This window comes from Chanos chanos, chromosome 2 (assembly GCF_902362185.1).
Source record: "Chanos chanos chromosome 2, fChaCha1.1, whole genome shotgun sequence".
NCBI lineage: Eukaryota > Metazoa > Chordata > Actinopteri > Gonorynchiformes > Chanidae > Chanos > Chanos chanos.
The window spans coordinates 20,800,699-20,922,594 of record NC_044496.1 but is presented as its reverse complement, the minus strand read 5'-3'; the positions used below and the strand labels follow the sequence as shown (position 1 = coordinate 20,922,594).

The 121,896-nt window shown below is 39.9% G+C and overlaps 5 protein-coding genes and 1 pseudogene across 6 annotated transcripts; 3 read left to right on the top strand and 3 right to left on the bottom strand.

The window, feature by feature from the left end:
* Positions 1-229: 229 nt before the first annotated feature.
* On the bottom strand, positions 230-24,792 carry csnk1g1 (casein kinase 1, gamma 1). Its single transcript, XM_030794200.1, has 14 exons — positions 24,679-24,792; positions 17,680-18,012; positions 16,591-16,631; positions 15,576-15,645; positions 7,031-7,182; positions 6,547-6,781; positions 6,269-6,354; positions 6,078-6,162; positions 5,752-5,900; positions 5,462-5,569; positions 3,753-3,863; positions 2,940-3,046; positions 1,369-1,392; positions 230-429 (listed from the first exon to the last, which is right to left on the bottom strand). Exons 2-14 carry the CDS (start codon positions 17,858-17,860, stop codon positions 375-377), a joined length of 1,404 nt encoding a protein of 467 aa, XP_030650060.1. The 5' UTR covers positions 17,861-18,012; positions 24,679-24,792; the 3' UTR covers positions 230-374.
* A 2,145-nt stretch (positions 24,793-26,937) lies between these two features.
* Positions 26,938-47,223, top strand: pacsin3 (protein kinase C and casein kinase substrate in neurons 3). Of its 2 annotated transcripts, XM_030794394.1 has the most exons (11): positions 26,938-27,327; positions 31,010-31,077; positions 35,423-35,523; positions 36,220-36,376; positions 37,175-37,410; positions 37,706-37,861; positions 38,694-38,869; positions 39,814-39,934; positions 40,977-41,107; positions 43,697-43,863; positions 45,832-47,223. In XM_030794394.1, exons 3-11 carry the CDS (start codon positions 35,470-35,472, stop codon positions 45,945-45,947), a joined length of 1,314 nt encoding a protein of 437 aa, XP_030650254.1. In that variant the 5' UTR covers positions 26,938-27,327; positions 31,010-31,077; positions 35,423-35,469; the 3' UTR covers positions 45,948-47,223. The 2 variants fall into 2 exon arrangements, with proteins under 2 accessions (XP_030650254.1, XP_030650255.1); XM_030794395.1 differs by lacking the exon at positions 31,010-31,077.
* A 1,853-nt stretch (positions 47,224-49,076) lies between these two features.
* Positions 49,077-51,525, top strand: LOC115804647 (high choriolytic enzyme 1-like; annotated as a pseudogene).
* A 2,177-nt stretch (positions 51,526-53,702) lies between these two features.
* On the bottom strand, positions 53,703-55,241 carry fadd (Fas (tnfrsf6)-associated via death domain). Its single transcript, XM_030766382.1, has 2 exons — positions 54,744-55,241; positions 53,703-54,517 (listed from the first exon to the last, which is right to left on the bottom strand). Exons 1-2 carry the CDS (start codon positions 55,039-55,041, stop codon positions 54,240-54,242), a joined length of 576 nt encoding a protein of 191 aa, XP_030622242.1. The 5' UTR covers positions 55,042-55,241; the 3' UTR covers positions 53,703-54,239.
* Positions 55,242-58,428: 3,187 nt separating this feature from the next.
* Positions 58,429-79,755, bottom strand: ano1a (anoctamin 1, calcium activated chloride channel a). Its single transcript, XM_030765818.1, has 25 exons — positions 79,674-79,755; positions 76,094-76,260; positions 74,221-74,562; positions 72,289-72,387; positions 72,025-72,176; positions 71,544-71,598; positions 71,136-71,187; positions 70,729-70,784; positions 70,542-70,583; positions 69,157-69,221; positions 68,781-68,915; positions 67,016-67,176; positions 66,274-66,368; positions 65,202-65,288; positions 63,847-63,921; positions 63,361-63,562; positions 63,104-63,215; positions 62,794-62,851; positions 62,465-62,565; positions 61,716-61,858; positions 60,627-60,779; positions 60,005-60,057; positions 59,359-59,543; positions 58,820-58,925; positions 58,429-58,677 (listed from the first exon to the last, which is right to left on the bottom strand). Exons 2-25 carry the CDS (start codon positions 76,190-76,192, stop codon positions 58,462-58,464), a joined length of 2,844 nt encoding a protein of 947 aa, XP_030621678.1. The 5' UTR covers positions 76,193-76,260; positions 79,674-79,755; the 3' UTR covers positions 58,429-58,461.
* Positions 79,756-87,243: 7,488 nt separating this feature from the next.
* On the top strand, positions 87,244-91,916 carry LOC115805947 (apoptosis regulator BAX). The gene is made up of 6 exons (XM_030766657.1): positions 87,244-87,400; positions 88,759-88,807; positions 88,918-89,079; positions 90,134-90,266; positions 90,501-90,605; positions 91,818-91,916. Exons 1-6 carry the CDS (start codon positions 87,334-87,336, stop codon positions 91,914-91,916), a joined length of 615 nt encoding a protein of 204 aa, XP_030622517.1. The 5' UTR covers positions 87,244-87,333.
* The last annotated feature ends 29,980 nt before the right edge of the window (positions 91,917-121,896 follow it).

Genomic DNA, 121,896 nt, shown 5'->3' with positions numbered 1-121,896 from the left:
GGGGTAGAAAAAAAAATTAAGACAGAAAATGAAGAAGTGCAATGCTGCTCCAGTGCCTTAAAGATCATTGTGTGTGTGTGTGTGTGTGTGTGTTTATATTTATATATATGTATGTGTATATATCCTAGTTGGAAGATTCTGTCCGTGAGGCTTGCCATCCACTTCCTTGTACTGAGGGCAAAAAAAAAAACAAAAACAAAAAAAGCTGACCATTCCCAAAGAGACAATGTGTGTATTTCTCTTCACTCTCTTTAATATGCAGGGCCCTCCGAGGTGATTCACTCGGAAGACTTTCTGTTGTCTTCTTTTGAAATTTTCTTAACTCCAAAAAAACAAGGGAAAAGAATGGAGCAGGTGAAAAAGGAGTGAGGAGATCATTTGTGCCGAGGGGTGTTCTTCTTCCTCTTCCTCTTAAAGAAGCAGCAGCACCTGAAAACACAGAGAGACCGCTTCAGTCAAACATGCCCCAAACCCCGCTGCTGTTGAGCAATCACTCCCAGCTAAAACAAAAGAACAGGGCCAACGATGCCTCTGCTATTTGATACATACGAGCCATCAGAATGCAGCCAGCTTTTGTACAATGCTATGGCTACTGTGTCTCCTTAAACAAATGTCACTGATGGTATTTGAGGGAAAGCAATTGTGGGTTACACTATTAGTACTGAATGCATTCTCTTCATGTTTAATGCACACGTATGATTGGTTACACAGCTGTTCAATATCCACACAAAAACAAAACAAAACAAACAAACAAAAAACACACATTGAAATTCTTTGAGTTCAGTTAGAGAAACAAAACACAGTCAACACACCAACAGCACAACAGAATGGCCCTGCAGAGATGACTGGAGGAGCATGCAGTGGCAAGAAAACACTTCCTGACTGACACATAGAAAAGTGACAGAGTTACTCATCTCACTCACTAACTATTATTATCAGCCCTCGTCCCTGAGAAACAAATCCTACACCAAGTCACTTTATACCTCCTGAACCTTCATGTATCAGCCCACAGAGAACTGACATCTCTACACCCATGCATTATAATCATTTCTCCAATTAGCTTTGACACTGAGTTTCTATTGTAGATTTTAAATGGTCTTCCCAAACATATAAGGATTTTAATCTGATTGAGGTTCAGATGGTCTCTTGCATTAAACTGAATGTCACACTGTAAATAAAAAAAAAAAAAGGGAGAGAGTTTCATCTCGAATTTAGTTCAAGAGCTTCTGAAGCGAGTAATAACTGAATGAGTCCCAAATCGACTCGGGGTTCAGCCCTGTCTATCTGAGCCTGACTTCTGCTCTCTGCCCACAGTCTAGGCCGGTCCACTCCCCTTGGGTTTGATGTGGACTGTAGAGAGGGACTCACCACAGGTTGAGCATTTTCACGCAGCTACAGAAGAGTGTGAAAAGAGAAAAGACAGAGAGATTATTACACAGAGGTGAGACGATGAGACAAACCTCATGCCAGCTACATTAGGAGAAACAAGGAGACACAGAGGACAGGGAGCAAAAGAGAGAGAGACAGGGCTGGAAAGGACTCATCCAGATTCCAAATAAACATGGTAAAGTCAAGTTTCCCTCTGACTCATAAACGACCGAATATTATTGACTCTACGTCAACTGGGAGGAGCCTTACAAACAAACAAACAAACAAACAAACAAACAAACAAACAGTCATAGGGAAAAAGAGCCTGGCCTCTGTGTTAATTTCTAGGAATATAAAAATGGAGGCCAAAATGAACACAAAAAAAGGATGAAGGTAAACCAAAGGCAAGGAATATGAGACAAGAGAAGAGGCAGAGAATTATATGCCACAAGTCATGGCTCCCTAAAACATGCAAAACTACTGGTATGCCGTAAATGTTGCTTAAAACCAGAAAACAAAAACAAAAGAAAACAAACAAAAAAAAAAAATCAGCAGCCACAAAATGTTGGACTGATTAATTGCTAACTAGACTCATTCTCATTTTGTACATTTAAAAACAGATGCAGGCTAACCTTAATCCACAACTTTTATCTGAGTGTTCTAGACCAGTGCAGAACTTTGGCTTAGATGGAATTCATAAACTTACTCAAAACAAATGAATCTGTCAGGAAAAGAACTACAGACGCAGGCAAAAGGGACAGAAAGACATGAGATCAGAGAGAGTGAGAAGAAAGAGTGAGAGTGGATGCGGGGGAGAGATCAACCTCTGATGAGGATTAATGCGGTTTAATAAACATGAAAACCAAAAGCGTGATTACTCCATTGAGATAATTAAATCGAGTCTGTTGCACTGCTTCCTTTAAAGCTTGGGCATCAGTAATCAAAGAAAGGCAGAAAAAAAGGGGTGAGCCGAAACCAAGAGTCTTTACAACTGCATGAAAGAAAAGGGTTGTGTTTAAGCCAGAATACACTGCTAGTGTGCAAGTCGGTAAATGTAAAATAAATGGAAAAGCAACATAACTATTCATTTAAGTTTAAAAGAAAGAAAGAAAGAAAGAAAGAAAGAAAGCCAGTACTAACAGGCATAATCATGCTTCACTCCTCTATGGTTCCCAAAACAGGGAAGAATGAGCCCTGCTGTAACTGCAAGCCTATTCTTTCACTGCAAACAGTTACGTCTACACAATTCTGCATTTTACAGTTAAGCCAAGCAAAAAGTAAACCTGGAAAACAAACAAAATCTAAAACTTTAGTAGAGGGTGAGAAGACATCTCTCTAAATTCACACACATGCACACGTACGTAGACACACATACACACACGCACTCACACACACACCCTGCTCTTCAATTCCCAAACACAGTCATATGTGTGTAGGCAGAGAGAAAGAGAAGAGTGAGGAGGAGTTTGGGAGTGTAGGCAGGGCAAAAATGATACACAAGTAGACCAAACAAGCACACAATGAAAAGTGGACACAATCAACACTGTCCGTTCAATGTAAGACACACATACTTAGCCTCATCCACCACTTCCACCTCTGCCTGTGCTGTGATTGGTGCGTTGGAGTGGGCTGCCAGCGGGTCATCTGCATTGAGTTCCCCATTAGTCGAGCTGACCACCTGCAGCACAAGACCAACAGATTCAGTGTGTGACGGAGAAACTGTTACATCATGTGCATGAGTCCAGTTGTTAATGGAAAAGAATGAGGGAAGTTTTGCCCGTTAACTGAATTATGTTAGTTCATATTAATTTTTGGATGAACGTATTCATCAATCTTACAGGAACCGTTAGTTAATTTATAGTCCAAATCTCATAAATCATTCATGAAAACAGTCTTTGCCAGGGTATTGCTCATCTCTGCCAGCTAGCTGCTTAATCATGGGCTGAGTGTATTACTACCACTGGAAGAATCTATTCCCATGGCAGGAGCTGGTGAACTTCACTGAAGGCTTCCTCAGCTGTTGTGTGGTTTCTGCAGAATGCCAGGTATCAATACAAACATTATTCATGCTCCTGAGTGAATTCTGTCCCCTATAGAATGACTCATCTAGGCCACTACACTATTCTGTCCTTACACAAATATATTTTCTCTACTCTCCCATCCAGGGGTGCAGCCTAAAAGTGGACCACACAGTGGTAGAGTCTCTCTGAAGGGTGTGTGGGGTCTCTTCTCTGAGACCCAGGGCAAAAACTCCAAAGCTAGTGGCTTGGTGAGAATGGTGGAAAATGCGGTGTTGCTGGCCATGAGGAGAGGACATGCAATGCGGTCACCATGCCTGATTCAAGCACAGAGAAAAAAAAAAAAAGTGTTGAACTGAGAGATACCTGCACTGAACCCCCATGCCTGTCCGCTGCCAGGTGGGAGGTCAGGTAGGAGGAGTTTGTCTGCCGATTGGGCTGCACCTCCCACGCTCCTCTGCGGTCGGACACGGCCGTCTGCTCGGGGATTGGGTGGAGGAGGTGCGGGAGGTGGGGGAAGAGGAGTGTGTGTGTGAGGGGGGGGGGGGGGGGGGGGGGGCGTGAGGCCAGGTGGCATGCAGCAGAGCGCAGTAAAGGAAACCAACAAAAAACAGAAGAGCCAAGGCAAAGCCAGGAAACAGCATTAGTGACTGAAGACCAGTTTTGTCCAATGAAATCGAGATATAATACAACAGCATAAACAATCTGCAAATCAGAAAATTTCAGAAAATGAAACATGTACACAAAGAGAGGTCGTTCTCCAGTGTGTAAACGTATCACAAAAGCACAGACAAAACAAGACCTCTTAAAAGATCATCTACAATAAAGAAACAGTCATACCTATAAGTGTATCATATTCACTAAGAGGAATGACAAACCTACTATCATCACACTGAATTTTCAATTACATATTTCTGAGGTTCAAACTATATCTCATTACAGTATGAAAGTATGAAAGCTTTAAAAGCCTTTCCCTCTAAACATATTCTGCCTGTACAGAAACCCAGAGATGGTAGTATAGTTCTCACAGATGTTCAGTAGAACACTCTTACAGGTCTGCAATACAATGTGTTAAAGAATAACTTGAAAGGAAATGTAATGGAGCTCTCAATGACAATATGTTATGAACAGAGCTGGAGCCAAAGTGTCCATCTGAATGTATGACAGTAGGGTAAGAAAAAGGTAACTAGCCCACTGTTTGAATGCTTTCTCTCACAGTACAGAAGAGCTGAACGGAGAAGACAACTTACCACCACAGACAATCCAATTAAGCCCCGCCCACCAAACACCCTGCCAAGCAACTGTTTTTTTTTTTTTTGTTTTGTTTTTTTAAACTCCCCAGACCTATGAATGTCTAAATACACCTAAGTCGTGAGTGTGTCTAAAAAGTGCTAATAGTGAACCTGCTCCTCTTTCTGTGACACTCACATGCCTCATATTTCGGCCGCCAAGCTAAAATCCAGCCCCTTGCATAAACAATTATGCAGAGATTCCACTGTGGGATGTGCAAAGCTGCTTTGTGCTAGCAAACATAGAATGTAGAAAAAGCAAGTCGTAAAACCAATTTACAAATACTTTTGTGATTAAAAAAGAAAAAAACATAATCTTGTAAATGATAGGAATGCATTTAGGAAATAGGCATTATACCATTGGTACAGTGAGCATGCATGTTTAATCATGGTATGCTCCAAGCTGGCCTCGCATGCTCTGGTAGCTTTGGAGGGTCAGGGGCTCTAGGTGATGAAGGCCAGCAGTGGATTTAGAGTGTAGGATCTGGTGCCATGGATTAAGCATGGTGCATTGCAAAAGAGCTCTTCCAATGCCTCCACTTCCTCCACCCTGCCAGTTTTGATGTTCGAACCACACAGTAAAAAAAAAAAAGGTGTCACAGCCTTTGATGTGTACCGCCTTTCCTTAGAGACTGTGTTTGTGTACCCTGATTTGTGAAACTAATCAAGTTTTCTTTTTTTTCTTGGAGGCACATGGAGTGGGAGCTGGGCGCTAATTTGGAGCTGTTCTCCATTTAAGAGGAGCCGTGGCCTCCCTGTTGGTCACCGGCGTCGAGACAAGCTTACCTGGTTACGCAGGGGCTGGTGCTGGGAGGGTCTGTCTCTATGTGTGTGGCTCTCTCGTGTGATGGCTGATGCTCCTGAATCTACATGGACGGACCCCACTGGTGTGGGCTGAGGGAGTCGGATGGAAACAGAGAACATGTCAGCACCAGATACCAGACACTGAGCCTTTTCTGTATTTTTAAAAGTTAAGGGTGAGGCTTTGACATGTACAGACCCAAACACATGCACGCGCACACGCACACACACGCACACACACACACGCGCATGCACACACTGATTAAAGCACTTACAATCTGCCTGCCAACCCAGTCGTAGGTATAATCAAAAGTATATCCTTTCCGCTCAAACAGTTCTGTGAACAAGGTCCTCAAGTACTCGTAATCAGGTTTCTCAAAGAAGTCCAACCGTCTCACATAGCGCAAATAGGTGGCCATTTCTTCTGAAATGGCAGGTGAGAAGTCAGTTAGCATGTTCAATTTGGATTAGTGACGATGAGAACTGATGTGATACATTTTCTGTAAAGCATGAATGTCTCATGACATGTCTCAAAGAGAGAAGGGGGGGGGGGGCGGCAACAACAGAAAGAGACAGTGTGTTTGTGTCTGAGTGAAACTACCTGGAAAACTCTCACAGAGAACCTCTATGGGTGTGTTCCGTTTTGTGTCACCAATCTTCTGGTATCGTTCTTTCAATGTGTCGGCCTGCAATGTGTAAAAAAACAAAAGCGTGTTTATTATACCTGGACAAGAAAATGGATTAGAATGTTTGCCTTGTTCTTTGTAGAGCCACTGGGTATGAATGAAATACCTTTAGTCCTTGCCAAGGGAGACTCCCTCTAAGAAAATACATGAACATGTGACCTAAGGCTTCAAGGTCATCTCGCCGGCTTTGCTCTGGAACAAAAACCAATGTACACATACGTGATCAAGAAAATAATCCACAATGACTGCTTCAATTTCACTGACCAATCATTATGAAAAACTTAGACCATGAATTTTCTCTTTGGCTGAGCAGAATACAATAAAAATCCACTGGAGCTACAGAGACTTGGAAGAAAAAGTAAAGGCCTAGTTATTCAGTCTTACCCTTCCCCAGGTGTGTGTTAATGGACATGTATCGAGCTGTGCCCGTTAGGCTCTTGTGCTCCCGGTAAGGAATGTGTTTTTTGGTTTCAGGGTCAATGTATTCTTTGGCCAAGCCAAAGTCAATGATGTGAATAATGTGCTCCTTCTTGCTCCCTTGTCGCCCAATGAGAAAGTTTTCTGGTTTCACATCCCTGTAGATGAGGTTCTTCGAATGCACATACTCCATCCTGGATATCTGAGGAGGAGGAATAAGCAATAACCACACACAGTTACAGTCACACACGCACAAAACTTCCCAGGCGTAGTCAGTCGCGCACAAAAATTCTTTACGGGGCTCCGCACGGCAGATAGAGAGAAAGCATCTTGAAAATTCTTGTTTCATCAAAACGAATTAACCGTGCAGAGCCATGTTCTGAGCTTAAAATACTGGCGTGCAGGTGCAGAAAAAAAGAGCAGCGAAGCATCCCTCTGTTTGCTGACTCACCAGCTGAATGGCTATCATTAAGACAGTCTTAAGAGAGAACGTCCGGTCACACAGGTCAAACAGATCCTCCAGACTGGGTCCCAGCAGCTCCAAAACCATGGCATTGTATTTCCCACAGGGCCCAAAATAGTACACCTGGGGCAGGCCTTCCGCTAAAGGAGGAACACAGAAAAGGAGAGTGTGTGAGAGAGAGAGAGAGAGAGAGAAAGACAAAACAGATCACGTAGCGGTACGGACGCCTGCTTTATTAGTTTCATGTCACACTGAAGATGATTACCTCCCAAACTCCAACAGCAAAAATCCCTAACACAGTTAAAATGGCACTAATTCAGAACAAAAGTCTCTCTTTGAGAGGTTTATTTCTGATAAATGTACTTCAACAGCAAAATATCTGATTGTGCAGGAAATTACAATTCATACATAACCAAAGAAAAAAGAAAAAGGATCACACAAAAGGGCTGCTGATAATGCTTACCACAGACATGGAAGTAAACAGACAGAGCTGACATAATACAGTGACCAGTCCTATGACATGAGGATCTAATACCGACTCATTTCACTACCACTAGGTAGCGACCTAGTGAGTCCACATAACATGATTGATTGACTGATAATATTCTTCATCATATTCCATCATCAAAGACAGTGAAACACAGAGAGAAGAAACTTAACAAAAAGAAAATAAGCGTGATAAGTGTGAGGTGACACAATCCCATATTGAATGCCATCAGTGTGTAAACAATACGGCCCTACAATCATTTCCACAGCGTAGGGAAAACATGTCTCACATATAACAGGCACGGCTCAAAGTGTATGTGTATTCACATATGAAGTGGCTAGTTTTGGGTGCAGTCGAACGCGGTTATTCTGTGGTCTTGTTTGTAACACCCCCGAGAGTGGAGAGCACAGGGGCCTGACAATGAGTCATCCGTGCTCACACAGTGCACATAGCACATATTTGTTCATCTCCAGTGATTAACACATTCGCTAGCTGCTCCTCCACAGAAAGGCAGAGAACCGATATGTTCATTAGCAAAAATAAACTTGAAAAGGAGAGAACAAAGGAACGAGACAGATGGACGATATCTAAACAAATAAGAGAGCCCAAATACCTAGGGCACAGCAATCAAAACACAAAACATGAAAAATGAATCGACTGTCTGCTTCATACAGTTTTTCAAATAGCCTTTCATTGAAAGAACTTCCTCATCAAACTACAACAACATCACAGTAGTGAGCATCGTGTTGGTTGTTTTAAATGTCAGCACGTGTGAAAAGCCAGGAAGAGTGCAGTTAAATGGTTGTTCTCCTCAATCTGCTACACTCTCTGTTTCAACGAAATGCCATCTGCCAACAGACCCAATGCAGTGCTGTCACAGCTGAGACATGACTTGAACGGAAAACCATGTGATCCACTATATAGTTTACATACATTATCCCACGTGCTTTACATACATTATCCCACACCCCTAAGTAAGGGCCACACCGAATCTACTGCTGACAAGCTCATTTCCATTATTTGAGAACGGGATATTACTACAGACAATTTTCTTCCTCTTATGCATATTGCATTCCCAGTTGTATATATATAAATGCTGAAAAGGCATTGATTTTGATCTCAAACAATAAAACTGAGTTAACAAAATATCCATGGAAGGGTCTGTCTATCACGTCAATGACCAGCCTCAGAATTAAATATGAGTACAGGCTGGAGGTGTGGCAGGAAAGAGAAGTACAAGTCAAACATTACCTCCTTACATTTTTAATGTCTTAAAATGATTACAGGGGACTTCTGCTGACTAGCACCGAGAAAACCCCGGAAGGCTTGCGGGTGGGGGGGACTGAAACGACACACAGAAAACGCTGAAGTCCGTGTTAGGGCAGAAATTCCATTACAACAGGTCAGTTCTGCAATTCCATAAATGATTCTGTGACCCTATCAAACCTTACAGTAAGATGCCTTTTTCTAATGCAGATATGAGGAGCAGAGCGATGCTGGGTAGTGCTGGTGAGCTGGGGCTTTTCCAGCCTGTTCTGGTTGATCAGTAGCCAGGCTGAATCAGAGGGCAGAGCAGGAACAGTGATGCCGTCATGCCCAAGCCACCGGCCAGGAGGAGTAACAGGGTTCAGCACAATCCTGGATGTACATTAACCAGTAAACTCCTAGAGCCTTCACCGATGGGCACTCAGCCTGGAAAATTACATGGGATAAGGGAGTTCCCCGCAAGTTTCACATAGCTGGGTTTCGCTATGCGGTAGAACAAGAAGCTTCGATTTTACAGGCTGTTAAAATATAGGCTAAATGTGAGGCTAACGCTGAGCTATTCTGCAATACAGATAAGAGTTATCAGTTCCACGTGGTGCGTGTATCACAGATGATTCTGATTCCACTGTTATACGCGCTGAAACTAATCAGCTGAGACGTCCGGCCACAGATTCATGCCCCCTCGCACAGTCATGCCATCAGACGCCAGGGGATTACAACAGCAAGCACGCCAACAAAATCTCATTTCTGCTGTACCGTGCTCACCGGGGACACTCTGGGACACAGTCAAACTCATTAACTCAGTGCATTCTGTCTTTAGTAACCTGGATTCACTGCATCTGACCCTGCTTCCACCGAGAGCTACTCGCTACTGCTCTGGAGTTGCAGAATGAGAGTCTGACAGGAGGTGCTTTGGACATTACTGTGAGGTGGTCCTCTATGAGCTTGTCTACAGGAGGTCATAGAGTTCAGAGAGAGAGAGAGAGAAAAGAGAGAGAGTTCAGAGAGAGAGAGAGAGAAAGAGAGGATGGACATGAGCGTGTGGCATTGCATAAGCACTAAGGCCAACATTATGTCATTCACAGAGTCAGGCTTGAGCACAGAGAGAAGCACTACCTCCCACCACTGTTCCATTCCCTCTCTGAGTAACAGCCTGACTCCTACGCCACAGAAACAGCAGTCAAACCAGCGGGATTAACCAACTGCCAAGTCCACAGGGAGAGAGACGAAGGCAGAGTCGACCAAAGAGCCTCAACAACTACAACAAACAAGACAGGCTGAGACTTCCTAAGGCAATGCAACATCTAGAGCGATGTGTGTAAGAGCATCAAATTAGGTATTGAAAGGGTGTTGTCATAAACGTAAGACAAAGTCACAGCTGTGACTCTTGTCTTCTGTTTCATTGGCATATTCGGCCTATCTGTAAGATTCGCCCAGACATAGCAGCGCCTTCCATTCAAGCCACAGCAGCGTGCTTTGACGTGTTGGCGGTGCACAAGGGGAGCAGAGCTGGTGTCAAAAGCAAAGTGGCACCATGAGGATAAATTGTCGGCAGGCCTGTGTGTTTGTGTTTGTGTGCGTGCGTGTGTGTGTCTATGTGAGAGTGTGTTCCTGAGGCTTTCTTCTCAACAGTTAAATACTTAGTGCAGACAGGCTCCAGAAGCAGTGATACTTTGGCTTTCAGACTCACTGTTGAAAGGGATTAATGACTGTCTTCAGATGCTCCTGTTTATACAGACCAGTGAACTCATCTGAATCAGACACGTGTGAGTATGTGCACTGCTGCACGTAAGATCACTTTTCTCTCTTTTTACCTCCTGCTCCCTTTTTCTTTTTTTTTTTTGTTATCTAAACCAGAACGACGTGGATTACAAGAGGATTCATCTCCATAAGAGCATTATGTCCTTACAGCACAAACACAGAGAGACAAAGTCACCCATAAACACAGGGGGGGGCTAATCTGGTCCGACGGGCTAGATTTTGATCTCTGTGCCAGTGATCCTCTGTTCTCTCGCTCTCCCCTTGCCGAGAAGAGGGGACATGCCCAGGCATGTGAAGAGGAGAAAGAGAGAAAGAGGGAGAGAAAGAGGGTGAGAGAGAGAGAGAGAGGATGAGAGAGAGAGAGAGAGAGAGAGAAACTGATCATACCATATCCTCCTTTCGCTGAGTGGGTGCAGGAGAGGATGACTAACCATCAATAAACCAATCATCACACAAACTGCTCTGAGTTTGCATCAGTACAGCTCTCCCATTTACCTTTATGGGAGAGGAAGGGTTTCTACATGTCCCAATAGACCACTGAAGCCTGCATTAGGCCCATTGTTCGCGTAAGACAGTCCCTTCAGTTCTCATTTCCCTTCTCATAACATTATAAGCACTGCTAAAAGGTCACTTCCACTCCTCATACACAGCACCAAAAACAGCACTAGGTGGTTTCCTCTTTACAGATAACAATCGTCTGTATGACAAGTAAAATAACAGCATTGCCGAAAAAGACTCACTCAGCTTAAAACAAAAGAGCTCTGATCCGTACAAATAAAGCCCCCACAAGTGGACAGGGCGTTTACTTGCAAAGTCCAGAACACTGTCTAACAGATATAGACCAGTGAGAATCCACTACAACACATAAAGTCTAGTCTGACAATGTATTTTCTGAGTTAAAACAAAGTCATTGAAGTAGCTTGTTTAGAGAGGAATGGGAACAGAACAATCAGGCTAAAAGAAAAGAGAAACCTTGAGGCTGACGAACTGATGGCTATCAGGCAAAAAAAAAAAATACCAAGCTCACCAGCAAAGCCTGTTTTGTAAACACAATCCATATTGTCTAAACACAGATTTGTTTCTGACACAGTGTATAATTGGATTCTCTCTCACACACACACACACACACACACACACACACCAAAAACATCTGAATTGTACCATGACCTAATGCCAATAGTTCAAATTTTGTTAGATATGTTTGCTTTGGAAAATACTGTAACTCCATGCTACGTAAATACTACTTTTTCAGTCACAAACAACAACGTTGTCTATTGTCTACACACAGGCTTTATTAAAAGCGGAACAGTGCCGTCTGAAGGAGGAGAAGATATGCACAGAAATGAGGCGCTGACACGCTGGTTCACTCCCACGCTTACCCATAAAGCATAAGAATGAAGGCCAGGCCTATGGGTAGAGGGGAGAGTAGGAGAGCAGTGGCCAGGGCTGTGTTTAGATGGAGCCATCATTACCGTGCCTCACAGGCCACTTCAGTCAGCCGCAGTCTTATATCAAGGGCTGAATAAAACGATGAGAGGCCCTGGCACTTGAGGAGATGGCTGAACCTTCCTCCGCAGGAACGGCAGAGGGTGACAGGACGGCGTCACGGCCCTCAGACGGCGCGATGCCAGCTGGCTTGTGGGGGAGGGGCAGACGTGCCGAGGAGCCCGCGACAGCAAAGAATGCTGGGGGATGATGCGTTCTGGGCTCAGCTAAATTACAATGTGCCCTCCCGCACCTGATGCTCAAACCTCCCCGAGTAACACTTCCACTAGAGCGGGCCACTTCACAGTATCACCAAGAACAGCAAAACAAAATCCACCCGGGTAACTCAAATTTCTCTGAAAATACCCAGCTACATCTCTTCCGTCAGTGCCGTCTTCCTACCAAAAACATCTGTGAGCTTAGACTAAGGAAGAGCAGTGAAGAATAAATGATTTCTGGGAAACACCTGCATTCTTTAATCTTTTGCAGAGACAAAAGGAAAGGCAGCCTCCTATTATCCGACGTTAGCAGAGACAGACAGGTGTTGTGTCTGACACACATGCAGGTCATCTCCGGCACCGCTGCTGAGTCACTCTGTGCTCAGCATGCCGCTCGGATGAACTACTCCCAGCACAGTCTTGAGAAGCTCTCTCTAAGCAGAGCAATGGTGTAGCATTACAACACTGCACCCTGACAGGCCCTTTAGTCAGCTGACTGCGTTCCAAATGTGATGTGCTAACATTTCTCAGAGAACAGCGCAATTGCTCTGGACCCCAGGTACCACGTTTCCAGTCAAGCGCTGATTCATCAGTGAAACAGCTTGTCAGACAGCGTAACACAGCTGCGAGATACCTGCGATAACGATAAGCTACCGGGAAAAAAAAAAAACTGAGAGCTACGTAGCAATGTGACAAGCAACGGGATGTAAATAGAACTGTGCCAAAGCATAAATGTGAATTTAAAACAATCAGTTGTGACGATGAAGCGAACAGAAAGGTCAGATCAAGAGCATAACACGCGAAACCACCAATCCAACCGACTCTCAGAGACTTTGAAGTGGCTGTTCATGTGAGCTTTAAAAGACTTTCTCTCGACCGAAGCCGTGCTACACTAAACACATTAGTAAAGACTGAGCTGTAGGTAAAAAGCAGTGCGGCAGAAGGGAGGGGCTGAGTTTAGAGCGTGTATTATGGGAGGCAGGATCTTGCACTCACAAGCAATGCTGCTCTTTGAATAATTGATCAGGTCATGCTAACGATAGATGGTGTCTGTCGTACCCTCCGTGTTGTGACCTACAGATCCACTGATCTCTGGTCTAGACTTACTGATCAGCCAGGGCTGTCTTCACGCTCAATCCCCAAGTCTCCATGCTGGATATCTGAGACCACCAAAGGCAAGAGACCAGCTTAACCATTGTAGGCTCAACAGAAATGTTCACATACGCAGCATAGAAAAAAAAAATCAGCTAACAGTCTTAAAGTATTAGGTATTCTAATTACTAACATAATCGTCCTTCACATTAGGTATGAATGATGTCATCCTTGGCAGAATATTACATTTGTTTTTCGCCTTCATTTATATTTGATTTTTGTTGTCCTTTTTTCCACATTTTCTCCTCAATTTGGTATTTTCATTACCCGTGTTCTTGCTGAGGTCTGTCCCTCACGTGCAGCCATTCCAATGGAGATAAGAAAGGTCAGCCTCCACCTCCCCTGATACACGTGAAGCTGCGTAGCACTGTCAGGCTTCATAAACCTCAAGCGCAGTCTCTAACTGCATAACCGCCTAACCATCAGTGAGCACAGACGAGCAATGAGAGAGAGACACACATACACACCAACACACCCACGCCAGGGAACACGGCCAGCAGCGTCCTTTGGATCCTTGGCCAATGCTAGCAATAGCCGTACAGTTTGGACTCAAACAGCGAATCCCACAAAGATGCAGGACGCATCTCTATACTGTACGACAGTGCTGTAATCAGGGGCGCTTCTCTGGGCCCATACAATCTCATACAGGCTGATTTCTGGTGCACTGAGTTTCCCCCTGCAAATACATTTGTATCTCCCTATATATCTGAAATAGGACCCCCACGCATGTCTGGCTGCATATCCATTTGTGATCACTGCTGTTTGTATCAGCCATAAATGTGAATAATGGCAGGCACATTGCGAGTGGCTGCATAAAGCTCATGTCAAAGAAAGACTGGGAACAGGAAAACAACTTTGACCTAACACAGAATTTACACACTTTCCAGATGGTGGTGAAAAAGGCTGTCTTTTTGTCTTTTTTATGTTTAACATCTTAACCTATAATGTATACATATGCTACAAACATTGAAAGGGTTGGAAAGGCAGTTTACATGTGTTTGCGTTCAAGTTCCACATCAGCAATCTCTCATGAATCAGCTACGTAGCTAAGTCATGAAGAGAGAGAGAGAGAGAGAGAGAGAGAGAGAGAGAACAGTAAGCATTTGCATGTATCTCCAAGGAAACCCTGACACGCCGCGTCTCTCTGACGCCCGAGACGCCACTTCCTGAATAAAAACTGTGGAGCAAAGGATCAAAACCTGCCAGTGGCAGCAGCTCCCAGCGAAAACAAAGAGAGGGGGCCAGCGGCGGCCCCATCTGTCTCAGCACGGCCACTTATCTTCCCTCACAGTCACAGCTGCACCAGCCTTTCCCGCAGAGATCAATCAGGAGGTCTTATCAGCGCTCTCCGCAAGGAAATGCGCCTTTTTTTTTTTTTGCACCTGTCCCCTGGACTTGAGTGAGAAATCACGGGAATGACTGACAGCATCACAGTTGCATCAACATCCCTCCATACAATGGCACAAAGAAACTTTGCTGGACTTTTCCCCTGAGACCCAACGTGTCGTCGCTGAGACGGAACGGGTGTTCTTGATGATTTAAGCAAAGTTCTGTTTCATTTTCCTACGTAAGGCGTGATGTTCCCACTTCATAGAGGACTGCCTACATTATTTCTCCAACGCAGGGCTTGTTGAGGAGGACTGTGTAATCAGGTGTAGTGTACCACAGGACATTTAGCTGATTTCCGACATAAAGGGATAAGCCCCTACACTGAGAAGAAACCTGTTCAACAACTTTAATCTGCAAAGTGGGATAAATGACTGTAAACTCTTGTAGCAGGAAGGTTTTTAAGGTTTCCAAAACCATCAGGGAAAGAATACTGTAAACTACACTCTCTGTGAACAATACAAACACTGCCAACTCCGAGCCCTTTGACCTAAATCTACAGCTCTGTGAAGAGCATAATTACTATGCATTGGCAAAGGACATTACACTGCTCTCCCCATGGATTTTCCACAGGTTTTTCCAGGGTCAATATCCTATTCACTTACATGAATGCCTGTCTTAGTTTCACTATTACCATAAAACATTAGCAATGAAATGACTATGTCAGGACTTGGACCAATCATGGAGAAAGTTCTAGCAGCAGAGACAGTGGCACAACATGGGCTGCTGTTAAGAAAGAGAATGCGTTGTCAGATTGAGCTGATGTGGACGACCTTACCTGTGCTGCCCAAGGTTTTGTAGAACCGGTACTCCAAATGCAGCTGCGGTGCCCTGGATTTCACAGGTTCCTTTACAAACACAAGAAAGAACTTCAGACAAAACTTCATACAATTTCCAAAACACAAACAGACTTTACAATCTCTGTGCTGGTTTGAGTTTGCAAATTCTTTATTTGTGTGTTTACTTGTTTAACCTTCAATAAATGAATGCTCAGTTACAATTATGGCTTGGTCAAGATAAGCAGGACACTCTCAGGAGATGAAATAACAATCGTGTTTACTGCGGCTGTATATGACATAAAACAATAAAAAACGAGGGAATGACATGATCATTTCAATCCAGCGGACGACTACACATTCCATTCACAATAACAGATCAACACCTCTGATAATTCTCCCATCCTCTCTTTTTTATTGTTTTTCTAAATTTTTTTTTAGTATTGTTTATGGGATCCCCGTTAGCTGAGCCGTACAGCCCCCGCGATTCTTCTTGGGGTCTTTTATTCACAGAGATTAAGATTGATAATCTCAGAACATTCTGAACAACATTTCATTGATGAGAAGCAGAAAACTGAAATGAGCTATGGCCCAGACAAGCACATATATAAGACAGTTTGTTAATATGACTCATTTCAACAGCTCTTGCTAGGAATGCATGGGCTTGCTAGTCCATCACTATTTATTAAGTCTCCAGCTTCTAAAAATAAAATCTTTTCCTAACTGTTATTATAGGTTCTTTATACTGCACTCTGTAATTACACACATGGATACATGCAAGATCTAATCTAAACTGGACATCACACATTTCAAACAGCACACAACAGCCCATGCCCTCACCTTCAGTCTGGAGTCATTTAAAAAAAAACAAAAAACAGCAGAATGGACCACTGTAGATTCCTTTAACCATATCATACATTTAATCATTTTTAGGGACATCGGGTGACCATACAGACTACACGTAAAAAACAGCACAAAACATATTTTTAATATAACAATGGTCGGAAATATACATACCAATTTAATGGCGACATATTCATTGGTATAAAGGTTTTTCCCTAAAAAAAACAAAAAGAGAGAGAGAGGGAGAGAGGGGTAGGGGGTACGGCATTGAACACAAATTAATACACATACAAAGAGTTCTTGTGGTGCAAATACTTTCACACTGAGGGAAGGAAAACTTGTCTCTTGGGATTAGACATATAAGGTCCAATCTAATATTAGTGAAACGCAGATCTCTCAAATATCTGAGAAGATGAAACCTAGTACTTTAAAGAGGGTAGTTTCTGTGAGAGCAAATCCAGACTGGATTTGGAAATTTTTAATCACTATGTCTGGTGCGTGCCATAAAGTGCAGCAACAACTCAACCATCCTATCTTCAGATAAAGAATGTGTTTCTGAGTTGATCCAGTACTTGTGTGTTTATCAGTCTGCCCAGAAGCTATTTAAACGTATGTCAAAGAAGGCAAAAATGCCCAATAGAAAAAAAATAGGAATGGGTATTACTATGCCCAGAGCACTTTATTAAGACAAAAACAGACAGAGCCATAAAGCTAGGAGCAACAACCTGGCTTGGCCCACAACAGTCCACAGACAGACAGACAGACAGACAGACAGAGAGAGAGAGAGAGAGAGAGAGGGGCTGGAATGCTGATGCAGGCTCACAAGCACAGTGAGTAAAATCAATACAGAGCTCAGTTTGGAGCCTGTCTGCCACCTGTTATTGAGATAAAAATGAGCTATTTAGACTTTTCCCTGCCTGGCATCATCTCTACCGTAAACTCTGGCAATTATCTTTTAAAAATGGTCAAACTAACAAGCTTAAAATCATAAGACAGGAGTTTCAGGATGCACTGGTGCATGCCTAGAACTTTTTGACATGTTCTTCACATGCAAATAAGGTGTCAAGCTTGTGATACCGTGCTTGTTTGTATTAGATACTACTATTTGTATTAGTGCTCATGGTCAACAAACAGACGCTGAAGTCCTCAAAAAGACACTTAGAACTTGGTTTTCAGAAGCATTCAAGAACATTAACATTCTTTAGCAAAAATGATCATTTGTGACAAACTTCAATTAAGAAATAATCAGAAGAATGGTCCTACCAAGTTTGAGTTCTCCAAAGTTGCCACAGCCAATCTTCTTGCCCACACGAAAGTTTGGTCCCACCATGAGGACGCCAGAAGATGCGGAGGAGCTGGAGGGCCGGGAGTGGCCGCTGCGTCCCTGTGCCACTTTACTGCTCCTCACTGGCCTCTCACCCTCCTTCTCTCTGGGGTGGTCCATGACTCAAGCACTAGTGACACAGAGATCCAGACAAACCAAGCCTGTGCCCCACAAAATGCTCATGGGACGTGAGATGGCAGTCACTCCCTCCCTGTTAATGACCTGAGCCCTGCAGACCTCCACATTGGGGTAAGGAAGGAAAGATGGAATGCCTGAGAAAAGAGGTCAGAAGAAAATATATTGTGAAACAGTCAATAACTGGAACATTTTTAAAAAAATGGATTAGATGAAAAGATCCAAGAAATCAAGATGAGACCCTGGGGTATGATTTAAAGACTCAAAGAGTGCGGGGATTTATAGTCAACACCAGAGTCTAAAAGCTTCAGTCTTGAAAAAAAAACAACAAAAAAACAAAAGAAAAGAAAAACATATTTAAGTCATGACGCAGCTGCCAAATTTTCAAATAATTGTCACACTTTGTGTGAAAAAAGACAAAGCTTGCTATTGTTCTGTTTTTCACCCATAGGACACAGGCAAAACCTTTCTACTGACAGAGACACATCTGAGACATCATCAAAGAATTCAGGGTTCCAATCATGAAGCTGTAAAATATCATGCAATATCTATCATGCCAAGAGATGTGGGTTGAGAGGAATTACATAAATGCTATTACATAAAAAGTAATTTTCTAGGAAAGGACATCACTTTTCAGCGCTTGAAAATGTTCACTTCTACCTCTAACCTGTTAGATTGTATTCAGATCTAAAAGCGAAGTACACTGTGGACAAGGATGAGAAAATGATCATCCTGGTCTCCCATATGGGATAGAAGAACATACACCACAGGACAGATAACACACAATAGCATATGAGAGCATGAAAGATGGAATGCTGTCATTTCATTACAAATTCTACATTCAAAAAAACCGTAGGATGGTTTAAGACCGTCAAATCTCTGTGATTGGTATGAATTAAAAAGGCAACGGAAATCATTATATCATCATTCAGTGGACTTAGAGACTGTCTTGTTTTATTTGACACTTTCGGAGCGATAATTCAAACGATCAACAAACGATCAATATACATCTCTGTTTTAAATCAACAAGATGAAACCACTGTTTAATGTAAGCAAACAAAAATGGAGTATGCTCCTTAGATCAGTCACCTCTCTGTTCATTTATCTCTGACACTTTAAATGACCCACGGGAATATGGACTTTGTTGAGCTAGTTAAAACAGTCACAGGTCTAAGAGAAGGAGCTGCAGGTCCTGTGCTATAATAATCTGTTTTAAGTCTTAGTGACTGCTGTTCACAGATACTGATTTACATCGCCCTCACAAATCTCTGCATCAAAGAGTCAGTCACTCTCAAGGCAGTTCTGCAGAGCTCTGGTTACATAAACCTCGGCACATTACAAGACTACCAAACAGCAAGATCCACAGAGGAGTCTCACAGGAGGTAAGTACCCAGCATTCCAGAGCTTTAAGTGCATGAATCTTACTGAGAAAGAGCCCTCTCCATTTTCACATCCATAAAAAATTGACAACTCTAAATATTCAGACTCTAGGTCAGTATCATAGCGAGGGGAAAAGTGGCCTATCAAAGGATAGTAAGGCACATGAATATGATGGCATCAATACTCCAAATCGTCTTCTTGGGTTAGACATTGGTAGGTTTCCACCAGATTGTTTAGCAAAGAGGTGGGACCCAAGGAAGACAGTTTTTATTTAGTGACACATATTGTGGCCTGTGTACATCAAAGAGGAGCTGGTCCAACTCCAGCCAAACAAGAAAATTGAGACAATGGAGCAGACTACCATGTTCCCAGAACAGATTCTGGCTGGTGGCATAATTAAAGGAAATCTAATTCCTTCTCCTGCCCATAACACTTCTGTTCTTTTTCTTCTACACCATTTTTACATTTATGGTACTAAAAACTGGCTTATTTGGAAATAATTCATGTCCGATATGATTTAGCAAAGCAGTAAGCAATACTGTTTTTAGTGCATTAGTCCATTACAGAAACAGGGTGTTTACAAAAAAACGGTTGAGAAACACATATAACTAACAATGTTTGCAACTGACTGAAAAGAGGCACCTACAAACTCAGAGGTGAGAGTTTTAATTAGCACATATGTCAAAAGGGGTGAATTTCACCTTTAAATGGATCTTACACATGTTACACCAGGCAGACCACTACTTCCATTCCCACTGGAATTTGAATTGGAAATAGAACATAAAAAGGAAATGGACTTACAGAAACCCAAACTGAATTCCTCGGAATAGCAACTGCAGTTTGTGGAGAGTGAACACAGACCACACACGTTAAACAAAGTTCAGTTATTTTGAATGCTTTTGCGGAAATTAGGTAAAGTGATGTTTGATTTTATTTGACCACAGTTTCCACATAGAAACTCAAGTTACAAACTGACAAATAATGTCCAAACAACCTGCACCAATAATAAATGTTATAGCTACAGGCCAACTCCTACAGTGTACTTTTTAATGAATATGAATCCCTGTAACTTAAAGTTGAATCCTGAATTATTATTTTAATCAAAGACAATATTATTAACTGAATCTGCCCATCACAGCCATCATCACAGTGGTTTACATGTTCAGTACTGCGCGATAAGTCTAAAACACTCTTGGTCACGGACTTTCACAGATTTTTACTGAATTGAATTCAGTTTCCTGTAAATCTAATACCAATACTGCAATCTACACCCTCTTGACACAACTAAATACCAATCCCAAAATCCAAGAGCCTAACTGGAATTTCACATTAGTTCAGAACTGACCCCACCATGACGCAAATGTCAGGGTGTAAAGTCATGACTTCAGTGGTGGAAAATACTTTTGTACTTGGCTATTATGCTATAGCAACATAATGTTACCTAAATTACAGAACTGACCTAAATTACAAAACTTGATTTGTAGACAAGTGTCACAGACAAGTCTTCTGTTCAGTCACAGAGTTATTTTATTCATGAACATTCACTTACAACCAGCTATTTCAGATTCTCTATAGTAAATACTCACATTCAAACCAATTCATTTTGACTGACAGTTCCCTCCTGTTCTACTGCCGTTGCTTGTCTCCAAAAATGCAACCATCCAACCATCATAGCTAATGAAGAGAACAGTGAATGTGATTTCTCTTGGTTCGTGTGCATTTGAGGTCAAATAAACTGAGTCATCGTATGAAGAGGCTGGTCCTCAGACTCTGAATTGGTGGTATTTGCAGAAGCTGATAAGTCCAAGTGACTGGCACAATGTATAAGTTCAAAGAATATAACAAAATGATTTTGAAAATAAGTGCCATGGAATGAACCTCCTAGAGTCAGAAACAGTCTTGACTTTGGCCATCACCACATTATCTGATCATTGTCAGTGAAAGAACCTTCTCAATCACCTTCAACCATGTATTGCACACAAAGTCAAAATCTGTAAATTTGACACCACAGAAGAGTTACATAAATTATTCATATGGTGAAACAAAGCATTTCTGTTAGGAAGAGAAATGTATGTTAACATAGCCTCCACTGAAATGTTTAAACATGGGAACGTGTTAGATTGATTTCACAGACAAGGATTAGGCTAAGCCTTGTTCTGTATTAAACTGCTTGAGTGCAGGTTGTTCATTCAAAATACAACGGTCAATAACTGGTCATTAAAACAATAGTCAAAATTACATGATTTTTCACATTCTTGTTCAACCCAGACAATTTCAAAGTGAGCCACTATGCTTTAGCAGTAGCCTAATTAAGAATTAGCCTAATTATAGACAGTTTGCATTTGTTTATTTGTTTGAGAGCACTTTTAGGATTAGCATCAAGATCAACATTATCAGAATGAATAGCGACGATAAAGCTAACACAACTGTGCTCTAAATATAAAAATCAAACTCATAAAAACAACCATATACTCTGAAACTATGCTGGATGAGTCTTGATATCATCAATAAATGGAAAATTTCAAAATTTTGTGAACCATCAATGGAAGCAACCCACTGAGTTTCTAAAGGCTAAAAAACTGGGAGAAGGTCTCTCAGGTGCACACTTCCAAATGGCGAACTAAACCCAATGCATAAAAGGTATAAGGGTAAAAAAAATGTAATCATACTCTATATAATTAGTGTCTGTATAGAAACTTTATTGACAGACTGCAAACAAAATAATCTGGCAAGTACATTTAACCCGGTGCTTGAGGTAAAAGAAAGGAAACAGAGACACTCGTGCAGAAAGTACAGTACAGTAATACTAAACTACTAGTTACTAAACTACAGTAAAGTCTCTAAAAATAATAGCCCTACCCAAATTTCAACATTATTTTTCATGCTCAGTAATGACATAGCAGACATCCATGTGGCCATTAAAACTCTGACTTAATGTCATTAACCTTTAGTGGAAAGATCAGCTCAGGAGGAAGTCAGGCATCAGGGAGGGATCCCTACTGCGACACTACCTGCAAGCAACTGCTACCCATCCTTCCAGCCAATGAGTTTATTGTTTCTGGGGGAGGGTAATTACACACTGGGTTCGCCTAAGTTCTGAACTGCTTTCCAGTGAAAAAGCACCGAGTCAGCAGTAGAGATGTCATGGTGTGATACTTCACAATACAAATACTGTAACACTAAATGTCACGTTTAACTCTCTCATGGTATTATATAATTTGCTATTGGGTTGTTCCATGTCAATTAAACAAGTCTATGGCACCAACATCAAAAAAAAAAAACGTCCTCAGATTTTTAACTGAGGATATTTGTGGTACCCATACTAGTTTTTTTCCTAAATAGTATGCTATGAAATACAGAACCTCATAGCTTTGCTGTTTTGATGGTAGCCTCAGTGGTTGAATTCAAACCCAAAGGCTGCAAACTGAATAAACAGGATACTATCACTATTTTATCCAATCATTACCCAATTCATTACTTGATTTAAAGTACACAATATAAACTGCCCACATTCTCCACAGGACCAGGCAAAAATCAAGAAATCCTGTTCTTTCCTTTTGAGGACTCTCTCTCTCTCTCTCTGACTGTAAATCAGGGTGAGGTTGCTTAAGCATACTTAAGGATTCAAAGAACCAGCTCATCTGAGGAATTTGTGTTTCAAATTCAAAAATGAATTTCTCAACGACCTGACTGAATCTAGTAAGGTCATCAAGCAAACACAAATGACAAAAACACGTTTTTGTCTTGATTTGATATGGCTGTGCTTCAACCCAAATAAATCCCATGGCAACTACAAGTTGAAAAAGGGTCTTTATTTTTTGTTTTTTTTTTATGTGAGCTAGAATCAAATCCCTACACATCACATTTCGATTATGTTCAAGTCCTCATCTGACTGGTCTACATTTTGAGAACCACTACTGAATCTTTTAATGCCCTTCTGCTGTGACCCAAAATGTGTCCCCCTAAATGTAGTGTGGTGTTAAGCCAACTGAAAGTAAACATATCTTACTGTGTCATTACTGCTGTCCAAAATTTCTTTCAGAAATCAACGTGTAGTTGTAATAAGTGTGTGATACTGCATTAATGTACAGTCCAATGTCTTATTTCTCAAGGCAACCTTGAAACGTTTCAAAATTGATAAAAATTGACAAAAAAGGCCGCTAATGAGCTTGATAATCATGGTATATGTTCTATAAGCGCAACGTGATTACGGAGGCCTAGTTGAATAGCTATGCTTCCGTACTGATAGCACACAACAACCCATCTTACTGTTGACTGAATGTTTTGAGTAGACCCTTCGCTGTCATGTATGCTGAAACAAACATAACAGTTTTCCCCCGAATGTCATGCATGGACAAAACACAACACTGTCCCAGTTCCCAATGTTGGCTATAAATAAGCCCCCTATGGTAATGATCAGTTCTAATAAAGTTGAGAGTAACTCGTGTTGATCTGTTCTACTAACTTTCCCAAAAGGTACATATTTTGTTAACGCTATAATAGTCATTCAGATACCACGCGGTCTAACTACAATAATTATGCCTAGCGACTAGTTTATAAAGGCGCAAATTACGACGGCTTATTGAACAATAATGATTAGATTGAACTAAATGTCAAGCGAGCTAGCAAACAAACCACACACCTAAGCTAGCAGTGACGACGGATCGTTATCCTTACCTTACACAATCAAGTAATCCTAGTAAATCATATATTTTACTCACTTTCGATATGTTTCATTATCTCAGTGTTTCTAGGTGTTAACATATAGTAGCTTTTTGCTAATACAATGCCTTCTTGATTCTTTAAGGACAAAAGCCCTCTCGCGACACTGAATGAGCACACATCGATCAGATCAATGTACTCAATGTATGCACTGTCAGAAGCTTGCAGTTTGATGGTTCCTGCCGAACGTAATCTCACATACCCCAAAAGAATGTTTTTTTGCTTATAACATACCGATATTTAAATAACCAACAGCTTGTTCAACGTGGCTAACTATCAAGGCATCTGTCATTTAGCCTAGCTACTAGAATCAATCTTACATGTACAGCTAACCAGCCTTAGCTTAGCACTTGCTACAGTCATCGTCTACGCTAGTTAGCTTAGCTTAGACATGCTAGCTAACTGTACGGCTAATTAATTAGCTATCTAGCTAACCTAGTGATCCTAACAAGTTATGCTAGCTGGATCGCAATTGGACCAGGTTAAGCCTTTCCAGTATTACTCGTTGGCTCGACTTAGTTATGAACATTAATCCATCAAATTAAAGGCATTTTACAAAATTTGCGAAGGACACAAACTAGGTAGTTTATCTGCTGCCCTGTCTCGCGAGTTATTAACAGGACATTTGGAGGGCTAGCTTACTAACAACGTCTATATAAATTAAACAGGTGGCACATTACACAGACAATTCATTCACTTACTTCCACGTTGATGGTAATCGCGCTGTTAATGCCTTTACTACGAAAGTGTTGTATCAGTTAACTGTCTGCGCCTGCAAATAATCTTGGCCCTGTTAAGGTTTCTGCACGTCAGAAAACAAGCTAGGTATCTTACTAGCTACCTCTTTTCCTCCCTTTCTTGATATCTTCAGAGAGCTCCGCCAGCATCCGGAAACACTGAAACGACACACCCGCATGAGACAACATACACTTCCGGGTAACGTAGGGACCATAACAACCGTCGTCTAAAGCCTAATCTTTGTTATATATTAGCACAACACTGTTACCTAGCAGGCTGTTTTATCGTATGGTTCTACCAGTCAAACCGATAATGTCCAGTCTCATCTCTCACAGCAGTGGTAGATGTGTGGGAGGCTAGACTCACACTGAAATCTCAAATTTTTATGTTGCTTTATAACAAAACGCGTTTCTACATTCTATGGGCTAGACGTACACGTGTGGGGAGAGAGAGGAGGCTTTCATACAAGTATGACTGGCTTTCAGAAATCCAGGGATCAAATATATAATTTCACGAGAAGACAGTAACTTCAAAGGGAGATGACTGCACTGCATTATATATGAATATTACTACTGTTGATGGAACAGACGGTGTCGCAGCATTTTGGAAGTGGCAGCATAATTACATCTTGATAGATTAGCGACTGTTAAACTGATGTTCCTGTTTTAAAATTATTGGAGTTAAATGGTTTATTTGCCAGTAGTGGTGGCACTCGTCACTGTTCTGCTAAGCCGAGCAGCAAGTGTTTGGTTATCTTCATGAAAGAATTTACATTAACGCGTAGATATCACAGAAGCGCCCTCTCCTGTCACAATTCCGTATGACAAAACAAAGTAGTGCTCCATTATTGACGTGGTGAAAATTGCTGATATTTCATGACTGACATATTCACCATTATCATGTTAGGCTGTATCTTGTTTATATGAATTTACGATCACATCGCTTATCGTAAGGGAATTAATGGACTAAGGAATTTGAACAGCTGAGCAAAAGAGATCATTTTGCCTAGTTATCCTATGTTATTTGTGACCCTCTAAATGATTAAGACATGCTTAACTATCTCTAATCTGTAATCACCTGCTCTGTATTAATGTTTTGGGCCAAATCTTTTCTGTAATCATTTTAAGAGCAACTCTGACACACCTTGAAAAACTGATATTTATGGTGATAATTATGGAAGTTAAATTTTTACAATATTTAAGGGACACCATAAAATAGAGTTAAGTTTTGACACAGCATTTAAATGTAATCATAAAATAAAGTTTAATTTTGACACAACATTTAAGGGACACCATAAATATCAAGTTGTTTCTTAAAATCATTTTAGAAGTAATTTGATCCAAAACACTTTCATACAGAACAGGAGTTCTGTTCCTGAAAACCAGGAAATACATGGATGCATGGAAAGGGCTTTCATAATGATAACAATAACTGAAGAAGTCAGTATCAAAATGAGATTTCAAATATATTTTTATGTAATCACAATGACCCTTTCAGAAACTTATCCTCACTGAGTTGTCAGAAATGCAGGGCTACTATGTACAAATGAATAATGTTTGTTTGTACTTGAAAACACATCTGGGTTTTGTTTGTTTGTTTTGTTTTTGAAAAAAACCTTTTTATATTATTTTGATTGTAATCGAAATAAGTGGTAAATATGTCCAAAGGTGGGCTGTGGTGGGTGATATTTAAGTGGTAATTTGTATCCCACAGCTTGGAGGCAATGACCAAGTCACTGAAATGCGTAAGATTTTTCAACGAACAACATGGAGTGGGTTGGGGGTGGTGTTTGTGTGTGTGTGTTTTAGGGGGTGATAAGCTGGAACGTCTCAAGCATATGACGTCCTCTCGCGTGCTGCATATCTAAAGAATGTATTTGACTACCTTGCATTGTAGACAGTGTCCCTAACCTTTTCAAACGTCATGGTGTCTGACTATAGGGGGTGCTGTTGCACTAGTAAGGGGGGGGGGGGGGGGGGTGTAAATACTTCAAGCTCATAATTTTATAAATGTTTTAGCACTAAATTTCACAACTTTTACATGTACTTGATGACATGTTATCGTATTATCTCGTCATATTACTGGGTTTGTGAAAAGCGTAGAGTTAACATGGGCGTACCCTTTACTAGACTGCCAGCGTGAACAGGGTTAAACTCTGTAATTGGATCAATGGATATTATGCTGAGCCACAGCATCTAATTACATTGACAAAGACCTCTCTAGAGGACCGAGAGGTCGTCCTTTTACCTGCCTGTCAGGATAAATAGCGTAGTTTGTGGAGATGCTTTCATGTCGATTTGTTTTTTTACGCATGTAATTAATGTTGACCGTTTCTACGTTATCCTGAATACACAATACTGTGCAAGATATTATTTCGCTCCTGCACCTTAGTAATGGCTGGAAGAGAGGGTATTTGATGTGTCTCTAATCTCCAAATAACTTTTATATGAATCTCTGAGCGAAGTGACGGACGCCTAGACCATGCCTACAAAGACAGTTTAACTGTTCTGGGAAAACAACATTACGGTTCATCATCGGGAGTACTCCTCGACCTCTGTAATTGCGGCACGTAAAACAGAAACTTTTGGCCTGGATTGCGGTGCTTGCCTCAAGTAAGTCGATTTGAAGACACATTATATGTAAAACTGAAAAAAGATATATATTTTCCATAATGAAATTAAGCGAGATCTCTGGCAAAGTATGTGTAAATAAACACAGTTGCAATGATGCATCTCCAGGGAACGTTACATAAAAGCTCGAGTGAAATGCGTCGTTCAGTTCAGAATGTAAATGTGCCGGCACAAGTCTTTGGCACAGTATGTTATAAGTCAGTTTACAACTGTTTTGTAGGGGTGAAATTTCTACAGTTTTTGATCGTTGTCTTCTCTTTGAAACCCCCTTCTAATAGTCTTCACTTAAGTGATAATCGTCGCTTGTGTGTAAACGGTCGGCGTGCACGGCGTGTTGGTCTACCGCTTGTTTTCCGTAATTGACCCTGTGCGTTTCTGATTCCAGAATTAACCTGTGTTAGGACAAGCTTTTAAAAAATCTGCCTTGAGTCATCATTTGAGAAATAGTTCATGAAGAGGACATTCTTTGAAACAATTGCTATTATGCACAACACAATGAGAACCGTACAGCCTATGTTAAAATGGAACCACCCAGGATCCATTTCCATTTCCTTCTGACACCGTTGGTGAAACCTGTTGAAATTTGATGAGACCGCTTACCGTATGCCTAGAGAACACGTTGTGAACACAGACTTTGGTGCTGACATCCAGCATTTCTTTAATTAGTGTCAATTCAGCTGGTAATGAAAAAGGGGACAAATGTCTATGCCTTTCAAAAGCTTCCCGCTAAAAGAAGCTACTTCACGTTATTCTTGAATCCACATTGCATCACCGAATAAACACATATTTAACCTACATTAAGGGTCCTTGATCACAGTTGGAATCTAAGCAGCTGTGTTTTTTTAATTACTTAGTCAGCAGAGCTCTGCTTTCTACTGTACCTCTTTGGTTCAGCCAGCAAAAAGATACCCTGTCATATTTGTCCTCATCTCCCCTGAGGAATGTAACAACAACAACAATGAAAAAAAAAATCTCTCCCTTCCTAGAAATGATATTTCCTGTTTTCTCTACTGAGAACTTAAACTTACAAAGACTGTTATATGCTTATAAAGTGTAGAACATTCTTCCATTGAAGGGCTATATTTGTTCATAATATTTCTTAAGCTTATTTATTTTGTCAAGTCAGGTGTTTTGTATTCGTGAGCAGTTCTTTTCTTGGCAGTTGGAATTGTAAAGCTGCCGCGTTACTGGTGTAGTGCATTACAAGGGTCTGGGGTGCAATGCTCTCGTATGTTGTAGAAGAGACCACACCTTCTCCGGTCTTTTCTCTCAGCCTAAAATTTGAGCGGGTGAATTGCTACTAGGAGAGCAGTTTATGGGGTCTTGGATCATCATGAATTAAAGCTGCACTTATTTTTTATTTATTTATTTTTTTAAATAAATTCCTCCTCTGTTGGAGTTACTAGCTGTCATTCACCTGTGGGATACCTACATCAGCTGTTTTTGAGTAAGAATTTCGATAGACTCTTCTATGCATATTTATTGTTCCTTCGCTTTTACAATGACAGCTTCTGAGTGGATATTTTTAAAGACATCCACTCGTCCAGTTCTGATTTCAGGGTCTGTTTCCAGTGTTGGAACATCTTTGTACAGAAGACAACCTCTGTCATGTAGTCCTTCAAGTTTGCTGTCAAACTGTTGCTTCCTTCATGACAAATTCATCTCTGAAAGTTGTTGCCCAGAATCTCCTTACCATAAGCCATGTGTGACTTTGTGCACATTTTAAAAACATTGCATCCATGAGACAGCTGAATTTTGAGAATGAGTTGAGGAAAGTGCACGTTTTTTTCTCCCCTGTAGTGTAACGATTGTAGAACACTGGAGTGTGGAACAACAGGCTCTTTGTTCTCCTCCATGCCAGCACAGAGACTCAAGGGCCACTGAGTTTTCGTGAACGGGGTATATTGAGAAGGGCTTAGCCACACACAGTGGACTCTTTGACGGTGGCAACTGCTGTGTGGAATATTTTCAGTAATGCAAAAAGGAAAAAATGGGGGTTATCCGTGCAGAGTGGCTAACCTTTTGATTATTTCTGGTTTTGATTATTTCTGAGTCATAGAAGCTTTCTAAATGTTTAGCACATTGCTCGTGGAATTATGTATTTTGAAAATGTTCAGTGGAAATGATTGAAATTCAATCTGCCACCACATCCAACTTTCACAACATTATCAGATGAATGACATTTCAAATGGAAATGTAAGCTAATGAATGAAAAATTATAGCCTAGATGTTTTCAAGCAGAAAATGATTATTGCACTGAAGTAAACATATCAGTACATATTGAGTACATAAACAGGAACTTTGTGTTTGAGGTGACTGCACTGAGTATATGAACTGGTTTAAGCAGAAGGTTCTGTTCCATTTACCCTTTTTTAGTAAAGACACAGTGGTCTTGCATTAAGCATTAGTTTGCCTGTGAAATTAGGTTTCACTTGACAGTTGACTGAGTGTCTGATACTGAGGTCCAAACCATGAACAACATTAAAGAGTCTTTTCAAATAAATTTGCCATATAATACTTAGGTCCCTGTGTGTCTGCAAAATGAATGGCAATTATTCAGATGTTTTCAAACACTCAAATATATTAGCGTGAGAACTGAATTTCAAAGATTTCTGTGATGTGACGAGATGTTTATTTCTCAGAAAATTTAATCCTTGTTTCAGTTATTATACGAAGAACTGTAATAGGGAAGCTACAAGTCATGGTGAATAATGCTGGGAAACAGTGCTTGTGGTGATGAGATGAGAAGTCCACATGTTCTGAGTCTTATGAAGGGAGCGTGTCTGAACCTGAGAAGGTGCTGGAATGTGTGATCAGCTATGAATGATGTCACATGCCTTTGGTATGTTTGACTTTTTGGGGAAAGGTCTGACATACGTAATCCATAGATATAAGCCTGTTTTAGAAGGATAGAATAGATAGAATAGATAGATAGAAGCATGTTTTCATTTGCAAGCGCTGTTCTCAAAAAAGTAGAACTGTGATTGAAAGGATTTTTATCCAATCACAAATGTTGTTTGTATCATATACAGGGCCCATTTGAAATGAAGGTGATTGCCTGAGAAGATGTTCTTGGCATAATTTTCTGCCCTGTCAAATTGTATGTCTTCCATGTGTTATAACTAACTCCTCACTCAACCCCTAACCTCAGGCTTGGCAATGCAGATCCTTGTCCTGATCAAATTAATGGCTTATTAACTGCTATGACAGCCTGCTGATGTTGTAATAATTACAGAGAGGTTGAGAATCTCAAGAGGGACAATTGTCATTTAGTGTTAATAAATGAGAGTATGATGATGAAGTGCCACAGTCATCATGATTTTGAATGCAATATGCTGTATTTTAATATACTGATTGTTACAGATCACTCAGGAATTATTCACTCTTTATGCAACATTTAATGAGTTTGTTTGGTGTCTAAATGTGCCCTAAGAGGTGAATCATGTTGTGTAGTTTTCCAGTTCACTCATGATGAGCTTTCCACGCCTTGTATGTGTGGCATTTCACTCTCTATTTAAGAATGTGCCACCTTCAGCTGCCAAGACTTATTTAACCTGGTGTGTCTCTTGACCACTCTATGATTTTTGAGTGGATGTGGACAAGCTTATTCCTCTGGCATCCTCTCTTTAATGCTGCTAACACTTCGCGTCTTTCCTTCTTCCAGGACCATCGAACAGGCAGCATTCCTGGAGCGACACTCACTAACCCCAATCTGTTTTACTTTTGCTTTAGGTAAGTTGTCAGGTTTTTTTGACAGCCTAGTGTAGTTATTAGTCAATGATCGTTTAATAACATGCCTTTGCACTACTCTCTTGCTTGATTGGCATATGCATAAGTCTCTTTTTTTCCCCTTTTTTTGTGCTGTTGATGTTTTCCTCAATTCATTCTCCTTGGAAACTGCTTTGTGTTGGTGTTCTGATTATAGAGGATTAGGTGTCTGTCAGCGACACAGCTGTTGCTCACTCTGGATCCAGGACTGCTCATAGATAATCTACAGCTGTCTAAGATTGCTTGTCATACATATAGTATACACTCCACCACTCCACTGCTCTGTGCCTCCAAGTAATCGCACTGAGAGTGTCTTTACCATTTAGTTGCTAAATGAAGATTAGTTCTTCTTGCAGATTATAAACAAATCTTTTCTCTCCTGTGCATTAAAAGCAAAACTTAACAAAGCAAAGACACATTAAAGAGGATGGATTCTAACATGCCGGGAGGGGGGAGGGCGTCTCTGTTTATTTTGGGGAGATTGACACTGGGATGCTAACCTCTGGATTTCTATGCATTATTGTATACATTAATGAGATTAATGACTGCAGGCTGCCCTGCACGGGCTTATGTGAGCCCCTGGCCCCTCCCATACATGCCCTCGTTTGGCTGAAATAAGAGCCATTGTTGTGCTGTTTCTCTTGCAACAGCATTGACCTGTCCAAATCAGAGCCATTGTGTACGCTCATCAACACAGATTTGCTGTATTTGTGAGTGAGTGAGTGAGTGAGTGAGTGAGTGAGTGAGTGAGTGAAAGAGAGAGAGAGAGAGAGAGAACCATGCAAACAAGTACCACATGCCGCAAGTTGTGTTCTCACAGCCACATCTGACAAGTGGGGTAAATGCCCCTGTAATGGGTTCCAAATGTGCTTCCATTAGAGATCTAGTTTCTTCCATCCCTCTTTTATACAGCTCCGGGTCTGTTGACTCACCAGTACGTTTTTCCATTGCTGACTCAAAAGTTCAGCAACATTCAACAGGGGGAAAAAAATCATGATCATGAATACAGCAACACTGTGTTTCATGATGGTGCTTTGACCCAGTGCTAACTGTGCTGCAGTGGCCAACTGTGGTAGCAAGGAACGTTCCACTTCATGCTGACTTAATTTGACAAATTTCAGTGTTGATGTGGCATTGAGATTTAAACAAAGTCAATGACCAATGCAATGTAAACATCCTCTAACAGCAGGGAGGCCATGTCTGTTAAACCTTTAGGTACTCCACTATTCTCCGCCGGGTATGCTTTACAGATGGACCTCATCTTTGTGCAGATGGGAGTTTTGAACATATTAGGGACTACTTTGAGGTTTGTTTTTCCAAATGTGTGTCCTAAATTTTAGTTACAGGCCTGACTCACAGTCTAATGAATTGTTTATCCCTGGAACGGTTCTCGAGAACATTTTTTTTTTAAACCAGGGCTTGCCAGTAGAATGCATGACAGAGTAGGTTCCCATCAAAATGATCAACGTTGAGCTTTAAGACAGGATTGGGAAATATCATAGGGTAGCCTCTCTGACACAACAGACTTGAGCACTTAGAGATATTTCACCGTGAAGCCATTCCAAGTGAGTCGTGACACTTAGCAACAGTGTTGTAGTCATAGTAACAGTTGGCCAATCAAAGAGAGGCCAAGTGTTGTCTAAGTCAATGGCTTAATTATTTCTGCAGTGCTCTTATACCATAAAGATTGAGTTTGCCACTTTGATTATTTGGGTTTCTCTATGGCTGTGCCTTGATTATGTCTACTGAGCAGTCTTTGATATCACACAGTTGGCAATTGATATAGTGCTATGGAGTTCAGTCTGACTAAGATCAAGGACATGGAGCTTTCTGAGGCCTCTGTTACTGTAGTAGGTCCTGTTGTGGATGTTCGTGGAACACAAAATACATACACAGTTTAAACATGAACTTTCACATGCTCTACATTTCACCTGGTGCATTTTTAATCTTTATTGTGTTCGTCTTCTGATGCTTTAAAAAAAAACTTTTGAAATCTTGAAATATTTAGTGTGTCTACATAGCCTGCGTGAAGTAGCTATAGTTGTGTTTCTGTAATCTGTTTGGCTATATATATTTTTAATTCACTGGCATGACTGTTTTACACATGCTGTTCGCTTGTACATTTTCTCAGAGAGCAGCCTGCTCTGTTTGGATTTTTTTTTCTTTTTTTTGCTGACACTGCCATGTAATTACTGTTGTTCTGGGCACGCCTCTTCCCAGGCCTCTTTCCTTTTTAGCTTGGATCTGAGTGGGCATGCTGAACTGTTCTATGCGTACGAGAGAGACATTTATGAAAGCAGGGTTGGACCATTGCGTGTATGGAGCCAGAGTCTGCCCTGCTTGCATGGCCTTTTCTATTTTACGGCACCGGCATTGTACAGGTTGATTGCCTGTGATGGGTTGGGCAATGCCACCTGATGTTACCTCCCATGCTCCCATGAAAGAAGCATATAGCCAAAAAAAAAAACCCTTCTCACACAAGCACATACTGTGTGTTTCTCAGATGTCCATGGCAAAGGAGATCTCTCTTTTATTTGAGCTTTTCCATGACACACAGAGATTCTCTCGTCAGCTGTTGGAATTATCTTCCAGTAAATTGCACAAGGCTTTAATGATGTGTTCATGGCTTTTTGGCATGATCTCTGTCCAGCTTTGCTGTGTCTCTGGAGTCAAACATACCACAGCTGTCTAATTCTGTCTTTGACCAGTGGGATTTTACAAGCTGTTCAGTGGGATTTGAAATGGCCAGAGCACTGTCTTTGAATTGTATAGTTAAGCTTCTTGAACATGGAATTGTGTCACTTTTCCAGGGCTTTTGTCAGTGTCAGTAGTTGCCAGCCATCGAACAAGCATTACCTCTCTTTTTCCGTAAAGGTTTACTTGGTGGTGTTCACTTTTCAATTAGCAGTCAAGGCTCAAGTGGGACTCTTATGTGTGCTCTCTATTCGGCATGTTTGTGGGAAATGCCTCTCTCAGGAGCGCACTCTCTAGTACCTCCCCTCTGCCTTTCTCTTATTAACAGGAAGTTCAGGGCAAGGAATATAATCTCTTAAACAAAAGGTCCTTACTTCTGTGGCAGATGATAAATAATAGTGTTTAAACAGGGGTGTGAAGCTATTTGGCTTTTGTTTTGTTACTGATTATTTCTGTTATTAATACGTTCTTTTTTTAAGTTCTCATATTAGTAAAGCAATACTTTTACAAAATTAAAGTGTGATTGAATTTAAACATCTTTTGAAAATGTGATGCAGTGCTCTTTATTTGTGGAAAGAATACTTGTGTAAATTCCGAGGAAGAACAACAACAGTTCCAAATGAAAGTTCCATTACTGATGTTAGCTCATGCAGATTGTTACAGTCACTCTCTTAAATGAAGCTGGTGATTTCCATGAGCAACAAATGTGTTGTATAAAGGAATCTGAATTACCTAGGCTTCCCCAGTAGGCCTGGTAACCAAGGCCAGAGACAGAAGTAAATATAGACGGGTTCAGAAATGTGTGTGCAAGGTTCACTGGCATTTAAAAGAAAGCTCCATTTCTCTTTCAGACTGACATTATAGCATATGTATTAGCATAAACTGAAAAAAACCTTGGCGCACTATGAAGGTTTTTTTTAGAACTATGATTAGATCATGAATGAATGGGTATCACTGCCTCTCTTACGGAGTGTGTCTGCTGCGGAGAAGTGATACTTTGAAGAGTTATTAAACTGATGTTCCCGTCAGTGTGATTATTGATAGTGTTGAGTTACGTGCCGTGGGTGGACCTGGATGACGAGACATCATTATCTTTAGTTTGTTTGTCATCCTGCTCCACCCAAGCCAGAATAGACAAGGCTCTGCCTTTTGGAGAATCCTCTCAGACTGACACACGCACTCTGAGAGGTGAGACTAACCTGCTCCTCTCTCGCTTGGCTGTATTGGATTACTGGATTATGCTTCTTGTGTAGACGTTTGAACTGGCGGGACAAAATCTGTGAGGTTTTCATTCTCAACAAAGCATTAGCAAGGCAGTAAAACATTGGTGGAATATGTGGATATGTTAGGGAGCATGGATTAGAGTAAATTTTCTGTTGTGTGTGATACGTTCCTTCAGGTTATCTTTAAGCCTCGTGTGTTAGGTTAAGTAAGTGGTAAAAGTACCATGTAGGGGAATGACCGGGTGAATCAGATTAAGTGTTTCATCAGTGGTTTTTACAGCTGTCTAAATTGTTTGATTCAGATGTTCCAGATTTGTTTGGCTTGTGATTGACCTTTTAATGTAACTGTTTTTCTGCAATCGTCACACATATCTTATTTCTGCCTTCCTCAGTTTGACAGAAAGCCGCCACCATTCCGTGCTGTAAGGGTGACCCCAAAATGTCTTCTAACGGGGACCTGCAAGATCTTGGGAGCTGTGAAAGCTTCTGGGAGGTAGGAGTCCCTCACTAAGCATAAGACATCTCCTTCTCTCTCTCTGTCTCTCTCACTCTCACACACACACGCACACACACACACACACAGAGCCAAAGACATATCACAAAGAGTATGTGTGTCGCAAAGAGGGAGGTACAGGGGGAAAAAAGCTCACAGGAAGACTCCCCGCTGATCCTTCATTTCCATGGCTTCTCCGAGATGGGATCTGCCAGCGGTTAAGGCTGTAGTAGAGTCACCCCTCCTCCACCTATTCCGAATGCTTGCTCAAGCCTACACTTGTTTGGAAGGAAGCTAGCAACACTCACTGAGGCCAGATGTTATAATGTGGCTTAATATGAAGGCTAACTGACACTAATGTATTATAAGACATGGGGATTACATACAGCTTTCTGTTGGAAACCAAGACAATACAGAGCTGGGTACTGATAGTAAGTTAATTAAGAGCCTAAAATAGTAATCTGTATGCTAATCAATCATTCCCTCAACTTGTTACAAGTTGTCTGTTTAAACTTTAGAGAGCATTTGGAAACTGCAGTTTTGAAGATGACTGACTAAAGCTTAAAGAGTCTCATAATGGAAACATCCCATCAAGTTGAAGACCAGTTTCTCTCGTCGTCAGTATGATATTTAATGTTCCAATAGTATCGTTCATATTTCACATACCTCTCTGACATGTTGGTATCTCTTTTTCAGCCGGGAAACTATAAGAGGACTGTGAAACGCATTGATGACGGCCACAAGCTATGCAACGAATTGGTCAGCTGCTTTCAGGAGCGAGCCAAGATTGAGAAGGGTTATTCCCAGCAGCTGAGTGACTGGGCCAAGAAATGGAGGGGTGTGGTGGAGAAAGGTGAGTGGGCCACCACAACTGGGGGCTCTCCCACTTCCCAAAATAGACATGCCTCACGGCTCTTGCTCAAACACATTGCTATGTACTGACAGGGTTTATGTCCTAACAACATGAATTCCCCCGGATCAGTGTTAGGCTAGAGACTGCTTGCTTCTGTTTTGTAGACTCTGGTTATGATATATCTGGAAATGGTCTTCAAGGAGGAATATGGACTGTTGTTTTATCAGTGTTGATAGTTCTGTGCTGAGGGATTGTTTAGGACTTGGCTCCCACAGTGCATTAAGAGTGTGATGGAGGCCTTAACACTGGAGCACAGGGGAGGATAGTGAAGGATTACCTCCCTCTGAGGGCCTCGGGCTAGGGGAAATGCTATGGCTGGCCATACCATGTGACCTCTTAAAGGGGCAGAGACTGTGACCTACATTTTACCTTAGGGTTAAATGTCCACTTACTGTGTAGACAGCACCTGTTCTGCAGAACAAGCATTATGATTATGAGACATAAGCGCTTCTGGTTAGTTTGATTAAGAGGAACGAATTGTTTCAGTCGAGATTTCTTGTGGTATGAATGTTTGTGAAACAGACTAATGTTTCAATAAGTATAGTTAATAAAGTCTTATGTTAGAGCTGTTTATCATCACATTGCATTTTGGGGTCAGGTTACATTGTTTCTTTTGTTCTGAGATTATTTATGCTTGCTATGCAATGAGAAAGCATAAATCAAGCACGTTTCTTACAGAAATGAGGAATGATTGCTTTAGAGAATAAGAACAGAATGAAAAGTTTGTTTCTTTAACAGGGCCGCAGTATGGTACGCTGGAGAAAGCCTGGCATGCTTTTATGAATGCAGCCGACCGGCTGAGTGAGATCCACATGGAGCTGAAGGAGCATCTGGTAGTAGAGGACAGTGAGAAGATCCGGAACTGGCAGAAGGACGCCTATCACAAACAGATGATTGGCGGTTTCCGTGAGACCAAGGACGCAGATGAGGGGTTTCGCAAGGCCCAGAAACCCTGGGTTCGAAAACTGAAGGATGTGAGCCCTTTCGCCTGTTTTAAGAGATTTAATATTTTGATAAAGAGTGGCTATTTATTGAAAAGTGTCGGTGAAGGAATTTGTCTGTATCAATAATCACCATTGAGGGAGAGTTTCTTTAATATGAGCTCACTTTCAGTAATTCACAGTTCAAGGGAATGAGATTAAAACAAAACAAGATTTTGGCAAAGACTGTCTGTAATGATTTATGCTAATTTTAAGTTTGTAGAACTGTTGTAAAACTGTTAAAGAAATGCATTGACATTGTGGATGTTTCCACCTCTGAATACTGCAGGTTGAATCTTCTAAGAAGAGTTACCATAATGCACGCAAGGAAGAGAGAACAGCCATAACACGAGAAACACATGCCAAAGCCGACCCAACCAAGTCTCAAGAAGAAGTCCGCAAGTTCACAGAGCGAGTGGAGAAGTGCAGCCAGGAGGCTGAGAAGGTAGGAGAGTCAAAAGAAAATGAAATTCAAAAGAAAATGACACCGCAACAACTTAGAAACTATGTTCTGGATTTTTAGCTGGTCTTTTGTCAGTTAAAAAATGAACTCAGTGAGCAGTCAGTCTCATGCGTATTGCAATGCCTCTGTTCCTGGCATTCTGAATGGGTGTGGTTGAGTTTGCAGTTGTTCAGTGCACGTTCATTGAAGTTTTTCAGTGTTTGTGCTGTAATTGATGGTATGCCTAGTGACAGGAGGATGGTGTCTAGGTGGAGTGTAGTAGGTGTGGAGGTAAATACCAGTTTCTGTGAATGTAAGACAAGACCAGGCTTGTTGCGTGACGGTACTTCAGTATTGAGGAAGTTTTGTTTGTCGTTATTTTGAACTTCATGCTTGTGTGACATAATGTTCAGGTGTCATTAATGGCCTGTTTTGGAATGGGCTGTTCTGTTTAGCAGTGTGCATTTACATAGAACTGGAGAGAAGGATATTCATTCCATTGGGTTGTCATTATGTATAGTATCACACAAATGCCTGTAACAGTCCAAGGGTTAACGTTATTCATAGCGTAAGAATACTGTTTACAGCGAAAAACACTCTTAACTCTGTCTCTCACTGTATTTTAAATTCATTTAGGTTTCTTATTTGGTTGAGGAATTTTGCCTCACACCTGGAGTTGTTTGCTCCAAAACATAGTTATGCTTGTTTGGCAGAACGATTAAAAGAAGAGGGGTTACAGCATATACTGGAAACTCCATTGTGGTTTAGGTTCAAGACTGTACAACATATGAATGATGAGTTTTTTAATGAGAGACGGCTGGCGTGTCTTCCCCAGGCCAAGGAGCGCTATGAGAAAGCACTGGAGGAGCTGAATCGCTGTAACCCACGTTATATGGAGGACATGGAGCAGGTGTTTGAGATAACTCAGGAGGCGGAGAAGAAGAGGCTACGTTTCTTTAAGGAGGTGATGCTGGACATTCATAAGCACCTGGACCTCTCCAGCAATGATACGTGAGTCACATGCTTTCAAAGATACCAATATAAATCAGTGCGTCTCTCTTTCTTATCCCAGAACCTTAGTATGTAGCCCTATATCTGCACATAGAGTTGCCCAAATATTTTACAAAGAGTTGCTGTTTAAAGGGTTAATCAGCTGTGTGAACCTGATGGAAAATTTATTATCAGCTGTCTAAAGGAAAAAAGAGAGAAGTTTATTATCAACTCCTTAAGGGGGAAAGAAAGATTTTTTTTTCCTCCAAAAGAATGTTCATACAGCGTCTCTTGAGATGCTCCCAATCGTTTCTTGTTCTTTGCTGGTGCAGTCATGAAAATGAGCAAATAGCTTAAGGAGACAAATGTTAACTATTAATAGGCCCTGATATTTGCTGTGGACTCAGTGTTTGCTTAAGCAGGAATGTTAAAACTGTTGTTGTTCATTAACTATGTCTTTTTCAAACAGTATGCTGCTCAGTATCAGAGAGGGGGGCTGAGAATAGCCTTGCCCTTGCACTTTGATTTTAATTCAGCAAATGTTGCCAGTATTTGTCATGGACTATGGTTGAGTCTATGGTTCAAGTTATCTACTAACAAAAACATCAGAAATCCCTGCAGTTATATGTTGATCTGCTTTACAAATAGAATAAGTTCTGTTGTGTTCCTGGAATGGCATGGCTAGTTGTTTGCTTTCTTGTACAAATGAATCTTGCTGTGTTATCATGTGCAGACACCTCCTCCCTGATCCTGTGTGTTTTGGTATGGATATTTGGATTTGAGACACAGTATTTGTAGTATTTGTGAATGTCTTGATTTGTTATTTCTCTAAGCAGATACTGTGGATGCAGAGAGATGCAATGAGAATCGTAGCTTGCTTGCATTTAGTGACTAAAGGGACATTTACAAACTAAACATTGACTGGTTGTGAGAAGTAACGATAGAAATGGAAATTTCCTAACCAGATTCAAGGCCCTTTACCGTGACCTGAGCCAGACCATCGCAGCAGCCAGTGACACAGAAGACCTGAGATGGTGGAGGAATACCCATGGACCTGGAATGAGCATGAACTGGCCTCAGTTTGAGGTAAAAAACACAGTGTGTTCCAAACTGTATCAGCTCAGATATTCATTCACAGTGTTTGTCAGAAAACCTAAATTCTTCACTCTGTCAATATGTTTTACAGTCACAACGATACTTATAAATCGAAGTGCTAACATTTGCTTTGAAAAAAAAAAGAGAAATGAAGTGCTAGTGCTCCATATTCAAATAAAAGCTATGACTAAGTTCTTGTTGGCAGAGTCGTTTTGAGCCTGCTGCTGCAGTGTTGGTACATTTCTGCTGGGCTCAGACTGAATAGGCTGTTGTCTGTGCATGGTCAGTGAGTGGGCTCTGGAATGCGGGATCCCTTCCCTTGCGCTAGTAACACCCCTTTTCCCTCCAAAGCCTTGAGCCCTGTGCATGAAATTAGTTTTCAGTCAACACCACCTAGTCTCTCACCACACATGGCGGGTGGCAAAAACAACATGTTAGAGTTTATACAGTGCATTTAAAAAAAAAAAAAAATCACTCATCTTTGAGTACTTAAGTAAGGATGGCAGAGCTGCGGTGGAATTTTAAGCCAGTTCCCCAGGTAAGCAACACCTCCAGAGTAATCTTCTGGCATCCACACTGCTCAGCAAGTACAGTACAGTCCTTTGTGCTGGCACAAACAGACAAAACATGTGTTGGAGTGCAGCCCAGCTTTACTGGACTGTCTGAGGATGATGCAGAAGCATATGAATTAGTCAGTTCATCTACAGACATGCGTTATGTCACAGGCACACCGGCAAACTCACCCTTATCATTCCTCTTTAATAAGTTCTGCATCACAAACTGAGACAAACTCCTGTCTTTATTAATGATCTTTGTTAAATTGATTAATCTGTCTACTGAAATGATCAGTTTAACCAATGAAATATTGTTGACAGGTCAGAGTGGCTTGTGACTGTTGCAGTAATGGCATGATGACATGGAAACAAAGACAATATGTTAATTTAAAAAGGCAATCATTTGATTCTTTTTTTGTCCTCTGTCAGTGTGTCTGATAGAGAGTACTGACAGTTGGCTGATCTGTGTCTTCCATTAGGAGTGGTCTCCTGAGGCCAATCGCTCCATCAGCCGCAAGGAGAGGAACAGTAGGGCAGATGACGTGGTCACACTGACTAACATCGTCTCCGCAGGAGATGGGGCCCCTCAGACTCCACAGGATACAACCAGGTGACCTCTCCTTCCCTCACACGGCTTCACATACCTTCTGTTTTGTTTACTACACTGATGGTTATACAAAAGATATGAATTATGTCACATGTTTTCTGATGATACTGAAGGTTATTTAGACCTGCTTAATTCACCATAATCTCTCAAAGGAAGGGTACATTCTCCTCACCTATCTAGTCAGGTGAACTAAATCTTGTTTGTGATTGTTTTCCAAGCAGATTACTGTAGCGACAGCGATGAGATTACAAGAAGCAGGGAATGGAATGTTATTCTAGCTCATTGGGCTCATGGGAAAACTGATGCTTGTGACAAAAATACATTTTTTATTTACATCAAAAATATCACGAGTTTTTCTTTGGAACGAGACATGAACCGGAATAATGTTCCTGTCTATAATCAAGACACCAGGGTGTATGTTCTGAGGCAGTCCCCCATTTTGCCATATTTGGCCTCCTTTACAAGACTATACAACCTTTTTTTTTTTTAACACCAAGGCTGTTATCTGTTATTTGTTTTCTTATCTTGGTAACAGTAGACCCCCAAGGAATTCACGTTCTACCTCTGGGTTAAATAAGCTAATTAGTGCTATTGTATTAGAAGGGCTTAGTCAGCACAATGAAGGCCCTGCACATGTGTATGTGTTTTACAGATTATGCCTCCATTTACCATTAGGTGAGGTCTATGGAAACATCTGTTCCAGACAAGTCTGCTCAGAATACAGTTGACTAAGTCATAAGTATTGAATCAGAGGGCACAGACCTGGCTCTGATTGTGAGTGTGTATATTTTATACACATGATGTACCTCTATACCTCTGAGCGCTTTATATCGTGGTACAAAGACATTCCATACCGCACCCACTCTATTGTGGATGCACATTGTTATAAACTATTGTGCCACAAAAACGTCAGCGAACTGACATCAGTGCCAGTGCCTTTCACCTTGGTCCCTCTCATGGCAGTGGAATAGATTCTGTCATAAATCTACACTGTAACCTGTCACAAAGACTTCAGCATTTAATATCACTAGTATATTTTTGTGGCGGTGGTGTGATTTTCGAAAAACCTGCCATTGCAGAACATGCTAGAAGGGAACCATGTTCACCCCTGCTCTCTTTGAGCGTTATGATTGATTAATCATCTGAAACCTGAAATTTGATGATCAAAGTCAAATATATCTGTGATTCCCATGAGCATTCCTCGGTTAGACTGTAGTTGTAAACCCTTTTATGTAATATGTGGATTATAGTGCAGCTTCCGCCCCATTGGTTGAAGTGTATTTTAAAGTGAAAGATATGCAGAGGTTGGACGTCCTGGGTATATTTCATTTTAACACATTAAACGTAACCTCTCATTCATATTCATAATTCATACTCACTATCAATTTGAACTTTCCTAGACTCTTAACGTTGAACAAATATTAATGTGTTAATGTCTGGGCACCCTTCTGGATAATTATTAGTTTATAAAAAGATAATTGCTGAGACCCAGAATTGTTGATTGAATTGTTGGGGTGTTCAGCCTAACAATTTTGTGCCATTAAACTGTCAGAAAGATCATCGATATATAGAAGTTAAAATGGAAAGAGAAGGGTCTGACTGCAGAGCCGCAGATTCAGACTAGCAGTTTCACAGACATCTTTGACATTAGCGTTGTTTTATTTCAGTTTTATATCAGAAATTTATCGGAGGCCCACCTAAAATGACTGAAATGTTGATTAGTCATGTTGAACAGTCGCTAAGATAAACCTAAAAAAGTGTCAGCGCATGCGCTGAATGCCACAAGCCTGAAGCTGCTGTTGTGAAACTGCTGTTTGGTGTAAAACTGCGGCTCTGCAGACAGTTACTATTGAATGGAGCAGTTTAAGTGAAAGTGTACCTGGGAAATCTTTGATAAACTTGCTCAGAATTGGTCAGATGTGCCTTAAGTGCTGGAAAGAGTTTGTTATCTCTGCAAGACAATGATCAAAAACATAGCTCAAAATCAACTATGAAGTACTTGCAGGAAAAAAAATGGTTGTACAATGTCTGCCTCAGATCTCAAATATGCCTCAACCTTGAATGTTGTTGAAAATGTGTGGGAGATCTCAAACATGCAGCACACATAAGAAGATGTAAAAGTATTTCTGAATTAGAAGACTCTTTCAAGAAAAAGTGGAAAAATCGAAAAACAGAAAGAGAGAATAATTTTAGTCTAATCATTGAGATACTGTTGCAACTGCCAAAGGAGGTGCCACCAAAGTGCTGATACTGTGCCCAGACATTTAAGTGTCACATTCACTGTTATCACGAGTGTACAGATCTTTGTACACAACTATGAATTTTTTTAAGTGCTGGCCTCCTTGATAAGAAATGATTGTCATCACTGAAAACCGGATAGGATGACTATGTTCATACACGGCACAGAGAAGTTTCTCTCATTTCTTGATTTCATCTGAAGCTAAAGAAACATTTTTAGAAGAAAGATACTGACATCTCTTAAAGAACATGATTCAGTCAACAGGTCTGTTACTGTATAGTACAGAGTTATTACTGTAAAGCATAGTGTATGGATTGTCTGTAACCTCCTTTCACCTTTCCCTGTTCCAGTAGAGGTGGCAAGGATTACTCATCAGACTGGTCAGATGAAGAGAGCCCTAAAAAATACATCGCTGCTAATGGAATGGAGGAGGAGGAGGAAGTGAAGGTAGCAGGAGTGCGCGTTAGAGCATTGTATGATTACACTGGCCAGGAGGCCGACGAGCTGAGCTTTAAAGCAGGTATTAATCCCTACTAATGCTTATTAATGCCACACAGACATGTGCAGACATGCATATATAGCACTGGTGTCATGTCAGCCCAAGCATCCGTCACAAGCTCTGTTTGTGCACACTTGTGGTATGGAGACCAGTGGCCATTTAGTGGCTCTAACCCATCATCTCCCTTCTTTTTTGTCCTTAACCCTAACAATTGCTGATGTATGATTTATCAGCAATTGGAGGTCATCCTATCAAATTTAAATTCTAAGACAAGGGAGGACAGAAAGAACAGAGGTTTCTGAATTTAGGCATGAATATGCATCTGTATGACTCAGTTTGAGAACTACAAGCTTGAAAGGACACTTCAATGGTTTTCTCATAGAGGCTGTCTCGAGTACTTTTGAAATGTGGAAATTAGAACCGTGCTCAATGAGCATTCAGCGATTTAGATTCTCAAGACAGACTGAATGCCTTGAGCATCTCCTCAGCTTTTGGTTTTGTGAGATTTGGACTGAGGACAACACTCGAGACGCCCTTGACCTGTCCTTCTTTGGCATTGTGGCACTGCATAGATTAAAGGTGTGACAAGCATGGGTCGGTTTCTAATTTTGCTCAATGACTTTGCCTCCAACATGGAACACCCATGTTGTTTACTCAGTGGAAATTATCTTATTGCTCTAGAGCATAAGGCACTTCTTTTGCTCAATGATAAGATTGTTTCATGCAATGCCAAAAGCAAAATGATGACAAAGAGGATCTGATGTTCCTGTAAAATTGTTGTAAAATAATTCCCCTTAAGGTAAGGAGATGCGCTAATGTGATATATATTGTATGGTTTAACTGCTCTTATCTGATGACATACATATCTTTCAGGGGTGGAGATCATTTGTTGCGTTCCAGGCCTCTTCTGAATCCCAACAGATGTTGCATTTTTTTTCTTCTAAAGCTTATCCTGTTGTTTGCTATTTGGCTATTTTGCTTAATTCTCCCAGGGGCATCCTGAGAGGATTTCCGTCAGTCTTTGGTGAAAGCAAATCTGTTAGCGAGATGGTTTTTTTTCTCTCTTTAATTGGCTGGAATATGTTATAATTTATTCCATAGTGGTGCTAAATCAGTCTGAGCTTCATTGGCCAGTGGGTTGACTGTAATTCTAATATGTTTTTATGGGCCATTACTTAGATTAGTGCAGCTCTTCCCTACAGGAAGCTGTGAAGCATACAAAATGGGATAAGATTGAATCAGGCTAATGGAATCCAAAGGGAGACTTGGATTCAGTAACACAGCCTCCCAATTTAGTGCCTTTTCTTAAGGATTAACTGGATTAAGGAGGAATAACAGCTTTCTGAGTGTCTGCCTAGGCATGTTGTAAAATATATAATGCTGATATATATGCGACCATGGCTGTGTCAGTTGGGCAAGTTGAAACTTGCACTAAATGGTTAATTTAGGGCCCTGAATATTATTGATAGTATGAGGCTGATTTTTGTAAACATCACAAATGTAACAGTTGCATATATATATATATATATATATATATATATATATATGAATACTGGCAACATCTCACAATTTGGTAGCATATTCGGTACTGTTGGTAAAACTGCACCCAAATAAATGCACTTCTCATTTCATATTGCATTATGTTCACTGAGGTCAGAGCCTCTGATTGTTTCCCTCATATGTGCAATCTGTGCTCCTTTAAAAGAGGGCATGTTCGCTCTTCACGGTTATTCTCACTTGATCTGCCCCCTGGTGGCAGCATTTACAACTCAGAGTGGCGCTTTAAAAATCACATCGTTAAGTAGTTTCATTTTCACTCGATCAGTTGGTCTATGACTGAAACAAACATATAGAAAATCAAATCAATATATCTTTATGTACATTCTTAGCTGGATTAATGATTACAAATGGCTCAATAAATTGCCAAGCAGTGCATCAGTGTTTGGGTAATAGTATTAAGAGTGTTTTGTATGCCTTGTTCTCTTATAGGTGAAGAGCTAATGAAGTTGGGTGAGGAGGATGAGCAGGGCTGGTGTAAAGGGCAACTTGACAGTGGAGAGGTGGGCCTGTACCCTGCTAACTATGTCCAGGTCATTGCATCCTGATGACCCCACATTCTTCCATTTTGGAGACCATACTAAGTGACTTGACAGGAGCCAATTACAATGGTGTTAGCTTGGCAGCAAAAGCCAAGCAGCAATACACTGGAAAGAGGCCATGCCAGCTTCTACTATTATACACAGGACTGATAGACAGGTGTGCACCCTTCAGAAGTTTAATTTCTCTAAAAACTAGAAGATTAGGAACATGACTTAGTTTTGCCCTGATCTTTTGGCTTCATGAGAGACTTTACCTACCTAGTGCCTTTTTGGGAGAATGCCAGGGACTAGAGCACAGCACATCTACAGGACAAACCATGTCACTATCGTATCACGTCAATGTGGAGGGTTGTTTTCCAAGAGGAAATCCTCAGAGAAGACACAAGTTTGAGAAGAGCTTCTGTAGAGCTTCAGTAAAAACCTCTCTCCTGTGCATTCTGCCTCTACACACTGAACTCTTCACATTTCACTTATGTTGAGTTGGAGCATCAATCATTTCAACTATTTATTTTTATCAGAACAAATTTGCTTTGCTATGTCTCATATGTCATATTTTGCAGATATTTCACAGTGGTAAGTGGTGTGAAATATTTTTTGTTGTTGTTCTCGGATATGTTTAGTAGTTCAAAGGAGTTACATTAAACTTTGATGATTTTCTTTGGCTGGTTATACTTGTAGATGCTGATGTAGTTAAAAGATAAGCTACATGATTTTTTGTTCCATACTTGCTTTTGATATCAATGAAAGCACAATGTTTTATGCAGGAGTCAAACATTCTAGAAGATACGCAATATTATGGTGTCTCTCACTCATTTTGTGGATTTTGTTTTGACTGAAGAAACATGAAACAGTACTGCATAAATGATTAGGTTAAAAAAAAACATGGCAGAAGCTTTGTATTGCCTTTGAAATGGACATTTAAGGAAAGTTGAGGATTTCTCTTTAGGTGGGTGGGGCGAATTCTTGAAACTAATTATTGGGATTGTTATACTTACATTTTTAAGAATATATATTTCATTTTTATTTGAAGAAAGGTCTGTCCAGACTGAACTAAACCGACTAAAGAAGAAGAGAACCACGTATTCATTGAGAGAGATTTATTCATTGGAGTAAGTGTGCCTGAGTAAAGCTGTGTGAGTGAGGCCAGGAGCCAATGTTTTGGTTTCCAAACCCACATCTCCCAAATAATCCTCTGTGAAAATGGTTTGACTTTCAGCCACTGTAACAACCAGTGATCTAATCTGTGTAAATGTTCAAATAAACCCATGAATGAATAATTGGACCATCTGACCTTTTCCATTTTTTTATCTGATTTTTTTTTCACAAACGGTCATGCAGTGTTTCTCTGGTTCATTTCTGGTTCATTTTTTAGTTTTTATTTTATTAGTTTTGCGGGTCACTTAGTGTTCATACTGGGTAACAGAATGAATTTTATCTCGTAGACTGTTAACATGTTAATTATTTGCATTAATGTTTTTTGTTTTGATTTGTTTTGTTTTTACAAAAGATGTCTCTACCATTTTTTAGTTGTGGCAGTGTGGTATGTGGCTAGATCATGATATAATTTATGGTAATATTGCCCTCTACATGTTTATCTCTGATTTAGAGGCAGGAAGTTCTGAGGAAACTGGAATTAAACCATTGTGAAAGGTCAATGATAAATGAGCTTTGCACACCATTCACATTTAACATGAAGACTAGAGTCAAACTTGCCAGTAGCCCTGACTCATTGATCATTTAACTTAACTGATAACATGTTATCAGTTAGGTTAAAGGAAGAAGAAAGCATGAAGAAAACATAAAAACTTTTGGGTTTTTTAGTGCAGGTCCTAAGTGGGTTTCCTGAAGTGAACATGAACAGATACAAAAAGACACATTCTACCAGGCAGTTGAAACCAGGATGTTCAAAAGTGAGCTGACAAATGTGAAATGTGAGTCACACTTGAAACGTTCAAAGTAAAAAGGAAAGAATTAGTGCTGTTTTACTTTTGCTGTTTTACAGTGTCAGGTGTATATTTTGTCCACAGTACCTCACTTATTATCACCCTAAAAACCCATTAATACTTTGCCAGTGTTATCAGAACAAAGGCATTTCTTTGGTATCCTGTCTCATGCTAACCTTTCTGTGCTTTATGTTGTAATTTTGCACTTGCCACGTGAGTCACGTTTTATTTGCTTCAAAATATGACTTTGTGTTAATTACTGCCATGACCTTGAATTACTATAAAAAACAAAAACAAACCTTGATAGCAAGCACAGTGCAACTAAACATAGTCATCAATGACCCTTCAGGTATTTGCAAAGGTCAGTTTGGCTTCTTCCTGTGCTGGAGTATCCATTTCATTCTTTTTTATGTTTATACCCCTCTCAAATAGCCATACTGGAAAAACTGTAAATCAGGAGTGAATACTTGTTGAATACACGAGTTCTGGTGATTTAGATGAAACCAAAAGAAATACATCCAGCATTACTGCTTGTATAATCTTGTTTTGATCCTGATACCTTTATTATGCCATCACATTTTATTGTCCTGTTTACTGGCAAATATAATATCACCATCAAATAAACTGAGTAAATAATTAAACTAAATGTTCAAACATATATAGGAGATCCATCCTGCAAAAGCTGTAGTAATCCTTCGTTCCAAGCATTAACTTTCAACGCACCAGTACTTAGGTAAGAAGTACAACTTTTCTTGCTTGATGAACATATTTACACAAAACGTCCATGTCCTTAATAAATAATAAAAGCTGCATTTAAAATGTTAATAAATTTGCTTTTTTTCCCTGAAGGGGTACTTGTTGCAATGTGTTTATTTTTCCTCTCTCTCTCAGTGCACCATCAAACCAGAATGATGTCACTCATCTGCACGATGTCTCTAACGCTGTCTCTCTTGTTAATGGGTCGCAGCCATTCTACACAGGTCAGCAGATTAATCTTTAATATTTATTCTTATGTTTAATTATTTGTGGATGAGTCCCACATACCTTTACATAGAATAAATGTGGTGCAAAACATTCTTTGAAGACTTTCACATTTTTAAAGGTTGAAAGGCGAACTGCCTATTTTAATGTGCATTTCTGTTTGCAATTAATCCTTCAGGCTGTGTTAGGTGCACCAGTAGAGGAGCAAGTAATGGGTAAGTTAATATATAGAAGAAGTGATCGGTCTACTGAAACAGTCAAACATTTTTTATCAGAATCGTTTGACAAAAGTCTGGGAATGAATCTCCTATTATTTGTGCACAGATTCTGTGGAGAAATATGCACCTGAGCTTTCTAACATGGTTGAAGAGGACAATTATATCCTAGGTAAAAATGTTTATCCTCCTAAAGCTATCTCATTGGCCAAATTAAAAACACTTTTTGTCATCTCTGCCCCTGTATGCAACATGACACGTCATTTTCAGTTTCCAAGAGTTATTTACTTACATGGTTTTATATATTCATTTATTTACACAGGCGTATCAGACATAATTGAAAATGAAAACAGGAATCTGGGTAAGAGATCATTATCTGTATTTGTGGAGTACAATTTTTTTTATTGCATATTATGTGAACATAAAAATATCATGCTCGTGTCTTTCTCTGTTTTAAAGAACAAGATGGAAAGACTCCTCTTATCACGTTTGGAGATATTGCTGTGAAAACTGGGGTCCGAAATGCTGTCCCCTGTACTGCTAAAGGTTGCAAGTGGCAAAAATATGCAGATGGCCTCGTTTATGTACCTGTGTTCATTTCTGGGCGATACAGTATGTACACATTTTTATTTTAAAACTGAAATGAGAGAGAAAAAAATGTTTTTGATTGAGGAGGAACACTCAACGATATGCAGAATTTACATCTTACATCAAGAAACAAGATATACATTGTTTAATCTAAACAATGCAGCACTGTATGCTTGAAATAACAAATAATAAATAATACATTGAGACTTTACAATACTCCGTGCTTTGTCCCTGTAGAAATACCAGAATACTGTTTACAGACATACACTTTAATGTTTACATGTTACGTTGTTGTGTATTAGCAATCATCAAGCCTGAAACTATTTATGCTTAAGAGACCACAACTCTTCTCTACAGCGTACGAAGAACGGAATGTCATCTTGAACGCCTTGGTGGCCTTTCACAGTACCACCTGCATTCGATTCGTCTGGTGGCGCGACACAAAGATTATTTGTATTTCAAGGCAGACAAAGGGTATGCATTATTTCTTATATAAAAAAGTATAAATTTACTTTTCACCTCCATGAGCACCATGCTTAGCTAAAGAAGTTGACAGGCACACAGAGCACAATGCAGTTGTAGGACTGCCTTACTTAATCTCTGCTCCAGGTGCTGGTCATATTTGGGCTATCAGGGAGGCCAGCAGGTGATTTCTCTCCAAAAGCCTGGCTGCATCTATCATAGAACTGTCCAGCATGAGGTGCTACATGCCTTGGGCTTTCACCATGAGCAGGTTCGCAGTGACCGAGACATTCACATTACTGTCCTGGAGCAAAACATCATCCCAGGTATGACACCTAGGAACTCACGGAGCAAAGTTAAAAATATGCTTGAATCTCTCATGTCTTTGTGCCAAGTGGAGATGCAAAGATTTTCACTTTGTTTTTGAGAGGTGATCATAGCAACCAACAATGCAAGAGGGACAAATGAACAATTAAACTGTAATACTGAAAGTTATCCATAAAACATAACTACTCAAAATAGTTTTGGTAATTCATTTAATATGTTTACTCATTACTATGCAACACTATGCAAATGTAATTAGAAAGTTAAATGTTCCATGTTATTTTGCTCAGGCAAGGAACACAACTTTGAAAAGGTTGCTACTAACAACTTAGCGACGCAATATGACTACAACTCTGTGATGCACTATAGCAGGTAGGTAAAAGCAGCCTCATAATTTTACAGATAAATGCAATATTCACGGTTAAATTCAAACAGTTCACAAATAAAGGCAAGACTTTTTGACACGTATCTCTTGGTAAAAAAAAACAAACATGTATTCAATACTGGAAAGTCCCACTCCCTCCAGGTTATTTTGATGTCTGTAATGCTAGATGATTTGAAGATTGATTTGAAAACTAGCAAAGAAAACAGATGTGTGTTGCCCATATTATTTTGGTGTGTTTTATTATATGACAATAACACTTAAAGCACAAATAAACTAACCAAAAGGCATTATTTTTGGCTGCTACATTTTCTTATAGGTTTGCATTCTCAAAAGATTACGGTAACCTACCAACCCTTGAGGCAAAACCAAATGCAAATGTTTCTTTTGGGCAAGCCACCGCGATGAGTTATAATGACATTTTACGGGTAAACAGGCTGTATCAATGCTGTGAGTTACTCATCTCTTCCCCAGCCCTCTATTCAAAATTTCACAATAATCCTCATTTTATTGTGGCAGTATAAGCACCCTATGGTACGATGTAATTATGCACATCTCATCTGCAAAAAGTCTAAACACGTCTGTTCTGTTTTCTTAACATTCCACACTTTCTTTCCAACAGGAACACAGCAGAAATGGAAGCTTGAGGCCTTTCCACGCTGACTCAACAGTCACTAACTCTTACATCCCATGAAACGTGGATGACATAGAAGATTTATGCTCTATGCCTTGGACGAATGTACATATATCAGTGCTCCCCACCGTGTGGGGTACTGCAGGTGGGCCGCAAGAGGTCATTTACAATAAAAGTTTTTCATTTTCAATTTTGTAATTAAGTTTGAAATTACTATAAAATGTTTATGATTACTTTTTTAAAATGTAAATATTTAATCAGAGCTAATAAAACAAAGCCATGGGATTTAAATTGCATGTTATTCTTCATTTATCTGACCTATTTTTTTTTATCCGGAATGTATCTTGTATCTCATCATTGGCGGGGAAAGAGTTAAAAAGGAGTGGTGGCGATCAGGCGGCAAAAAGAAAGAAAGCTGTTAATGGAGAATAAACCTCAACAAGCGAATCACCAGGGCCCAGTTGTTCAGAAGTAATCTGATCGGATTTTGGCTAACGGATTGGATCAAATCTTGAAAATGGGTTGTTCAAAAGAAAAAAAGTATTCTGAAATGGGATTAGATCACGTAATCCAATCTTGGTTTTGATCTGGATCAAATCTTCAGTATGTGATGTTCAAAACTTTTTAGTAGGATTGGGATACCTTTGATCCAAAAAAAATCAGGATTATCCTGATCCCAGCAGAAGGGTGGATTCAGGATGGATTTCAGGAACAAAATGTAATAAAACTTTAAAATTGGTCAAACAATACAACATTTGTATCATGTAGTTTATATACATTTATTTATATTTTGCAATTGATTTGTTTAACAGTAACAGTGATAAAGTAGATAAAGTAGACATTACACTACCTGTTAAGCCTTTTTTGCCTCCGTAAAATAATCCCCCAAACAGCTGTCAATATCAAACAAAAATAATATATTTTAACTTTCATTTGTCACTGTATATCAATTACAATGACACAATCATCAGAGATGAACAAGTCAAAAGTAGTTTCTAACAATTGCTAAATTAGTTTCTAATAATTTCTGTCTCTTCAAATAAAAACACTTAAAAGTGACCCCTGCTGGCTCTTATACCTGTTGCTCTTTACATAGCTAGTAGCCAACATTGTGATATGTAGTCCCATTTAGAGCACTGGTAATCCAGATTTGGTAATCTTGAGAAGTTTTGTATTTGGATCAGGGTGATCCAATCCAATGTTGCTTTGAAAAACCAGCACAAAAATAAGACGGATTACCCGGATAGCAAAACTTGGGGTTTCCAAATTCAGATAATTCTGATCCAGATGAAACTTTTTGAATAACTGGGCCTAAAAGATCAGAATGAATCAGTTGTGATTGAAGGTTTGGGTGGGCTGCCGAAGATTTTCAGATTTCAAATTAGGCCTCAGCATTCTGAAATTTGGGAATGGCTGGAACAGATAGTTTATAGGCTTATATATAATGGTTCAACACAATTGTGTACTAAATTTGAGTGACTTGATTACAGTAAATAAAATAGAACATTTGTAGCACTCCTTTTTGATAAAAGATGGAGTGAATACTTTATCATGCGGTCCAATTCTTTATATTTCATATGAAATCTCGTAGGAGACGGTGTGTGACAGCTGATATTCTCAATAGAAAGATATTTAATGAATGAATCTAAAATCATTTGACTTCGGCTGTTATGACTGCTGCGCGACATATCTGTGGTCAGTGAAAAGCCAGTCTAAAAACATACACAACAAAACACAAACATATTGTGTTGAAGGGGATGGCAAAGTATTAATGCTAGCTAAATGAAATTGAAAGTTAGCATAACGCAGAGACAATGTGCATGCGCCGTTTTAAAGCTTCAGTGAAATATTAAGATGAAACATCTGATTGTTGATGGAGTGAAAACTGTTAAGTTGTTATACAATGACAAATACAATGCTGTTCCCTTTGTTTCTTTCACAACAACAAAAATATATCATTCATCACTGACCACTGAGGACTTCATGCATTTCCAAATGCATTTAATAAAAATGACCGCAACCACAGACCAGTGAACTGTCTTGGCACATCCGACACATCCTTAACATAAAGAAAATGTCATTTTTCCAAAGAAAAATCAAAGAACAACTCAGAAAGATGAAAAAATAACCCATTAAATATTTCAAAAATATACTTGCGTACGTTTCTCCCAATCTGATTACAAATTTTAAGATATTTTAGTGAGCAATCTTAATTAACTAAAATCATTACGGTTGATTCTTCCTGAAGAATATGTTGAAGCAAGCTGAATCAATAGCATGGGTAAAAAATGGAATTGTGGAATGCATGTAAAACAGGACCCACAGGCACAGACAGCCTTTTACACAGCAGAATGACAAGTACAGTCATGATCACTACAGAAGGTTTTAACAGCCAAAATTTGTAACTATGTTTAAATCTCACATTGATACTGTTACAGTACAGATGCCCTAATACTGATGATTTCACAGTTTATGTACTTGAGCATGCATGCACGAAAAAAGGGGAGAAATTAATAATAATAACAATGAGTGAAAAAACACCCAAAATCTCAGCAAAGACAAAGACAGCAGAGTAAATTCAGTCCACCAACCTATTACTGAGGCTCATGTGGAGACCCAATTTGCCCAGGCTTCCAACCTCTAAGGAGACAAAAAAGTGCTTTGCAACTGGGTGAAAAAGCTTGAAAGACAAAATTCCCAGTAAAGAAAACATAAATATGCGTACACACGTTAGTGGCCTGCAAAAATATAGTACACCTTTGTATAAAATCAGGGCCTTTCGATTTTGAGTTGTTTCTCCACAAGATCAGCAGTATAATTCTGACTGCAAGAGCGAAGTGCCTTAATCAGTTCATCCACCTTTGCTTCTCGTTTACGCAGTTTCATCCATTCTCTAAAAAGTTCCATCACTTGTTCTTCTAAATTGCGAGGGTGCTTCTCCTCGATACTCTCCAGTTTAGCATCGCTGAGACCAAGTTTTCGTCCGTACTGACGCCATCTCTTTCCAAGGTTTTGAGCAATGACTTCTTTTGCAATCCGGAGTTTTTCTAGATTAGAAAAACGTAACCAAATCAAAATTTGATTTAAAGTATGATTTAAGCCATAGCTTTAATTTGCACATGTCTAAAAAATTCTAAATAATTCTGAATTATACAGTATATGTTAAACATATAGTACAGGTGTTTAACAACCATGAGGAACTACTGGTATGAAGTCGGGTAAAGTAATTATGAGTGACAGAACAACATTAGATCTAGAATCGTAGACACGAACCTTGCTCAGCCTCCTCTGGTAAATCATCCTTGGTTCCAGTCCCATGAGTTTCGAATTGGGTGATGATTTCGGCGAGATCTGTCCGACCAATGTGTGTTAGAATATCTGACAGAAATTCTGCGTTGTCATGCCCGATTTCACCTTTTTCCATCAAACAATCAAAAAGTTCTGTACCGCTCTGGATATCCTCGAGTTTTTTCTTTCCAATTTTACCTTTGCATAAAAATTTAAGGTTGGACAACTGATCGTCGCTAAGATTTTCTGATATTCTCACTAATGTCACCCTAAACTGATCCATCGTCGTGCCTAAAGGTTGGACACTTGAGGACTCCTTGTGCCTTTAAAATGTAATGTTTTTACAATCGTTTTCGATCTCGGCAAGTGTCCTCAGGCGTTCTCTCGTTTCCGGTAAGACAAATAAACTCATTCGCTTTCTTTGTTGTCGCAAATCGCAACTTTTAGGAGCATGATAGCAAAATTAAATTTGCTAGAACTTCGTTGAAGTTTCAACTTCCCGTTCTAGAGGTGCTTCTTCTACTGATGTTTAGTGGCAGTTGGCGGACTATATTTCTGATGCAGTACTACCACCAACTGTGCTGGAGTGTAAAGCACATGCGGAAAGACGGCTATGGTTGATCTATTTATGGTCTGTCGAACAAACAAATAAACCCATACTATGTACGTGCCCCTGATTCCTCACTATATTGCTGCAACTTTACTTGTTGTTGTTAAATATCCCATGACAGCATCTATTATATTCTCATATTCTGATTGCTTGTCTCTGTACCCCCTCAGCAGCTGATCCAAATACTGTGCTTCCGTAGTCTACGGCTCGTTTAATTAGAAATTAGAAAATAAAAATGTTTCTGTGAGATCTGTGATCAGCTCCCCATTCACACCCGTCCAAGCATCGTATGGCATTTAGAACTATTTCACACTTGGCCAGAATTTTTTCTATGTGGACACCTAGTTACTGTTTAATCTAGCCAAACCCCTAGGATTTTCATCACCTGCACCTGCTCAAGAGAACACCCATAGAGAGTGAGCTTCACTGGGGGTTCCTCCAACATGAAAAGTGCATAACCTGAGACTTTATTGTTGACAGCCAGAAACCTCACCTAAGAGACCACTCTGCAACCTATCTGATGGCTGACTGACCATATCAACTCTGTACTGAAAATTCTGTCCTCTTCCTTTTCCACATTGCCTCATCATCAGCATATGATGACCTCCTCATCCATAATCTGCAGAGTTCCTCCCATCTGGCTTTATATTTTTAATAAATAGACGCAAGATTTCACCTACGATAATGACGGAATAGTTTGCTGAAGGGTAAAATCCAATGTTCCACATATTGTCGTCCACCACGAAGTGTTCATTAATTGGTAAGATGGAAAGATGCAGTGGTTAAATTCACAAGTGTCAATTGTGATGCTTGCCAGCCTCACAGAAGAGCACTGAAACAGCCACCATCAGGAGGTTTGCGAGAAATTATAAGTAGTTTGGCATCCCAAATTTGAGATGAAATGGCAGAAGATAAGTCATGATCATTTAGTTCAGTCTATCCTTTGCTTTAACCAGTGTGACACTCTTTTCATTTCATTTCATTTCATTTTTACCTGTCCAATGAGGCTCAAAGCAAAACATGTACAATTAAAAATACAGTCTCAGATTTACACAATATCAATACAAATTTGCACTAATATCAGATTCATAGATGTCTGTATTTTATTAGAAAATGTGGGCTTTGATGAAACGATGTTGAGGCAGGAAAACCAAGAGAGTGGCTAAGCAGATTGCTTGCGATAAGTCATAAGAGATCATTTATTTAAAAAAAAAAAAAGGTTTAGTTAATAGTCCATACTCAATCCCCAAGCTCCTACAGGCTTTTTCATCTCTGGGAGTATTTTTTTTTTTTGAGTAACAGTCATACATAACATGTTTGCTGGCACTGTATGGTCCGGGTAACCATACATGTGTGTTGCACACAGAATCAGAATACATCCTACAGATCAAGGTGTAATGAGTCATTTGTGTGAGTTGTCTATTGTTAATTTAATGATATGTCTGTGAAAATCTGTTTCTTAAAAAGTTTTTACAGTAGAATATGTGTATTCCCATAACAGTAAAGACAAACAGGAAGTGGGCAAGAACAAACATTATATGTTAGAGGATGACAACCACTCGCTTACATTTTTATACAATGAGCCTTGCAAGACAATGAAAATCCCTTTGGTCATAACACATGCAATATATCATACCAGTTAGGTCAATGCAAGTCAAGTATAATTTCCAAATCCTATGTCTTTTTTTCTCTTGATATCCACAACAGAGAATGAGACAACATTAATACACACACTGAGAGACAAACATAACTGTGACAAATAAAATACACATTTCAGCCTTATTAACAGAAGACCCATCTTCTGATCCCCTGGGCTCACATTGTACTGATTCAACATGTGCACTGCACATCACCTGTCCTTTACAAAAAGATTTATATTAAGACACATGAAAAAACTGTAACATAAAAACAGTACATTTCCAGTGACATTAAGGCCTCTTGAGCTTGATCAACTGTCATCAAATATGTCCTCTGATCACATATTGCATCTCTGCAAAATAAAAAGACCTCAGACACATTTGCAGAAGATTTACCTCTGCATTTTAAACTGTTTGTAATATTCTAAAATATTAAACAAAGCTTTAGATAATAACATTTGCATGTCTGAAATGTGTTGAAGGACCAAAGCAAGAAATATTGACATACTGTCATTTGCAACAATATTTCGGTGTTTGTCTGCTAATAAGTTTTGAATCAATTAATCAACTGCTGACACCATACATTACCACCTCAACCATGTTTCAAAGCATTAAATCAAGGATAAATATCTGGCTCTGTAAATCTATTTTCAATATAGTTCCATTAGTTTTAATCTTCTTTCCTGTATGTAGATGTAATCTGGAATATATTACAATACATAGACCAAGAATTTTAAGCATATTTCAGCAAACACTAATGCAGGCACAGCTCTCTAAACTTCTCATTTACCAGGCCAGAATCTTTCTCTTATACAAAAAAACAACCTCAACATCTCAATTCAGTATTGCACAGAGTGTTGTTCCACTGCATTAGTATATTTATTAAAAAATATCACAAAACATGTATAAAAAAATTTAGCTAAAGTTGGATCACAGGGCCAGGCTGTGTTAAAGGATCAATGATTGTTTTCTATACTACGTCTTACAAACTTCATGGATATTCACTTAAGTGTAAGCACGATACAAATCATATAAAAACAAGATGATTTAATAAAACATTCAGTTAGTTTCCATAAAATGGAATATAAACCTTTCCGCAAAACAAGTTAACTAGACAGAAATGAAATTATACATCATTGTACATAGATGGTGTACATACTGACTGCTTCCAGAACAGATTGTGTAAGTTGCATATGTTATACATCCTGTATTTGTTGCTCTGCTTTAAGTAACATACTGAAAAAAAAAAGGCAAGATATTTTGTGCAAATGGATGACAACATCCCTGTATTATTTTTGTCATGATGCTCACATCCAGAAGAGTCGAGCCATTAGCTGTTAAAACAGTATCGTTTCTCAAGGCAGTGTCGCAATAAATAATTGATACAAAAAGGTAGATGTATAGCAGGCTTTTGGCTGGACAGCACTCTAGACTCTCTGTGGCCCTCTCTCTGGGCCTAATGGTTGTTGGATTGGACGTGAGAGCTAGGACGTGAGCGTGGCTGTGGAGGACTTTGGTTATTCTGATTGTTTTGGAGGTATCTCCTGCCTTGCTCCTCTTTCATAAACAGCTCCACTATGAGGGTCTTCTCCTTGTGGATCTGCTGACTGATATTTTTGGGGATGTCTGGGATCAGCCAGTCGACGAAGTCACTCATTAGCATCACCACGTTCTGGACAGGGGAGGAAACAGAAAGTTTAATGTCTGATTTACCTTAAACTGCTTGAGAATTTGCAAAATGATGGTACGTCTCATTCACTATGTGACCCGTCTATGGAGAAATCTGTATTTTGGAATTGTAAAGGACACTTTACCTGAAAAACAATGACAAAGGCCAACCGGGCTGCCAATACAGCCCAGAATTCTCTGGAAAATTCGTAGGGAGTGTCAGACCATGGAGGATCCCTGTAGTCCTTATACCTGAAGAGAGATTTCATGTTAGTTCTGAAACACCAAAAAAAAAAAAAAAACCCACCAAGGAGATTTGTAAAACAGAGCTTGCCTATTGGTCTATGGTAGCATTCAGATGGTCTATGGTGAGAAGATAGTTCCTGCAAATGTGTTCTTATTGTCTCATTGTTTTTCTAAAACATCCCAAGAACTATTATAAAACCAAACTCTGAAGTACTCAAACTAATAATAGCTGCCCCACAGAAAGCAGGATAGCACCATCTGTGATCATTGTAGTTGACTGACATCATTACTTGGCAGTTACTGGAAGAAAGGATATGTGCAATATGCCAAGCACACTATTCCAAAGAGATTCCAAAACATGCAAATAAATAACACAGACAAATTTCAGTAAAGTCTTTGAGCAAGGTGTCTTCACAAACAGATAAATGCCAAGCAGTACCTGCAGATTTCCACCGCGTAACCCAGGTGAGTTGGATTGAGTGGGCCAGTGCCGGGCTGAAAATCACTGACATTAAAGTAAGACAGTGTGTGGTTGACGAAGCCATGCAAGGTGCCGTCTGGACTATACATGTACTGATATACCAGACGTGGGATGAAGTCAGAGGTGAAAGAAATCACAAACGCCTGTGGGAGGAGGAGGAAAAGAATGTGTTGCGGCAGAGATTAAATTTCCACAGAATGTAATGAACATATTTAGCGTCTCTGACTACCTGTAGAAAACAAAATGCTTTCTGGCAGAATATGGGTAATGGTGAAACGATACAGAACTACATCATGACATTTTTAGGCATTGTCAAGCAATTTTGGCACTTTATCTGTCAGGTCTCTTATTATTAACCATTTTTTACACAATCTTAGTTGAAGCTGTGGTATATCAGTATCAAAAAAATTCTCCGTAGCAGCTTCATATTTCATTTGTCAAAATCAAAATTGTAGCGGGTCCTCTCAAGCAACATGAACAGTCAGGGTAAACCCCAGAGGAGGCACTGAGTCAGTTTGCTCACTCTCACAGAGTCAGATACGGCTATAAAACTGACAACTTTAGACATGTCTTTGGCTAGATTCATGAGAAAATAAACACTTACATTAACAATGACAGCCACTTTGCTGAGTCCTCGCAGAAGATTATACCATATGCCTGCACAACACAAAAGAGGCAAATGATCACGCAAAATGGAGCCTTGCGAATCATTTAGAACAGGAGATGCTATACAGATGGCAGTATTTAACCACTAGGTGGCACAAATCCTCTCATATAAAGGCCAATATTACACGATTGAGAATCTGTGGTATTTACAAGGCCTTTTACCCTTAATGTATAAAAGTAAGACATTGTTGGGCAAATTTTATTTAACATCAGTACAAAAAACAGTTCAAATCCTCACTGTAAGAATAAATAAACAGTTTCAGACTCCAGATAGACGTATTTCATATTGATGAGAACAAATTTGAATATGTCATTATATTTCCCTTTTGTTGTACTATCCATGATAAGTACCCCTGAGAGCAACAAGTGTGAATTATTAAGGGCACGTGCGAATACATCAATGGCTGTGTGTATAAAATTAAACTGTCGGAAAAAGAGAAGAAGAATAGCCTTTGTTTAACTTGCAATGTCTAATATGCATAATGGAAGTTTGTCTAATTAAAAACTTAAACATGGAGAAAAATGATTAAAAGTTGTGTTACTTTTATATGGACACTAACCAATGTCTTTTGCTCTTGCCGCAAGGGGTCTCCTGAATTCAGTTACAAACTTCTTGGCGTCCAAGCGGATCTCAATGACATTGTTGAGCAGGGCAAAGAGGGGAGCCAGGGGGAACGAGGCCACAAAAAGAGTCACCATACCAAACTGGATGACTGAAAAAGGATTAAAAAAAAGACATATCAAAGTTCAGGTTAACTGACATGGCTCTTGTATAAACACTGGAAGATGTAAGAGCATTAGAACTGCATCTGAATGTTCATAATGATCAAAGAGTGCTGAACACACCAGAAAGAGGGATTGAGAGAGACAGGGAAAAAGGACCTGAAAGAGAGAGAAAGAGAGAGAGAGAGAGAGAGAGAGAGAGAGAGAGAGAGAGAGAGAGAGAGAGAGAAAGGGTCTCTCTGGGCAGTAACTGGATGAGTGTGGAGGTGAGGGGGTGGATTATTAATGAATCAACACCAGAACTAAAGCTCATAATCTCACACTGCGGCAGGCCCCCTGCTGACCTACCATGCCTTGCTCTGTGCAACACTCCAACCCACGCTCTTAAACACTGAAAATGAAAGTCAGGTTCATTTTTGACAAATCACCTTGACACACCAATTTCGCAGTCCTCATTTATGAGACCTCTGTCTTTCACTGAACTGTTCTGAGGCTCTCTTCAGCCTGATGTAATAACAATCATAATATGACAAATAAAATAGTAATAGCAGATGATGTTCTCAAATCTACTGAAATCTGCTAAGTATAGAATGTATTTTCCACTCCAGCAAATGAATATTATCAATAAACTGATGCAACATCAGTGATTTATCCACAGCATGTCGTATTCCGTTCGGTAAGAGATTCTGCAGATGAGTGTTGTTGAGCAGACATCCAGAGAGTGAAATATGAATTACAAAAGAAAAGCTCTTTGTAAGGCTGACAGTGCTGTTCAGAGGATACGGAGGAGAATGCACGCATGTCCCCATAGCACTTTTTTTTTTTTTCCTTGTGAGTCATAGGTATCTTCTGGTTTTGTTTCAGCGTAGTACCTTCTAACAGAGCATTCAGCACTTGAATGTGTGTGTGGGTGTGTAGTGACTCACTCATCTCCATGTACTCTGGGTTGAGGCCTACAAAGGGCCCAAGAAAGTGGTCCTTCTCATGGCGGTGCAGTGTTTTGTACAGCTCCTCCTGCTGCTGAGAGTCCATTTCAGTCTTGCGACGACGGATCAGTTTCTTGAGTTTTCTGCAGTAAACACACATTTCACACACTCTTTTCAGTTGTTCAGGACTGCATGTTTGAAACAGAGGGGTTGTTTCTTATACTGTGCACGCACTGTGAGCATGAGTGGGTGTGCATGAGGTGTCTGTAGACTTATTTGTATTTGTTTGCTTTTCTGTATTTGAATGAGAGCAGAAGACAATGGTGCACCCAGGTCTGTAAAAACAGCTCTGGAGAACCAGATGTTCATGCTGAGCATGTACAAACTGGGGACGGCTCAGCCAGATAAAAACAGAAAAAGAAATTCTCTAGCCTTTTGGGAAAGACATACATATCAGTGCTGGGCATGATGGAGAGGAACACTTGTCAGATCTGTCACACATGAGGAATGCCAAGCAGCACCTTTACACGTGTGATGTGGTATAATTGCAACACCAACAGGAGTAGAACACATGTGATGCACAGACTGTATGCATGTTATCACAGAAACCGTCTCTATCACCATCTGTGTTACTGAGCACTGCACATGAGCGCTTGTGTGTGTGTGTGTGTGTGTGTGTGTGTGTGTGTGTATGCGTATGCGTGGGTGTACGCGCGCGCGTGCATTTGTGCTTTGTTTGCGGTACTCACGGAATGCCAATCTCAAACAGGTTGTTCTGGATAAGCTGCTTGCCCAACATGGTAATGCACAGCTGGATGCACAACTCCATCAGGCAGCCTGCATGAGCGCACTGAAGGATATGGGAAAGAGGAGTGGTTACTCACAGTCCACAGACCGGTGAGTGACATGGGGTCAACTAATTCTCACAATACCAGTGCTGAGAAAATGACAGCATGACAACGAGGCAAAATTTCACATCAACTCTTAAAAAAATGTTCTGAAAAAATAAAGCCTTAAAAATAAACAACAACAACAACAACAACAACACAAAAAAATATAATGTTAAACAAATGCATACCTCCTCCATCCGATATGACCCCACCACATAGAGATATTTGCCTGGACGACCGACAAGCCTGGGGATATTAGAGAGAAGGAGGTCAGGACTAGAGCTATGTTTATCAGCCACTGCTCTGATGCAAGAGGAGAGATTTTACATAACAGGTCCAACAGCATAAGGGGCTGCGTGGGGAAGCACACAATGTGACTCTAAACACTCTCTGCCAGCACAACTTTATATAGAAACCCCACACCGTGCACTACAATGTCCATGCGCCATACGTACTCTGTGATATCCGAGTCAGGACAGACAGAGAAGAAGTTCTCACCTGCCCCTGAAGAAAGCCAGGTACACTATTGGGGTGAAAGCATTCACAAATTTCAAGACAAATGTCTTAAAGATTAACCGCTCCTCAAAACTCTTGTCAGTTTTCGGTACCTCTGAAAAGACACAAATATTTTAATGAGCTGATCTTTATTGCAGTACTGAGCATACCATCCCTAACATTACGGTTTATAAGCCATTATTACTAATGAAGCAGACTCTGCAAGAGATGATGACACTGAAAACAGTAACTGGACACACCAAGAACAGTAAGCCAGCGCGCGACGGCTCCGTAAATCTCGTCCATGATGATGATGATGATTAGGTTGATGATGGCAGCCGTGGACTTGACGGTCGCCCGCACGTTTGAGCGGAAAGTTGGCGTCGAGCTCATGTGCAGGGCTGTCTTGATGGAGATTCTGTACAGCACTACCCCAAACACGATGGCAAAGGTCACACAGATCTGTGGAGGAGTTCCAGCACTGTGAGACTGTCCACTGAACCTTACCTACTGCATCAGTTTATCACACACTGCTTTAAAATATTCAGTTAGTGTAACTATGAATAATACATAAAAGGATAAAACACCATACGAGTATAATGATTTGAAGCCAAATGATCAGATAATCGTAATCTTTAATCTCAATCTTTAATCTTTAATAATGTATGTGAGGGATTATGCCATTAAACATTTCACTATATGGCGGTTTTGCACTATATTAGTGTTAATTTAGAGGATATATTTACCAAGAAACACATCATAATGAGAATGGTCATGTATGCAGGCATTCTGTCCACACAGGTCAGCTTTTCTTGGTCTCCCTAAAACCAAGCAGGAGATAGGAATGAGTTCAGCACTGTTAAAACACATGTTAACGCCTCAGAGGACGTGAACTCAACAGGAGCTTATAGTGCCTATGCTGCTATGTTCCAACATGCGCTCCTGGGAGAGTTCTGCCTGAAAGGAGAGTCTGTCCAGCCAAGCAGAGCAAATGACAGCCTTTGGACATGAATCACATAAGTGCAGTCACATCGCATTTCTGTGTACAGTAAATTGGGTCAACAGTGTATTATGCTGTGAGCAAGGCAGAGGAGAAGAAGGCCCACATGGCGATCTATCATAAACACACACCAGAGACAGAAAGAGAGAGAGAAAGAGAGAGAGAGAGAACGAGAGAGAGAGAGAGAGAGAGCGCGTGAAAGAAACAGAAAGAGAGTCTCTTCATGTTGAGGTGAAGTTTACACAGTGGGAGTACATTTTACATTTAGTTTTACGTTTAGTCATTTGACAGATGCTTTTGCAAAGTGAGTAAAGTGAGAGAATCCCTCATGTGGGGCTGCATGCATTAGTGGGAAGTGAGTGGTTGTGATTCCTGTAAGTTTCTGGACCTGGGGATTTGCTAGATGGAGAGGTATTGTTATGGCTGTGTCTACAGTGCTACGTTCCAAGCTGACCACAGATCTGTTATGAGAATTTAGACACTGATATAGGCCAACACCTCCCAGAAATCTGAGATGAGTCAGCAGATTATAGGCTGAGAATTGTTCATAAATTCAATCAATGATCCAGCAAATCGGCACTGAATGGAATTAATTACATGGAGCGAGTTATTGTATTTATATTTTGGAAAGCTTAAAGGTTGAAGTGTAGAGAAAAAACAGTGTAATGTAGTTCACATCACTGCATAGTTCAGGGGTTTTCAACCTTTTCCAACATGTTGAAAACCCCTAGCATAGATGAGGCGAGCAGGATGAAAGTAAGACATACTGCTTGTGCACACACAGAGACCCATCCATGCAAATAAACAAACAAACAAACAAATAAACAGATATACACATAGACACGGACACAGGCACAGACAACACAGACAGACAGACAGACAGACAGACAGACAGACAGACAAACAGACAGAAAGACACACACACACACACACACACACACACATCACAGTAAAAATCAACAGGATGCAACACTGACAAAAAGTAAGAATGTGAAAAACGGTGTTGAAACAGCTTAATGAACCAAACAACACAATTCACATGTGCATTTAAGATTCATTGTTATGAGATCCATAGAACAGCTCTCTGGCCTATGGGAAGACCTGAGATCTCAGACTTACCTTTGATTTATGCTCCTTCCTCAGTCTCTTCTGCATGACACGAAACTCGTAGTCCGCTCGTGGGTGGTTCTGCCGAGCAGAGGTTGTTAAGTTTAACATACGTGGTCAGAAAGAGACCATAAAGCCATTGTTTTCACCTCTGTTTAGGTGAAGTGTTCCCCATACCTATATATTTATGCATTTATTCACTCAGTGTGTGAACAAACAGCGCCTCATTACGCCTCAACAACTTGCAATGCCCGTAAAATATTAAAAAGCCACTGTACTTACCAATACAAAACTAGGAATTTAAAAAAAGACAAGAGAGCCTATGATCATAATAATGAAGGACATATTAAGGATAATAAGGATCAGCAAGGATCTATAACATTCCCCCTGCCAGTTAATCCACAGTCGTGTCAGTAAAAATGTGAGGTATGTTTAGGGTAGGCGGTTATTTCAACTCTCAGCTTAGCTGAGAGTGTACTCTGAGAGATCTGAAGCAACAAATGTGAGACAGTCAGCACCATGAGACAGACAGGACCTGCATACCGGAGGAGGAGAAAGAGAGAGACGGATTCCCCCAGACCTCCGCAAAAACAGAGATAATGCTTTGAGAAGACAGAGGCTGAGACGGCAGCCAAGAGGGGAACACCTTGTGTATATGCCAAATACATGCCGAGGCCTATGGAAATTAGACAAGGTTAAGCAGCTCCGTCCATTTACCAAGGAGAGAAGAGATTGTTAGTATTGGGCTGCATTAGCTGAGAGGAGAAATAAAGCAGGAGATTCAATATTTATGAACCAATTCCAAACCTTGTGCTCTTCCTTCAGGTTATCAGGGATAGAGAAACAGAGCCAACAAACAACAACAACAAAAAAAATCAATAAGCTTATTGTCACATTAGAACAACACTCAATAAACCTGTGGATTTTTGCCCATCCTTTATATACACATGCCACAAGTTAAATGAAAATAAACGGAAGTAGCAATCACAGATTGCTTCATCCTCTTAGCCTCGAGAGCATACCACACAAATGAATGCTTTGCAATGATGCCCCTCTTAAGAGAGACTGTATTACCAACCTCTTCCTCCTCAAAGCCAGTCAAGTCCCAGATGTAGTTGAGTCGCATCTGCCTCCTCTTCCAGTGCTCCATAAACATTGTAGCTGCATAACACAAGACAGCCCATACTGTAGCATCGGATCAGCATTCCAGTCTTAACATGGTGTTCTCTTACTATACATCACCATACTATCTCATTATTCATTATAATATTCACATTTTTATGACATTTGTATTAGTATTTCAATATTGTCTAAATATTGAGGTCTTTATCGTTATACTGTGCTGATGATTAAACAAATGATTACGACATGCAGCAATCTAAATTTGAACAGGAGTGTGTGATTCGAACCAAAAGCGTGCACAACACCCTTTTATTCTGATGACCAAATATTAATGCATGGAGCTGGAGGGAGCGGAGGACAGCATAGGAAGTCTCCAACCCAAATAATCATACCAAACACTTAAGAAGCTCAGCGCTTCAGCAGACGGATAAGCTATGGCTTTGTGAGAGAGAGACGCAGAGAGCAGGAAAGTGAGAGAGAGAGAGAGAGAGAGAGAGAGAGAATAATCTCTTTAAAATGGTTGTCAAAAATCCATCCCAGAAAAGAAAAAAAAGATGAAATACAGTGTAAAGACTAAATGCTCTTCCTTCTCCCCTCACTCAGTGTACAGTGCGGTGTGGCAGATGGTGCGGCGTATTCCTGTGGATCTCAGGGCTAAAAATGCAAAGAGCGGGTGTACTGCTCACCCCAGAGCGCCATGAAGATGGAGAAGAAGACGGTGGCACTGTTGTCGAACAGGTGGCTAGCCCTGGCAGTGCCACAGGCTGTGGATAATTTCCAGTAGCTACAGGCTCTGTCACACAGTGGGCACATAGTGATGTTGTTTCTTGGGTCGCAGATCTCCATGCTGTATATGTGTAGGTGAGACATGAGGTTAGTGAAACCACACTCTAATTACATCCACACTCTCATTACACTTCACTTTCCTCATGATATATTAGGAAAAAATACACCTAAGCATGGAATATTTTAATTTTCTGTTCTTGTATGAATTTCTGTTGTGAATATATTAAATAAGAGCAGTAAAGACATTACTGTATTGCTCTGAGAATCTATGGTGAGAAATAAGTGTATGCTTTTTTGCTGAGTCAAGTGTTGGGGGTCACATCATCCTGTTTTAAAGCCCTGTTTTAAGAGCTGCTATCAAAGTGGTGAGACCTCAAAAGTACTCAGATGTGAAATTCAGTGTCAATTCAGACAGCTATCATTATAGCTTCCATTAGACTCCATTATGAACTCTCACATCTTATGTAGACTTCTCGCTATCTAATTACGCCGTGCCTTAAAGTCCATCACTGTCTGACATCCTGCGTTTAAGACCCATTGTATGAAAGATGATTAGTTTAACATTTCTGAAAATCAGACTACAGGACACAGAACCGGTTTGGCAAGGCTCACGCTGCCATTACTCAACCTTGATTCAGTCTTGGAAAAATACATGCAAATATGCCACAGAAATGCTGTGTTGAGTGAAGAGAGAGGTGCCTGTGATTTTCCAAAGGTATGCTGAGCCTCAGAATGGTTATTTCAAACACCATTCACGCTCTGTTCTGGAAACACTGGAACTTACCTCCAACAGGTACCATTATGTTTGAATGACAGTGTTCTTTTATGCTGTTTTTGTTCTTTTTTTGAAAGCTCAGACTTAAACTACACCCAACTTTATCAACATACTCATCTAAGAGTGTTGCAACAATGCTGTCTGGCTAAAAGATTCAAAGTTCCCATGTTGAGCACTAAAACATCGCAGTGCAGTCTGTGTACATACCTGGTTTCCTCCCTAGCCTACAGACGCATACAATAGCACCTCTGACTAATGTTGTTACGAGTACAATGCTGTTCATAACTGTCAAAAGTTGTTTAGGCCCCAAAAGGTTTGACAGCTGAATTGATACTGGGACAGGCCAAATTAGCAGTGTAATAATGAAAGATGTATGATCTGTTATAGAAATTACTATGTGTGTATTCAAAGCTTTGTAGTTGTACAAAGGCTGATCTAGTCTGACTGATTGGATTAACTCCTCTGCTGAATCTACTACGAAACATACCATAATGAGAAATGTGTTTCACATGTTGGGGTGAGTTTTTTGATATTGAGGTTAATGTTGATAAATCTCTTTTGAATTTCAAGCTGTGCCATCCTGATTCTTTACACTGATTCAGATGAAGACATGCCAAAGTGCCTAAACTGGTACAGTTTTGATGACGCAGCTGAACAGACAGAGAGAATAAAAGTTGTCTGTCTGGCTTTAGACAGTTTGGTGAAACTGCACTCAGGTAGAAAATACATCTCACTTCTCATAGAAAAAAAAACAGCTAGACAGAGGCCTTTGTTAAGGAGGCTCTTAAAACTACTGCCAGGCAGACAAAGCACTTTCATAATCTCTATGTTGTGCCTGATAGCTCTTATGCTCCATATGAATATTAAATATGCTTGCTGAAGCTGCTGACCTGGGAATGTTGTCATCCACAGTGGCACAGCCATACAGGAACACAATAACACCCACTAGTGCTGCTGGGATAAGCATCTGGGTGTACACACCCAGCCAGGCAAAGTAAAGAGCCACTTTTTCACCAAAGTACTTCCTGTGGGTGACAAAGCAGAGCTAATTAAACTAATGGTACAGGATCTGCAGCATAACACATCCCTCTTTTATAACAGTCATGTAAATGGCACAAAGACTTAAGCAAATTCTCAGCAGAGAATGGGTGTTGCTCTTTGTATTAACAAGCTTCATTTCAAATGAGAAAGAACCCAGCAATAAGGTGAAGACAAGTAAATTTATGGACAGTTAAATCCATGGTCTATTTAAGAGTACGACCATACCTGATCAGACTAATAGGCTGGTACTTGTAAAAGATGCTGTAGCTTGCCCACTGTTCATATAGGAGCTGTAAAGACAATAGAAGCATAATCTGCAGTTATAGTTTGGAAGCAGACAATGCCATTTGAAATAGAGCAAGTGATTTGTGATAGTCAAATGAATACTGATTTGCAGTACATGTGGGGGATTACTGCCTGGATGATCATTTTCTTTTTGTGTTTATTAAATCGTCTAACAACATTTTCAAACAAAATTATTTTCTCTTATTGTATATATTAGTATAACAAAAATATTAGTAACCACATTCGTCCAAAATGCAAGCATTTTGCCCATGTGTCAGTGATGTAATACAGAAATGCTGTCAGTGATGAAGGGATATTTGGTGATTTACTACTTTAGCGCTCTGTGTAAGTGAAATAAACACATTACCATATACGGCAGGGAAAAACAGGATCTCTTCCAAACCCCATTAGATATTAATACAATGTGAAGCATTTGCGGCATAACTGTGTGAAGATCTCAATACCACACATGTAGCATACAAAGCTACACAGTTAACCAGACATTATGCACACACCAACAGCACATTCAGATGGGAATGCTAGTGTTATTCGTAGAAAGACTTGCCAAAGCCAACTGATATTAAAGGACAGCACAAAAACAAGATATTGTGAAGGAGTGCCAAATTGCGCCAGTAATACATTCAAACGAAAAGAAAAATGACAAAAAAATTAAATCAAGAGACTTATTACTTTTCTAATCACTCCGGAAATTATGTTGATTTTTTGTCTTAGTGGGGGCAGTAATGTGCTGAGACTCAACAACAAGCCTACAATAGCACAGCTCACAGATGGTGAAGTGGGAAATTATCCTGTTGCCTGGGTGACTCACATTCAGATAATTATTCCCTGCTAGAGCAAGCTAGCTACTCGCGCCTAACACCCAGTACAGCGCCAGGCTTACTTTGGCGGGGCCTTGGGCTATGGCTGTTTTTGTTGTTTCCTCATAGAATTACACAATACTGTATTTAACTGACTGGTATATTCACTAAGCTGAAAACAGTGACAAATACTTACAAAACCAGCTGAACATGTGATACAGACATGACATAGATAATTTGCAGTTAAATAAAATGGAAGATATTGTTCATACGTCAGGCAATGTAATGATGAAAAATTACTCACTGTATCATCTTCAAGCAAGATAATTCATTTTTGCTAAAAATGAACAAATTAATACTCCTAATTTCTCTATAGGCTTCAGTCTATGGGTGTGGGCACCAACAGAAATGTGAAATGTATCACAATTCACTCCCAGGTCATTATGATTCTATGTTATGATGACAACTACTGTGGTAATTGTTAATGCCAACATCTGACATTATTACCTTTCTGTCATTGGGCTCTGCATGCACACCTTCAATGTCTCCCTAAAATTCAAAATGGCAATGATTAGAATGAGAAATTCCACTTGACTTGTACAGTAAAATAAAGCCACATTACAAGCATAAAATAAATGCTGGAGAGTTCATTTTTAATTTGATGAAAAAGAATATCAGCAGCTAAATTACTCACATCATGCAGTGGGTAGGCAGATGTATAAACCCCATTGCCAAGTAGGCTGCTGATTCCTGTCATTATGACAATGCAGCACAATCAGTGGCACTACTATTGCAACCTTTAACTTATTGAAACTAGTTTTTTGCCAGAATTAATCTTGTTGCTGTGAAGTCATGATTTTCAGTTTCCAGCATCATACCCATTATGCAATACAGCAAAAATCAAATTCAAACACAACATCCATCAAAGCAAACATTGCATTTGTCCAGCTCTATTCTTTTTAAGGCTAAAATTCAGGCAGCTGATTTTCAAGAAGTAGCTCAGAGCTGTAAACACCAGACAAGAACATTTTGTCGAATATTTAATAGAGTAGGCAAGAGACACACTCTGAAATCTTTTTGAAAAGGGAATACAACACTTACCCATGACATATTTGGATCTTGTGCATTTTGTACGTTTCAGCACCTCATAAACCTGAGACAGAAATATTACAATCAATAAAAAGAGAAACTTCTGATACTGGCAACTTCACTACCGTTAATATTTACTGAAAAAAAAAAACAATCTCATACAAAACACATATCTTTAGATGGTATCTTGAGCAAGGCAGAAGAATTAACACTGAGCAACCTTCAGAGTAACTGGCAGATCTTGTAATTGAAAAGTCTCCATTACAAATGGGGCATTAATTGTATTGACATTTTGGTGGGCTGTCAGCAAGACCACATTTCACTGACTAGGATCAATAAACAATCTCTACCTCTATCTGCAGTGCCACCAATAAGCTGGAGAACGGAATGACAGATCCTTAAACACAGTCAAATACTCACTATTGAACTCCGGGTTTTGCTGTCAAAAAAGGAATCTCTGTCTGAGAGATCGAACCTATTAAAACAGATGTGGTGAGAGGGGTTCATGAACTAATCTGTGTACATTTCACATGTATCTTTCACACGTCCAGACGTTAATCACATTGACTTATATAAGACACTGACATTTTCGACATTAGATTGAGGTATGCTACACTTGCATGTAGCCATTAATTATAATGGCATCACCTAAAATCAAAAGAAGAAAATGTGAAGCAAAAGGGAATAATGTGAACTGCACTGAAGACCACATAACAGTTAAATGCTAGAATGCTAAACAACCCGATATGTAGGACAATGTGTTATCACTGTTACAGTCTGTTAGTAAGACCAGACTGTTCATCGTAGCCAACTGGTCTGGAAAGCTGTATCACTGAACACTTATTGGGTGTATGATTTCTGGTTTGGACTCTGAAAAAAACCGTACTTGATCCATACTCACAGATGCTGCTTTTCCCTTGAGAATGGGTAAGAAAGAGGCTTTTCACTATGAAGTTGGTTCTTCTCTACTTTGGGATACAAAGGGGCAGTTATTTTATGGATAAACAAGTTGATTTTCTCAACGATGTTGCTTCCCTGCTTCACCTCATATTTCTGAAATTTCAAAGAGAATAACATTTTAGCTCAAGTCAACCATGTATCAAAATTGGATTACTCATTTACATGTAGAAAAAAAAGCCCAAACACTAAACAATATGTTACATACTTTTTTAGTGGGCATTTTTAGCTTCATGAACTCTGCTTCTCGACAGAGTACGTTCCAGGGGGCATGAATTTTGAGGAAGCCCACTCCAGGGATTTTAGTCTGAAAACAGAGTGCAACAAACATGATCAATACAGCTCAGCTTTAGCCTTTGGGAAAACCATTTTCAATTGCAGTATACCAAGATCAGAAAAAAAACAGGTGCCTGCAGCTAAGGGCATTCACACTGGTAAAATGAATGCTTGCAGTGAAAAAAAACGAGTTATTTACAAACTGCAGCACATTTCCTATCACAAAGGAATAGTATCAGAAATCATCTGGTAAACAAAACTCTACTGATCTTTACAGGCATACAGGCAAAAAAGATGATTAATTTGCAGTCAACAATCCAGAGTGGCTTTCTTTTACAATAGACTCAGGCAATGTGTTAGAAGCATTTATCTATCCTCCTGCAAACAGATTTTATTTTCAAACCATAATCAAGGAATCCTGCTGTTGCTGAATTGAAAATGTATTTCACATTAATGCAGCTCAACTTTAAATCATATCACGACTTCACGACTGACAGACAGGGATTTCCTCCATTGTTTTATCTTGAGAGCTGTGATGTAAGACCTTTTGCAAATGACCTACTTTTTCTAACTCAGTGCCCACATACAGGATTTGACCCTGTCTGTTTTATCTCAGTGGTAGTCTGCATTTTGTAACGTATTTTGTAAACTCTTCAGTCCTGTTGATCTCGTTATAAAAAGAAAAAAAAATATTATGAACGAAGGTCAGGATGATGAAAAGTAAATTCCCAGGATGACCCCAGAAATAACCAGTGTTTACATTTAAACATTTACTTAACCACAGTTGTCACTCATCTCAGTGGAATCACATTAGTGATTAGGTTGTTCCAAAGTCTGAATAAATGGTAGAGAAAAAAAGTCAAACATATTCAGTAAATCTGGCCTCTTGCTTTCTTATAACAACCTGTTCTACTACTGTACAGACTTTTGAATTTAGTGCTTTCTACTAAGGTCAGATTAAAACTAAGAAATGTGCTCTGTTTAGAGAGAAAAAACAAAAACAAACAAATACCCCCCCCCCCAAAAACAGACCCAATACCTTGTACACAAGATAATCACAAAGACGACAAATCTAGCATGCGTCTTTCACATTTTCTCATGTACCATAAATGCAGCTGGGATACTGCTTTAGAGGAAAATCCATCCACATTATCCACTAATTATCCATGAGAGAGTAATTAACAATATGAGATTAGTTCTGACTGGTATTGTAAATGTAAAACCTACAACAAAGAATTGGTGGATGGCCTTAGCAGACTGTTTTTGGAGGATGGCCTTTCAAAGACCAATTCACTGGCAACTATTCAGAAACAGATTTAATAGTGTCTGTGGTGTGTTGGGGTACACTGAAATAATCGTTCCAAAGTGCCATATTCATGGGCAGAGTTTTAGTATCAAATCAACTGACTACACATGGGAATAAAGCACAGTGTGTGCAGAAAATGTATCACTGCTTTAATGTGAAACATATATGTGCAGCATCCCGAGTAGGATACTTTTACAGGGAATATATATATATATAACAGTCATCAATGCAACAAGACTGTTTTCAGTTAATACATAATGAGAACATAACATTGACAAACCTAGTCTAAACGGAGTTAAATCGCTGTTGCAGCACCTTGCGATTTCATAATGAATTCTTACAGGTTGTCACACATTAGGTAAACAAAACCATTCAGTCTCACTCAATAAATGATAAAGTACTATAAAACAAAACCTCAAAGCTACGGAAACATGAACCTATCTACATTTTCAATGCAATAATAAATATAAATAAAACCAGGTTATTGGGTGTCTATTTAAAAGCTCTGCCGTCAAACCATCTTAGTCTTTCTCAATTACTATATGTCATGCTTCTTACCCCTTCGTCTTTTTCCAGTTCAAGGCCCATCTCCCTCAGGTTTTCCTCAAACTCCTCCCTGCGGAAGCGCCTGTCGTCCTCATGGTAATCCAGCTGGTGCTCCTGAGCAGCGATCTCAGGGTCCTCCTGAACAGGGGGGCTGCGGCGATTACGTTTGAAGCTGTTACTCAAGCTCTCTCGTAAACTCCTGGCTATTGAATGTGTTGATTGCCGGCGGGCACTTTGTGGTTTTTCAATGTGGTAGGTAAGGACGTAATCTATTCTTCTCTGGCCATCCTGGAAGTAAGGTCCTAACGCTGAATGAGGATGAGGCTTCTCCTCTGTCTTTCTAGTGTTAAGGAGCTGTGGAGAGTATAAGAAAGAGAGAGGACAGGTATGTAAGTGTCCTGAGGTGGTGGTGATCAGGTTTGAGTGACTGACAGGGAAGACTCCTGGTTGAGTTTGTGTGTGGTTTTGTCCTAAGGGTTTTTTGAGAACAGAATAAACTTGGAGGGGTGTCACACTAAATGCACGAGTTTATGATTAGTCCAGTGTAGCTTTGTCTGGATCATCAACTGGCTTAAACAACAGACAGCCTCTCCACATGAGACAGTCCATTCATATGCTGCTCTTCATTCTGCTCTTGATGGCCGCTCATTAATGATCTGCCTTCAACCTCAATCAAAACATCTGTTTGATCGCATTTGTTCTTTCCTACCTTCTAACTTGGTCTCAAAGTCCATATCTGGACAACTCAGACATACGACTGAGCTCAGTTAAAATATTCAAATTATGCTAACATTTCTATGTCAAAGTATTTAAAAAAAACAACTTTAACTGTAATGGCATAATAACAGCGTGCTTTTCTACTAGATTTCCTAATCCAGATCATGAGCACATACCTTGGAACTGGTGGTCAAATCAGCACTAACTAAACTGACAGCGTGATCCACAGAGGACACTACAACAACAAACCAAATCTGACATTCGCAGCGACCTATGACCTCTAAAGCTAAGTGACTTTATTCCTTCTGAGGCATCACTGGTTATGCTGCAAGAAGAAATGTGGTAGAAAATGAGCAAATATGTCTGCAATTTAACAGATGTTTTGATTGTGAAATATCTACATTTAAAAAATCAAAATCTGTTTACCCAGGAGATAAGGGCTTTGTGAGACTGGCAGGCTTGTTTTATCGTACAAATGAGACTTGACTTAGTATTGACTCTTTTCAGTGCCTGTGACTGTTCTGAGGGCATTTGAAATCGGTGAGGGTAAAACTCCTGAGGCTGTGGAGGATAAGTGACCATCTACAACACATCCAGAAGATACATGGACTTACTACTTCATCGTCTGAAAAGTCTCAGCAAATGTAGCCAACTGAAAATGAAGGCAACAAATCCTGCTCCAAATCACATAGTAACCAGAAAACAAAAGGAGAGCAGAAGTCAACATTAGGATGTGCAACACTAAGCTATGGAAATGCCATGACCTTAACTGCCATCATATCCCCCAGGAAGAAAATGTCTTTGAACTTTGTTAAATCCATTACTTGAAAATGTATTATATCCTTCTCTTTGTGTCAGGAATTTCTTATAGACTGTAAATAATACACCATAGTACCTAGTCCTAGGCAGCCTGAAAATGCTAATTTCATGATTAGGGTCAAAATATGAGGGGTACACTCTTTGAGTGAGACCCAACAATGTTATATTGGGTTCTGTTTTGAACCCAAATGGAGAAACAATGGTATTTAAATGAACCAATCAAATGTCTCACTTTGCCTTGCAAATTGGTTGCAAAAATCCAGGAGCATGGAATGTTGTTTTTTTACAAAATCACTGGACTGAAACAAACAGCAATGAAAAAGAAAGCTACCTGTCAATTGAGACTTACAATGGAGTCATACTGGGCATATCCGATGTCCCCATCACCTTTGGAATGGGTTACACTATCGTCAGCAGGTACTGACTTGTATTTCTCATTTTTCCACATTGTTTCTCCTTCCTTGTTGTCCTCTCCCAACTCAGGGAGCTGGTTCCCAGGAACCAAGGGGGTTTCACCTGTGGAAGAGAGTCAAGAAACCGTATGCTCATAACTTCTCCTGTATTTTAACATAAGCCTGTTACCTAAAAAATTGCATTTTAAAATATTCTGTCATTTTATATGTGTAAAGAACGTGTCAAAGCTCTTACAAGAGGAGTTCAATGGCATTAAAATTTGATTAATCTAACATATTTGTGGTTTTATTGTAAATAAAGTGCAAACATCTTCCACAAGAAGCTCTTGATCGCGCCCTACTGAGTTTTTATTTACTGATCAGTTTATTTATTTTAATCAAACACTCAGATTTTGTTGCCCCCCCTCCCCATCTCTCTCTCTCTTCTTTCTTTCTCTCTCTCTTCTTTCTATCTCTATCTTTTTTTACCAATAATGTTCTATTTTGTAATGACCTAGAACAAATTCAAAACTCCATTCACCATGACATATGACATTAGTGGTCGTGGCTGTGTATATTTATTTAGGCAGGTGTTAGGTAGTGAAACTCCTTTCAAGTGTGTCAAATATGTTACATATACCACCATTTACCACTATTTACAGGTCATAACTTTGAGGGCAGGCATGAAAGGATATGGGGGTCTATCTATTAGGCCATATTTGTATATGACAGCAACAGTGTAACAGTACAATCACACTTCCTGAAGTACTGGCAGGCCCAGTGAACATCACACCACAATGTCTCAAAATAAAACATCCTCTTATACACCAAATTATACTGTAGAGAGATTGCTAAAAGGACCATCATTGTGGATGAATCTTGAAACTTATCAGAGTTTAAAGATTGATAATAATATTAAATCAAACCCTACAGATGATACAGTGAAGTTAAATAATATGACATGGTTTAAAGTGCCGACTTACAACATCCTTACAAAGGCCTATTGAAGTGAATGCACATTTAGCAAAAATTTATAGGCCTTTAAAGATTTGGACCTTCACACGAAAACACAACAAATGCACATGTTACAAGTGTGGTGTAGACAAACACTGTAAATGCGGGAGCTTTTAGGTAATGAACAGTCATTTTAATAGTCGTGTTTTGCGTCTCTGTTATTTTGAGAGGATATTCTAAAGTCAGCTTTCCTTTTAACACGGGTTTTAATAACACAAGCACTCAGGAAATGGACCTTAACCAGAAGCAACATTTTCCTTATAATTCCGATCATTCAGATTCCATTGTGTTTGAGAATCATTAGCTCTCCTATTCCATTCATATGATGAGCAAAACGTCCAAATGGACTATCTGACGCAGCTCTCAAATCAGTCAATATTTGTTTTTCTCAAAGTATATATCACTCCGATATATTTTTATTGAGTACGTTTGCCCAACCAGTTTTTGTGTTTGGCTGAGCAGCGTTTGAACAGCTTGAGCACGCGTTAAATTGTGCGTGACCCCAGTAGAAGTGAGATGTGGTTACGCACACAATACACTTAAGTCCGTATAAGGTAAAAAAAGACCGTATTGTTGGAAGATCCATTCTTAAAAGGTAAAATATTATTCTACTCTACCCATGCTGCCAGATCCATGCTGGTGTAACCCTGTTACTAAAAAGTTCACATAATGCCTATACATTTAATCTCTCAGCACGTCATTACTACAAATCGAATCATTATCCTCGTCTTCGTCGTGATGTCGTCTTCATTAACTACACACACAAGTCTATTTGTGTGCATTTTTTTTTTAATATTCGATAAAATGAACTAGACTTACTGGACTCTTCAGGGTCTTCATCACTGACGTCTTTTCTCTGTTCATTCCCATTGCTTTCTTTCTCCATATGGACCCACGGATAATATACACGATGTATTAAACCTACCAATTTTTGCGTCTGTTTTAACGTATCGTCTGCTCCGCGGAGGGAAAAAAGAAATGTGCAGCAAAACGTTTAATTTTGTCCCTTTATAATCACCAATACTGAGTGGTACGCGTCCACTTGGTGATAGGAGGACCGCGTCCTTCTGTTGTAAATGAGGGATAGGATTAAATAAAGTAAGCAGCCAATGGTTGGTTTACCCTCCCACCTAACGTGATTTTTATCCATATACATCACTGAATCAGAGGGAATCAGTCAGAGGGGATGGATGAGAGTGGAGCGGCAGTTGACATCCTACTACCCACGAGGCAGGGCTGAGACACCAAAGTGACATCTAAAGGATACATTTTAGTCCATCAATTTAATGTAATAGAAAATGTATGTAACTGCAAATCCTGTGGTCCCAAGGGATCACATTAAATTCCGTTTAATACAACCAGCTAAGAGGCTATAGGCCTATTGGTCGCTAATATTGGGTAATCCTCGGACTAATAGGAAAACTCAATTTGCGCCTATCAGTGGAGGTTTGGCTACTGTGTCATATTTATCATGTGTATCCAATCAGTGCAATGTCCTGACAAATATACCAACTCTGTCAAACATCATCGCGATGATTAAACAACAACTTAATGAATGAACGGCAAATAGCGCGCGTACAGACCACTGTGGAAGCATACCACTACCCTGAAGATTTTAACACAGAAATCTGTATTCATGTATTTATCTGCAACTCGTTCTCACGTTATCGGCGTTGGTTTTTGTACACCACCTGTTGCTACGCGGTAGTATTTTTTATTTTACCGGGAAAACATGAGTCATTCCTTCATAATATTTTCAGTCTTTGATGCAATCCCCTCGCTATCGTTTGATCCTTTACAGTAAACAATGTAAAAATGTAGCCTACTGTGTGAGTCTTAGCCGTAAGATCACACGGCATGGTTTTCAACACTTTTCCCCTGCTCTTGTGATAAGACTACGGTACAGAAACATTTGAGATAAATCGATAAACCGTCATCAACCTTTTTGTACCCGGTCAAAAAAGACAAATGGAAGGCAGTGGGGTTGTACTGAGTTTTAGACTTATTCCATACTTAATAGGTTAATACCTAAAAAGTTTACATGTGCTCTGAGTTGCGTACCCTAAATGCAACTGACAACAGCATGTGAAAAAATTATTAAGCCTTCGCCTTTGCAGAGAATGCTCGGATGCATTGCAGAGAATGCTCGGATGACTCCAGATTTTCACGTGAGGGCGCTCAACACCAGGTTCATAAACACAATTGAAACAATGACACATCGAACAAGTTACCAAGCCATACCTTTAAATAGCCTACATACAACACTTTTGAAGTATAACGCGCGTCGACAAAAAGTTTGTGAAGAGATGTTGAATTAGAGAGAAATTGTAGAAAATATTAACTGCAGAAACTAGTGAGGGGAGATTTTTCTTTAAAGATACGGATCATTAAGAGTTGGAACGCCGGGGTTTATTTTCCGTGTGGAATAATAAAATATTACAAAAACAAATTAACCCCCTGGGTTCACGCTTTAAAAGTCTGAGAACAACAAGACTCAGCATCAGAGACATCGGCAAAACTTACCTCCAACGAAAACTGAGGGACTCAGCGGAGCGAGGATTGTCCTCTGTATCCTGAGCAGTAGCGCAAGAGGAAAAGCGCACCTGGGCAACTACACAGCAGTTTATCACGCCCTCCTGATCTAATGCAAATAAATCGACTTTCGGCAGTGCCTCAGTGGCGCCACCCAAACATTGTCATACCTGCTTGTGACCGCTGGAATTTCTACAACTGACCTCGCACTAATTATGTCAAGACAACGATCAGAGACTGAACAAACATAGTGCAAACATAGTTGAAAATAACAGTTTAACGTTTTGCTGAAGACTGAATGTGGTTGAAAATAATTTACCGTCTTGATCAGTTGAAATCTGAGAGAGGTATCTGCATCCTTCTCATTCCAGCTCAGTCGAGTAATGACTTGTTTTGGGGCGTTTAAGTGCTGTCTGGCATTACGCTGATATGCTAATTTCCGTACCGGAATTCATTTAGAGTTTATTGATGCTTTTTGTAGGCTAATCAAAGATTCTGAATAAATATCACGCAGCATTTGTAACCGAATTTTGCCTTTTATAAAATGACCTAGTCAGATGTCTGCACCTCAGTTAGGTTCTAAACCCCTGAACGTTGCGTAGCTCAAGAGAGCAAATAGGCGAAATGAATGATCGTAGAAAATGAAATAAGTCCTCCTTTGCCCTTTACTCGCTCGAGGTTAGTTAGGCTATTGTAACTCATAACGAAACGTGGCCGACTACATCAGCTGTTAGAGCCGGTGATGGAAACTGGGGCATTACTGTTTTAACAACTTCATGAATAGGTGAGTGCCTCCCCAACAGTTAATCTGGCTGAAAGATAACCTTTCCAGTTATTCAAGCAGACCCCCGACGCCCCCCTCCCCACCTCCCGAAAATAAGGGACAGTTCTTTGTAAGGGGTTCAGCAAATCAAAGAATATCCTTGAAAAAAAATGATGGGAGCGCAAAAGTGATGACGTCTGTGAGAAACTAAAGGTAACTCAATCTAATTTCACACATTACACATGTCGCATATCAGAAGCCCTACATACTGTTTTCAGATCTGAAAATCTGAAGTAACTGTGGAGGAACTAGTGCCATCTGGCAGAGATGAAATTTAGAGTTATATAATGGAGCAGCATTTCTCAGTTGCTTCTCTGACTTTGAACTGAGAGTCAAGAAGTTACACTAGGAATGTTGCCATTTCTCTCCTGTTGAGCAGTTTTGACATTTGTCTCACAGATACTCAAATCTTTTGTTTTGCTGCATAGCCAACCTTTATTTAAGTCTGAGTACCTCTTAACAGTCCCACAACTTTGCATCGGTCATGAACTGGGCTCCAAGCTGCTGTAGCTAAGCTGTTACAAAAACGTATACATCCTTATACAAACACCCTCACAGGTATTATTTTTTTCACCCCTGCCTCGCCCAGCATTGTGGAATATTTGAGGTGTGAGCAGGTTTTGGTTGAAACCTGACTAAGATGATTATCATTTACTTCCCATTTGTGTCAGACCTCATGTCCTGTTCATTCTGTCATGTCAAAAATGAAAATGTATTTGTGAAAATAACTAATTTCAGGATCTTTTTAAATATTGTTTGCTTGTTTTTGGTTTTTTTTTTTGTTCTTGCTGCTTTGTGAACTTTGCTCCATCCTGTCAATCAATCTGGTTGTGTTCTCAAGTGGTGTTTTATCATAGTTTTCAGTTGTTCAGTGGAATTCATTGCTTATCCAGATAACTGCTTTTAACAACAGAGTAGGTACAGTTTTCAATGCACTTTCGTGGTTTTTCAATCTATACAACGCGTATTTTAAAATCATTTAAAATTAGTTAACCTACAAAAAAAAAATAAAAATCAATTACCTACCCCTTTCAACTCAAGCACAATGTAAAATACTATCACTGAGACACAATATGAGGAGGAGATCTTGTCTATGGACTTGGCTCAAAGGGATTTTTAAAAATGTTTATGGGAACGCCAGTAAATTGGTTTCTTGTATCATAACAACAATGTCTTTGTCCTCTGTGTCTGACACAGCTCATGGTGTGACCTTTCTCTGGCTCACGCACAGTGTTGAAGTTCCGTGTTCTCTGTCCAGCTTGTATGTGTTGTTGTGTGCATGGTGTAGATTCAGCACACATCCCAGGCTCTGAGAGTAAGCTGTCTCTACAGACCTCTGAAACACTCCATGTAGCCAACAGACCTTAGAGCTGCTTACACCACTTCCTGTCCTGATGATAAGTGCTTGGCCTGAACTCTTGTGAACTGGGACAAGTTACATAAGATCATGGGAAATGTGGGACTGATGAAATGTTATGTTTGTCCAGTGCAGTGGTGAGGACTACTACTTGTCAATACAAATAATCTTTGTTACTCTAGTGTTTATTAGCTGGTGTACTTTGGGATGTAAATTTGTAAAACTATGTTGGTAGCTTTGAAAATTCAAGATCCACTTGCATTAGTTTATCACTGCTTGTGGTCCATGCCAGCATGACTTCCTCTTTCCTTTTTGGTGGTGGCTAGATCCTACTAAACCTGACAGCCTCATGTGAATATTCCTTTTAGAGCTATGTCCAACCCAGTAGTCAGTTTGTTTATCAGACGTAGTGTATATCAGTGCTTGGATGGGAAGTGAAACTTAATTGACCACAACATTTCACTGTGAATAACATGCCTATATGATGTACACGAGAGAGGTCGGAGACATGAACAAACCTGATCTTGGCTGTGTGCACTCCTCTTGTTTTCAGCTGCAAGGAGACTGTAGTAAGCATGTTAAGACTTTGCTGTCAAAGCCATAGCAATGGGACATGTCACACATCCGTCTTCAGAATTCTTTTAAGGCATGAACAGCATAATGAAAGGATAAAAACTTGGATCCTTCCATTAATTTCGAAATTTCAGTGTTCTGCTGTCATACAGTTACTGAATGTTTTTGCAGCGCACATGTTCAAAAATAACGTGTAACTTGATTTATCATTCAGCAGACAAAACATTATCTTGAAGCTTGTAACTAAAGTTGCCTACTCTTTTTACCCAGATAACCAATATACTTCTGCTCTAGATAACATGAACAAATGAATGAGGATATTATTATATTTCAGTTGGTTAGGATTCTGCTTTGGTAGTTACCATTCATTGTTTAAAATATTAAAGGTATTTCTTACTGAAAGTCATTGGTACTATATTTGTATTACTGACATTTACAGGAGTAAATCGTTAAATACATTCATTAAATGTTTATTTAAGTATTTATGTATGTACTGTTCTGTATGTATGTATGTATGTATGTATTTATTTATTTATTTTTGTTTTGTAATTCACATCTCACAAGTAAGAATAATCAGAGAGAAGAGAGAAATCAAACGGCCCCAGCACAGTAATGCACAATACTCTCAGGACAGTGAAATGGCAAATATTATGTAGCTGAGAATAATAAATTAACAAATGAGCAAACAATGTTTTAGTGAGCATCTTTAATTCATATATTGGTTGTTACTGTTGGTTTTCAAATATATTTAAGGGCTGGGTTTTCTGTTGTGTTGGCAAATTCGAAAGAATCACTTTGGCTTGGCCATTTGGAAATACCACTCAAAATGAAAAGAACAACACAATATATTTTGTTTTGGATGGATACACTTCCTTTTATTCCCTATTTCCTATCAATTTTATGTGATCTAAAAAATTCTCTAAAAAATTGCCTTTTATTAAAATTATTCCATTTGTGACTTTGAGGTGTTTGTTTTCCAACACAAGATCAATTTAAATAATATTAAATGGCTTTCTTCAGGGAAACATCAGCTTTGAAAATCTCTACAGGGACTAGTGCATTCAGCTGGCTGTGTAAGAAAGGTTTGTTCAAGTTTTCTGAACAAGAGAGGCTTGTTCAGACTTTGACCATACACAATTTCCAACCGAGACAGCTAATATTATCTTCACACTCAGCTATCACGGTCAGAGTCATGCAGCAAACCCCCATCAAAAGAGTTGTTTGGGTAAGAACACTGTAGAGGTTTGAAAATTTGGGTTGTAAAAATGAGAACTTTTTGGAACTGTGTATGAGAATAAATCTGCATCATAGCAACGGCATTTTAAAAAAAAATTCTCCAGTGAGGTGAATATATTTAAGAGCACTAGGCTTTAACTCTGTCTGCTCAGAAAAACAATGCATCAAATCCTTAACTTAACTACCATAACTAATGGTCTTTTCTCTCTGTTGGTCCATATATCATGTGAAATTCATACGCATACTATCAACTATCATGGTGTAAAATGTTACGGTTATGAGAAAAATAAACAAGGAGAATTCAAAGGCTGACAGTGTTCATCACCCTTTAGAATGAAGACATGCAATCATAAGTCAGAGGTCTAACCGTTTAATGCTGCAAAAATCTGGTCCAACATGTTACATGCTGTGGACTAATGCTGAATGATTGTATTTGACAGCATTTCTTCAGAAGTACTAGAAGCCACCATTTGAATCCTTTGTGTTTGCTTCCATATGTAGCTCCTCACACAGTTTTTTTAAGATATCATAAAAAAAAGCTTACACAGGGTGTGTGTAGAATTTTAAATCCAAACACATCCTGGAATTACTTCAAAGTTATATAAACCAACTTAATCAAATGTATTTTTTAATAACATATCATATTGTAATAATTTACTTATTATATAACTCATGAATTAGGGCCTAAACATATATGAAAGAAATATCTGTCAACAAAATGATGATTTGAGTAGGGCTGACAGAAGGACGGGTAGTTATCCGTGGGAAACAGTTTAATAAATCAGCCCACTTCAACTGCGTTTAATACTTCCCATGCACTGTCCATTTCCTTTTGTCCCCCGCAGTTCCTGACACACTATGAGGTTTAAATTAAAACAAGCTGGCAGATCATTCTTGTGTCCCATTGCAGAGAGCCATAGTGAGATACTGCCACACTGCCTGACAAAGTCTGTTTTGGTCTGGGGACTTTCTCACAGAATGACCATCAAGATAAACGAGGGCCATCTGGATGTGGGGGAAGATCTTCAGACACTGTCAAAATAGAAGCCTGGACCCACTTCATGAACTCCCCAGAACTCCCACAAAATCAGCTCTCAGCAAAACTAATGGTCAGCAGCATTTTGTCCAATAGAAAGTGTCCACAAAGTGAGGTCAGCGTGTTTAGTGATTTCAACAATAGTGATGATGATGATGATGATGATGATGATGATGATGACGATGACGATGTAAAAGGACATGATAATACTACTGCTGGATCATTTGTAAGGGATATTTCCGGTAAGCCCTGGGCAGGATATTTTTCACTCATAGTTAAGTCATGAAAAAGGCTTAATAGTGATTTAGCAATAATATCAACACATCAACAGTCCTGATCTTATGGCCTCCCACAATAATTTTATCGCAGTATCATTTTATTCCCCCAGCTTTGCCAAAGAAAAAGTTGTGCCAAGACAAATGACAGCAAAATAAGTGGACTTTTTTGAGCTGGACAAACACAACCACATCAAATGAATGTTCTAGTCAATGTCTCTATCAACCTGTGCTAAGGTTAACATAGAGTCATTTTATTATCAGCTGTAGTTAAGATATTGTGAGGATGTCTTGATCATCACAAGATAACTTGTAAAGACATGCTGGTGTCCCTGTTTTTTGGCCAAGCTCTACACCAGCTTGGAGATCTACATTACAGAAAACCATCCCCTGAACTCTTCTTTTGAACCCGTTACATAGGAGGAATTCAGTCAACAAGTCTGAACATGTATGTCTAGCTGCTGTCTCTGCTGCTTGAAAAAGGCTGAATTTTGGTGTGAGTGGAAATTTACCTGAGGAGGATGTGTGAATTCTTTTGAGATTAACTTTGTAATAAATCCACTCATATAAGGTGTAGTTTAGGGTGGGACACTGTGGGGCCACATATGGATACCAAAATTAAAAGCAACAGCTTCAATGTGTATATGTAAATTTGCTTTTAATTATAGTGCATAAAAGTTTACTCTTTATTTTAATCCTTGAAATTGGTGGTGCATTGGTGGTGAAATTCATACTGAAGTGAAACTGAGTGCATTGCTACACTGCACAGATGGTACATTGTTTCATAAAAAGTGGAAGCTGTGGTCACTTGACATCTAATTCATCTGAGAGTCTGCATACCCAGTGCCCTTAAATTTAAACTAATCATGAAATTAAGTAATAGGGGATATGCTCTCCTGTCTTATTTTTTTCCCCTGTTTTCCTTTTACACTGGTTGCATCTGTACTATACATCTAAAATGGTTCTTTGTGATATATTTCAAGATATGCATTTGTAAAGAAGAAATTATCATTTCAACTGATGCAATGGTGAGGGGTGATAAAAGATGTGTGATAAAGTTCAGCCACATGATGCTAAAAATGATATTTAAATGAAGCTCAAAGCATAAACAAAATTCTAGCATATGACTGATTCTCTTGAGCCAAACTATCACCTAACATACAGTGGAAATCTACCAGCAAGGCACACCCTGCATGGTCTGTGACTACATCAGCAGCAGGTTCATTCCCCTGGGTGAACCAAACAATCCACTGGCTCAAAGGAAATATAACCTGACATACAGGTTTGCTTTACGGAAACAGTTAGCGGGGGTTGGAAGTTAAGGAGGGGGGTTTCATGTTCTTAAACCAAATACCTGTAAAAAAAAAAAAAAAAAAATCCAGTCACGGTACTACAACACGAGCCTTTGTTTGGAAAGTGTGATAGAAGTCCAAAACTATAAAACACTCCTCCTTGTCTCCACTCCTTGGCAAGTACCTATAAAGTAAAAACAAATAGAAAATAAGTGAGGCACATTTAAAAACACTGCAAAAACATGACAGCTGGTGGAAAAATTTTCTCAGCACTGGAAGTCACTTTAACAACAGTGATAAAACCAAAATGAACAAAAAGGTGTCACCATCCGGGTGATGCACATCTCCCGCATGCGTTCCTCCAGAATCTTTACTAACACAACAGCGACGCTCTCTGGTTATACGACCACTAGTATTGACTCAACATGGTACTTACATCGTGGGAACTCTAAAAGAAATCGTATACCGCATAAACTGTATACACTAACTTCTCGATTTGCATACATGTTTATTATTCTTTTATTTCTGCTCCCAACAAAATCACCATTGGGTTAAAACAGTTCCATCACAATAAGCAGCAAAACCAGCAGCAACAACAGCAGCATCAAAATCACAATTCCATGTTCCTGAAAATAACACGTTATTTCTTCTTTTCATTCGAAAATAAAGTGAGCGTGATGAAGTCACAGGATTTAAGAGCTGTCCCAGACAAACTGATGAGGATGTTTTGCATTTAAATAGTCCCGCCTCGCATGTTTCCGTCTTACTTCCTTACTTCCTCGTTTCTGAGATTCCTTGATCGTTGTAACTTAACGCTCTCAGTTACTTCAATGCTGCGTCTCCCTTAGCTCACAGATACCTCGATAATGCCCTAAAATAAACAATATTTGTTTCTTGGAAGGGGCATTGTTAGATTTGCTCGCTTAGTAGCCATAGATGGTTGTGAAATCTCAAGCGGCGAGTTAACCAAGTGAAGAAAGTTAACTGCTAATAGCTGTGGCTAGCTAGCCGAGAGGCAGAAGCAAAGTTGTGGCATTTGTCAACTTCTAAAGCTTCGAGATGGCAGACCCTGGAGAAAGACAAGAGGCGGACGACACTGAGCTAAAGGGTGCTGTTGGTGGTGAAGGTGAGGATCTAGTTCATTCATTACATATTCCAAGTTCTTTAATGTATTTGCTTCTCTTTCATATGGAAGTGTAATGACTTAAGTAGCAACTGGTAGCCTGCTAATGTTCGTAAGTTCATTCTGTTGTACAAGTTTAAAATATGTATCATTTGAAATTATGGACTGTGTAGACATACTCACATTTCTCTAGACAACACAGACAATCAATAGGTTAAAACGCTGATTGTATTCCAATGTCTGTCTGGAATTTCCTCTGGTGTCATACGTCACCTATCATGGTCGTCACACCCGCAAGAGGAGCTGGATATAAAAATCTGGCAAGCTATTGATCATATGTCCAGAATTTGCAGGATTTGGTTTTTCACCTCTCTGTTTTAGTTTCTTAGTATCTATCTTGATTAGATGAACATAGATGAGGCTAGCAGAATAGTTGGTCTATGAAGTTCAAAATAGTCAGCTGAGCCGGCAATGTTAAAACACAACTTGACTTTGGCCCCTAATTGGATTGTGGGTCTTTTTTCGTGGTGTCGTCGTCCGCCCCCCCCCCCCCCCCCCCCGCCCTTTTTTTTGGAGAAGTTATCTGATGTTTAATATATCATCTGTTCCATTTAATATAATCAGGAGAATGTCATTTACTTTAATTAACAAAATTATTTTAGCCTTTGACCCGACTGCTTGGTCCTCTGGTACCAAAATGTTTTAACTCAGAATAAAAATACAGTTATGTGTTTAAAATATGGTTAATAGACTGTGCACATCAACAGAATTTTAAGTCTTTTTTCAAGAGAAAACATAAATTCAAATGAGTACAAGTGAGATTCTAAAATCTAAATCTAGAATTTAGATTCTAAACCTTGTCCAGTAGAGGTCACTGTTGACTTGTTTACATTAAAGTTTGAACCTTAGTAGTTACTCGAACTACTGTTTTTCTTCGGCAGTTCAAGGAATTCAGTAAATTGCACATTTTTGTTCTTGCCCTGTAGTGTCATGCTAAATTCAGCTCACACAGGGGGCTAAATGAATAGCTGTCAATTTCAGTCAGAAGTGCAAGTTCTTCAATAAGAAATTGTTATCTAGTGAATCCCTGGGGATTTAAGCTGTACCCTTTGACATGTCTCCTCGTATTTGAGCAGAGAAAGGCTTAAATGGTTCTAGTCTGATGTTAAAATCATTGCGCTCTCTTTCTGCCCTTGGGGCGCTGGTTGACCCAATAGGGACGTAAACTGTTTGATGTTATTGTCCTCTGGCCTGGAAATATAAATCTTTTTTTTTTTCTGAAAAGATGAATTAACTGGTGTTTGGTCAAGGCAAAGTTAGATTAGTATTTGTGATCATTTTTGTCTATCCTTTTGTTTCAGATGTTGTAGATGATGTAATAATTGAACAAAGTGCAGTTGTTTTCCGGAGGTAAGTAGACTTTGAACTGTGATTCTAAATTTTTTGACGAGACTTATTACTGATTCCACCTCTAACTGTTTCTGTCTAAAGATAATGTGTTCTTGATTTTTCTTGTGAAGTTATGTGATTGAGAGAATAAACACAGAAGATCCAAACTTGCACGTGGAGCCAGAAGTTCTAGGTGGAAGAGCTCATGAAGGAGACGATCCACAAATGAAAGAGGTTGTAGATCAACTTCTTAAAATTGCTGATGACCTTAACCGGAATGCTGAATTTCAACAGTAAGTTTTTGAGTAAACTATATTATCATTATTATTATCATCATCATTATTGCAGTTATTGTTTTTGTTCTTATTGTTGTTGTTGTTGTTGTTGTTATTATTCTAGACTTTATAGGGGACTTTTGTCTTTCTAATGATCAGTCAACTGGTCAGTCAACTGAACTCTGTTCCCTTTGATTTCAAATAATATGTAGGCACAATTAAAAACAAAAGTGAGCATTTTTATGAAGCAGTATGACAGAAGGAAAAAATTAAAGTATATACAGTGATTAAGTGTTCCATTTTTGGCCTAGTATGTAAACTGAATTCACTTTTTGCATTTTTTGCTTTTTCCCCATTTATGAAGAGCTCAGTACAGAGAGAAAGATATCCAGCCATGATTACACTATTTACTGTCCTTTCTTTAGACTTTTGGAAACCTTGCCACACAAAATATAGATAGCATATTTCAATATTTTAGTTTTTAAAACAAAACAGTCAGTGTTAAAATATTTTGGAAATGCACATCATGCATGTGTTTAAAAGCTAAAAAGAATTGTTCTCAGACTGGAATAACTAGCTTGGCCAAAAATGAGATGTTCAAGTTCAGTGCATTGTATTACAGTGCAAAACTTTTGACTGTCCTTTATGAGATCACAAAACAAAAGGAGGATGTAATGGGGATAGATCTATGTAAATGAGCGGTGAGAAAACCGTTATGGGGAAAGTGATTCAGCACAAGGCAGCAAACTTTTATGCCATGATCCACTTGATCCACTGACTGCTTTCACTATGGCAGTAAAGAGAAATGAGTTTGAAACTACAGATGTCTGTGGGATATGTCAAAGGAATAAGTGAATAAAAGAAAGAACAGTTGTTGGTTGAGTGATAAAGATGTAGATCTGTTGAACACTCTTCAGTTTTGCTTGTTGACCGACACTTCCATATTAAATGTTACCCTATGTAGCAAAAAATGTCATTTACGTCAAAATGAACTGACATCGTGCCTGTGCTGTTTACTGATGATTAATATAAATCCGTCTGCCATGTATTTACTTTATGTTTCTCTCAACAGTCTTATTAACACTGTCCAGGCGAACTGTGCCCAGGATGTATTCTTCACTGTGGCCAGCAGTATCTTTGAAGATGGCATAAACTGGGGAAGGGTGGTTGCCCTGTTTCACCTTGCTTATAGGCTCATCTACAAGGTAATGACTGGGTAGACCAAGTGGTAAATGGCATGGGTAGTAACAAGCATGACAGACTTTGGCAAATGCTCATACACAATCTAAAACAAATATTGTTTCCTGTTAATGAATGTGGCAGATATGAAGTGATTCATGATTGTTTTAAGATACATACTCAGTGTTTGTTCATAAACAAGACAGGATGACACTCATGCTTTTAACAAGCTTTACAAACTTTCTTTCCTCATTGCTTAGGCCTTGACTCAAAATCACTTGGAAATAATCAAGAAGATTATTAGCTGGGTGTTACAGTTTATCAGGCAGCATATTTCTGCATGGCTCAGACAACAGGGAGGATGGGTAAGGATGTGTTTGTGTGTGTGTTTTTGTGTGTGTTTGTGTGTGTTTGTTTGTGTTTGTGTGTGTATGTGCAGTTTTCTGTGAGAGTTTGTGTGTGTGTGTGTGTGTGTGTGTGTGTGTGTGTGTGCGCACACGCGTGTGCCTGTGCCTGTGCCTGTGTATGTGTGCCAGCCTGACCACCCAGATGGAACCACACAGGTCGACCCAGACACAGGCTTCCACACATGGAAACGTGCCCACTTGTGTCACAGATAAAGGGCTCAGAAACCAAGTTACTAACCAACTAGGAACATAATCCCAGCAGTAAACAAGTCTACAGACCTGCTGATAGTCTTGGATGAATATGTATCAATATTAAGGGTTACCTTTCTTTAGGATGCATAGACACACAAAATAGCTTATAAAAACATAATACATATTTAGTCATAAAGTGGTATTTCAGTGTAACATTGAAGACTCTTTCATCTGTCTTCAGATAAGGGAATCATATACTCAGCTTGAATATATGTGTCAATAGATGCAATAGAAAAAAAAACTGGTATAAAATGCTCTAAATCTAGTTTCAACATAAATAGTAGGTTAAGCAAAGTCCTCATACCGTAGTTAGAACAAGTGCAGAATGCATGTGTGATCCAGAACCTCTTAGATGGCTGTTTGGAATTCCCAGGGGTGTTTGAGTTTTATAGTGCAGACATGATCATAAAGGAGGCCATTTCTGGGTTGGTGGGTTTGGACTTCAAACAAATGAGCGTCATGGAGCATACTGTGGTGCAGGATACTTAATGTGAACTAAATATGTGAGGCATGAGAACAAGGCCTTGGCAAACATTTGTCAGTGCCTACACAGAGAACATTATGTAAAGTCACAGATATTTCACACTGGAAAAATCTGCATGGAAAATGATGGAATTCCGCTCTAGAATTTTGTGAAAGAAGCTAAAATGAAGACTTGTACAAGCAAAACATCATATTAATCAGTGATGAAAACAGTGGTAATGCAGTGAAAATCCAAATAGGATAATAATCCAATAATCCAAACCGTTATTCTTACAGATAAAAAGAGAACAACTTTTAAATAATTAAACCTGTGTAGAGAGAATCCAAACTATCCTGCCTTTGATATTTCTTTTTCAGGAATGCATTTTGTGTTTCAGGAAGACGAGATTTATGTTTTATGTTTAACGCTCAGTATGGCGTGTGTTTCCTCCACAGGAGGGTGTGGTCAGAAGCGTCTGGAGGTGGCGCACTATGACAGCTGTGGCTGCTGCAGCGTTCATAGTGGCTGTGGTGTACTGGAGAAGAACCCGCTGATTTCTTCCCATCTGACCTCTCTGTAACCAGGGTTTTTTTTAAGGTTTTTTTTTTTTTTTTTAGGTTTTGAATAGAGAGCATGTTTATGGAAGGTTGGGGTAAAACAAGAAAAAAAGAGCAGGTGCAATATGCTCTGTGACCATAATTTTGATTCATTTCAATTTTGCTTAAGTATGTATACGGACGTGCATTGAGCTGTCATGAAACCATGATATTTAGTACTATTTATTAGTAGGTGCAAAAGGCTAAGGGAAGAGTTTAACTTTCTGTGTCTTTGTGAAAGTGCCTTTTCTACTGTAAGGGATTTCAGTGTATCACTGTCTCTAAGACAAGGACCTCTGGTGACTAATGTGATGCTATGAACGAGAGTACTACAACTGTAGTGCCCTTAAATTGACAACCTCTGTCGCTCCACATGCACACAATGTTTACATGCACATTTTATACTGATATCCAAGAGATAACGTCATCAGGGAAGATTTCCATTTAACCACAATGAGGATTAATGGATGAAGTTGAAAGCAGAATTTCTCTTCCATTTAATTTTTTTCTTTTGAATTCTGATTGGTTTGATTTAAAAAAAAAAATTTAAATTTATTTTGCCACCAACATGTCATTTGGACTGTGTTTGTCACATCTGTTTTGAACTAAATAATACGCTTTTTGTGAAGAGCCGCAGGAGAAGATACATGTGATGTGACAGTTTTTTGGCCAAATTTTTTAAGACACCTTGTACAACTGCACTGTCTTCAAACACTCACTGACTTACATAGACCAACCTCATGCCTCCCATACCCTCCTGTCACATGTCTACTCTCAGTACTGAACCTGATCTCTCTGTACTGCTAGAAACAAACTCACATAAACTACAGCTTGTGCACTTGTCCTCTGGGTTTAGGCATGTGATATATTTTTTGGGATGAAGTCACACTATCGAGGGAAAACAAGTTTGTACCATTGTTCCATACTCATACAGTTATTTGTGCAAATTTGAATTAATCTGAGAAATGGAAAAGAAAATGTAGTTCTGAACTAAGTCCAACCTCAAAAGAATTCCAGATAGGTGCTTGTTTTTACCACAAAAGGTTATGGGTAACTTAGGAAAAGATCTGTCTTATTTATTTATCCTACTCTGAACAAGTTGTGTCCATCTTTTAAATCTTTTTCAGAATGAGGGTTGTGCCTAAAGTGAAGACAATGAACTGATATGACCAGTTAAAAATGTGCTCTCTTTTATCACTCTCAGTGGTAAATGCTTATCAATTCACATGTAGTAATGTTTATTTAGGGATAAATGAAATATTCGGTAACACTTCATTTTACAGTCCGCTAATTACCAGGTATTAACTGGGAAATGAGATGGTAATAAAAATATAGTTATTAAGGTTATTAGGAAAGTGCCAGAAAAAATTGGATAGAAAGAACTAGATAATTTCCTGGTAAGTTCACAGAAACCTACTAGGAAACTAGATGGCCACAGAATATAGTTTTTCAGAAAGTACCCATCAGAAAAGTATAGTAAGTACTAAGTTATTTATCTAGGAAATACATGGAAACCTACTAGGAAACTTTAGGGTTAGGGTTAGGGTTGTTGCCATCTAGTTTGCTTGTAGGTTTCTATTTACTTACCAGGAAATTATTTAGTACTTCCCATCCTAATAACGTTTTTATTACCATCTCATTTCCTAAGTTAATACCTGGTAATTAGCAGACTGTAAAATAAAGCGTTATCAAATATTCTTACCTGATGTCCATATTTACAGTGCCAAAGAATTTAAATGTTGTGGCTGCAGTTCATGCATTTACTACCGTTATGTGGAATTCACTGATCCTGATCAACTAATATCTGTCATATTTGCCCTTGTTTACACAGAAGTGTCTTATTAATGAGAGGAAAGACACGCTCAAAAAAGCGTGGAAAAAGGGTCACTTCGTCAAAGACAGGGTTATCCAAAATCTGGAAAGCCAGCGCATTGATTTAATGAAGGAATTGGATGGTTTGTAAATGCCCCTGCCTGTGTTTCTCAGCTTCTCTTACGACTTGTTTGAAAAGTGGATTCCACCCCCCCCCCCCCCCCCCCCCCCCACACACACACAGTGCTTTAAGATCACATAGTGGTCTAATTCTTTGTCTTCTTGTTCTTTTTTTTTTTTTGTCTTGTTTGTTTTTTGTTTTTTTTTAAATCAATGACTGTCTCAGGAATGCAAGTAAATAAACAACAAATAGGTGTAAAAATATGTTTTCTGTTCTCTGTTCTATGTGTCTCATTCAGTGAAAATATGTGAATATGCTCAAGTCTCTCCTGCACCACACACACAGTGGCCGCAAGTCAGAAGTGTCTCTTGAATATTGCAAAATGCCACTTGTGATTTAGATAATCCTAAAAGGACAAAGATTTTCAGGAAAACTATCCTCTACTTCAGTGGCTGTTCATGACTGTGTTGACATTTCACTTTCAAAGTTAGTCTTTTATGTAGCAGCAGCAGTAACACTTTATTCTTTTGGAAAATTCTCCTAGGGAGATTTTTTTGTGTGTTTGAACTGAATGACACTGATTTAGTTTCAAGGGCATGAGTTCTATGCCAGTGTTAGCACAGCTGTTACAATGATGGGGTATGGATCTTCAACGTGACCCTGACGAAAGTTTCCTGCCCAAAGGTCTCATCACATGCCATTATGAAACAGGTCTGTCATAAACAGTGTATGATCAGGTGTTGTCTTCAAAGCTGTACGTGGTAAACAAATGGACAGAACTTTACAATGTTAACACAGGGTAACAAGAGTTTGTGTTCCTAGAAAGTTACAATGTCTATCACATGAAATGTTTTCTGCATACGAAAAACCTGTAAATCATTGCAGACTCCCATACGTTCATGATAATCCTTACCTAGACATTGAGTTATTTACACCGTCTATTCTACAATATTAATCCCTGTAAATGATTCTTATATCATGTGTACTTCTCCTTAATAAAGTGATCTTTGTAATGGTGCACAGTAGCTTTGCTGGGTTAGCAGGGAGTTTGCAGTGTGAGCACTGATCAGTTTTAGGAAGCTGAATTTACTTTTCACTGAAAAAATTATTTGGGCTATGCAGCCCAACAATAAATTGTGTTAATTTTAAATAAACATTAACAACATTTTGCAATGGAAAACATTCTTGAAAAAAACAAACGACAGAAACAAGAAGTAAATCAAATGAAACTGAAAACAAAGAAGCAAAAATCATGCACATAAGCATGATATAATGCAACATGATGTAAGATTATATTGTGCTGTGTTGTCATGCTCAGATCTTACAAAATATCTACTGACAATCTAAACACAGGTGCTCAGTATCAGCTTTGTATGTGGTAGACAAACTTCGGCCTGCGGTTGAATAATATTTGGCTGTGGTGTTTTAAACAATATTGACATGATGTTCCTGCACGTGATGGATTGGTGTGAGTTTTTTTTTTTTTTTTTCAGGATAGGCTGTCATCCTAGCACCAGTGGTCATTGCATGCTCTCTGGCTTCTCTCCAGTAGACACAGCTGTACAATGAGTCTGGAGCAGGTCAGTTTGGATACAAGTGAGAGGCAAATATTCAGACTAATCTTGTCAAACATGTGAATGGTCTCATGGTTATAAACCTGAGTAATTATGCAATATGCTTTCTTTAAATGTGCCCACAGTTTTGCCAGGCACGTGCACATTAAAAAAAACAAACAAACAAACAAAAAAAACCCCTTGTTTTTAAGCAGAACTCATGAATCGTGAGGCTTCTGACAGAAGCTTAGAGCTAAAGGAGTTCATAACGACATAAAGCCACAACGCTGACTTTTAGCTGTTGCTGTTTTCTGTCATCAGCCATGCACCTTCAGAACAACTTTGCACAAGTGTTATGCTCAAAAGCACACCAGTAATGTCAATGTAAATCTCTGTGATCGCACACACACACTGTGAACAGTAAGCAGTGCATTTGTCTTCTGCATTTAACCCATCCAACACACTGGTAGTGAACACACACAGCAGACGCAGGAGCAGTGGGCAGCATTCCTTGCACCCGGGGGGCATTGGGGTTAAGAGCCTTGCCCAAGGGCACACAGCCATGGATGAGATGTCATGGGCAGAATGTTAACTAACAACCCTGTGAGTACTAGACTCATTCCCTTACTCTTTTATCGCCACTGCCTCAGGTTTGTTTCCTATATTTGTGTGTGATGGTGACAGAAGGAGAGAGGTTTAAAAAGGCCTACACTTAAGTATAAATCAAAAGGACAGGATGAAGTGCATCATACACAAAAAGATGTTATTTTCTCTATGATATGTCTATTATATATTTTTATTATATTCCTCTCATATATTTTCTCTGGGTTGCTTCCTTTCAAAGTTATTCAGCTGAATTGACTGAAATGTAGTTATTTGGCAGTTGAAGTTACATCATGTTACTGGATTCCAGCTAAGCAGTTTCTCATCTACACAGCTCCAGAAAGGACAGTTACAGCAACATACAACAAGATTGAGTTATATGACAACAGCATTAATTAACATGGGATAATGATTCTGATGAACATTCACTAATTTAGAGTTGGGTGCCTTTGTTGATGAATCAGTAAGAGGTTATTTTGTTTTTAGCATGATGATGTAGCGATTGTTAAGGGAAAAGAGAATCTATATAAAATATATGTTTGAGTGTCAGCAACTTACCTTTTATGTCCCATATGATACTTGCCAAATGTTCTCCAAAATGTCAGATTAACCATGGTATATTCCATAAACTTTATACTGTCCCACCATTTTCAACACATCAGTGAGAATGTTTTGAAATTATTTGATATTATTTTTTTTCACCAAGCGTACTCATTCTTATATTATCATTCCAAATCTCAGCCTGTAGGTGATTTCCATACCATTGCATTCATCCACCGCTAGGTGTCAGTATTAGCTGCAATCTCAGTTATCATTGGCACTGCTTTAACTGTGACCAGATAAACAGGTGTAGGAGCTGCATCTCCAACCTCTGGTCCTAATCATAAGCATTTAAATAGCATGTAAGACTGGCCATGAATGCTGGAATGCAGGGTTGCAATGATATGCAGGTTACACAACTGTTAAAGTGTAAAAATGCTAAGGGATAAAAAGTGTGGGCTTTACCTTATTAAGAGGGCTCAGAGTGGACAAGAATTCATGTCTATTCATATGCTAGTGAAGTAATAGACCCACTCCTTCTCTGAGTTATAAATAAACTGTAACAGATAAGAGATTTATATTTATTTGGACGTGATTATGCCTTAAAATAGTTTTTAAGTTAAGTGGTACACATTTCCCTCAAAAATGGCTATTGAAGACAAATCTATATTTTTAGAGGTTAATTTGAAGGAATGTTGGTAAAATACTCATGGTAAAAATGATTTATCAATGAAAGAGAGTAAAATAACTGTAACCGTATAAGTATGTATAGATATTGATGTAATCATATATATATATATATATATATATATATATATATATACTGTACATATATGCAGTTATTTAGTTATATGGTTACATGCTTATTTATATACTTACTTATATGTATTGTTCTGAACCAACAAAGAAACATATAAAATAAAGCAAAGAAAATAAAGCTGTACGGTTGGCTGGACAACGGTTCTGGGGTCACTACAAATTCCTTTCTGACAGCAAGGGCTCTTTGAGTACCTTCAAGTGTTCATTCATGATAGACCTACAGCAATGTGGGTCTGGGTAAAGGTTTTTTTTTTTGCTTTCTTTCCCCCTTTTTATTGGCAAGCAGTTCACATCAGTTATTCTAGACAAATTATCGACACTGAGAAATCCTTCAACTCAGATGTCTTCTGAAGGGGAACCTTTAACCCTTTGTGTGCACATGAACAATAAGCTTTGCTTCATCCATCCTGAACTCATTAAAGCTTGGTCAGTGCAAGGTGCTTTGCTGGACATGCCCTCAAACATCAGCACAGCATGAATAGATATTCCAATACAGTTGTTCCCCATTTTAGAATATGGAATTAATTAGAGAAAAAAATATTCTTGTGCCAAATGCAAAATACCTGGTGAGTTGTCTTAACTGTTCTCAGATGGATCATATGTAGTTAGCGTGGCTGGGTTTGCACAGAGGTAAACTGTGTTCTATGTGAGCTGTAATCCTCTCTCTCCCTCCCTCTCCCTCCTTCTCCTTTTTCTCTCCCCCTCTCCCTTTCTCTCTCTCTCTCTCTCTCTCTCTCTCCCTCCCTCTCTCTCTCCCTCCCTCTCTCTCTCTCTCTCTCTCTACCTCTCCTGTCTAAATGAATGGAAGCTTAGGGGAGGCTTGTCAGGGTGGGGTGGAAGGTTTTAGTGGGGAGGGAGGGGGGCAGGTTGCTTTTCAGCTGCTGTCTCTGTGCTCCTAGCCAGCTGTGCGAGTTAGTGTTAGGGGATTTGGGGTAATTTTTCCCCACTGGGCCCTGGTCTCCCTCCTGGTGGCAGAGCACAAACTCCCAGACTAAAAGAGAATATGACCCCCTGCCTCCTGCCAATGGTCCTCCAGCCGGCTGCTGGGGGCCGATATGCTGCATGGTGGTCTTGTACTCTAGACCCTCCACTGCTTTCCCAGGTAATTCCTCAAAAGGCCCCTGAATAGAGGTCAGCCCCTCTTTTCCAAATGGATATAATACTTATGCTCAGTAGGCAACACAAAATGCTTGTTATACTTTTAATAATGACAAAAGTATTAGTTCTTTGAGAGTTCTTAGACAAGGAGATATTCAGGCTCTAAGATATAATGGAGGGTGTCGTGTAACAGTCATATTATAATGTAAATGTCCAGTTTAAAACAAAAGCGCAAGAATTCGTTTTACTTTAAAAAAAAAACATTTATTTATTAATTCATTTATATGTTAGAAGTTTTAAAAAAATCTGATAAATGAATCAAACCACATTGAAAAGGCTATGGAATCAGTACATGTCTAAGTCATGTAATTGATCATCTCTCTGTGCACTTCACTCCACAAGCACCAATACATTGGGACACTCTTTACTGAGTAAACATTTTTACAACACTGAGTAAATCCGGATTTTCCCATTACTTTGACAAAAGCTTCTCTTCATCCTCTCATCCTTGTTGCTTTTTGTCACTGAAAAGCCCAAATGAAGTGACAAAGCTTGGTTTAAACAAAGAGCTTAATCCTTACCGGGTACTTGGGAGACACACAACACGCTTTACTGGAGCAATGGCAGAGTCACACAGTTAATGTGCTTGATGACATCTTGAAAGGGTGATGGAGCAGTCTGGATAGGAGGGAACAAACAATCACAGTTATTCCATCACATTCTAAAGTGAAAGTGAGAGATTTTTTCTGACATTACAGTTGCTGATATCCTAACTTGTTTACTGCTCCTGCTGAAACATCTGCATGCAACAAACAGAACTGTAGTGTGCAGGATTTGGGTGGGAAGTGTTGCACACTACGAGACATTTGATTAGTGCCTATCAAAACACTCTGTTTGGTTTGACCCCTCAGTTCCATACACACAAACTCTGGAAAATGTTGTCTTCCAGAGTGGTAAAATAGATATTTTTAGCACTGCCATCCTCACATGTTAAAACACCGTAGCCTCCTGACAGGGCCTTCAAGTACTCTGTCCCATATTTTTAGCCTCTGAGGGGCCTGCCTGCATGGTTTCTGCCTGCCTCACTGAGCATCGGTTGGATTCATGGGATTATAGAGCAACTTTAAGTGACCTACTGATATGAGTTTGAATCAGGACTCGAAATTTTTGGTGGTGGGAAAATGAGATGGTTTGCGCAATCCATGGAGGTTTTCAGCGATGGAGAAGAGAAGCAGTAAGGTCTCCTGACTGAGAGAGATTTATTTATTGTCATTAAGAGCAGAATTATCATGAACTTTTCGTGTCAAGTGTGGTGCTAATGTTTTATTCACTCTTATTGAACTGTTGGTCATAACAGCAGTCAGAGATTTCAACGCCGGTCAGCATCACTTGAATATTTACAGTGTTTAAATTTAGAGACAGCAGTTCAGTGGGAAAAAGTGTGACCCCCTTGAGCTCAAGCTGACAGTATATCACCATGTCTTAGCGGCGGCGGGCTATCCTCAGATCTCTATATCAACCAGTGCTCGAGCATTTGCGGCCCCTCTGAGAGTGTATTAAGTTTTAATGTTGTTATCTGAAACTCACTTTGTCAACAGAAACACTTTTTTAATGGACCATATTTGTGAATGCAACAGAGGTAGTCCTCTAGGGTGAATGAAATTTCTTGTGAAGTAATTTATGACACCCCTCCCACTCCAAACCCAACCGTCCTCACCACCCAACAGCTTACTTATCTGTGAGTGACAACACTGCGTGGTTCACTGATATAATGTAAGCTGTGGTGATGGATTGGACTGTGTTCACCAGATATGTTTATCTTGCCGCTTTCAAAGTGGCTGCCTGCCTAACCCCCTGACATGGATAAAGGTGCCACCATTCACTCCATGGCGACCACCGAATACTGCCAGGTCACGACCTTGACAAGATCCGACGAGAGACCGTGAGTGCAGATCACAACCCTTTCCCCGCCAAGATGGGTGCCTGCACCTCCCCCATCAATCTCCCCTTCTAACAGAACTTTGGCACTCAACAAAGACGACACAATTGGGAAACAAGAATGCAGAGGGTCAAAAAGAGGAGGAGGAGGAGGAGGAGGAGGAGGAGGAGGAGGAGGAAGGGGGCTAGAAACAAATCACATTTGATCCAAAGCTAGTCAATGGCTATTTAACTCTGAGCATGCTTTGAGGAGTATATGGACTGTGACTTTCAGGCCCTGTTTGCACAAAAGTGATGCGCCTTTGAAAGGGCCCCTGAATTGACAGCTTTTTCTCGCTCTGTGTGGTGCGGGCCCGGGCCCCGAGACACTCATATCACTCGGGCGTGACGGCAAGGAGAGGAGTTACACTTTGAAAACACACACTGGGTTCCATCGGTCTTAGCTTTTGTTCCTCTGGTTGCAGTCCACTGTTCCTGCTCGTCGCAAGAAGACAATGAGGGGGCAGCCACTGGATTGGTCGCTCCAAAATCGAATAGCAAACGGCTGCCGATGCAGAACTAATCTGTGAAGAAGTCTTTCCTGTGTGATAACCACCCCCTACTCTCCTAGTGCCCCCCTTCATGTCCTCAAACCAAAAACCTGATCTTTGATGAGAAATCACAAAAAAAAAAAAAAAAAAAAAAAAAAGCAACCATTTTTTTTTTTTTTTTTTGCAATGCTCCATTTTTTTGTCAGTTGCAAAGCTTCCATTTGGAGTTGTTCCTGCTTATTTGATGTGGCAGCAATTAGTGAGAGACTTTGTGCTCGGCAAAGATGGAGCGGCCCACTTCAGTGATCACGTTTATGCTCTGAATAGAAAACAAAATAGCCAAGGAGACAGATAACATGGTCACATCAAACGCTGGAGTGGTTGTGCTTGTTACTGTTATGGCTCATTCTCTTCTTTTATGGCAAGAGGGAGAAGTGTTACTTTTCCCATGAGAAAGCTTGCTGGGGGCTGAGTGACATCATACGGTACCCCAACTGCACCCACCTCCACAGAAGCTAGGCGCTCTCCCATTTATGTGGGCACCTTGCATTCCACTGCTGCCTGACCCCTTTGATTCTTCCCTGCTTTAATGGCCCCATTGAGTGATAATAACAATTAGGAGACCCGTTTGAAGGCGCATACACTCAATCAGGCCCAGACAGAGTGTTTATTTTTAATGACAACGTTTTTTTAATAACAAGAGCCAGAAGTTGTCCACCTCTCCCACCCTCCTGACCCAGTTTCTACATAGACACACATGCTATACGCACTTGGCATAAAGCATGTAGGAAATGAATATCTGAGAATTATTCATTAAAGGAAATTTGTCTCAGAATTTGGTCAGTCAGTTTGTACATATTACAGTCAGTGGTCCAACTACTGCAGTCTAGCTTCAAATAGTTTCAAATGGTTTAATTTAAAAATGAGTGATATAAAATTATATTATTATGGAAGTTGCTTTTTCTACTACATTTTATTGTATTTCACACATTGAGAACAATCACTGATATACTCAAACTCACTGCCATAGTTCAGTGACTGTGGTAGGTGCATAGTTTGCTTTAACTAGTGTACCACTGACCTCCACTATCACATCATCCATTTAAATACTTCAGAAAAAAAAATATTTATTGGATCCAGCATGCAATTAGGGGGAAAACACTCCATGTGAAGCATAACTATTGAACTTACAAGAAAAAGGAGTAATGATAAAAGTATTTGCTTCCCAAACCCTTACCAGTAAATTATGAGCCACTACAGAAAAGCGCAGCTTGGACCCTTATGTACCTTTCTCAATAGGAACGTAATCTACAACATTAAATTGTGTCCTTGTTAAACCCAGTTAAATCACACTGACTCCAATTAGGCCCAGAGAATGAAAGAGACAACTCAATTGGAGAGGGATCAAGGCAGGCCCCTTAATCACATAATGAAAGATTCAAGAGGCTTGGGGGAATTCACAATACACAAAACACATAGCCTGCCTTTGTTTTAGCTGTTAAAAGTGTGTATTCTCCAACCACTTTGTTTTGTGGTAATTGCCGGGCTGACTTGTTTATTGAGTATGTACATTACAATTGTCAGTGACTGAATGTCTAAAAGACACAGGCAAAACATGAAAATAATACAGCTTGGGCTCATAAATTACACGCTCGATGCTGTGAGATCTGTCTACCGCATGCGCTGCTTTCATTTTGAGGTTAGAATAAGTAATATATTGACTGGGTTAAAATGGTGTTCAACACTTCTCAGAGTTCATCTGATAACATATCTAGCCATTTAGAGCTAAGGAGTTTCTCTTCGATATAAACTGCTCCTGCTTCTTTCTTTCTTTTCTTTTTTTTTAAATTTCCGTTTCTTTGATTTTGATTCTTTGCTCTCTTTGTTGTACTTTTTAAAGTAAGCGGATATATCTTTTTAATTATAAATGCAATATTTGCTCCTCTGTGATTCCAGTCACTTTATAATGTCATGATTGGCTTTAAGATAGATTTATTGCTCATCAGATGAATGATCATTTGAATGCTGAAAATCTGAAGCAATTCATCACTTCTCATAAACTGCTGCAACTTTACTTTGATTTCAATCTTGGCATTGCGTTTAGAGTGTCGAATGTTTTTTATTCAGAATGAACTGCTTTATATCAAACAAGCCTGTTATTATTCCTTACCCCAAGAAGCCCCTGAAGCCAGTTATATTCAGTAATTAAATCTTTTGATGGGGGCTGGAAGGCTAATGAGTAAGCAAAATAAATGACTCATCACAATGTACCCTGAACAGCATGTCACTGCTGTCTCAAAACTCTGTTGAATTAACCTTAAACAAACCTGACACAAGGCCTGCATCTCTTGTATAAAATCTCAAAGTGAGAGAAGAGGGCTTTCAGAATTTTTAAAGCAGTAGCCAAGCAAAGAAAGCATTTCCTAGCAGTTCCTCAAATGCTACCGGGAAATGGCAAGTCAGTGAAAACTTCTCCTTGGCTGATCAATAAAAACGGTGCGGCATTGTTGTTTAACAGTTGACTGGGAGGCAGGGATGGGGATGGCTCCTCGGCTCAGTCCCTCAGGGCTTTAGCACTTTCATTGACAGTGGGAGGATCTCAGTGGGAGCTCTCCCCACTGAGCTTTAACACAGCAATTTGCCACCTCATTACCAGCTGGGCTCCCCAGGGCTGCTGAGGTCTCCTGCTCCTGTGTGTGCTGTCTGTCTGTGCAGGCCTGCCTGCCTGCCTGCCTGCCTGCCTACCACATCCTTCTGTCTATCAGTTGCTCATGATGGATGAGTGCAAGGAAAGATGGGCAGCATGCATGACAATAGGTCCAGGATAAATCCTGCTGGTTCTCCTGCAAATAGATTTTTGATCAGTTCTTAAGTGACATGAGAAAGTAAAGACCAAATTTATAGAGAGCATCAAATTAGCTGGGACTAATGTTGTGGGGTGTGCATAATGCGTTTGAGAGTAAAATACTACGAATCAGAACCTAAAAGTGAAAAAAAAAAAAAAACCTAGCCTTGATGGAACGCAGAAACATTATTAAGTGGCATTAACTATGAACATTTTATTAGTCTTGTGAGGAGGTACAGCCTTGTCTGATTTATTTGTCTTGAGTGATAAGAATATATCTCATTTTAAAAAATGTCCTAAGCTGATTAGATGTCAAACGATCTCTAAAGATGATTGTTTGTTGATTCTTTGTTTAGAATATAGCTATATACATATTTCACAGGAAAGCTGTAGGAAAACTGTATTTCGCTTTGCCCTTGAGTAAATGACGTATCCAGAGTGGCACCAGACACAGGGCTGGTACAGTTAGAACTATGTCCAGAGACAGGGCTGGTACAGCTAGAACTATGTCCAGAGACAGGGCTGGTACAGCTAGAACTATGTCCAGAGACAGGGCTGGTACAGCTAGAACTATGTCCAGAGACAGGGCTGGTACAGCTAGAACTGTGTCCAGAGACAGGGCTGGTACAGCTAGAACTATGTCCAGAGACAGGGCTGGTACAGCTAGAACTGCGTCCAGAGACAGGGTTGATAACGTTAGAACTGAGTCAAGAGACAGGGTTGATAACGTTAGAACTGGGTCCAGAGATGGGATAGGTACTGCTAGAACTGCAAAGAAAAACAGGGTTGGTCCTCTTCAGTCCTGGTTCAAAAACAACATTGGTTTAGCTTGAACTATATCCAGAGACAGGGCTTGTACAGCTTGAACTATGTCCAGAGACAGGGTTGGTTGAGGAAGACAGGACTCAAACAGATGGAACCATGTCCATTTCCTCGTAGGTCACAGGTTCACATCTAGATACTGGATGTTTATTGGATGCATATTCTTACCTTGACACGAGAGCAATTATCTGTTAAGCACTGATCCTTCTACATTAGTCAGATTTTTGATTTGCTTTATATCACTGGCTCTCACATTTGTCCCAGGTCCAGCACCTCCAGGCAACAGGTCATGATTAGGAAAGGCTTTTCAAAGACATTACAAGTTTCAGAACATAGAAGAAACAGGCTACCAGCAGGTAGTTGTTCAACAGGTGTTTCTGACTAATTACCGCTTGTTGTCCCCATTTTACCCTTTTAACATTCTCCAGGAAAGGTCTTGGTCTTGGTCTCTCACAAAAATGCATACATCCATGTGTCAAACTCCTAAGGCAGTGTGAAACAATGCCTAAAAGCACTCAACATGAAATGGGCCGATTCGTGGATGTGAGGAGAGGAAGACAGGTGGTTGCTGACATCAAAGAGTGTTGAACACACATAATCTACACATACGTTATCAACCTGTGAATCAGCTGCACTGGTGCCCCCTTGCTTCTCTTTCATTATTATCCACACACTGAGCTGACTGGGCCGTGTGTGTTCTTTGCCAGAGATTAATAAAAAAATAAGAGCTCTAAAAGGCTATAAAAGTTTTTTGTTAGTTGCTGTCTGTTATGATAACACTGATGACATGATGAGGAAGGGCTGCTAGTTTGAATGAATTAATTTGCATCAGTCCAGCATCTTAAGTCTAGACATAACTTCACTAATTCCAACCATTGCTCTTTTGAATTTGACTGCATGTCAGAAACTGAAGCACATGCAAATTACAAACATGGCAGCTTCAAAGAGGAATATTATGCAACGCAGCTTTTAATGTGAGTTACCATACACAGCTTTTTTTTATTAAGGCAGAATTTCGTCCTTATTCATTGCTGTTTTGACAGATGCTGAAACTGTCAGTATTATTAAGTTGTTATATTGAGGCAAAGTCTGGCCAATTTTATTTTCAAAAGATCTTCTTTCACTTGAAATATTTTTTTTCAAAACAAATTAGCAAAAGCAACCAAGGCGTAACACGCATTATATCTCAGTGAATATTTCACAAGTCAATTGTTTAACCAAAGATTCAATATACTCATTAAACACAAGACCACAGATTTCTGGCTGTACACCCAATGACTGGGATTAATTAGCGATTCAGGAGTGATTCAGGAGTTCACACTCTTAATCTGATTTAATCTCATTTTTGTCTCCGTTGTCGAACATTGGTTTAGGCCTTTGAATCTTTTCAAAGACTCTGTAGATCTAAAACTGCTCAAACAGGCTCGCTAGTCTCTTTTTTGCCTGAAGCCAATGAGAAAGTAAAAAAGGCATTGGGTTGCAAGGTGGTCACATGTGAACTCCTTTGATGAATGGTAGGTACAGGGCTACCTTTCAATGCAGATAAAAGGTTGGGGGGCCAGGAGATATCTGGCAGGGTGCCAAAAGGAGAGGGACACACTTGTTTCTCCACTGGCAGTAGTGCATGAAAATGGGAAGCTATGTGAAGAATCTCCCACTTTGTTGTGGCCTTCTCTTACCCTTTCTTCCACTGATGCAGAGAGGGTTTTTTTTTTCTCCGTGGGCTGACACAGTCACTCTTCCATGCTATCACCGGGTGTGAGGCATCTTGTAGGACAAGACTGATGACACACTGAGGAGCTCTGGGGGTGAGGGGTGGGGGACGGGGCTGCACCTTGCCCATTCAGCTCAAACTACTTGGTCATGCCTTCTGCTGATCGATTAGGAGAACAAGAGGAGAAACACTGCCTCCACAGGCAAAGGCCATTCACACAGCCACCCACTCACTCTTTCTCTCTCTCTCTCTCTCTCACACACACACACACACACACACACACACACACTACACACACACGCGTGCACGCACACACACACCCACTCACACACACCCTGCAAAGGTCAACGCCCTCAAACTGTGAACATCAGATCTAAAGCTGGACTCAATTAACATTGCAGATTTTCTTGTCTATAAAGCTAAACTTTGATGCAAACAGGCAATTATAGCATAAGAGGGCTAGTAACAGTTGCTAAGATCCTACACAACAGCATATTTCAGATAAATGAAAGGGAAGAGATATCAATAACTCAATTTTGTTTGAAACATCACAGACATCATGGCTCTATATCTGCTCTTAAAATGATCATCAACGATGAAGGGTGACTGCAAAAATGAGTAAGTGGGAAATTTCTCTCCCTCTCTCTCTCTCTCTCTCTCTCCCTTCTCTTTTTTTAAAGGGGTACACTTAAGTATGCCAACCCTCCCTTGCTCATTTGCTGAGGTATTTTTTCAGGCTGATCTTGCCTGGCTGCAGTGCAGATCCAGTTATGAGTGTATGTTCCCAGGCTTGGCTGGTTGGCATTGCTCAGTGCTCACTCATTGCTAAAACTGTAACTCCAGCAACATCAAACACAGGCCGCAAGAACTGCAACACGATACAGTGCAGCCGCCCTACAAATGGCTTCTCTCAACTCAAGTAAGGTACACATGCTATGCTACTCGTATCTGTCCTCCAATGAGTTGGTGGGAAAAAGAGAAGAAGAGAGAGAGAGAGAGAGAGAGGGAGAGAGAGATAGACTGCTGGCGAGAGAACTGTTTGTGAGAAAACATGTTTTGTAAATCAAGCTTGCTTGTTTCCAGCCCTTTGGTCTCACAGATGTCAATGGTTTCGCCATCAGACTTGGTTGCGTGCAACATTACCAACAGCCTTTCTAGAGATAACAGTGGATGAAGCGCCATGTGTTCAGCAGCGCCAATTACTCACTCCAAACACATGCACTGTATTTACACATATAGAACCCTCAAATATGATCATTTTGTGTTAATTGTTTTTTTTTAACACATAAAAGCTATCTTTTCTTCTCATATTTTGCAGTAATGTTTTTGGACTTCTCTGACTAAGCTGTAAGGGCAGTCGCCAGGCACATTTCAGGATTATGGCAAATGGGCCTGAGGACTCTGTTGTTTTCAAATTGTCAAGTAGTTTCTCTGGTTTTGGCAGAGAACCAGCTCAAATGTGGCGTAGCACAGATCTGAGAAGCCAGCACTGGCTCCAGTTAGCCTCCAGCAAGATGGTATATTGTTTTCACCAAATGGGATGGAATCCTTAAAGACAATAAAAGAAAAGAAAATGGAACAAAAATGTTCTTAGTGTTGTAATATTCTTTTGAGCTGTTGTAGAGAAAACAGAGTCATGTGGTCTCGCAGTTAGAAGACCACGTTAACACATTCATGTCTGCTAGCATTTAGCACCCTGTGCTGGCTGAAAGGCCCACAAAGAGGACAATGGATACTTTCAGTTATCCCACAAGTTTTATGTTATTGGTGCATATACAATAAAAGTGTTTGTTCTTTTCTTTTTGGAGGGGGTAGCTTGAAAATTGTGCTCATCTTTCATTCACACTGAGCACCAATCATCCAACGGCTGGGTGTCTGATTGGGTATGCAAGTCATGTGACTCGGTTTAAGCTGTAGGCCACAATTAACGCACAAAACACCCTTTACATTAGCACCCTTTTTGTGTAAGATACAGGTAAACAGTTTCCAACTGAAAACTGGTTAGTTTGCTGAGAAAATGCAATAGCTGTTTTGGATATATGTATATCCAACTGAAAGTGGTTACTTTGGTTGAGAAAGTGCAATAGCCTTGTGCATTTATTTACAGAAAAGATCAGTTGTTTGAGTCTGAGTACCTTTGAACTCTGAATTCTTGAAAACTTTGAAAATCTTAGAGAACTTTGATTTTTTTTTCTTTTTTACAAATATTTTTAACTTTTTATCCTTGATTCTGGTCTGTTTTGAAGACTTTTACTTTTCAATTAAAAAGTTCTTAAACACTGGAACTTGGAAGGAAATGAGTGTCCTGCCAGATGGCTGTGACAGAGTAGAGAGGTGTCAGTGTGTCTGTCTCCTCTTTCTCTCAGGACCTCAGTGATGGAGCGGTCCTGTTGTCAGTTGCCTTTGTTCTTTTGTGTCTTTGTCTGCTTATCTGAGGACTTTTATCCAAAGAGCCTTGATGCCCCAGCTTTTAAAGAACCATTTCACCAGGATGAATAAATGGACAAACCTTCACACGGTTTTCTGACCAAGACCTGAGGAAGACAGGAAGACAGTAGGTTTTTGAGAAAAGAATGTCTTTGTGGCCTGAAAAACCAAAACCATAGCACCTCCATTTTGTCCCAAGAAGTGGTATATTATAAGGTTAAGGCCCCTGTGCAGGAAAACAGGCAGTGCTAATCAATTTAAAATGTCAAAAAACAAAAAGGGGGAAGGTTGTTTGAGGACGGCTGGAAAATTTCAATAAGTTAAAATGGTGCCTTGTAAGTCAAAAAAGCAAATCTTTAACATTAAACTGTGATGGTGTACGACACTCTGACTCAAGTGAGCAATAATTTCATGCCAAAAACAAATTGATGATTTGTTAGTGGCATTTATTTGTGGTTTTTTCCTCGGTTAAAAATAGCTTCATTTGGCTTTAACATCAAACATGGTAAATTACAGTCTCCAGAGTATGTGTACAAGTTTTCTGTTTACATTTTGATCATCAGATACAAGCTGGCTGTCAGTGAGTCATCAAGACACCACCACACAGTTCCATGACTCTCTGGTGGTGATGAGACAGCTGCTCCCTCTAACATTGGCTCAACCGTGCAGAGTAAAAATAATGACTCCAAAACACAACACAGACAGCAAACACCCAAACCACATTGATGAGACAGTTTGAGAGAGAGAAACAGAGAGAGTGATTCTTTCAGTCATATCATGACTGAGGCCAGAGACAAACACAAGCCCAGTATGTTTACTGTCTGCAGAGGCCACTGGTACTGAGCAGATTGGTGCCTGAGGATGCCCAAGCAGAACCTTCCCACCCTGCCTAGTACTCTTACAGCAAGAGTCCACAGCACTCCCTGACAGCCTGAGAAGAAGCCTGGGTGGGAGGAGGGAGGGACGACACTGCCCTGGATCTGGGCCTCGTGATTTAAGTGTCTGGCTGCTGGCTGCCTTAACTGGCTGGCTTAAGGCCAGGCCAAAAGTACAAGGATGTTTTATATTACATTACATGGCAGCTCAGCATGGCAAGAGCCACACCAGGACTGGGCACAGCACCACCCTTTTACCTCCCTGTGGATCACCCAAATTCATGAGAAATAAATGTCCATCTGTGAAGATGCAAGGGCCAGCAGAGCTGGGAAAAACAGTCTGAGGAGCCGAGGTTACCAGAGTCCTTTCAAAGCATTTTTACATTCGACACCCACGGTCTTTGCCTTGGTCAACACTGACATCAAGATGAGGAATGACTAATCGGAGAATATTCTCACTACAAAGCAGGGGCTACTTTTGACACACGACATTTCACATGATTTTGTACTCTGGGGCGGTGACTCAGAGAAACCCTATAAGGCTGTGACGTCTTAACCTATTGACAGTGCTTTTCCCCCTCCTGTACTGAACCACCTTTTATAATCACTTCTATTCATGTGCTCCCCCACTTTAGGGTACCAGCATGTTTATACCACAATAAAACAAGCAAATTAAAGAAAGACACAACACAGTCACAGGGAGGGACAAAAAACAGTAGAAGAAGTGGCAAGAATGCTGGCACGAAACCAACTGATTCTCCACATTCTTGCTGACACTAGAAATATATGCCATATTATTCTTGTGCCCTTGACGGCTGTCGCTTGTGCCAGCCATTTGTGGAATCTATGGCATCATGAAAGAAAACACTGCACAGTAGCAGTGACTAAGACATGCTGTTGTGAAGTGTGGTTTCCTTTTAAAAGCAACCATTTGGCATAAATAGCATCAGTAAATGTTCTTATTGCAGATGTCCAAGAAGGGCATTTTCACCAAAGTTATTTGAACAAGGAAACGCTGAGCAGACGCGTTGATTGAGCTATTGCAAAGTCTGGCCTTGCAAAAACCACAGTAAGGGTGAATAGTCTCTCTGACTGAAGCTAGGTGGCACAATAAGTTCGCAAGGAAAAACACTGATATGACATTGTCATACTGAAAACAAATACCACCTTGAAAAGATAACATTTCCATTATGAATAAAACTTGCAAGTGTTTGTCATATTAACAAAGACACTTTTTTCTAATTGAACATATTTGTAAACATAGACATTAGGGTGATGGGGAAATTTCTCTATGCGTACTGACGGTGAGAGGATTCAACACAGCTCAGTGAGAAGTGGCGTTTAACCTATGTTATAGATGCCGAAATAAAAGATGATACAGACATCCTGCATCATTTGAAAAACCATCATAAAATTTTCGTGTGTCGTTAATGTTTTAAATATCACATCTAAAATGTTCAATAATAAATTAGAGATACTGGAATCACCAGTGATATTTAAGTTTGATGTATACAGTAGATAGGTCTGTCCCCTTGTGAGTATTTATCATTCATCTTTGGAAAACTGCATGTTTGCAGCATGGGGTCAACACAAGGTTAAACATTCATAAAATGTGCCCACACTATTTTCTCACTCAGGACATCTCTTGTATCCTCTCACACACCTCTAGAGGGCTGAGAAGTGTTTGCACCAGCCAGTTTAGGCACAGTCAGAAACATTTTTGTAAAATGACGATATTGTTCGATTTTTAACATTGCCTTTAAGTATTTCTTAAAATGGCAAGGTCTTACATTTGTATTCCCAGACAAAATGGTAATGAAAATATTGAAACGACCTCTATCCTGGTGAAATGTTATGGTAGCGTCGCAAGAGCAGAGCAGGATGAAACATATTTCACGAATGCATAATTCCACAGAATACTTTGTAAAGCAACAGGGATAAAACGCTTAACTAAAGATGAGTCTGAATGAATTGAACCAGCTCTTCAAGTATTTTTGGTGGGAGTTTTTATCTAAAGAGACTTCACCTTCAGCAGTGTGTCAGGACAGCACAGCACAGCACAGGGCCCTCGCTGTTGTGGCAGACCAAGCTCCTAAATAGTAACACCTGCTAAAAGCCACAAAGCTACAGCCGAAGAACAACACACAAACAAAAGGTAGAGAATGAAGGAGAGGCCGTCTCCTGGAGATGAAAGACAACAGCAAGGAGGCCTTTCTTCTTTTGATGAAAACAAGAATCAGACGACGAAGACCAAAGAGACAACTATGTCGTGGCTTCGTTCAAAAGCCACACCTGCTGTTTGCAGTGGCTGTCTCTCCACTCCCACCACACGGAGACGAAACAACACAGAGAGAGAGAAAAAAAAAAATTCTGAACTTCAAACAGCTGGCTGGTTTCTACTCTGACTGCCACACCCAACTTGAAAAAAAACAAAACAAAATAAAACTGAGTTTTGATGCCCATGTGTAACATGGTTAAAGGTAAAGACAGGTTTATATCACAATGCTTAAATGTCCATTCAAATGAATACATCACACGATCTAAGCATAACTTTACCAAATATGACCAAGGCAAAAGTAGAAAAACACATTACATACCACTTACAGTTAACTAACCTGAAAATTCCATAGCAGCTCATTTTATATATTTATATTCATTTATATCAAATATAAATACATGAAATATATATGAACACACTGACACCTGCAATAAAAGAAGTAACTTCCAAAACCCTGCCATGAGGGACTACATTTTTGAGGCATCGTATGCAGCTATGTCTTCATTCAGTTTATGATTTATTTTCCTTGTCACTCCCACCAACTGTTGAACAAAGATGTTGTAAAGGTTGACAGTCATGGGTCATAGAGAAACACCCACCATACAGTGGGTGTCCCAGAGTGCTGTGTCCCACTGAATAGCATTAAGGTGATTAAGGTGACAGGCCATCCATGCAGATGGAGCAGTCACTGGGGCCAAGGGTGAGGGGCCAATGGAAGAGTATATTTAGCTGGTCATGTCCTTGTCCCTTCCAGTCTAGCCTCCTCAGCAGCCAAAGCCAACAATGGAACCATTCTGTCTCTCTTTCTCTTTCTCTTTCTCTTTCTCTTTCTCTTTCTCTCTCTCTCTCTATCTCTTTCTCTCTCTCTCTCTCTCTCTCTCTCTCTCTCTCTCTCTCTCTCTCTCTCTCTCACTCTGTCTCTCTCTCTTTCACACACACACACACACACACACACACACACACACACACACACACACACACACTCTCTGTTCAATCACCTCCGTGCTATAAACAATAACTACCAAATGTTTGTTTTCTTAGGCTGAAGTTGATTAAATCCAGTTCTTCAGTATTAACTGGCACACGCCCTTGATCAGATGATGTCTATGTGTGTGTGTAGAGGTCTCATATAACATGACTTTATACATCTTTCAGCAAACACATGCTTCGCCATGCTAGAAAAACCACATCAAGAGCAAGTTACTTCTGTATTGTGTTACAAAAGAAACAGACATCATCAAACAGTGGTACAGATTAGCAAGGTGCAATGAGAGGACCCAGGTGATCCAGAACACCACTGCTACATTAAATGAAGTCCCACTGAACCCTTCACAGAAGCTTGCAGAGGGCAGAAAAGAACTTCAGAATGCACTGCAGGATGATAAATTTGGTATGTTAAAAACGTACTTGATAATTTGCCAGTTTCCACCATTAGCATTTTTCTGAATGAGATTACGCTAAGAAACAAAGTCCATTCACTTGCGGTTAAATTCTTTCCACTTATTCTTTGTAATCTATTTTTATCAAACAGGAAAGGTAGAGACACATGCAGCTGGTTGGGAAAGCTAAGGCAAATGATTTACATTAGTGTTCCAAGAGAGGAACTGGATCAGGTTGTGGCAAAAGTCAAGGATGGTACCACCTCAGATGATCACCAAAAAAAAGACAACATCTCATTGTTAACACAATTCTTGTGAGACACCAAGGAATGTGATCCTAGCGAAACACTGAATTTCTTTTGTCACTAAATGACGTGAAGTCGTGATGTACAAAACATCTCCTCATCTCACCACTACAAAAGGCTGTCAGCCAGGACAGCTTTAAATGATGACGTGTGGGCCTCTTTCAGTTATCCGTCCACTTGCTGTGCACCGTGAGCCCGTGTCTGTAATGCTACAACATACACAGACATTTGCCACATACACCTCCCCCTCTAGCCTGATGTAATTGTTTGTGTGTGTACCCAGCAGGAGAGCAGAGTGATTTGGAAAGGGGACTGGAGGTGAGGGGGGTGAGGGGTGGGGGTGGTGGCGGTTCTTCTGCGCTCTCTCTTTGGTGTTGTGGTGTCTGAAGGGGTTCCGCTTGCCTTCGGGGAGGGAAATTAATTTGTAGACTGCACACTCTCCCGCACACTTTGAAACTGGAGTCGGCCTGGCACTGGATGGCCTAGGGCACTCACCCCCCCCCCCCCCCCCCCCCCCATCCGCCACACTCACCCCTCACTCCTGTGTCACTCAAAATCAGTCTGATCAGTCCAGACGCAGCACACTGAGCAGCGGCAGCCATCTGAGACAATCCAGCTATGGCAGATCTCAGTCACCCTCGCAGTTTGTGATTGGCTACTTCAGCAAGACGAGACAAAAAAGACCACATTCAGGTTATGTGTTTCAAAAAATTCTCACTGGTTCCACTCTGCTCCATTGCTTTGATTTTTCTTTCTTTTTTTCTTTCTTTCTTTCTTTCTTTCTTTCTTTCTCTCTCTCTCTCTCTCTCTCTCTCTCTCTCCCTCTTTCCTGCATAGCTTTCCGTTTTTTGTTCTGCTTCAACCATGTTAGCCATTGATGTCCCACCCAAACTTTTTTCCCCTCTTTTGATTCCTTTTTCATCCAGGGCTACCTGCATGGAGCTCTGTAAAGAGAAGGGACAGGGAGAGGGAGAGGGAGGGGCTACAGCGTTGACACATAAAACCCGCGTTTCTCAGTTTTCAAATGTCTCATTGAGCTTCTCGCAGGCTTTGATATTTTAAGTAGGTATCACAACAAAGGGGCAACAAATGGCTGGAAAGGTAATGCAGAATATTAAGGCGGCTAATGGCCCTGGCTCTCTAGAGCAGAGCTGCCCCGAAAGGAAAGCTCTGTCCCACGAGTCCTATTTGGTTTCCAAGGGGCGGGCCCACCTGCCTAGCTGTTCACTGCCACTGCCCTCTGCATGACAATCACTTGGACATTTTGGCTCTTTTACCACAAGGGCACAAGCCATCCCAGCTCTCCTGATCCTACTGGTTCCCAGGTAGTCTGTCCCATGACACACACATGTCACGACCTTGATACTGAGAGTTCACTCAAAAGGACTTGTGATATATGCATTTATGTGCAGCAAGAAAAGAGGGATGAGAAGTCCTTTTATTTGAAACATGCCCCCCAGGTATGGTGTCAAAGCAATGCTATTGTATGTCTTGGATGTTTTTTTTTTTTCCAGGGGAGGTATAATTTAATTCAGTCTATCATATTACATTGCTATTAATTCTAAAGACCACTTAATCATTTCTACAGGCATTACTCATTTCTACCCTGTAGTGCTCTCAGTAAATTTGAATTTGAGCTTCTGTTTATCATGAAGAGAGGAAGACAACATTACATCCAGACATGACCCCAGTCATGATGCCTCGACCATGAGGGCAGTACAACTATCAGTGGACTCTGGCTGCTCGACTCAGACAGTGCATGAGAACATATGTCTGTGCTTTTGTTGATGACTACAATAACCCTTTGACCCCTGCCCTCACTCTCCCCTCCGAAAAAGGGATGCCAGTGGTCTGATTACAACACATAAATACAGCAAAGAGTATTTATATAGTCCCATGCCGTTCAGAATCTGAGAGAACCAAAAATTGTGCATGCAAATTAAATGACTTCAGTTAACTTAAGTAAAGGCAATACCCACACAAGAAGCATGCTCTTCTATAAATGTACTGGTGGCTGTTGTTATTGTAGTATCACAGGTGTGGGATCTGGAAATACTGGTAAGAAGCCAACTCGTACCATTCCTTTTGTATATACCAGATGCTAAAGCAAACAGTCTGCATGCCACATAGTGCCTTTGAAAATCATGTCTGGATTCTCTCTAGTGTCCTATGTTTTTGGTTCAGTGGTATGACCCACTGACAAGCCCAATAGTAATGGCCTCCCAGGATGCTAATCATTATGAGATAATCATAGAAAATGATTTTTGCTTGTGGTGTCTATTCTTGTAGGTGAGGGCACAGCTCAAATACTTGTCTGATATGGGAATAGAGTCTTTAGACAGGATGTGCTGGACTTTATTGGGGTATGCTAAGCATTACAGCATCACGCTTCCTCACTGAGAGTTTGAAAAAAGGATTAGTAGCATATGGTTCATTGAACAGAGTTCTGCTTTTCATTAGCTAGCCCACCACCCAGCAACATCTTTGCCCAGCAACTAATTTCTGTCTGAGAAAAGCATTCCTTGTGTGTGTGTGTGTGTGTGTGTGTGTGCGTGTGTATGTGTATGTGTGTGTGTGTGTGTGTGTGAGAGAGAGAGAGAGAGAGAGAGAGAGAGAGAGAGAGAGAGAGAGTTTGCGAGTATAGGGAGTCTGTTGGTAAAAGTGGTGGGGGAGGTGTTCAATATGGCACTTGTTTAATTGTTTTCATTCTTTTTCCTAAAGCAAAAAATGTGACACAGCCAGTGAGACAGTCCCAAGGCTCATGTATGGGAATATTAAACACAAAGAAAAACGGATCGACCCTTTTTGATGGACATTTTACACAGTGGTCCTATTGTTACATGGCATATGTGGTGGAAAACAGATCAGTATGTTTTATTCTTAAGTCGAGGAAGTCTTAGCATGTGAAAATATTTTAAACAAACATGATGCTACAGAGCCCTTTGATTTTTAAGGTTTAAGAGAAGTGACACTGTGGTTACTATAAAGGCTCGAGGGACACACTCAAAAATGTGAATATCAAGATTCATGAAACACATAGCAGAAAAAAATGGGAAAGTTGAGAGCAAACCTAACAGTCTGTTTTGGTAGAGGCTTAGAGAAGAAAATGGAGTATTGTGTTGAGAGTAAGTGGCAGTCAGACACTATAAAGGCCCTGATCCAGGCTCTATTTTTGGGGTGAACCAACAACACTTAACCTCCTCACCTTTGCTGATGTAAACAGTGATTCCCTGCCTCCATTGGCTCTCAGAGCCATGCAAAGCAGACTGGAACAATGAGTACCATGTCCTACAAACATTTTTGGCTTAGTTACTTCTCCATTTTCCTTGACACTGAACAATGTAGACATGTTCAATGGAAAACTGATTCAGAATCAAAACCTCTACAAATGATTTTGGAAGTGTGTGGGGAAGGCAACCATTGGAAAACACGTACTTTACTTTGGTTCCCAGATAATATAGTTTCATATCATCAGAAAAATCACAACTACAACTGACACTTTTCAAATCCTGCTTGTTGAGTGCTATGAAGAAAAAAGAGCAACAACAACAAAAAAACCCCACACAAAACAAAGCAAAACAAAAACACTAATCTAATATTCAGGCTTATCTGTCCATTGAAAGTATTTTCTAATTTGTTACATACGTTTGAATTCTCTTAATGTGATTTTTCAGAACATATTAAGTTTAATTCTCCAAATAAAAATACAAAATTCCTGTGGAACCTGTTATATACGCATACTAACTTGACATAGATAGCTTTTCTTCTCGCCCGATTGAGGACTGCACACATGGGCACATGCTCTAAGGTTACTATCCCGCATGTCCAAGGTATCAGAGGACTTTTACCCCCCACCTTCTATCCCTCTCTCCCGAAACCAGAGAGCAAGGCCACTGGCCTCTAGCTTTACAGTCTGGATCTCTGTAACACCTGCTCTCGGTCTGAATGACAAACAATTGTCTCATTATTCATTGCTGAAAAAGGCAGGATAACCACCCCCACCCCACCCCACCCCTTCCCTATTGGTCAAGCCCTCACCATCAGTTCAGGAGCTAAAACCATAGCGCAGATACTACAACAACCAAATGATAGATTTTATCCATATACTCACTGGTTTGTTTGCCTGAATAAGCAGCAACACTGATGGAAAAGAGAGGACTACATTATTATTGTCTGAACTGCAAGCCTTGTTTTGCAGTTAGTATGTGAAATTTGTATCTTACTAAACCACAATACTTTGTTGCAGTCAAGCAGTGGTTTTAGTCTCTCTAAAAATGCATGAGCATGTCATATTTCTATTATTCGGTGGTGGAAATAAATATGCACTGCTGAGATGATTGTAGAGTACAATGCAAATACACAGTGGAGTACAATGCATATACACAGTAGAACACACCAAACACTGTATGCAACTGATTTAAACAGTCACAGAATATGCCTCTTTTATCTTGCAGAAAAAAGGCAACAGGCAAAATTTTGGGCTGTAAACAGAATTTTGGCTAAAAAGTGAAAACCAAAGCACTTACAAGCCTGAGTGGTTTCTCCTTTTAAGACCATAAGTGTTGTTTTGTCAGTCGTGATTTGAGTTGATGACCATCGACACACAATGAATTACTGCTGGAGCAATGATAAATTCCTTATAGCTGCAACAGTTGTTTCTGTAACTTTTAACTCACAGTGCCATGGCAGGTAAACCATATCAGTTGAGCCAAATCAACTGCCAACCAATAAGTGAGTGTGCAACTGTCTGAAACATAATGACATTAAGTGTCCTCTCCCTCTCTATCGTACACTGGGGAAATTTCCAGTTGGTATGAGAAAAGACAGAAAGAATGAAAGAGAGAGAGAGAGAGAGAGAGAGAGAGAGAGAGAGAGAAAGAGAGAGAGAGAGAGACGGGGGGGAGACCCCTTGCTTTGACCCCCTCATTCTCATTTTTGAAGGCTACACTGAGCCTGGTCAGCAGTACTCCATGATGTCATAATGGAGGGCCACCTGGCCAAATGCTTTCATTTGGTGTTCAGGTGTAGTAACCAGAATAACAGTCATTTGTCACTTGCGTGCTGATGGATCTCAGAAAGAGATGTGCAGAAAAGGTAAACCTCGGATACAACTCGCAATGCACCCTCTTTCTGTGCTCACCACAAATAATTTGAATAGGTCGCAAAATCTGAAAACTTCTTAGCTTTCTCAAAGCACTCCGGCAATAAGGATATATCCAAAAGTGTAATAAGTGTAATGTCACTTTTTTAGTGCCTAAAGTTCCATGCCAAAAAATCACATACTTTTCTACATGGGATATCAAATCATGTGGGACCACTTCACACATAACACAATAACATGACTTGTTAGGAAACTTCACTCTCCCTCAAACCAACAGATCATACAGGCAGCATTAGCATAGCTGGGCCTTGCTGGCTTTAAGACCCCTGAAAGACATCAGCAAACAGCATTGGGGCGATAAGTGCCTTCAGGACAGGCTTCTGTCACCAGCCCAATTTGCCCCGCACGAGCGCCCCAACACCCCTGCTCTTGGAATGCTGATGAGGTTGGCCTGCCGGACTTGGGGGGGGGGGTTACATGCGTGTTTAAAACTGGTTCCCCTGGTTACTTCTCTTCATTCATGATCCCAAACAGACTTCAAATTGTGCATGTAAGGTGTAAGTCTTAAAGTCTAAATGTAGTGTTAAGTGAATGAAGATCAGTGTCATATTCTGTTTTGGGATACGGAACATTTGAAGCGAATAACTGATGCAGTGTGACCTCAGCAGTGACAGATATGAGCGAGCAGCACGTGTCCCTCTGTGGGTCAGTGTGGGCTCTGTCAACACAGCTACTAGTCTGTGCACTGATGTCAACACAATCATCCCTGTTCCTCTCCTGAGCGTCACAGCAGTAGAAGTGATAAGAAGTGGTCAAGGACACAAATCATTAAACTATATGACCTCTGCCCTCTGACACTGACAGGATTAAAGTCGATGACAGGGCTGATACCTAGCTTCCTTTTCTGCCAAAACTAAATGTTAAATTTTCCTTGATTTTAAAGCTTCTGTTCCAAGCATAAGTGCTAAAGTGTTTCAACACTTTTCAGACTCCATATACAGGGGTTCTCATGGAAATGGTCCTCATCTGAAACAGTATAGAAAATGTGTTTGTATATTGAATATGGCATACCTCATTAATATTATTCAGTAAAAATGATTCATGGTAATGAATGTACACCTGTGGTATTCTGAAGCTTGTTCAGTTATCAAGTATGTGTGTGTGTGTGTGTGTGTTTGTGTGTGTGTGTGTGTGTGTGTGTGTGTGTGTGTGTGTGTGTGTGTGTGTGTGTGTGTGGGGTTTGTGTGTGTTTGGAGAGGCAGGGACTGAAGGAACAAAGGCGGTGTGGGGAGTAAAAGCCCAGAGAGGGTCCATATAAATGTCACTGTAATGTTTTCAAAAGAAGTGGCTGGAACAATACAGCCCTCTGAAAACCCTCCTCACCCATCCATCTTTTACTCTATCAACATGCATCTTTCTTATGCAGTAGACCTTGCTGAGTGTCCCGCCCTCTGTGTCAATGGTCTTATATTAAAGGGAAATTAGATGACATTGAGTTTCAAATGAATCATCAACAGCTGCTCCATCAGTGTCAGCAGAAGCTGTCAGCTATGCAGTGTTGAAGTGACACTGGTGGCCACCTCTCAAGCCCCATCACGGCGAGGTCTGTTGAGCCACTTGGGGGCTTGTGTTGGGAGGTGGTTGAGAGAGAGGTCACAGTGCCAAGGTAAGGAGAGCTACGTACACCTCAGATGTGAATTTGTGCGAATTGCCCAACAAGCATGTGTCACAGCAAGTGCAGACAAGCTGTCAGATGCTGATCAGGGTCAGTTCTGATATTCAATCCACACTGGCAAAAAATACAGCCTGGTCTTTTGGAGAGTGTATCTGGTATCAGTTATTGTAGATAGACAATAATTAGAGCTCAAGATCAACAGGAACAGCTAAATAGTATCCAGGATTTGTACTGGAATGTCTCCACAGCTTTTATCCATTTTCTGCTTTGGGACTGAAGAGGAAACACATTACAGACTTTCTGATTACATGGGCATAGTGTTGTCTGTCTGTATTAATTAGATGAACCCTAGTGAGTGTATTATTTCAGCTGCATTTGTGCTGTTATTGCAAATCTGCCACTTTTCTTGTAAATTGTACTGTTTCAGCTGCTGTCTTTTGAAAACATGGGCTGAAATGCATTGTCCTGCAGCCATCTTTGTTTTTTACCACACTCTCCCCCCTGCACCACAAGCATTCGGTCTGACAGCCATTGATGGCTTATACAGTTACAGGCCACCACAATCATTTTACTGTTGGAAGGTGCAGAGCACTCCATCGTCCTCCCAAATGGTATTTGAGACCTGCAGGTAAGAATCAAAGGGCCGTCGAGGTATAAGAAAGACCTATCTGATTTCAAGAAGTGTGGGAGAGAGAGATGGGGAGAGAAAGAGAGAGAGAGAGAGAGAGAGAGAGAGAGAGAGGGAGAGGGAGACAGAGAGAGAGAGAGAGAGAGAGAGAGAGAGACAGGGAGAGAGGTTGGGCTCCATTTAGCTTTGAAAATCGAAGTGCTCCTAGGTAAGTCAGGAAAAACATGCTGAACTGTCAGCAAGATTTATGAAAAGTGTGTATCCTGTGTGATCTGTCCAGAGGGAGCTGAAATCTGCATCAGTGATGTTCAACAAAAAAGTGGTACAAAACATGTACTGAAGAGTTCTTTACCAAGATACCAATTTAGGTGTAACCATGCAACAGATATTAATCCAGAGCAGAGATCAAAACAAACAAACAAACAAACAAACAGAAAAGTCACAAACGGGACAATCAGAAAGTACTTGTTAGCATGGAAGATACAACATGCACCATCAATCTCTAATTCAAGTGCCTAGTTTGGTTCATGAATTCATTTTTTAATGAACATCAGGATTTCAAATTGCATTAAGAACAGGTCATAGAGCAAAACTTCAAGCCCACTGTGAACACAAATAAGCACTAATCCTCATTAATTCTTTATAGATATAGAATATTTCAATGGGTTACCATTTTCTGAAATAGGTCTTCGGGTAATGAGGTATGAGGAAAAAAATGGTTGCCAATTTGTTTGCAGTGCGTTCAAACTGTAGTGGAGTCTTTTTTTTCTTAGCTCCTGACAAGCAGGTGAGATCAAAGTGAGTCCGGACAAAAGGGGCTCAACAGCGATTTGTCAGGGGACGAGAGGCATTCCCGTCTGGGAAAGTGGCTGCAG

What these genes read in the sequence shown, in the direction of transcription:
- csnk1g1 (XM_030794200.1), bottom strand. Translation starts at nt 17,860, where the DNA reads ATGGACCACCCCAGAGAGAAGGAGGGTGAGAGGCCAGTGAGGAGCAGT. An exon ending in CTTTGGAGAACTCAAACTTG is followed by an intron (nt 16,632 to 17,679) that starts GTAGGACCATTC and finishes TGTTTTTTTTAG; the next exon opens with GGAAAAACCTTTATACCAAT. An exon ending in ACTGGGTTGGCAGGCAGATT is followed by an intron (nt 5,570 to 5,751) that starts GTAAGTGCTTTA and finishes CGACTCCCTCAG; the next exon opens with CCCACACCAGTGGGGTCCGT.
- pacsin3 (XM_030794395.1), top strand. Translation starts at nt 35,470, where the DNA reads ATGTCTTCTAACGGGGACCTGCAAGATCTTGGGAGCTGTGAAAGCTTC. An exon ending in GCTGTGAAAGCTTCTGGGAG is followed by an intron (nt 35,524 to 36,219) that starts GTAGGAGTCCCT and finishes TCTCTTTTTCAG; the next exon opens with CCGGGAAACTATAAGAGGAC. An exon ending in GGGTTCGAAAACTGAAGGAT is followed by an intron (nt 37,411 to 37,705) that starts GTGAGCCCTTTC and finishes TGAATACTGCAG; the next exon opens with GTTGAATCTTCTAAGAAGAG.
- fadd (XM_030766382.1), bottom strand. Translation starts at nt 55,041, where the DNA reads ATGGATCAGTTTAGGGTGACATTAGTGAGAATATCAGAAAATCTTAGC. An exon ending in ACCAGAGGAGGCTGAGCAAG is followed by an intron (nt 54,518 to 54,743) that starts GTTCGTGTCTAC and finishes TTTCTAATCTAG; the next exon opens with AAAAACTCCGGATTGCAAAA.
- ano1a (XM_030765818.1), bottom strand. Translation starts at nt 76,192, where the DNA reads ATGTGGAAAAATGAGAAATACAAGTCAGTACCTGCTGACGATAGTGTA. An exon ending in CTGGCTTTCTTCAGGGGCAG is followed by an intron (nt 62,852 to 63,103) that starts GTGAGAACTTCT and finishes TAATATCCCCAG; the next exon opens with GCTTGTCGGTCGTCCAGGCA. An exon ending in CTGTTTGAGATTGGCATTCC is followed by an intron (nt 61,859 to 62,464) that starts GTGAGTACCGCA and finishes TGTTTACTGCAG; the next exon opens with AAAACTCAAGAAACTGATCC.
- LOC115805947 (XM_030766657.1), top strand. Translation starts at nt 87,334, where the DNA reads ATGGCAGACCCTGGAGAAAGACAAGAGGCGGACGACACTGAGCTAAAG. An exon ending in GGGTGCTGTTGGTGGTGAAG is followed by an intron (nt 87,401 to 88,758) that starts GTGAGGATCTAG and finishes CTTTTGTTTCAG; the next exon opens with ATGTTGTAGATGATGTAATA. An exon ending in CTTATAGGCTCATCTACAAG is followed by an intron (nt 90,267 to 90,500) that starts GTAATGACTGGG and finishes CTCATTGCTTAG; the next exon opens with GCCTTGACTCAAAATCACTT.